The sequence below is a fragment of the Erinaceus europaeus genome, chromosome 14 (assembly GCF_950295315.1).
Source record: "Erinaceus europaeus chromosome 14, mEriEur2.1, whole genome shotgun sequence".
NCBI classification, from domain to species: Eukaryota; Metazoa; Chordata; class Mammalia; order Eulipotyphla; family Erinaceidae; genus Erinaceus; species Erinaceus europaeus.
Window position 1 is genome coordinate 28,031,866 of NC_080175.1, and position 104,462 is coordinate 28,136,327.

The 104,462-nt window shown below is 51.2% G+C and overlaps 6 protein-coding genes across 21 annotated transcripts; 2 read left to right on the top strand and 4 right to left on the bottom strand.

The window, feature by feature from the left end:
• Nucleotides 1-24,345: 24,345 nt before the first annotated feature.
• SFXN3 (sideroflexin 3) lies at nucleotides 24,346-32,468 on the bottom strand. Of its 3 annotated transcripts, none has more exons than XM_007530290.3 (11): nucleotides 32,313-32,468; nucleotides 31,033-31,196; nucleotides 29,516-29,690; nucleotides 28,543-28,637; nucleotides 28,136-28,211; nucleotides 27,892-27,977; nucleotides 27,561-27,688; nucleotides 27,347-27,396; nucleotides 26,365-26,414; nucleotides 25,882-25,929; nucleotides 24,346-25,628 (listed from the first exon to the last, which is right to left on the bottom strand). In XM_007530290.3, the coding sequence occupies exons 2-11, from the start codon at nucleotides 31,191-31,193 to the stop codon at nucleotides 25,532-25,534; spliced, it is 966 nt and encodes a 321-aa protein (XP_007530352.1). In that variant the 5' UTR covers nucleotides 31,194-31,196; nucleotides 32,313-32,468; the 3' UTR covers nucleotides 24,346-25,531. The 3 variants fall into 3 exon arrangements, with proteins under 3 accessions (XP_007530352.1, XP_060027462.1, XP_060027463.1); XM_060171479.1 differs by having other exon boundaries at nucleotides 32,300-32,372; XM_060171480.1 differs by having other exon boundaries at nucleotides 32,296-32,349.
• On the top strand, nucleotides 31,095-56,132 carry PDZD7 (PDZ domain containing 7). Of its 6 annotated transcripts, none has more exons than XM_016191364.2 (18): nucleotides 31,096-31,215; nucleotides 33,201-33,646; nucleotides 34,210-34,605; nucleotides 40,165-40,305; nucleotides 40,600-40,774; nucleotides 41,512-41,688; nucleotides 41,929-42,076; nucleotides 43,936-43,996; nucleotides 44,385-44,786; nucleotides 45,475-45,672; nucleotides 48,299-48,349; nucleotides 49,777-49,952; nucleotides 52,345-52,436; nucleotides 52,573-52,664; nucleotides 52,798-52,869; nucleotides 53,828-54,469; nucleotides 54,685-54,785; nucleotides 55,146-56,132. In XM_016191364.2, the coding sequence occupies exons 3-18, from the start codon at nucleotides 34,383-34,385 to the stop codon at nucleotides 55,329-55,331; spliced, it is 2,937 nt and encodes a 978-aa protein (XP_016046850.1). In that variant the 5' UTR covers nucleotides 31,096-31,215; nucleotides 33,201-33,646; nucleotides 34,210-34,382; the 3' UTR covers nucleotides 55,332-56,132. The 6 variants fall into 6 exon arrangements, with proteins under 6 accessions (XP_060027451.1, XP_016046850.1, XP_060027449.1 ...); XM_060171466.1 differs by having other exon boundaries at nucleotides 48,302-48,349; XM_060171468.1 differs by lacking the exon at nucleotides 40,165-40,305 and having other exon boundaries at nucleotides 31,095-31,215.
• Nucleotides 55,974-66,498, bottom strand: LZTS2 (leucine zipper tumor suppressor 2). Of its 6 annotated transcripts, none has more exons than XM_007530286.3 (5): nucleotides 66,344-66,498; nucleotides 60,455-60,904; nucleotides 59,302-59,970; nucleotides 58,057-58,314; nucleotides 55,974-57,284 (listed from the first exon to the last, which is right to left on the bottom strand). In XM_007530286.3, exons 2-5 carry the CDS (start codon nucleotides 60,860-60,862, stop codon nucleotides 56,601-56,603), a joined length of 2,019 nt encoding a protein of 672 aa, XP_007530348.1. In that variant the 5' UTR covers nucleotides 60,863-60,904; nucleotides 66,344-66,498; the 3' UTR covers nucleotides 55,974-56,600. The 6 variants fall into 6 exon arrangements, with proteins under 6 accessions (XP_007530348.1, XP_060027458.1, XP_007530349.1 ...); XM_060171475.1 differs by lacking the exon at nucleotides 66,344-66,498 and adding an exon at nucleotides 65,908-66,326; XM_007530287.3 differs by lacking the exon at nucleotides 66,344-66,498 and adding an exon at nucleotides 63,656-64,218.
• A 4,434-nt stretch (nucleotides 66,499-70,932) lies between these two features.
• On the bottom strand, nucleotides 70,933-80,445 carry TWNK (twinkle mtDNA helicase). 2 transcript variants are annotated; one of them, XM_007530285.3, is made up of 5 exons: nucleotides 78,578-80,445; nucleotides 78,150-78,390; nucleotides 77,885-77,992; nucleotides 76,274-76,415; nucleotides 70,933-73,162 (listed from the first exon to the last, which is right to left on the bottom strand). In XM_007530285.3, the coding sequence occupies exons 1-5, from the start codon at nucleotides 79,818-79,820 to the stop codon at nucleotides 72,869-72,871; spliced, it is 2,028 nt and encodes a 675-aa protein (XP_007530347.1). In that variant the 5' UTR covers nucleotides 79,821-80,445; the 3' UTR covers nucleotides 70,933-72,868. The 2 variants fall into 2 exon arrangements, with proteins under 2 accessions (XP_007530347.1, XP_060027457.1); XM_060171474.1 differs by lacking the exon at nucleotides 70,933-73,162 and adding an exon at nucleotides 73,595-73,934.
• Nucleotides 80,446-80,517: 72 nt separating this feature from the next.
• Nucleotides 80,518-81,614, top strand: MRPL43 (mitochondrial ribosomal protein L43). 2 transcript variants are annotated; one of them, XM_060171482.1, is made up of 3 exons: nucleotides 80,518-80,689; nucleotides 80,765-80,880; nucleotides 80,974-81,614. In XM_060171482.1, the coding sequence occupies exons 1-3, from the start codon at nucleotides 80,559-80,561 to the stop codon at nucleotides 81,213-81,215; spliced, it is 489 nt and encodes a 162-aa protein (XP_060027465.1). In that variant the 5' UTR covers nucleotides 80,518-80,558; the 3' UTR covers nucleotides 81,216-81,614. The 2 variants fall into 2 exon arrangements, with proteins under 2 accessions (XP_060027465.1, XP_007530345.1); XM_007530283.3 differs by having other exon boundaries at nucleotides 80,521-80,689; nucleotides 80,774-80,880.
• Nucleotides 81,615-83,049: 1,435 nt separating this feature from the next.
• On the bottom strand, nucleotides 83,050-98,654 carry SEMA4G (semaphorin 4G). Of its 2 annotated transcripts, none has more exons than XM_060171473.1 (15): nucleotides 98,605-98,654; nucleotides 94,800-95,277; nucleotides 94,575-94,723; nucleotides 94,237-94,299; nucleotides 90,740-90,838; nucleotides 90,552-90,645; nucleotides 90,313-90,426; nucleotides 89,961-90,130; nucleotides 89,708-89,877; nucleotides 89,282-89,426; nucleotides 88,944-89,166; nucleotides 88,273-88,388; nucleotides 87,961-88,136; nucleotides 87,110-87,171; nucleotides 83,050-84,689 (listed from the first exon to the last, which is right to left on the bottom strand). In XM_060171473.1, the coding sequence occupies exons 2-15, from the start codon at nucleotides 94,921-94,923 to the stop codon at nucleotides 83,857-83,859; spliced, it is 2,538 nt and encodes an 845-aa protein (XP_060027456.1). In that variant the 5' UTR covers nucleotides 94,924-95,277; nucleotides 98,605-98,654; the 3' UTR covers nucleotides 83,050-83,856. The 2 variants fall into 2 exon arrangements, with proteins under 2 accessions (XP_060027456.1, XP_060027455.1); XM_060171472.1 differs by lacking the exon at nucleotides 98,605-98,654 and adding an exon at nucleotides 98,315-98,561.
• Nucleotides 98,655-104,462: the final 5,808 nt, after the last annotated feature.

A 104,462-nucleotide genomic window follows, 5' to 3' on the forward strand; every position in this document is an offset into this window, starting at 1 on the left:
TGTTAGGTCCTGATTCCACACACAAAAAAGGTGTGTGTGTTGGGTTTGGCACTGTATTATTAAATGTTTACTTCATTTCCAATAGTTATATAACAATCTGGAGGTGGGGAGGGGAGTCTGTGATCGCCAGCTAGAGAGGTGGTGGTACAGAGCAGGACTTGCAGGTGAAGTGTTCTGGATTCAGTCTTCTCATACCAGATATGCCAGAGTGGATGCTCTGGTGTTCTGTCTCTCATAAACAAATATTTCAAAAATCCAGAACTTATGGATTGGGAGATAGCTCACCCCGTAGAGCACATGCCTTGCTGTGCATGAGGCTTTGGGACTGAGGCCCTGTACTACATGGGAGCACCATGAATGGTACAAGGGGAGTTCCACAGATAAGGAGTGGTGATATAGTATCTATCCCTCCCACCTCATCTGTCTTCCTCTCAAAAAATAAAGAGTAAAAAATTAGACAAAGGAAGTCACCCCGTAGTATTGTATGCATGAGGTCTGGATTTAGTCTCCAGCAATGCATAAATAATAAAATAGGGGCTGGCAGTGGTGTACTGGGTTAAGCGCGCATGGTACAAAGTGCAAGGGCCGGCACAAGGATACCTGTTTGAGCCCTGGCTCCCCACCTGTGGGGGGGTTTCTCTATGCAAGCAGCAAAGCAAGCCTGCAGGTCTGTCTTTCTCTCCCCCTTTGGTCTTCCCCTCCTCTCACAATTTCTCTCTGTCCTATCCAACAAAAAAAATGGAAAAAAGATGGCTTCCAGAAGCAGTGGATTCATAGTGCAGGCACCAAGCCTCAGCAATAACCCTGGAGGCAAAAAAAATAAATAAATAAACAAATATATACAGAGAACAAGGAAGATAGCATAATGGTTATGCAAATAGACTGTCATGCTCATGTTCTAACTGCACAGTGGCAGCTGCCATTTTGTATTAAACAGATCATGAAACAAACAAACAAAAAAAATAGACTGTCATGCTTGAGGCTCCAAGGTCCCAAGTTCAATCCCCCACAACACTATAAGCCACAGCTAAGCAGTTCTCTGGAAAAAATATATACATACATATATATAATATATAATTACATATGTATATCCAGAATTGGGGGGCCAGAGGCCTCAGAGAGAACCTCCAGTTTCTCAACTAAGAACTAATATCAGGGAGTCAGAAGGTAGCACAGTGGGTTAAGTGCAGGTGGCGCAAAGTGCAAGGACAAGCCTAAGGATCCCTGTTTGAGTGCCGCGCTCCCCACTTGCAGGGGAGTCGCTTCACAAGTGGTGAAGCAGGTCTGCAGGTGTCTGTCTTTCTCTCCCCCTCTCTGTCTTCCTCTCTCCTCTCTCCATTTCTTTCTGTCCTATCTAACAATGATGACATCCGACATCAATAAAAACCACAATAATAACTACAACAATAAAAAAATCAGTGGTCCAAGAGGTGGCACAGTGCATAGAGCATTGGACTATCAAGCATGAGGTCCTGAGTTCAATCCCCAGCAGTATATGTACCAGAGTGATGTCTGGTTCTCTCTCTCCTATATTTCTCATGAATAAATAAATAAATAAATTTTAAAATAATGCAGATAGTTGCAGATGAAGATTTGGGATCTCCATTTAAAAAAAAAGGAACTAATAACAAAGTTGCTTGTGCTGCCAGATGTGTGTGTATCACTAGAGCTCAGTGCCTGGATGATGAATCCATTGCTCCCAGCAAGCAGCTCTCTCTCTCTATCTCTTTCTTTCTTTGATAGAGACAGAGAGAGATTGAGATGGAAAGGGTGCATAGAGATGGAGAGAGAGAGAAACCTGCAGCACTGATTCACCATTCATAAAGTTCCCTCCTACAGATGGCAACTGAGAGTTTGAATTTGGGTCCTTGACCATGGTGACATGTGCACTCTATTAGTTGTACCATCACCCAGCCCCTGCCATATTTTTAAAAAATATTTATTTATTTATCCCCTTTTGTTGCCCTTGCTGTTTTATTGTTGTAGATATTGTTATTGATGTCGTCATTGTTGGATAGGACAGAGAGAAATAGAGAGAGTAGGGGAAGACAGAGAGGGGGAGAGAAAGATAGACACCTGCACACCTGCTTCACCGCTTGTGAAGTGACTCCCCTGCAGGTGGGGAGCCAAGGGCTCAAACCGGGATCTTTACTCAGGTCCTTGTGTTTTGCACCACATGCACTTAACTCGCTGCGCTACCACCTGACTCCCCCCTGCCAAATTTTTTAAGGTGAAAAGTATAAAGAAAAGAAAACCCAGGAAACCCATCAACAACAAACACAGAAGGTGCACTGGCAGCTGCTTGAGGTGGGTTGGCTCTTCTCAATTCACCACTGTCAAGAGCAAACCTACTCCCCTCATTTAAGATTCCTGCCAGCCTTGCACAGCCTTTGAGTTTAAGATCATAGAACTTGATGGTTCCTTCAGTTCTGGCATGCAATAACGACAGTAATTGCCACTTATCAAGTGGCTACAGTGTGCCAGACATTGTAACAACAGTTGACCTACATATGACTATTTCAGGGTTGGTGAAACAGCCCGCTTGGATAGTGTGCTACTTTGCCATGTGCAGCACCCAGGTTAAGGTCCAGGCCCCCATCACATTGAAGCAAGCTTCCATCTCTTTGAGACTATCTATCTATCTCTATCTCTCTCTGCCTCTAAAAATAAAATAGAAAAGGAAAATGAGGAGAATGATAAGGGGAGGGGAAGGGAAGAAGGCAAACTATTGCATTAGGGCAGGGAAAGCTGGCCAACCCCTGTGAGGCTGGGCTTTGGGGGGCCTTGGAGACTCCCCAGCTACTCCTGCAGCTGGGATTGTTTGGTGGGGAGTTCTAGAAAATTCCTAAGCTGCTGGCATTAGCTAGACCCTGGCTGTACAGGATGGTGTGGAGGAGTGGTGGTAGGAATTGGGTGATCTCTGAACTGAAGGCCAGTATAAGCTTTTGAGTCAGGGGACCAGGGGTCTCACCTGTCTTCCCCACTGCCCCCCCCTCCACATACACACACGCCTCAGTGGCTTGTGGTGGCCAGATCTATTCCTTTGCTGGAGGCAGTTGCTCTATCTCCACTGGGGGAAATGTGACCTGATCGAGGACACACACACACACACACACACACACACACACCTACCTTAGGTGCCCAAGTGTGACCTGATTGGACGGACACACACACACACACCCTTAGTTGCCCAAACACAATATACCCAAGAAGACACTTTGTGGGGGACCCAGACAGACGTGCCTGGCCTCGTGGACAACGGGAAGAACGAACTCAGTGAGGGGCCCCGAGCGCCGCAAGGTTCCGCGGTCCAGTGGGCTAGGTGGCACTCGCTCCCGGAACCCCGCAGCTACACTGGGGTTCAGCATCCACGGCCTGGAGCGCCCCCCTGCGGGGACCGGGAATACCGCCCGCAGGTGGCTGAGCGCGTCCAGGCGGCGGGGCGGGCGGGGGGCGGGGAGGCGCGGCCAGGCCCCAGCGTGGTGCGCCCCCTTCCCACCTGCGAGGGTCCCCGCCCTGGAGCCGAGGGGCGGGAGTCCGAGACCGGTCGGATTCCCAGCCAGCTCTCTCCTCACAGGAGGCGGCCCATTATCCGGCGTCGTTAAAGAGCAATTAGATGGAAATTAAGCCGAGAACAAGTATTGATTATCTCATTAAGGCCGGGGGAGCCCTCGCGGTCGGGGATAGTTTACCGCAGCTCACCCCATTATCTGCAAGGTGAAAGCCTGCGGTCAACAAAACCCCAACCCCAAACCCAGTCCCAACAGTCCTCCCTCTAGTGAGTGGGTGACACCAGGGGTGTGAGAAGGTGGGATCGGAACCCAGGCCCCCCCAGTCTCTGTTTCAGCACTTTCTCTTCTGTCCCCTCAATTTGCTAGTCCCAACCCCATATTTGTCCCGGATGCTGGCATGAGGGTGGAGTACTTTGGGGGTAGGAGGCCAGGGACAGTTCACATACTGATGAACTGTCACATACTGATGAACAGTTCACATACTGATGAACTAGGATGAAGTAATGGCACCCCTATTTTTACACCTGAGGAGGAAAAAGTAGATTTCCTTTTCAAGAAAGCATTTGCCCCTGGTGGCAAAGTGTAGTGCAGCCTTGTGCCCCCAATATCTTGGGGGGGGGGCAAGTTTAAAGGCTGAGTTCCTGGTCACTGCCATTGCCAAACAGGCAAGATGCAGGGGACCTCCCCACAGACTCCCCAGAAGTCTGAAACCTAAGAATACATAAAGGGGTGCTTCAGCGTGACCTTTGAGGAGAACAACGCTCTTCATCCTAGCCTGGCTACTAATCGACTGCCCTGAGACCTTCTGCAAATCAATTTGCCCCAACAGGCCACAGTCCTCAGCAGCAGAATGATGTGAAAAGCTCTAAGGTCCTGAGCCATCAGATGCTGTAATCTGTCAGATGAAGTGTTGGGACCCCAGGTGGCAGACACTGGGGACATAGCACTGTGTCCAGACTGCCCTCCAAGAGCTCAAGGCCTCACAGGAAAGACAGTGAACAGACATTTCTGGAAACCAGTCATGATTGTGATATGAATTAGAATGCACGGTGCAGGGACAAGTAGACAGCATAGTGAGTGTGCAAAAGATTTTTCTGGCTGAGACTTTGAGGTCCCAACTTCAATCCAGAGTTGAAAAGTGCTTTGATAAAATTAATACTAGTGAAAATACTAATACTAAAGAAGGTAGGTGCTAGGAGAGTCTTTAAAAAGGAGGTGGGAGGGATAGGAGTTGGACAGTAGCGCAGTGGGTTAAGCGCACATGTAACGAAGCACAAGGACCATCGTAAGGATCCCGGTTTGAGCCCTCGGCTCCCCACCTATAGGGGAGTCACTTCACAAGCAATGAAGCAGGTGTGCAGGTGTCTTATCTTTCTCTTCCCCTCTGTCTTCCCCGCCTCTCTCCATTTCTCTCTGTCGTACCCAACAATGATGACATCAGCAACAACAGCAATAATAACTACAACAACAATTTAAAAAAAGGGCAACAAAAGGGAAAATAAGTAAATATAAAATATATATATTTATTTATATAAAGGAGGTGGGGGCTGGCAGTGAGCTTGTTTTGTCATGTGCACAACCCAGGTTCAATCCCAGCCCCCACTTCACTGAAGGAAGGTTTGGTGCTGTTTCTCTTTGTCACTCTGTCTCTACTTCTCTCTTTCTACCTGAAAAAGTTGGCCCAGAGGCGGGAGTAGATAGCATAATGGTTATGCAAAGATACTCTCATGCCTGAGGCTCTAAAGTCCCAGGTTCAATCCCCCACACTACCATAAACCAGAGCTGAGCAGAGCTCTGAGAAAGAAAAAAAAAAGAAAGAAAGAAAGAAAAGAAAAAGTTGGCCCAGAGTCGTGAAGCCAGGTGATAATCAAAACTAAATAACCAACTAACAGGTAGGGCAGCCCAGAAGGCGGTGCAGTGACTAGTGTTGGACTTAAAGCCTGAGGACCCAAAGCCCTTGGTGAGCAAAGCATTGGTCCTCCATCCCATCCTAGAGTCCATCGTTCAGCTGCGGAAATAGACCTCGATGAAATAATCCCACAAGTGAAGGTCCATAGGAAAACATGGCAGGGAGCAATAAACTAGAATAAAAGGAGGAATCCACTTGGGGGGAGAAGGGGTCAAGGAAGCTCTGGGAGAAAGCATTGGTCCCCGCATTGTATAGGATGGCTAGTCCTCCCAAGGAACCCAAGACCAAACTATGGCGTCCCCTGGAGAGGGCGCAACCAGCTGCCCCAATCGCCAGTCCTGGTCTTGCTTTGGCTTAAAGACTGGGCAGAGAAGGGGGTTCCGGCCTCCAACACTGCCGACCCCACTGTGGGGCTCACCTGAGAGCCTCAGGTGCACAGGGGCGGGGCGGGGGGGCAGCGGCTGGCAGCGGCTGGCGGTGTCCGCTCCGCACCAGCTTGGCCTGCGAGGAACCAGCGCACTGCTGCGGTATCTGGGCTCGTCTCCCTGCCCCGGAGCCGGGCAACTATTAATCTTGGTTGACGGTTTCTAATGTCCTAATTGGGAAGTGGGGAGAGCGGCCCAGTTCGCCCTAAAGGTAGAAGCGGCTAATGGGCCTCTTCATCACCGCCAGGAGCGGGTCCCCGGCGGAGCGCACCGGGCGGCGAGGCAGGTGAGCCCCGAGCTCGGCCGACCTTAATGAAGCTGCCCGGCTGGGGCTGGGAGATCGTCTGCCCACCGCCGCTCAGACAGCCCAGTTTGGAGGAGGGGACTCACCAGACTCCCTTTACCGAGGGAGCCTGCTGGGGGGAGGATCAAGACTCTGGGCAGGGGAGGCTAATGCTCTGAGACCTCCACTTTGAAGTGACAATTTAGGCAGGATGAGTCAGGTTTACCCTGTCATAAGTTGAAGACCAGGACCCCGAAATGTTTGCTGCTCCCCAAAGTCAGCGCTGGACGTGAGGAGGTGTGGCTGGAGGTGTTAGGAGCTAGTGTGAATTTGTGGGCCTCTGGGATCCCCAATGACACCAGAGCGTCTGGTCTTTTCATTGCCACACCCCTCCCCCTCTGTGATTCGGTTTCCTTTGAGGGGGCGGGTTTGTGACCTCCCAGGCCCTTCCCGCCTCCGGAATATGTTAAAGTAATTGTCCCAAAACCCCTCCCCCCAACACAGAGACATGGGGTGTGGGGAGGGGAGCGGAGTCGGGCCCACCCAGCCCGGCGGCGCAGCTCCCCAACCCTCCCCGGGGACCCTCGGCTTCCAGGTGCCACGGCTTCTTCGTGAGCCTCGCCGCCTCCCTCTCGCTCACTCTCTGCCTCTCTCCCGCCCTCAACCCTCAGCCGCATCAGAAACATATTGTATTCTCACCTAATCCTGTTCAATTACAGCATAATAAAACACATAATAAAAACCTAATTCATTTTTCTCCTGTGCCCACCCCCCCCACCCCCAGCTCCAGACATCTTCCGGCTCAGGATTAAAAAGTGTCTTCATGTTTGTGGCACCGCGGGCCGGCGCCTCGGCATCTTTAATGCATGAGCCGGGGAACTGGGGACTCGCGGGTTCTGCCGCCTTCGCGCCGGGAAGGCGCCCGCCAGTCACCTGAGGATGCGGGCGGGGGAGAAAGGGACCGGAAAACCCGGGGGGAGGGCAACGGTGTCCACTCCCATTCCCCCGAATGGGGACTCAAAGGTCCCCAGATTTCCTCTGGCGGGCCGATGGCACGTCTCATTCAACAGACCTAGAGTGGCCTGCAGGGGGCGCAGTGTAAGCAGGTCTCAAGGGTGAATTAACCCGGAGACTGAAGCAGCCACGGGGCAGAAGCAGGCAAAGAGGCACCCCACTGTGCTCAGCCTCCATTCTCTCCTTGGTTTCTAGTCTCATCTACTGACCCAGACAAGGCAGCTTTGGCTTCCAAGCTGTGACCACCGTCCCCATTCTCCTGGGATGCCTTCTGGTCACACAGCAGAGAGCCTGTTCACTAAGCAGTAGGTAGAGTTCAAGCCTTGTGGGTATGGGGTCTGGATTGTACCCCTCCTCAACGCGCGCGCGCGCGCGCGCGCGCGCACACACACACACACACACACACACGTCAGAGCAGAGCTATGAATTCCTCCCTTTCTCTCTTTTAAATATTTTATTTATTTATTAATGAGAAAGATAGGAGGAAAGAGAGAGAAATAACCAGACATCACTGGTACATGTGCTACTGGGGACTGAACTCAGGACTTCATGCTTGAGAGTCCACTTCACCACCTCCCGGACCACCCTCCCCTTCTTTCTGTAAATCTAAGTAGAAGGTATTGTAAAAAAAAATTGTCTACAAAAGCATAGTAGGAAATAGGAAATTCTGTCCAGTGTATAGAGCTTAGGTCTGAGAGGTGAGTACAATTTGGTGATAACCCTCAGTCCATCTTCATTTAGAGCAGAAGTTTCCAACCTTTCTACACCTCAGAACCCTTAGTGTTTCAATAATTTTTCAATTTTATCCAAGACCAAAAAAAAAAAAAAAAAATCTAGTATTTTCCCTTGTTAAGTACCTTGTTTCAAGCAACTTAAGTATTTACATCCTGTTTGAAAAAACTGAAACAGAGGGGCCAGGTGATGGAGCACCCCGTTAAGAGCACATAGTACTATTCACAAGGACTCACACAAGGATACGTTTGAGCACCCCCCCACACCTGCAGGGAGGACGCTTTACAAGCGGTAAAGCAGGTCTGCAGGTATTTATCTTTCTAATTCTATATCTCCCCCCCCCAAAATTTTTCTCTCTGTCCTGTGCAATAAAACAGAAAAATTGGTTGCCAGGAGCAGTGGATTCATTGTGCCAGCTCCAAGCTCCAGCAATAGCCCCAGAGGCAAAGAAAGGAAGGAAGGAAGATTGGAAGGAAAAAAAATTTTTTTTTTGTCATCACTGAGCCATCACTGCTCCAGACTTTTTTTTTTTTGCATGCTGTCTGTTATGCCATCCGTAATGATAACTTACCAGTAGAATTTATGTTCCAGTCAGCATAACTTGTCAAAACATGTGATTCAATACAAGAGAAATAAGTTAGCTTGTAGAGCACAGTACTTGGCATACCTGAAGGTCTAGGTCTAACCTCCTGAGCCATATGTACCAGAGTGGTGATCTGACTTCTCACTCTTTGATATGAAATAAAGAAAATAAATATCTTTTTAGAATTTGGAGTCAGCTTGATTATTGGCACTCTCACTTTCTGTTCTACATTTAAAAAAAATTTTTTTTAATTTAAGGGTCAGGGAAGAGATCCCAGTAGCAGAGCACAGGACTTAACATGCATGAGGCCCTAGATACAATCCAGTCCCCAGCACTGCAGTCTCTCTAGCTCATAAAGATAAAATAAATTAATAAATGTGTAAGAGAGAGTAAGAGAAATAGGAAGAGAGAGAGACTGAGGCACTGTTCTGTCACATGTGGTACCAGGTGTTAGACGTGGGGTCTCACATGTGCAAGGCATGGGCTTTCCCTGCTGAGCCACTTCCTCAGCTCCTATTTCCTATTTACTTTTGTGCAGTTGCTGCTATTTGTTACAGAAACCCAGTTTTGCAAAGACACCATTGAAAGTAATGCGGCAGAATCTAATTTTGAAATGGAACTGCCTGGAGCTAGTAGTCTGTGCAATCAGCATACAGTGGATGTCAAGTTATTGCTGAGTTTCCTTCAAAAGCTCGACATAGAGAGTCAGGAGGTAGTGCAGCGGGCTAAGCACAGGTAGCGCAAAGCGCAAGGACCGGCGTAAGGGTTCCGCTTCGAGCCCTGGCTCCCCACCTGCAAGGGGGTTGCTTGACTAGTGGTGAAGCAGGTCTGTAGGTGTCTCTTTCTCTCTCCCCTCTGTCTTCCCCTCCTCTCTCCATTTCTCTCTGATGACATAAACAACAACAATAATAACTACAAGAACAAGGGCAACAAATGGGAAAATAAAAAAAGCTCAACATGTTCTGCAACAATTCTTTAAGTTCATTATGCTATTATGCTGGAATGCCTCAACACAGTTTGGAAACTGCAGATTTTAGGGGATCTGTTTCTTTTCATTTTTTTTAGAGGGAGAAAGGTACCTGTAGACCTGCTTTACCACTTGTGAAGCTTCCCCCTGTAGATGGGGAGCAGGGACCATATTTTCCATTTTGTTCTTATTGTTATTGTTGTTGTTTGATATGACAGAGAGAAATCAAGAGAGATGGGAAGATAGAGAGGGAGAGAAAGATAGACACCTGTAGACCTGCCTTACCACCTGTGAAGTGACCCCCCTGCAGGTGAGGAGCCAGGGGTTCAAACCAGTATCCTTGAGCTTTATGCCATGTGTGTGCACTTAACCCGGTGTGCCACCACCCAGCCCCCAGGAATCTGTCTCTTTTGCTTTTTTGTTTTTCTAATGCTGAGCCTGGAATGAACCCATGTATAATGCCACTGAGTGGGCTGTGATCTCAACCTTTTCATACTACCTTTATTGAAAGGGGAGGGGGGAGAGAGGAGAGAGATCACACCACTCTAGTGTCCACGTTGCCCCTGGGACCATGCATGTGGTGCTGGGACTCAAGCCCAGGGCCTCACACACTGTATGGTACGTAATCTGCTGGATGAGCTATGTCCCACCCTCTGCCTACTCTTTTTTTAAAATTTTATTTATTTATTTATTGGATAGAGACAGCCAGAAATTGAGAGGGAAGGAGGACAGAGAGACACCTGCAGCCCTGCTTCACCACTTGTGAAGCTTTTCCCCAACAGGTGTAACTTGTGCCCTTGACCACCTCCTGGCTCCTCCTCTGTCTACTCTTAAAACAACAAACCTCAATAGTAAACTTGGAAAGCTTGTGACAATTGAGCAGAGGTGTTCTGGTTTGTTGAAAGAAAAGAAACCTGAGGGGGCTGAGAGATAGCTCACCTGATAGAACACAGAGTTTATCACACATGAAGTAAACTGACTCAGCCTCCCCCCCTTAACCACCGCATGTGAGTGGCATGCAAAGGGGATGTTTCACAAATGGTAGAGTGGTGCTGTGCTGTCTCTTTCTCTCTAGTTATCTCTCATTGTGTGTGTATGTGTGCTGGGATAAAACAAAAAATAATAATAAATCTGCCAGGAATGGTGGAATCATGTAAGTATGAAGTTCTGGTGGAAAAAAAAAACAAAAAACATTTGATCCACAACTTGGGTGTCAAATGTGAGTGGGAAAATCTGGCAGTCTGGAGGTCAAGGTGCTGTAAAATCAATGTGCAGAATTGGGGCCCTGAAAGAAAGTCTCAGGCAGAAAGCAACAAGTCTCACAGGTGAACCAGATTCAGCAGAAAATCTGAGTGTCATATGAAGCCATGCATCCAGGTATGCAGTAAGGTGATGCTTAAGTTCATACCACCCTTCACCCCACCGTGCCTCCCTCATGTCCTGGAAAGAAGGCATGGAAAAATGAGGCTATGTCACCAGAGGCCCGACAACTCTGCTGTGGGATCTCTTTGTAAGAATCAGACAGCGCCAGCACTGAGGAGCAGTGGAGCACAAATACATACCACAGGGCACTAACTGTCAGAGAGAAAAGTCATTGGTTGGTATGTACAGAAAGGCAAAGTTGGAGGCAGCAGCTCTGATTACATGTGACACTCTGTCCCTCACACCCTGCCTCTGGGACTCCTAGAGAGACGCAGGAGAGCTGAGCTCCTTCTCTAACTAGCTATCACATGCAGAAGCATATCTTGGAACAAGTTGTCCTTTTCCGGAGGGACTTTTCCTTTAAAAATTATTTTATTTAAGGACCTGGCAGTGGTACACCAGTAGAGCACACACCTTACCATGGACGAGGACCTGGGCTCAAGCTCCCCGTCTCCTTCAAGGAGGGAAGTGTTTTTTTTTTGTTTGTTTGTTTGTTTGTTTTGTTTTTTGTAATTAAAAAAATTTCTTTTTAATATTTATTTATTCTCTTTTGTTGCCCTTGCTGTTTTATTGTTGTAATTATTACTGATGTTGTTGTTATTGGATAGGACAAAGAGAAATGGAGAGAGGAGGGGAAGACAGAGAGGGGGAGAGAGAGACACCCGCAGACCTGCTTCACCGCCTGTGAAGCGACTCCCCTGCTGGTGGGGAGCCGGGGGCTCGAACCGGGATCCTTATGCTGGTCCTTGCTTTGCGCCACATGCGCTTAACCCACTGCGCTACCGACCGACTCCCGGGAAGTCTTATAAGTGGTGAATCTTCCTCTCTCCCTCTCCCTCTCCCCCTTCACTCCCAATTTCTCTGTCTTCATATATATCAAGAGGGGGTGCAACTGCCATGCTGGTACTAAGACCCAGTGATAACCTTGGTGCCAATTTAAAAAAATATTTTATTATATATGAGAGATAGTTTTACATGAGACAGAAAGAAAAGAAGAGAGGAAAAGAGAGGAAGAAGGATCAGGAGAGGGAGAGGGAAAGAAACCATAAGCACAATATTCTTCCAGGTCAGTCGTCTCCCCAGCCACTTCTACAGAGAGACTTTTTGTTGTTGTTAATAGTATATTACAAGATTGTAAGATTATACATGCGCCTCAAAAGTTCTGTATCCCCACCCTCCTACCTCCCAAAGATAATCACAGTTCCCACACATCTTACAAACATTTTTGTTTGTTTGTTTTGGCAAGTTCATGTGGATCAGATCTCTAGATTCCACATATGAGTGAAACTATCTGGTAGTTGTCTTTCATCTCTTTGCTTATTTTGCTAAGCAGAATCACCTCCAGTTCCATCCATTTTGTCCCAAAGGACACAATATAATCTTTTTGGATTGATACTCCATGGAATATATATCCCAAAACTTCTTTTTATATATACTTATTTATATCCTTTTTTGTTACCCTTGTTGTATTATGTTGTAGTTATTATTGACGTCATTGTTGTTGGATAGGACAGAGAGAAATGGAGAGAGGAGGGGAAGGTAGAGAGGGAGAGAGGAAGACACCTGCAGACCTGCTTCACCACCCGTGAAGTGACTCCCCTGCAGGTGGGGAGCCGGGACCTCGAACCGGGATCCTTACGCTGGTCCTTGCTGTGCGTCACATGCTCTTAACCCGCTGCACTACTCACCCAACTCCCTGTAAGTGTCTATCTTTCTCGCCTCCTCTCTATCTTCCACTCCTCTCTCCATTTCTCTGTCCTATTCAAGAACAAGGACAACAAAAAGGGAAAAAAAGAAAGAAAAAAAGAAAGACAGAGATCGTATACCTATGTTCATAACAGCACAATTCGTAATAGCTAAAACCTAGAAGCAAGCCAGGTGCCCAACAACAGATGAATGGCTGAGCAAGCTGTGGTATATCTGTACGATGGAATACTACTCAGCTATTAAGAATAATGAACCTACTTTCTCTGACCCACCTCGGGTGGAGTTAGAAGGAATTATGTTAAGTAAGATAAGTCAGAAAGACAAAGACGAGTATGGAATAATTACACTCATAAACAGAAGCTGAGAAAGAAGAACAGAAAGGGAAACTCAAAGCAGAATCTGACTGAGTTTGGAGTAGGGCGCCAAAATAAAAATCTCTGGGAGGAGGGGGAGGGTAGATGTTCAACTTCACTATGGGGGGGAGAGAAAGGGACACAGACCTTTGGTGGTGGGAATGGTGTTAATATACACTCCTAATAACTTATAGTTTCACAAATCATTATTTAATTAATATAAGAGGGGAAAATGGATTGAATGTTTCAAACTTTTTGATACATAGACCATAGCTTTGTGTGTATATTCCTTCAATCTAAGCAATTAAGACTTCAAATTGGTTATCAGTTTGAATATAAGTGGCTTTCTTTTTTTTTTTTACTTTCTTTATATTTATTTATTTTCCCTTTTGTTGCACTTGTTGTTTTTCACTGTTGCTGTAGTTATTATTGTTGTTGTTATTGATTTCATCGTTGTTAGATAGGACAGAAAGAAATGGAGAGAGGAGGGGAAGACAGAAAGGGAGAAAGACAGACACCTGCAGACCTGCTTCACCACCTGTGAAGTGATTCCCCTGTAGGTGGGGAGCCAGGGGCTCGAACTGGGATCCTTCTGCAAGTCCTTATGCTTCGCGCCATATACACTTAACATCAGTTTGAATTTTAACAGTGGGCTCAAATTGTTAGTAAATTTCTAATAATGATTTGTTCTTTGAAATATTAAAACTCCTAAAAGTTTAGACCACAGAGAACAAAAGCAACTAGTGGTGTTATTTTATAAGATACAGCTATTGTAAATAGCTTTAAAGGACATAAATTATGGTGAGGTCATGTATGATACAGAAAATCCTAACAATGGTCTTTTCTTTTCTTTTAAAAAGATTTTGTTTATTTGTTTGTCTATCTATTTATTTATTTATTTATTTATGAGAAAGGACAGAGCTAGAACCAGATATCACTCTGGCACATGTGCTGCTGGTGATTGAACTCAGGACCTCATGCTTGAGAGTCCAAAGCTTTATCACTCCTCCGCCTACCAGACCACCTAACAATGTGATTTTCAAAGTTAACCTAATTGCCAGATAATTTGGTTATAGCAATAATGATCTATTGCCTTTTTTTAAAGATTTATTTTTTCCTTTTTGTTGCCCTTGTTGTTTTTGGGTTGTAGTTATTGATGTCTTTGTTGTTGGATAAGACAGAAAAATGGAGAGAAAAAGGGAAGACAGAGAGGGGAAGAAAAATACAGACATCTGCAGACCTGCTTCACCACTTGTGAAGCCATTTCCCTGCAGGTAGGGAGCCGGGGGCTCAAACTAGGATCTTTATGCCAGTCCTTGTGCTTTGTGCCACATGTCCTTAATCTGCTGCACTACCACCCAACTCCACTATTTCCTTCTTAAACCCTAAGACAGCAGGAACTTCCCACATTCTCTATAAACCCATATTTCTCCCAGTCGTGGAATCTCTAGGGTGAGGCTCACTGTCCTGTGTGCTTCTCTCAATTCATACCAACTGACACTGCATCTGCTGATCCCAGCCTAGTCAATGCAGCCAGTACCACCTCGGCATGTTTTACTTCAGACTGTGTCCAGAGATGTTAGACGTGGAATGTCAACCCTCCAGCTTCATCACTCTGGTAAAACATTTCCTAGCTCATAGGACTCCTTAATTCCATTTTGGGTGGTGCACTTCCTAACAAAGCCTCAAAACCTAGGTATAGACCACGGCCCATGAGATAGAGCATATGTGCACATGTATCCATAAATTAGGGGAAAATATATACTTTGAAGCAAAAGTACACAGTAGTTTGCAGTGACTCAGTAAATGCAACAAGCAAGTAGAAAGACCTAAAAAGATACCATAAAGTACCTAATGAAGTAGTTTCTACTTAGACCTAGATACCCTCCTCACCGACTTCCTATTTCACTTCCCTTAATCACTCCAAAGCTAACCTTCTTAGACAAAGGACTACAAAAGCTGAATAAGGGCAAGAGACTGGCATATTTAAATGATGATCCTTTAGTCACTACCAGGCCATCCCACAACCTGGGGCCCTAGTCAGGGAGTCCTGAAGTTCCCACACAAGCATGATGGGCCTTGACTCTAACAGATCCCTCTCTCTACTGTCACTGGCCATCTTCATCAGGAACAACAAAATGGACTCCTTTGTGGGCCCCTATAGGACCTTGCCCTCAATGTAGATGAACAAAAGTAGGGAGTGTTCAATTCTCCGAAGGGAAGTTGAACAACATATTCTACCACTCGAGGAAGATGGGTCCTGAAGTTAGTGCAGCCTGGAATGTTCCTAGCCGTGACCACAGAATGCAAGCTCAGACCTACAGGGATACAGAGATTACATAGGCTTCCTGTGCTGAATGTAAGCCCCAGATCAAATTGATGGGATTTAAAGTTAACAGTATTTCTATATTTTTCCCATATTTGGGATCTACTCTTTTCTCTGATCCTACTTTCTGGTCCTTTTTCCAACTATGACACCATCTCCCCAGACCAAAACTTCGGTCCACTTGCATAGCAGATGTCAAGCTCAGGCAATGCCTAATAAAGTCATGGGTCCCTTGGAATATGCCTAAAATAGACCTACTAGCTTTTTCTAGAACGGAGACCCCGAATCTTCATCGGCAATATTCCTACCTTTAGGTTCAAGATTAATCAATAATTTGTTCTACTTTATACCTTAACTCTTTTTCATCCACTAGGTTTCAGATGATACCATGATGCCAACCTGACTGCCCTGGCAGATGACCCCACCAGTGTGTCCTGGAGCCCTGCCTCTGCAGACCTCTTCCCCACTAGGGAAAGAAAAGCTGGGAGTATGGATAGACCTGCCAATGCCTATGTTCAGTAGGGAAGCAATTACAGAAGCCAGACTTTCCACTTTCTACACCTCATACTCAGGGAGTATGGATCCTGGGTCCATACTCCCAGAGGGATAAAGAATAGGAAAGCAAGCAGGGCACCAAAGTAAAAACCCTGTGGTGAGGGGGAGGGTGGACATGCGGCTTCCTGGGCCGGTGGGGGTGGGGGTGGGTGGGTGGGATGGGACACAGTCTTTTGGTGGTGGGAATGTTGTTTATGTACACTCCTAGTAAAGTGTAGTCATATAAATCACTAGTTAATTAATATGAGAGGGGGAAAATTAATTGTATGTCTCAAAGTTTTAAAAACACAGAGTCTTTTTAATATATAGGCTGTGTATTTGATATGCGGACTCTCTCAAAAGCCTAGAACAAGTAGATCAGAAACAACTAGTGGTACCGCTATATAAGATACTGGATACTCACGATTGCCACCTCAACATGCTTCACTTCAGACTGTGTCCAGAGACTACACGTGTGGAATGACAACCCTTCAGCTTCATTACTCGGGTGAGACCTTTCCTTTCATAGTATTCTCTATTTCCATCCCAGGTGGTTCACTTTCTAACAAAGTCCCAAAAACCTAGATATAGACCAGGTTCTGTGAGAGAGAGCATATGTTCACACGTATCCATAAACTAGTGCAAAATATATACCTGAAAGCAGAAGTACACTAGAGTTTGCAGTGAGTACCCCCCTAACACTTCCTCTCCACTATTCCAACCTTTGGGTCCATGATTGCTCAACAATTTGTTTGGCTTTGTATGTTAACTCTCTTTTCAGCCACCAGGTTCCAGATGCCATCAGGATGCTAGTCAGGCTTCCCTGGACTGAAGACCCCACCAATGTATACTGGAGCTCCGGTTCCCCAGAGACCCACCCTACTAGGCAAAGAGAGAGACAGACTGGAAGTATGGACCGACCAGTCAACGTCCATGTTCAGTGGGGAAGCAATTACAGAAGCCAGACCTTCCATCTTCTGCAACCCACAACGACCCTGAGTTCATGCTCCCAGAGAGATAGAGAATGGGAAAGCTATCAGGGGAGGGGGTGGGATATGGAGATTGGGTGGTGGGAATGGTGTGAAGCTGTACCCCTTTTATTCTATGGTTTTGTTAATTTTTCCTTTCTTAAATAAAAAATAAATTAAAAAAGAAAAAGAACAGGAAAGCATGGGAGTCTGGCAGTAGTGCAGCAGGTTAAGCATACGTGGTGCAAAGCACAAGGACCGGCATAAGGATCCCTGTTCGAGCCCCCAACTCCCCACCTGCAGGGGAGTTGCTTCACAAGTGGTGAAGCAGGTCTGTAAGTGTCTATCTTTCTCTCCCCCTCTATGCCTTCCCCTCCTCTCTCCATTTCTCTCTGTCCTATCCAACAATAATGACATCAATAATAACTACAATAATAAAACAACAAGGGCAAAAAAAGGGAATAAATAAATATTTAAAAAGTTAAAAGAAAAAGAAATTTAAAAAATAGGAAAGCTATCAATGGAGGGGATTGAATACAGAGTTCTGGTGGTGGGAATTGTGTATAATTTTACCCCTCTTATCCTATGGTCTTGTCAATATTTCCATTTTATAGATAAAAAATTTTTTAAAAAGAAAACAAAAAAAAGACAGAGATTGAGTCAGAGAGACATTTTAGCAACAAAGCTTCCCTCAGTGCAATATGGGGGCTGGGTGTGGGGGAGACCCCGGCTCAAACCTAGGTCATGCCTGTGACAAAGCAAGAACATTATCCATTATCTTGCTGGCTCAGATGGCTTTATTCATTATTTATTCATTAATGAGAGGGGAGGAGGAGAAAATATCAGACCATCACTGTGGCACATATGATGTTGGTGATGGAACTTGGTACTTCACGCTTCTAAGTCCAGTAGTCTAGTGACTGTGTCACTTCACAGGTTACCAGAAGGGCTTTTCAAGTCACACCACCCCCAAAATCCTTACAGGTTTCCCTGAGCATCTTCCAAGCTAAAAATCACTAACCTCTAAGCCACGGTTTCATTTGTACACCACGTTTTTATTTATTTTTTATTTTCTTAAATATCTATTTATTGGAAGTTGGGTGGTAGTGCAGGTGGCATAAAGTGCAAGGACCGGCAGAAGGATCCCGGTTCAAGCCCCACCCTCCTGTTGGGGAGTCAATGACATCAGTAACTACAACAATAAAACAACAAGGGAAACAAAAGGGAATAAATAAATATTTAATATATATATTTATTCTTTTTTGTTGTCCTTGTTTTATTGTTGTCGTCATTGTTGGATAGGACAGAGAGAAATGGGGAGAGGAGGGGAAGACAGAAAGGGAGTGAGAAAGATAGACACCTGCAGACCTGCTTCACCGCTTGTGAAGTGACTCCCCTGCAGGTGGAGAGCTGGGGGCTCAAACTGGGATCCTTATGCCGGTCCTTGCGTTTTGTGCCACGTGCGCTTAACCCGCTGCGCTACAGCTGGACTCCCATACATCACATTTTTAAATTTGTTGAGGAGTGAAGCAAAATGAGAACCATCGTGACCTTATCCAGACCCATATATGGGGGGGGGGGGCTTTGTAATTCCATATTTATTCAGCAAACATATACTGAGTAATGTTGTGGCTCAGATATTGTTTTTTTTTAATATTTACTTTATTTATTCCCTTTTGTTGCCCTTGTTGTTTTATTGTTGTAGTTATTATTGTTGTTGTCGTTGTTGGATAGGACAGAGAGAAATGGAGAGAGGAGGGGAAGACAGAGAGGAGGAGAGAAAGATAGACACCTGCAGACCTGCTTCACGGCCTCTGAAGCGAGACTCCCCTGCAGGTGGGGAGCCGGGGTTCAAACCGGGATCCTTATGCCGATCCTTGTGCTTTGCGCCACCTGTGCTTAACCCGCTGCGCTACAGCCCGACTCCCTCAGATATTGTTTTTATAAGTACTGTGGATATAGAAAAGTTAAGAGTTGCTGTTGAATGAGCATAGCATTTCTGATATACATTATGAACAGAGTGTAGAACTTTGCTTCTTAATGTTCATCTTCTGGACATTGGTAAATGTTTTAAATCACAGTGGGAAAAAAATGAAGACATGGTGCTTTCTCTCGGGATGTTTTCAGTTAAACTGGAGAGAATCACCTGCACAGGACAAATAATAACATGATGTAATAAGTGCTAATCAGGGTGACTCTCAACTCATGAAAATTGCCCTTCTTTGGGACTATGCACAACCACAGAGATAGATATGAACATATGCCATCCAATGGTCTTGTGACGACACTGACCCCTGGCTACCTCCTAGGTTTAGAAACTGAACTAAGCTGAACTGATTTTTTTGAAACTTGCATGGAGATATGAGAAACTGAAGAGACTAAAAAATATATATGGAAGCCACTCCCTGTCCTAGTCAAGATTTCAAATTCCAATCTCCACTCTAATTCCATCCTTCCAGATATTATTTCTAGCCCACTGTTAACTAATATACTAAAACAAAGAGTTAAAATCCTAGGCTTCTAGGAACATGTACACCTATAATTGACTTCCTACTTTCTTCTCATCATGTTTCCTGTTCTCATTGACTCTAATCCTACTCTTCAGCTCTCTGTAATTTTTTCCTTGTTTTATTTATTTATATTTTGTATTATCTTTATTTACTGGATAGAGACAGCCAGAAATCAAGAAGGAAGGGGGTGACAGAGAAGGAGACAGGCAGAGAGACACCTGCAGCACTGCTTCACCACTTGCAAAGATTTTTCCCTGCAGGTGGGACCAGGGGCTTGAACCCAGGTCCAGCCGTCTGTAAGTTATTAAACATTTGTCCTACTTCCTTACTTCCTTTCAGCAATCAAGTTCCAGATGTTACTGTGATCCCATCCTGGCCTCCCTGGACAGATGATCACATGCCAGAGCATCCAGAAACCTCATCTTTCCAGAGCCCTATCCTATTAGGAAAATATATGGATAGACAACTCTTAAATGTGGATTCCACCATACCACGTGCCATCTCAGCAGGAAGCAACTTTATAAGTCAGAGCTCCTTCCTCTGCATCCTAAAAGAAATTTTGATACATACCTCCAAAAGGGGAAATGTTACAGGCCTATCTAGGGAAAGCCTCTCCTGGAGGAAGGACATTAGCAACACCCCCCTTCCTAACCCCTCCCATCCCCTGCAGCTAGCCTGGAAGAGGAGCCAGATGCCAAGATGTCTGTATCCTGCACCATTACTTCACTTTGCACTTGCCTGACAATACCATAAAATGCAGATGTGAGCACCTGGAAACAATAGCTAGTTAATTCCCTAAGGTCTGCCTCAGCATCCCCTAAACCCACTATAAAATTTGGAAGATTCTGGAGTCAGGGGGTAGTGCAGCCTGTTAAGCTGCACATGGTGCAAAGCACAAGGACTGGCGCAAGGACCGGTTTAAGGAGCCCGGTTTAAGGATCCCGGTTCGAGTCCCTGGCTCCCCACCTGCAAGTGAAGCAGGTCTGCAGGTGTCTATCTTTCTCTCCCCCTCTGTCTTCCCCTCCTCTCACTATTTCTCTCTGTCCTATCCAACAACGATGATAACAATAATAATTACAACAATAAAGAACAAGGGCAACAAACTGGAATAAATAAATATTTAAAAATTTTTGGAAGACTCTCTCCACCCCCCTACTTGTCTACACGTCTCTGAATCATGTACTTTCCTCTTTTCTATCCCTTTGTTTCCATAAATGCTCCTGAAACAAGTCCAGGTCTCTTGTGATTCTTCTGTGTAGATAGTCAGTCTAGAACCCTACCAATGGAGATTAAAGGGGACCACTATGCCATTTGTGCAGCACACCCTGGAGGTAGCAGTTTCCTGAGCTGCAGGATGAGGGAGCGAGGGAGCGGGGCGCTGCAGGGCAGCCGAGCCAGCAGCCTGACAGGCGCTTGGAAGGCGCCCCAGCTCGGAACCTAAGGGTTCCCAGCTCGGAACCTAAGGGTTCCCAGCTCGGAACCTAAGGGTTCCTCGAAAACCTCGTGGATTTCCGGGCAGAAAGTCAAACGACAGGCGCTGGGGTGTTCGTGCACATCAGGACAGGAAAGGAGATATTTGGCGGATTTAGTACTTCAAAAACTAGGTCACGCCAAAGCGGATCTGAGAGGTGGCCTGAATACATCTGTCTAGTACTCCGCCGGGAGCCGGAAAGGGGGCGGAGCCGCTCCTAGCTGTGATTGACTGGTGGGAGCGGGGGGGGGGGGGGGGGGGGGGGACTTTGCATCTGATTGGCTATATCCAGAGGGGGCATGGTTACCCTGTGGCAAACTTGCCCTGGCGGCTCTGCAGGTTTATGATTGATTAATTTGACAGGGAGAAAATGGGGCATTCCTCTGGCTTGTGGTGTGCCAGACTGATGAGGGTGACTGGAGCTAAAGCTGGGTAGACGCACCTGACCTTAACAAGTCAGCCTCAGTGCCCTAGTGGAGAAAAAGCAGGATATGCCCTCTTGATGATCAGAATAAGCCAGGATTCAAGACTCAGGTCATTTTTCTCCTCTGAGTGTAAGATGGCTAGGGTTGAAGGACTGTTATCCTTCTCAGTAATAGGCAGAACAGGGACTCTAGAGTCGAGGAAGAAGATTGGGGAGGTAGGCCAAGTCGATAATGCAGGCTTACTCAAATAAGGTAGAGATTACTTTCCAGAGAGAGACTGATTTCTGAAACCGTGGAGGCAGTGCACCTGGCTAGGGTCTTTTGGGGTTTTTTTTAGAAACTAGTGTGGAACTAAGAAGAGAAGATGACAGGAAAACACTCTTTTCTAATCAATCCACTGATACTCTGGCCATTCTCCTCTGCAGGTCTTACTGTTATCTGTTAAGCACATGTAATTCCCTTATAAAATGTTCTCAATGATTTATTTTTATTTTATCTTACTTGCCACTAGGGGTTTTGCTGGGACTTGGTGCCTGCATGGCAAATTCATGATTTCCAGGGGACTTTTTTCTTTCTGACAAAGACAGAGAGAAATAGAGGAGAAAGAAAGACACCTGCAGCACTGCTTTCCTCCTGCAGGTGAGGACCAGGGAGGGGCTTGAACCTGGATCCTCCAACATGGTAATGTGTGCACTCTACCCAGTATGTCACCACCCAGCCCAGTGATTTTGTTTTATAGGGATTCTAGTACATCATTCCCCCAGTGGGATTACATTACAAAATTTTTCTGTTTTTTCCCCCAGCACTTGGCTCTCCTGGTTTTCTTTTTTTCTCAAGATTTATTAATTAGGAGTCTTGTGGTGGAGTACCCAATAGAAAACACACTATCACGTGTCAGGACTCAGGAAGGCTTCACAAGTGGTGGAGCAGTGCTGCAGGTGTCTCTCTTTTTTCCCCTATTTCTTTCTCTATTAGAAAAAGTGGGGCAGAGGGTAGATAGCATAATGGTTATGCAAACAGATTCTCATGCCTGAGGCTCCAAAGTCCCAGGTTCAATCCCCCACACCACCATAAGCCAGATCTGAACAGTGCTCTGGTTAAAAAAGAAAAGAAAAGAAAAAGTGACTGGGCATGGGAGATAGCATAGTGGCTATGCAAACAGAGTGGTGGAGTCATCATGCAGGCACCAAGATCCAGTGATAGTCCTGGTGACAAATAAAGAAGTAAGTAACAGTGGGAGTCAGGCGGTAGTGCAACGGGTTAAGTGCACACGGTGCAAAGCACAGGACCGGCATTTGGATCCCGGTTCGAGGCCCCGGCTCCCCACCTGCAGGGGAGTCACTTCACAAGCAGTGAAGCAGGTCTGCAGGTGTCTGTCTATCTTTCTCTCCCCCTCTCTGTCTTCCCCTCCTCTCTCCATTTCTCTCTGTCCTATCCAACAACGATGACATCAATAACAACAATAATAACTACAACAACAATAAATAACAAGGGCAATAGGGGTCGGGTGTAGCGCAGCGGGTTAAGCGCACATGGCGTGAAACTCGAGGACCGGCTTAAGGATCCCGGTTCGAGGATCCTTAAGCTCGAGGATCCCGGTTCGAGCCCCTGGCTCCCCACCTGCAGGGGGGTCGCTTCACAGGTGGTGAAACAGGTCTTCAGGTGTCTGTTTTTCTCTCCCCCTCTCTGTCTTCCCCTCCTTTCTCCATTTCTCTCTGTCCTATTCGGCAACAACAACATCAACAACAATAATCATAACCACAACAATGATAAAAACAAGGGCAACAAAAAAGAAAATAAATAAAATATTTTTAAAAAGCAAGGGCAACAAAAGAGAAAATACATATAATTTTTTTTTTTTTTTAATTATAAGGAGACAGGGAAAGAGAGAGGAGAAAGAGAAAGAAAAGGACCAGGAGCATTGATTTGTCATGTAGGCACCGAGCCTGGGAGGGAGAACGGGAGAAAATATGGACTTAAAGCACTTGACTTCATTAAGCTTAACACAACAGAGTTCAGTGAACTACCGTACTAGTAGATAATACGACCCCCACTCTCCATGCAAGGTACTTCTAGTCTACAAATGAGGGAGCCTAGGCCAAGATGGCAAGTTCACTTAAAGCTGCTTTGGGGGAGATGAGCAATAGCGCAGCAGATTAAGCACAGGTGGTACAAAACGCAAGGACTGGTATAAGGATCCCGGTTTGAGCCCCCAGCTCCCCATCTGCAGGGGAGTCGCTTCACAGGCGGTGAAGCAGATCTGCAGGTGTCTGTCTTTCTCTCCTCCTCTCTGTCTCCCCCTCCTCTCTCCATTTCTCTCTGTCCTATCCAACAACGACAGCATCAATAATAACAACAATAATAACTACAACAATAAAACAACAATGGCAACAAAAGGAAATAAATAAATATTTAAAAAAGAAAAAGATTTTTTAAAAAGCTGCTTTGAAACCGCTTACAACCCTGAAGATTTCTCCTACCACCTACTGTGAGAACTTGGGGCTGAAAAGGAGATATGAGAGATATTTCCCTGTAGGGATTGGGGAATTAATTTTATTCTAGATTTAGTCATGTTTATTATTTTGAATTTTTCAAAGCCAAAGGTTATTATTAGGAGAAGCAACAACCAGGTCCTAACAATTGGACACAGACACGACCTTTTGACTTCATTTGTCTCCACAAGAAGAAAAAAAAAAAAAAGAAAGAAAGAAAGAAAGGGAAGGGGGAATATATAAACAAGGAGGGAAAGAATGGAAAGTCCTGGGATGGAATCTGGCACAGAGTCTCTGGGGGCTTGGAGAGGTGTGGGAGTGTGCTGGTGGCCCAAGCGCACTGCTCTCCCAAGGAGCCAGCAGTCCCTAGGACTCTAAACTTCCTCTTTCCAGAGGCCTCACTGGAGACCAGAGGCCACTACCCCATGCCATGTGCCTGAAAGAAGCCAGGAAACCCAGAGCTGGAGCTGTTGGGGGTATAATCTAAGTGAAGGAAGTGAAGTCTGTTCAGAGACTACTGGGTGGAGGCACTTGTTCCCCTTTAACACTTGGGTATGCTACTCGAGGAAGGCAAGAGGGGGTGGGATCTGGTTTTCTTATCTCAGAGCGCCCTCTGCTGGGTACAGAGGCTCCCTACAGAAAAGGAGGGAGAGAAAGGAAGGCCTTAGGCGGAGGTTCTTGGGCACAGGGGACATAGAATCAGGTGAAGATCTAGAGGCAGACAAGTTTTCTGTTTATTGAGTACAAGAGCAGCACAGCTTTTATCACAGGTGGCAATTGGCTAGGGGATCATGTCCTGCTCTTATGGGATCCCACTGGGGCCTTCATCTGCCCTCCCCACTACTTTAGCCAGAGGCCACAGGAGTGCGCCACCAAGTCTCACACCCCAAACCCACCACCTCTCTGGACTAGCCATGGGTGCTAGGGCCCTTCCTCTGCTTGGGGATGGAGGTGGACATGGGCCCAACCCTCAAGAAAGAGGAGTTCTGCTAAATGTCTACAAGGGTCAGTGGAACACAAACTCCCTGTCTTAAGATTGTATGCTCCAGGCCTAGCTGCCCTGGAAGGTGTCTTGTTACACCCACCCAGGTACCTGTGGAGTTGAAGCACCGTCCCACAGCTGTGCCCCTGGCACAGCGGGGCTCTGAAAGGGGAATGCTTGTTCTGCCTTAATGACAATATGGTTGGTAGAGGGGGCTGGCAGTATAAGTTTAGATTCTACACTGATGTTAGAGCTGAACAAGAACCCCTAGGATTGTGCCTGGAGGTGTCCACATGGCACAGACACCCTTTGGTTCTGGACAAATAGTCTATTCCCGGATGTGGGAGTGGGGTGGCCCCCTGCCTCCTTCATTCCAGCTTCAGGAGCCAAGAATCAGAAAGCTAAAGGACCCAGCCCAATCTGGCCTGTGGGGATCCCTCAGTCTGTCCTGGGGTTCTGGGGCTCCTCCTGTCTCCAGGAGGAGGCAAAGTGCTATCAGAAATTACTTTGCTGGTGGAACAGTCGAGAGAGGGAAGTCCTGCAGCCTAGCTGCCTGGCCGTGGCAGTAGGCTGAGAAGAGAAGTCAAACATCAGGACATCCCAGGACAGCGTGTCTGTTCCTCACTCCCAGGATGACGTGTACAGGTGCACACACACACCATACTTATACATAGACACACAAGTGCAGGAGAAAGGGATAGTGTGACCCTGACTTTTGAAACCAGAGAGAAGAGAGGCAAAAAGGCTTATTTGGGGGGCACCTTTCCCAGCCTAATGATTGCTAGTTTCAATGGTTGCTGCCCACCCCACAAGCCCTCATTCAGTGCCAGGCAGATGAGCAGGTGGTAGGTTGGCAAGGCTCCACTAAAGCAGTAGCCCAAGGAGGTGAAAAAGGGAGCCAGGCATTGACCCTCCCTCAGAGGCCCTTGTTGTAGTAAACCACTTCAGTGCTGGGGCTGTGTTCACTGATCTGACCTCTCAGCTCCGGCTCCAGGCTGCTCACACGGATGGAGCTGCAACAGAACAGCACAGACAGGCTGAGCGTCCCCAGGGCCCAGGCTAAGGGACTGTCACCCTCCCCCCAAGCTGAAGAGTCTTCTCTTTCAACTGCCAGAAGGTCCTGCTCATTCTCATCCCGAGTCCCAGGATATGCTGAGGACCTGCTAGTTTCCATCTGGAAACATAGCAAAGACCCCTGAGGCCCAGCTGGTTCCAGAGCTGTGGGACCAGCAGGGAGTCCCCAGCCAACCCAGGGGCAGCACTTACCTTCTCTGTGGGAACAGGGCACAGCACAGGGGGGTAGCAAAGACCAGGCTGGGAGAGAAAGAAAGTGATGGAAGGTTTGTGAAGCTTTGAGTTGAGAGTCTTCCCAACATCCCATCTCTGGAGACACCCCACAGGGACAGGAAGCAGCAAGCCCCCACTGGCATTTGGTTCTGCCTGGGGAAAGAGCCAGCACCGCCCAGCCAGTGAATGGCAGAGTCAGGGGCCAAATGTGCATGAAAGCCTAAGTGGTATTCAAAGGTGTTGCTCCAGGTTTTAAGACTGAAACTCTTTCAACCAGACTCCAGGCCTTCAAGGACAGCGACTGCCCATAACACACACAGCCGTGCCTCCAGGTGCCTGAGACCCCACCCCACTGTGTGTACAGGCTTATAAGTATCTCATAGCAATAAGTGGTCACCCAAGCACAAGCACACCACATAAAGGGCACCCACACATACGCTGGGGAACACCCTGGACACTTACCAGAAGCCCACCAGTCCTACTTGCAGGGGTGCTCCCAACCAGGGGCGGCGCTGCGGAAATACAGACAGCAGAATGGGGTATGGATCCCTGCCCCCAGCCTCCACCCCATCATGGCTCTACCTCTTCAGCCCTGCCTTTGAGCCTCTGACACATGCCCTCTCCTTCTTCCATAGCAAGGTTGGGACCTCCAGGTCCCCATCTTCATTTCAGTCAGGCCTGTCCACTGCCCCCCAGCCCCACCCCAGTGTCACATCACCCCCTCTTGCCTCTCAGAGCTGCTCATGTGTACCTCCTCCAGAAGCTGCTTTCTTCTGGAATCCTTCTCTGACCCTTTACACACTTCTTCCCATTCCCATGGTACCAGTGTGTTCCTGTGCGCACCCCCTCAATTCGCCCCAGCCACAGAGGCTGTTCTGGTAATGTGCCCAACTGGTGCTCAAAAAATACCCAATAATAAATGTTCAGTGAAAAAGCCTGAGCCTACATTTCAGTGTCATGCTTCCCAGTCCTACTGGTGCATGTGTGAGTCTGTGTGTGTGTCATTGTCAGGGAGGGGGTGACAGCATGAGTATAATCAAGTGGGACGATGAAAGTCTCTCCCTCTGTGTGCCAAATGACTCTGAGTGACATTAGTTTTCTCCAGGTCAGAACTGGTTTCCTTTCTTCCCTCGTCATCACTTCCTGTTCCCTCAATCACCACCACAGCCTAAATCATTCTTTTTTTTTTTTTTCTAGAGAGTGAAAGAGACTACCACACCAAAGCTTCCTTCAATGCGGTGGGGGCCGTGCTCATGGCAAAGCAACACACTATCCAAATGAGCTATTTCACCAGCACCAGCCCGTTTATCCTTAATAGAGGAGCAGGGGACAGTGAGAGCAGAACAACCAGGTGGCTCTCAGGTACAGGCCAGGCTGGAGAGAGGCTGGGGACTAGTGACTTCTGCTTCCAACCACCAGCACCTCCAAGATGGCAGCAACCTACCTTCAGAAAGTCTTTCTTCTCCAGGGAGTCCATGATCATGGGGAGGACGACTGAGGGGAGAGCAGGCAGTGGGGAGGGAGTTAGTGGAGCAAAAGGAAAGATGGATCTCCCTTTCATAGCTCCTCCCACTTCCCTCAGAACCCCACCCCCATCCCAGAGAATGGCTCTCCTTGTCCCAGAGCCTCCAGTGGCCCACCAGCCACCCCTGCCTCACCCATAGAAGGGATCGCCATGCCGATTCTCGATATCACCACCTGGAAGATTCCTTGCTTGGCTGCGGTCACTGAGTGCCCCAGCCTCTGGCCAGCCTCATCAGTTACTGGGATGCCTACCTGCAGCTCCCTGAAAAGGGGAGGGGTCAGCTTCCACCTGCAGTGTCCCCTGGCTAGTATTCCCTGGAATCTGCTCACAAGTCTGAGATCCAAAGGCTTGTTCTCCCACCTAGGACCTCAGCACCAGACAGAGACCAGGCCCAACAGTTGGGGCCATGGAGGAGGGGAACGCCCCCCTTGGGTGTGCACATGCCAGGAACCAGGGCCCCTCACCTCTGCCTCATCAGGGGGATGTTGATGCAGTTGGCAGCTGCCACAGCGGCAAAGGGCACGAACCTGCCGATGAGGGGGGGCAGGTGCTGGGGGAGGAAAGATGTTACTTAGTGGTCCTGAGGGTCACAAGGAGGGGGAGACTGTGGGGAGCAGCATAGGGAGCTGTAGGCCAGGGGGGATGGGTGGAAAGGAAGAATGCAGTGAGTAAAAGCTGAATGGAGGCAGCAGAATAGGGTTCATTTACCTTGGTGAGAGATTTGAGTCCCAGGGCTGTGGCCACAGCTCCGGTGGTGGCACTCACATATGCTGTTCCCAACTGCCTGCGGGAGTCCAGGCAGGAGAGGGAAGTGAATAGCCCAGCGTGTGGCTCTACCCTCCAAAGACACATCAGTCCTCAGCATGAGGCATGGGAGGGGGGCCTCAGTGCAAAGAAACCTCTCCCCCAGCACCAGCATAGACTTTTCTGGAAGCCTCAGTCTCTCCCTTTGAAGAGTTGGGTTGTTCAAAGCAAACACAAGAGGACCCCATGCCTTCAGGCCAGGAAAGTGGGATGGGGGCAGTCTGAAAGAAGGATACTCATGGGCCGCCCCCCTGAGAACAGAAGGGATCACTGGCAGACTAGCAGTGCTGCAACACTGCCTGGAGACTCACCTCATAGTGATGGGGGCGTCACCACTGCGGTTGGAGTAGTTAACGATGGCATTGAAGGATTGGTTCACCCACTGCCAGAACACCACAGTTGGGGTCTTCCTGAGGGAACAAAGACACTTATTTCTGTCCCCTCTACAGTGTCCGACATCCTTAGGCCCTGAGAGGGAAACCCCAAAGGTTATTTCTGAACCCTCAGGAGAGACCAGGTACTAACCCAGCTCCTGCTCTGGGGACTCCTTGCATGGTTGTCCCCACTTACACAAATATACCCACTATCTCGGGGTGGGTGGATCCAGAGCTCTGAGGATTAGAAGGGATTCCAAAGCAAGGAAAGCTTTTTTGTTTTTGTTTTACTATTATTATTTTTGTCATCACTGAGGTTTTACTGCTCCAGGATGATTTTTTCAGATAGAGGGACAGACATAGACAAAGAGACAGAGACAGACAGAGAGAGAGACACACCACAACATCAAACGTTCCTCCAGTATGGTGGGGGCCAAACTTGAACCTGGAGAAGTAGTATGCTATCCAAGTGAGTTACTTTGCCAGCCCCTAGTGCGAGCTCTTAGCCACCTATTATTTTGTTTTTCTTTCCCTCACCCCCTGCCACCTCTCTTTTTTGCCACCAGGGGTATGCTGGGCCTTAATGTTCACAAAACAATTCCACTGCTCCTGGTGGTTGTTTTTTTTTTTTCTTTTGATAGAAAGTGAGAGATAGAGAGGGAAGGGACAGAGAGATAAAGAGAGGCAGAGACACAGAAGAAGAGACACCTGCAGTACAGTTCTACCACTTGTGAAGCTTCCTCCCATGCAAGTGGGGACCAGGGGCTTGACCCCAGATCCTCATGCATGGTAATGTGTACACTCTACCTGGTGCAACACCACTTGGTCCCCACCCACTATTTGCTGCCTAGACTGGCACTTAGTTGCCAGTCCATGCTAGTTTTCAGGGAGGTGAAGCATGGGACAGGACCTGCCTGTAGAAGGTGAGCATGAAGCTGGTGATGGTCATGTTCATGGGCACCTGGGCTGACATGCGGCCAATCAGGATCATCTTCTCTCCCGTGTCAGGGTGGAAGGCAGAGTCGTACACGTACTTGGCCCTCCACAGCTGGTCCTCAGTGAGCCCTGGGGTCACCACACCAGCCCTGAAAGTGTTGGAAGACTGGCAGTTTTGGGGGGAAGATCTTCCCTGCACACCTAGCACTGGGGAAGTCCAGGCAGATGCTGTGCCCTCCAATCTCAGAATAAAGGAGCTTCTACTTGCGGCGGGGATGGGGTGGGGTGAAATAGCCAAAGTTTCCCAAAGTGAGGACTCTTGTTTCTATTTCTCTTTTTTTTTTTTAATTTTTATTTGTTGTTGTTGTTGTTGTTTTTGCCTCCAGGGTTATTGCTGGGGCTTGGAGACTGCACCATGAATCCATTGCTCCTAGAGGCTACTTTTTAAAAAAAATTTTCGTATTATCTCTATTTATTGGATAGAAACAGCCAGAAATCGGGAGGGAAGGAGATAGACAGAGAGCTACCTGCAGCTCTGCTCCACCACTTGCAAAGCTTTCCCCCTGTAGGTGGGAGCCAGGGGGCTCGAACCCAGGTCCTTTCGCGACGTAAAATGTCGCTCCACCAGGTGCACCACCACCTGGCCCCTCTATTTCTCTTTTAACCATACAAAGGGGGTACCTTTTGCTTCTGCCAAAATGTTGGGTCATGGGTAATAATGGTACTCAATGAGTCAAAAGTGGTTAGGGAGACTCAGGGACTCAGAAAGAGGAAGGGAAGAAGAATAAGATGAGGCTGGGGGCCTAGGTCTCTAAGGTGGGATAAGATGGCGGTTTCATTGAGGGTGAAATGTACTGATGTCTATCTTGGAGAAATGTGGAAATGCCCCTATGACCAAAAAAAAAAAAAAAAAAAAGACCTGTAAATCAATATTTCCTCAATAAAGTGATATTGGAATTAGAAGGGGAAAGTGACTAGGGACCTAGGAGATGGCACAGTGGATAATACATTAAACTCTCAATTGGTCCTGAGCTCAATCACCAGCATTGCATCCTCCAGAGTGATGCTCTTGTTCCCCCCTCCCTCTCATTAATAAATAAACATTTTTTTAATGGCTAGGGCAATGCAAGGGGTTTTCTTCCTGGAGAGAAGGGGGATTTCCTCATACTTCCTTGGAATTTTTAGCCCTTCTGGCTGTGCAGAGGATGGGCCAGCAGAGGCCAAATCCCCTTACAGGGTTAGTGCAGCATAGACTAGCTCCTCCTTAACTATCTATGCCAGCTCTCAACCTAAACACTCTCATATTCTTTAGGCTAAAGCTCCCAGCTGCACTCGCCTGTGATTCTAGCAAACAGGGCCAGTAAGTAAGGGACATGAGCAGCAAGACAAGGTCACTCACAAACTGGGGAAGGCATATGCACAGGGTACATATGTTAATGACAGGGAATGAAATCCCGGGGACACAGTCAGATGGAGTAAGATGGGGGTCACCTGTAGTTCTGCACAATATTCCGGGCAGCTTCCAGCTGTGCCCCAGACAGCAGTAGATTCCGGGGGTCAGTCACAGTGAAGAAATGCCGGGCTCTGCCCAGGAAAGTGCCTTGGTCCCAGCGAGGCTCCTGGATGTTGATGCCTAAGGGTAATTCACCCATTTTCTACAGGACAGAGAGGAGGGTCAGAAGGCTCCAGGAAGGGAGACCAAGGGCTCCACCTGGAGGAGCATCTGGTGGCCCTCTTCTGGTCCCTGGGCCTACTGCCAATCTTTCTGGAGCTCAAGGTGACTCCAGAAAGGTAAGCAGGGGTCGGGGGAGGAGCTGTTTTCCAGAGGAGGCCCAGTCAGAGCCTGCAGCCTCTGGAGGGGTAGAGAGGAGGGAGCAGCTTTCACTCTGGCCTGGTGCAGATTTCCACCACAAGTATCTACATGTGTGTGTTTGTGGCAGCCCCCAACACACACACACTGCAGCTCCTGCAAGCTCTGTGAGCAAAAAAAATGTGTGTTCTGTGCATTTGCACATCTATGTTCCTGCCAGCTTTAGGTCCCCGCAGCCTGGAGACCTTGGCACAACCCTGCCCCCAAGGCTGCTTAGAAAGAAGGCAGAAGGTTTTCCCATACCCCAGACCCCACCCAAGAAGAGCTAGGGCTCTCTGGCCACCTATAGGTTTCTCTGTTCCAGATCTCAACCATGGGTATTTTGTAGGACCAACTCATCTTCTGAAGCCCATGATAAGGGCTGGAAGCTTCCCCAGCTGAGCAGGGCAGGGGGCACCCAGTTACCGACCTCCAGCAGCCCCTCTTCCCAACCTCTAGAGAACCACCCTTCTGCACAAAGCAGCCATCTGGCTGTAATGGGCAAAATCCTACAGAATGACTAATCCCCTCCAACCACACTTCCTTTCACAGGCAGACACGCCTTCCTCTTGCTCACACACTCACACTCACATACCCGGGCACAGACACCATCACACATGCCCGGCGGCACAGACACACAAACAGGCTGGACACTACCTACGCATACAAAGACTGTTAAATGCAGAGAGAGAGAGAGAGATAGAGAGAGATAGAGAGAGATGAGATGAGAGAACAGCACAGCATTAGCTGCAGAAACGACACTGTGACCACGCAGAACCCCACCCTGTCATCCTCACCCCTACCCCCAGGAGTCCTAGGAATCTCTCTAGAGCCGGGAGATACTGAACCTCAAGCCAGGCCCCCTCCACCGGCTCCCAGCCGCCGCCCCTCCCCCCCCCACTCACCTACCCCCTGCACTCACGCTTGTCTGCGCCCCGCGCTCCAGCGCCCTGCAGCCGCAGACCCGCCTTCCTCTCTGCGCGTAGCCCCCGCCTTCCCGCCCATCACGCGTCACGTCATGCGTGACGCTCGCAGCAGGAAGGGGCTCTGCGGGCCCTTCGGCCCGGCGCGGCTCGGGATTGGTAGAGCCCGGGGGGCGGTGGGTGTCATTTGCGGTGACGCCCCCAGCGCGGCCCCCGAGGATCCAGCCTCCTCGAGCCAATCCGCGCTCGGGGATCAGCTCTGGCCCCATCCGCCACGGGAGAGGCGGGGGGGGGGGGGGTTGCGGAGGGGGGCGGGCGGGCGCCCAGGCCCTGGGCTGACCTCCGAGGCGCCAGCCCCGCGGCCAGAGGTCTCGGGGCTCTGCGGGAGGCGCGGGGCACTGTGGCCCTAATGGGGCGCCCCGGGTACTCGAGTTGCCGCCCCTTGTTTACTTGGCTGCCTTGGCAGTGCCCACAGCCTACCTGACCCCTGGGTTCCTACCCCAATTCCTACAAGCACTGAGCCATTTGCAGCCCTCCACAGGCCTGTGCCGCCTGTCCCCCTCTATGTCCCAACCCTTTCTTGCTCACCAAGCCCCTCCTGTCTCCTTTCTGCAGCCCTTCCTAGCTCCATTGGATCCCCAATTTCGTTAGACTTCCATTCCCTAACCCTGCATCACAGACAGTAGCCTCAGTCCCCGCCTGATGTGGAGGGGTGTCAGGCTCGGCACCTGAAAGACACTAGTCTCTCAGGTGTGCTGAGGCCAGCAGCCTCGCCCTGCGTCGTCTTTTCCAGAACTGGGTGACACTTTCTGATGGAGAAGGAGGGTGCGTGTGAAGAAAACAAGGCTCACCCGAGTTACATGCCCCGCTGAGACCTCAGGGGTGAGCGCGGAAGAGAGGTGGCCGGCCTGGCCTGCAGAGGGTGCGGTTCTGGGCTCGCCAGGACTGAACCGCTAGCGGAACCCCGCAAGTCCAAATCCAAGAAGTCCTAATTCGCCGGATGGGGTGGGGCTTCGGCATTCGAATTGGAATAGGAATTGGAGCTTCCCCAACCCTGGTAACTAAGCACCGTCCAGGGCGCAGGAGGAAGGTGTTGGAAAGTGGTGAGTGGCGGTTCTCCTGGCCAACGGGAGCGCTGCACAGCGCGGGCCTGCCCCCACCCTTCGGCCGAGGGTCGCGGTCCAGAGCCGGGGCCACTGCAGTCGCTCGCGCCCGCGAGCGGGCGGGCGGGCGAGGCCGGCGGCGGCCGCGCGTACAAGAAGGTGCGGAGGCCCAGCCCGTGAACTAGGGTAGAGCTGAGGAGTCAGGAGGACTGATCCAGGAGCGCGGTGCTGTATGTTGGGTCCTAGGTTTTGTGCGGGATGCTTGGGCGGGAGTGGGGCTCTCTCCTGCAGGTCCTTCTCTCCCCTCTCCCAGTCCGGGGATCCCTTTAGACTCGAGGGCAGGGAGAGGGCCTGGAAATCTCCCGGGCCTTTGGCTGCAGCTGTCCTAGGTCCTGAAGCGTGGGCCTGGGGCCAGAGCCAGGGCCCCCCAACTCATTTCCTCATCGGGAGAGGTGGTGGCGCGACTTGTCCTGACCCCAGTGACTTTCACATGGCTTGAAGCTCTGGGGTCTGCGATAATCGCACCTGCATATTCTCCATCTCCACCGTGGACTGGGAACAGAAGGAAATGGCTCCGCTGGGCGGGCAAGCAGAAGTTCCCACCCGGCTGGATAAGTAACTTCCAAAAGTTAGTAGGACTCCAGAGCAGGTCTCTGGCTAGGAACGGGGAGCTGAGGAGCCTTACAAGGCTTGGGAGGACAGAAGGCTGAAAGCAGGGAGAGGGTGGCAAAGGGGGGGGGGGGACTGTAAGGGAAAATTGACACCCTTCCCAATCCCTGATCTCGCGGCCCAGATATCAGCACGGACCCCTGAGCAACAACGGAAGCGGGAAACCGGGCTCCGCTCACTGGGACGGACCCCAGCCCTGCAGAGGAAGCTCATGGAGCTCAGAGCATTCGGGGCCCCTCCTGCGGAAGGCTAGCGGGTTCCTCCCCGACCCCAGGGCGCCGCCCCAGCCTAGCCACCATGGCGCACGGGTTCACAGTGGGCTTCGAGCCCCTAGGCCTCGGAGACCTCAGCTCCAATTCCCTGAGTTCCCTGTCCTCCCGGGGCCACCTGGGCAGCGACGCGGGCTCCGCAACGCGATACCTGCTGAGGAAGCAGCAACGGCTGCTGAACGGGCCCCTGCGCGGAATTCGAGCCTCCTCGCCCATGGGCCGCGTCATCCTCATCAACTCCCCCATTGAAGGTGGGGGCTCGGGAGCAGAGGGTGGGGATAGGAGATAGCTGCCATTAAGGAGGAGGAGGAGGCAGAATCAGTCTGGTTGCAGGGGTGGGGGACTCCAAAGATGGGAGGCTTAGAGAGGTGGGGAGGGGGGCCCAGCACCCCCTGGGTCCAGAAGGAGAGACCTAAGCTTGAGTTATTCAATGCCATTTCACTGCATACCAACACTCTGGGAAAGTACCGCAGGAGACCTGGAGAGAGAGATGAGGCACAGTCTGCTCCTTCCAGAAATGTCTGATATAATGAGACTTAAACAAAGCACTGGGCTGGTGGCTGGGGCAGGGGGAATAGTACAGACTATGGCTGGAAATGGAATGCATGAATATGAAGTACAGCAGGAAGAGCACTTAGACTGCCTGGCTACACTGACAGGTGTGAGGCAACACAGAACTGGAGCAGGGTGGGACCTGGAGTACCAACCAGAGAGTGCCCTCCCCCCCCCTCCCGCAGGCTTTCCCTGGGCAAGACCAGATCCTTATCTCTAGTTCCTCCCCCTCAGACATCACAGCATCTTGGATTGAATCCCAGACTGGACTTTTCAGGCCCTGCTCTTCCCTCAACCCAGCTGGGTACCTCCATCCCCTTCCCTGGCCTCTGAGGTAGGGGAGAGCAGGCTAACCCAGCAAAGTCACCCCCTCACTACCACCACCCTACTGAGCCTCATCTCAGGTGATCAGTAAGGGACTGCTTGAGGGTCACCATTGTCACTCTTGTCATAGAAGTCTCCCTCCTTCCAGAGCCAGGACACAAAGAGGTACAAGAAGTGCTGTAGCACTGTCTCTGTATGTCCCCCACTGTATTAAAAGAACTCTGCTGGGGCTGGACAGTGGTGCACCTAGTTGAATGCACACACTACCATATGCAAGGGTCTGGGTTCAAGCCCCAAGTCCCCACCTGCAGAGAGGGAAGCTTCATGAGCAGTAAAGAAGTTCCGCAGGTGTGTTTCTCTCTCCTTTTCCATCTCCTCCTACCCTCTCACTTTCTCTCCTCCCTATCAGATAAAAGAAAGTGAGGGAGAATGGCCACCAGGAGAGGTGAACTGGTCATTCAAGGCACCAAGCCCTAGAGATAACCCTGGGAGGTGGGGATGGACTGTGCTATCAGGATGTCACAATAGTTCATCTGGATAGTGTGCTGCTTACCCATTCATGTGACCCAAGTTCTCAAGTCTAGCTCCCACTGCACACGAGGAAGCTTCAGTGTCATGGTACCTCTCTCTCTCTCTCTCTCTCTTCTCTCTCTCTCTCTCTCTGAAAAAAGTCAACCTGGAGCAGTGAAACCCCCAGGAACAACAGGAAAATTTAAGTGTTGTGCTCTATACTGCCCCACCACGTACACACATACCATGCCCAGCTCTGTAAAATGCTGGCTACATATACTGTCCCACTGACATCCTCTTCCAAAGCTTTCAAGACTGCTCCCTCCCTCTGCCTCACCCACTGTGTCTCCCAGCAATGGGGAGGGGGGCCACTCGACACTGCTCTGAGCAGATAGTCTGAGCCTCTGTATGCTGGGAGCCTTTGAACTCTACCTGAGCTCAAACTTCTCCCAATGCACTGCAGCCTGGAACCACACCCCACACCCCCCTGCATGTCCTTATTTAAACCAATCCAGGAACATAAAACAACCAATGAGGGAGACACAGTGGGTCTCCCACCACCACCCACAGAACCCTCAGAAGGTCCACCCAACATCTCAAACTCAACCTGTGCCAGTGAAACTCCAATGTCTTTAATCCAAACAAGCCTTCTCCTTGCTCTCCTTACTCCTTTCATCTATTAAAAAAAATACTTAGCAGGGGCAAGGGAGACAGCATAATGATTATGCAAACAGACTCTCATCCTGAGGCTCTGAGGTCCCAGGTTTAATCCCCTGCACTGTTATACACCAGAGCTGAGTAGTGCTATGGAAAAAAAAAAAAAAACTTAGCAAATACCAACCATTGTGAAGATTCATGGGCAGAAAAGAGGAAAGGTGACAGAACATGAATGATATAAGGAATAAGGAAATGAGAAAGTTTGGTAAACATCTTGAAAATACTGATTTGGATGTTGTGATGGTGGTGGTGGGTCTCTAACTTTTAAGAATTACCAGAGTGACCTGGGGAGCTTATCTAGAGAGAAATTGTGCTACTGTGTACCCAGCGCTTCTGGTTCAGTGACTATGCAAGAAAGTCCAAGAACCCATGTGTTTGATAAGTCCCCAGTGGCTGCGGATGCAGCTGGGGAGCTGGCTTTGAGGCTCATCCTAATACACTACTTGGGAAGAGGGGAACGGACTTCAGCTAGAAGTGGCCCAGGAAGGCTTCTCTGAGAAAGTAGAGTCTGAGTCAGATGGACTCAGGAGTCAGAGCTGGCTTTATGTAAAAAAAAGTCAGGGTGCAGGGAGTCAGGCGGTAGCACAGTGAGTTAAGTGCAGGTGGCGCAAAGTACAAGAACCAGTGTAAGGATCCTGGTTTGAGCCCCCAGCTCCCCATCTGCATGGCAGTCATTTCACAAGAGGTAGAGTAGGTCTGCAGGTGTCTATCTTTCCCCCTCTCTGTCTTCCCCTCCTCTCTCCATTTCTCTCTGTTCTATCCAACAATGACATCAATAACAACAACAATAATAACTACAACAACAACAATAAAAAACAAGAGCAACAAAAGAGAAGCTAAATAAATATTAAAAAAAATTTTTTCAAGTCAGGGTGCAGTCTGGGAGGTGGCATAGTGGATAAAGCAATGGACTTTCAAGCATGAGGTATTGAGTTCAATCCCTAAAATCATATTGCCATGGTGATGTTCTGGCTCCTCCCTCTTTCTCTCATTAATTAACAAATACATCCGATAGAATATATATATATACAAATATATATTGCCTGAATATATATATATATATATATATATATATTCGGGCAAGAGTATGACTGGTCTAGGGGACCCTGGAAGGCTGGAAGGGCTGGCCTGTAAGAGGAACAGGAAAGTAGTCAGTCACTGTAGCCAAGAAGGGAAACCAGAGGTGAGGGTATCAGGTGGACAGAGGAAACCCACAGAAGGCCTTATCAGGCCTGCACATTTTTATTTAGGAGAGAGGCATAATCTGCTATAAAAACTAACTCTGGTTAGTGTGTGGAGAGTGGGTGGGGATGGGGCAAGTGTGGAGTGGGGAGTCTGAGGAGGCTGCTGCCCACTACCTGAAAGAAAAGGCTGGTGGCCTGGATTTGGGCAGTAAACCTAGGGAAGCTTCCCCCCTCAGAGGCCCTTAACTTGTAGGCTCAAAATCCCAACTTTAACATCCCCTTCAGGGCCCTAGAGAAGCCTCAGGGAAGGATTTCACAGGCAAGAACACAGAACACCTGTCCCAGAATAACTTTCAACTATAGAAGTTAAAGTGAACAGTAGGGACTGGTGGTGCACCTGGTTGAATACACATGTGTTACCATGTGCAAAGAATGACCCAGGTTCAAGCCTCTAGTCCCTCCCTACCTGCAGGGGAAGAAGTTTCACAAGTGGTAAAACAATGATACAGATGTCTCTCTCCTTGCTATCTTCTCTTCTCTCTCAATTTCTTTCTGCCCAAATTAAAAAATAATAAGCAAATTTTTAAAAAGAAAGAAGTTAAAATGCATATACTCATTCCCGTCACAAACTGGAAAACTCCAACACCCTCAATTATGTCCCCCAAGAGTAATATTTTTCTTTCTTTTTCTCTTTTTTCCCATAAGCGTTATCGATAAAGTTCAGTACCTACACAACTCCGTTAAGTCTGGAAGCCTTTTTCCCCCCTTCAGAGAGATGCCTTTAACACAGTCCACCGCTTGTAAATGTTCTTCCCTGCGGCCCAGAAGGCGGTACAGTTGATAAAGCACAGGACTCAAGCACGAAACCCTGAGCTCAACCCCTAACACCATATGTGCCACAGCGATGCTCTGATTTTCTTCCCTCCCCCCTTCTCTCTCTCATTAAAACAACTTTTTTTTTTTTAAATAAGAAACTTATCTGGGTAGATAGCATAATGGTTATGCAAACAGATTCTCATGCCTAAGGCTCCAAAATCCCAGGTTCAATCCCCCGCACCACCATAAGCCAGAGATGAACCGTGCTCTGGCTAAAAAATTAAAATAATAAATAAATAAAAACTCAGGGGTCGGGTGGTAGCGCAGCAGGTTAAGTGCAAGTGGCGCAAAGTGCAAGGACCAGTGTTAGGATCCCAATTTGAGCCCCCGGCTCCCTACCTGCAAGGGGGTCACTTCACAAGCAGTGAAGCAGGTCTTCAGGTGTCTGTCTTTCTCTCCCTCTTTCTGTGTTCCCCTCCTCTCTCGATTTCTCCTGTCCTATCCAAGAACAACAACTTCAATGGAAACAATAACAACAAGGGCAACAAAATGGGGGAATAAATGGCCTCCAGGAGCAGTGGATTCTTAGTGCAGGCACTGAGGCCCAGCAATAACCCTGGAGGCAAAGGGAAAAAAAGAAGAAGAAGAAACTTCTCCCCTGCAAGTACTTCCATGTGTGAACCAGGAATTTGAACTCAGGTCCTTGCATGTGCTAACATGTGCGTTTTACCTTCTGAGCCACTAACTAGCCCCCCAGAATGAAATTTTGAACCTCCTCTTTAAAATTTGTTGAATAGGAGGTTGGGCGGTGGCGCAGTGGGTTAAGGGCATGTGGTGCAAAGTGCAGGGACCAGCGTAAGGATCCCAGTTCTAGCCCCCGGCTCCCCACCTGCAGGGGAGTCGCTTCACAGGCGGTGAAGCAGGTCTGCAGGTGTCTATCTTTCTCTCCCCCTCTCTGTCCTGTCCAACAACGAACAATATCAACACTGGCAATAATAATAACCACAACGAGGCTACAACAACAAGGGCAACAAAGGGGGGAAAAATGGCCTCCAGGAGCGGTGGATTCATGGTGCAGGCATCGAGCCCAGCAATAACCCTGGAGGAAAAAATAACTTGTTAAATATTTTATTTATTATTGGATAAATACAGAAAGAAATAGGGGGGAGGGGGAGAAGTAGAGAGGGAAGGAGATAGACACCTGCAGTCCTACTTCACCACTTATGAAGCTTTCTTCCTACAAGTGGGAATTAGGGGCTTGAACCTGGATCCCTTGCACACTATAATGTGAGCACTTAACCAGGTGTGCTACCTCCTGGCCCCTTGAACCTCTTTGCTAATCATCTGACCCTCATAATGACAAGAGTTTTAGGAATTCATTCTATTCCAGGCATCCAAGCGTGGGCAGTTTAGTAAACATTAGATGCCCCTACCCGCCCACATACCAATACACTGAGGAAGGTGAAAAATGTCATCCAGCACAGAGTTCTGTCCTGCCTTCTTTCATACCCCTCCTGTCCCAGGATCTTGAAACAGCAGAGAGGATGCAGAAATTGGCTACACACACACACACACACACACACACACACACACACACACACACACACGGTCCTGGATACCTGTGTTCTTCAGGCCTCGAGCTGGGGAAGCCCGGGGCCTACTGTGACCAGAATGGACATGGAATCATGCCTCTGTCCCCACCCACAGCCAACAGTGATGAGAGTGACATCATCCATGCTGTGCATGTGGAGAAGAGCCCAGCAGGGAGGCTGGGCTTCAGCGTGCGGGGTGGCTCTGAGCACGGCCTGGGCATCTTTGTCAGCAAGGTGGAGGAAGGGAGCAGTGCAGGTGAGTGTAGCCCAGGAGCAAGGCCTGGCCAGGATGTGACCCCCATATCTGTGGGGTATAGGAATGGAGGGAACAGCCTAGTTTTTGGAGGGCCTAACCCAAGGGGAGACAGGCCCCCACCTCAGGGCAGAGTGGGCTAATGGATAGGCTCCCCAGGCTAATGAGAGGGGGAACAGTCAGACCTTACCTGGGGTGCCCTAGTCTCGTGGAAGCTTGGTTTGCTGCTGCAGACTCAGTCTCCATCCCAGGGACTTCTCCCAAGTGGCTTACACCAGCCCCCCTGTTCCCTGGCAGAGCGGGCTGGCCTGTGCGTTGGGGACAAGATCACGGAAGTGAATGGACTGAGCCTGGAGAGCACCACCATGGGCAGCGCCGTGAAGGTGCTGACGGGCAGCAGCCGCCTGCACATGATGGTGAGACGCATGGGCCGGGTGCCAGGCATCAAGTTCTCCAAGGAGAAGACTACGTGGTAAGGAGCCCGGGCCCCGGCCCCACCACCCACAGTCCAGATGGGAGGGGCTCAAAGCATGGGGCCAAAGACAGGGCCTGACCTGTGTGGGTTCCAGCCTCAAGCACCAGACACTTAGGGCGTAAGGCCTTACCTGGAGATGAGGAAAGGCGTCCCTTTCCCTCAGCCCTCCTCCCCAAATCCCAGAGGTTGGTCCTGCTGCTGGGCACCTGAGCACAGCAATGGCACCTCTCCCTCCCATTAATGTGAGGATTCGAAGTGGACCTGGCACATCATATAGCTACTCAGTAACAAGATTAAGGTGGGGCAGAGGTAAATAGCATAATGGTTATACAAAGAAACTCTTGGGTAAGGGCGATAACATAATGGTTGTGGAAACAGACTCCCATACCTGAGGTTCGAAGGTCCCAGTTTCAATCCCCCACACCACCATAAGCCAGAGCTGAGTCAGTGCTCTGGTAAAAAAAAAAAAAAAAAAAAAGAGAGAGAGAGAAAAAAAAAAGAAAAGAAAGAAAAAAGAAAAGAAACTCTCATGGTGAGGCTCCAAAGTCCTAGGTTCAATCCTCTGTACCACCATAAGCTAGAGCTGAGCAGTGCTCTGGTGAAAAAAAAATAGGGTGAAGCTCAGGCTGAGGGTGGAAGGAGTCCCTAAAACAGTCCTCCTTTCCCACTCAGTAGTCAGGGATGCTGGGGGTCTGTGGGTGGGCTCCTGCTGAGACCCCACAATATCATCCCAGGGTGGATGTGGTGAACCGACGGCTGGTGGTGGAGAAGTGCAGCTCCACGCCATCCTACAGCAGCTCTGAGGACGGGGCACGGCGCATTGTGCACCTCTATACCACCTCTGACGACTTCTGCCTGGGCTTCAACATCCGAGGCGGCAAGGAGTTTGGCCTGGGCATCTACGTGTCCAAGTGAGGGTGGGCCTTGAACCAATGGGCGGGGACCAGGGCTAGAGCTGGGGTGGGGTGTAAAGGCATTCTGGGTAGCTACCTGTCCAAGCAAGGACTAGGGGGAGGTCTGTGACAGAGTTAGGGAACAGCCCTCACCAGGAGAAGACCGAGTATGCCTGGCGCATCTCTACACCTGGGGGAAGGGTCTGGAAGGCTTGTGGGAGTACTGGCCCACAAGCTGTCAGAACTGTCTGGTTCTAGAGTGGACCATGGTGGGCTGGCTGAGGAGAATGGCATCAAAGTGGGGGACCAGGTCCTGGCAGCCAACGGAGTCCGCTTCGATGACATCAGCCACAGCCAGGCCGTGGAGGTGCTGAAGGGCCAAACCCACATCATGTTGACCATTAAGGTGGGCAGAAGCATGGTGGGCAGGCACAGGCACTTCCCAGAGCACCCAACTGCTAACGTGGCCACCACCCTCCAGTTTTTATTTTCCCCAAAGCAATGGCTTCTAGAAGTGCCAGGGATTGAACACAGAGCTTTGGGCATAAAAGCCTTTGGCATAACCATTATGCTGTCTCCCACTCCCCTCCCTTGTAGTTTCCACTTCTCCACAGCCACATGGGGGGGGGGGCAATAAGGAGAGGGGCAGACACTGCCCTCTACTCTGCAGAAGAGGCTGAGGTTCAGAGAAGCCAAGAAACTCACAACCCACTGCTAGCTACTCAGCCTCTCCCCAGTGCTGGAGGCCAGTGCCCCTTCTTAAAAACCCTGCAGAATTTGAGTAGAAAGGTGGAAATGTGGGGTAGCTGTGGCTTGGGCAGGGTCCTACATAGTGTGCATCCTCAGGGCACAGGGCAAGGAGGGCTGGACAAGGCTAGAGGTTGGATTTCAAGGGAGGCGGCTGGATTCATTATTTATGTAGATCTCACACTTGCCTGAGGATCAGGTCCTTGTCATTCTGCTCCTGGAGGAGATGATTCCAAATGCTCCCCCCTCACATCCAGTCCTGACTCTGCTCTCCTCCTGGTCATCCCTCACCTTTCCACCCCCTGGCCCCTCAATTCTCCACCTCCCCCACATTCCAGGTCTTCCTTTCCTTCCTCTCAAAGGAGCCCCAGTGTTCCTCCTCCTCTCTCCTACTATGCCCCACTATGTTCATTCAGTACTTTTGAGTATTTACTGTGTGATGGTCCCCATGTCAGGTACTGGGGCTACACAGTGAGCAAGATGGACAAGATCTCTGCTACCAGGGACAGACAGCACGTGACCTAAATGCTTTCAGACTGTGACACTACTGGGATAAAATTAACAGAGAAGAGAGGTGGGGTGCTTTAGGAAGGTCCTTTCAGCCAGGGTCTTCAAAGCAGAATTCTGAAGATAAAACAGCTGAAGAGGGAGAAAGAGCCAGGTGCAGGATGAGCTAAAGGGAGAAAATCTAGGCAGATGGAGCAACAGGTTCAACGGGGTGGCTGGGGAAATAACAATGGTTATGCAAGATAGACTTTCATGCTTGATGCACCAAAAGTCCCAAGCTCAATTCCCAGGAACACTGGAAGCCAGGGCTACGCAACGTTCTCGTAATAAATAAATAAATAATAAAAGTTCTGAGGGGGGTCAGGCGGTGGCACACCTGGTTAAGCACACACACTACAGTGCGCAAGGACCCAGGTTCAAGCCCCTGGTCTCCATCTGCAGGGGGAAAGCTTCACGAGTGGTGAAGCAGGGTTGCTGGTGTCTATCTCCCTCTCCCCTCTTAATTTCTCTCTGTCTCTATCCAGTAATAAATAAATCAAATTTTAAAAATGAATTAAAAAATAAAATAAAAATCCTGAAGTATAAAGGTGCCTCGCATGTTCAAAAAGAAAGTGGCCTGTGCCTAATGGACTCTTATGATGGGCTCAGGTTTCTCCTGTTCCACTGTTGCCCAATTTCTTTCTTTTTTTTTTCCTTTTTCTTCCTTTAAAACTTTTTTTTATATTTATTCATTTCCTTTTGTTGCCCCTGTTTTGTTGTTGTAGTTATTATTGTTGTTGATGATGTCGTTGTTGCATAGGACAGAGAGAACTGGAGAGAGGAGGGGAAGAAAGGGGGGGAGAGAAAGACAGACACCTGCAGACCTGCTTCACCGCTTGTGAAATGACCCTCCCCCCCGCTCCCCCCCCATAAGAGTCTCTTTGCATAACCATTATGCTATCTATCCCTGGCCCTGTTCCCCCATTACTACCCCACCCCCATGCCATGCTGTGCTCACTGTCTCCTTCCCAGGAGACTGGCCGGTATCCTGCCTACAAGGAGATGGTCTCTGAATACTGCTGGCTGGACCGTTGTAAGTGCTCAGGCTTTGAAGTAGGGAAAAGGGCTGGAGCCCTCCACACTACCTAAAGCCATTCCCCTTTCAGAAGCTGCGGGTTGGAATCCAAGATCCCTAGGATCTAGGAAGTGGGGAGAATGGAGCATGCAGGGGCCTGGCCTGAGGTCTGTCAGCAAATCAGCACAGGTGGTTCCAGCTTTGGGCTGAGACCTGACGCTTCCCCACCTCCAAGGCCTGCCAGTGTGTGTGTGTGTGTGTGTGTGTGTGTGTGTGTGTGTGTGTGTGTGTGTGCGCGCGTGTTTGCAGTGGGCTGCAAGTGTGGGGAGTCGGGGGGGGGGGGGGCGGGAGGACCCTCAACCCACACTCAGACTCCTGAGCTGCCCTGCCTTTCCCCTGCCTGCAGTGAGCAACGGTGTGCTGCAGCAGCTGTCTCCCGCCTCCGAAAGCAGCTCCAGCGTGTCCTCATATGCCTCCAGCGCCCCCTACAGCTCGGCCGAGGGCTCGCTGCCCTCCGACCGCATGGATGTCTGCCTGGGGGCGGAGGAGCCAGGTGGCCGGGGCCCGGGCTGGGGGAGAGCGGACACCGCCATGCAGACCGAGCCAGACCCAGGGGGGCGCATGGAGACCTGGTGCAGCGTGCGGCCCACTGTCATCCTCAGGGACACGGCCATCCGCTCTGATGGCCCCGCGCCCGCCCGCCGCCTGGACTCTGCACTCTCAGAGTCCCCCAAGACGGCGCTGCTACTGGCCCTCAGCCGACCCCGGCCTCCCATCACACGCTCCCAGAGCCACCTGACCTTGTGGGGTACGTGGAGGGGAGTGGGGGCCTGCCCAAGCTTCCCTTTGCTCGGGACCTTGTCCCGCCCAAGCCCAGCCCCACCCTCAGCCCAAAATGTCTTCACACCTGCTCTGGGTTCCATCTTTATATACAAATGTGTTATTTTATTTTATTTATTCCTTTTTCTTTTCTTCTTTTACCAGCATACTGACCATCTCTGGCTTATGATAGTGCTGGGGACTGAACCCAGGGTTTTTGGTGCCTCTGGTGTGAAAGTCTTTTTGCAGGGCCATTATGGCATCTCTCCAGCCCTGTGTTACATATTTTATGACAGTGGTCAGCACACCCTCTTGGGATACCTCCATTTCAAACTGGTTCCTGAACCAAAAACCATCTTCAGTCCAATGCCAGTTCCTATCAGCTCTGGGCCCCCAAAATGCCCAAACTCAGCCCCTCTATCCTGAGGTCCTGAGGTCCCCAGAGCGCTATACACAGCACCCCTCAGTAGATCCTGGCAGAGTTGCTGTGAATGGGGAAGGAATAGAGTCCAATAAGGCTCCCTGCCCACACTCCCATTCCCATGGCCACCACGCCAGCAATCTGCAGATTCTATCTGCCTCCTCTTTCCCTTTTCTCTTTGCCCACCACCCCACACCCTTGCCCCTTCCCTCTGCCCACCCCTCCAGCCCTCCTGGGTGCCCCCTCGTGTCTGCAGAGGAGAAGAAGCAGCGGAAGAAGGAGAAGTCGGGGTCCTCTGGGGAGAAGGGGGCCCTGCAGCGCTCCAAGACGTTGATGAATCTCTTCTTCAAGGGAGGGCGACAGGGGAGGCTGGCTGGGGATGGTCTCAGAGAGGCCTGGACACTGGACAGCAGGAGCCCCACCAAGCCCCGTCCTCGCCTGGACATGGAGAAAGGTCAGTGGTCGCTAGAGGCCAGCAGTGGATCCCTCTCCAATGCCCAGCAGCTATGGGCCTCAGGCCTACCCAGTGCCTTGCCTAGCTGTGAACCTGTTTCCTCAGGAGGAGAATGAAGTGAGGCCTATTTCTCTAGGAATAGGGGGAGATAATGGAGGTAAACCACTCAGTAAGTTGTCTGACACACAGAAAGTGTTCAGAAAACACAGTGGTCACCTCCCTGTTTTGCAGAAGGGGAAACTGAAGGAGTCCTGGATAGCTGGGAAGTGGGAGAGCTCCGGTCAGATCCCTGTGTTCCTGGTGCAAGTGGCTTCCCCTTTCCAGCTCTTGGACCATTCCTGAGAAGGGCCAGATCTGGAGGACCCCATGAAGGAGGGGGACTGGACAGGCTTCACTAATGCTTGGGGCTTCCTGAGAATCCTCAGAGGGTCTCACATGTCTGCTGAGATCCAGAGATGCAACCAAATGCAGATGGGATAAGGCTTTAGGGTTTGCATGTGACAGAAACTTAACTCAAACTAGCTTGCCCTTTTTTTTTTTTTTTACAAAAATGTATTGCCACCAGGGTTATTGCTGGAGTTCAGTGCCTGCACAAGGAATCCACTGCTCCTGGTATCCATTTTTTCCTTTTTCCTTTATTTGATAGAATAAGGAGAGATTAAGAGGGGAGGGGGGAGAGGGAGGGGGGGAGAGAGATAACCTGCAGTATTTGCTTCACTAATTGTGAAGCTTCCTCCCTGCAGGTGCTCAAATCCAGTCCTTGTGCATGGTAATGTGTGCTTAACCAGGAGTGCCACTGACTAGCCCCTCAAACTAGGTTTTTGTGTTTGTTTGTTTTTTTTAAGCAGAGCACTGTTCGGCTCTGGTTTATGGTGGTGTAGAGGATCGAACCTGGAACTTTGGAGCCTCAGGCATGAGAGTCTATTTGCATAACCATTATGCTATCTACCCCCACCCCCCTCAAACTAGTTTTTAAAATGACTTAAGTTGACTGGCTACGGAAGAAGGGCAAACGCTAGAAGAAGAAGAAGACGAAGAAGAAGAAGAAGAAGAAGGGGCCAGGCAGTGGCACAGCCAGTTGAGTGTACACATTACCATGCTCATCTCATGGACCCAGGTTCTCGTCCCCAGACCCTATTTGCAGAGAGGGAGCTTTGAAAGTGGTAAAGCAGTGCTACAGGTGTCTCTCTCCCTTTTATCACCTCCCCTTTTGATAAATTAATTAAATATTTCTTAAAAGAAGATAAATTTAAAAAAAACAAAGTCAATGACTTCTTGGAGGATTGGGAGGTGACTCAGCTGGCAGAATGCACACTTCCTTATACGTGAGGACTTGGTTTGGAGCCCCCAGCCACCACACAGGAGCACGTAAATGGAGAGACTTCACAGTGCTAGAGCAATACTGTGATGTCTCTCTTTTCTCCCAGTCTCTCACTCTCTATCTCAAAAAAAGGGGGGTTCACCTGGAGGAGAGGAATCATATACAGGGGTAGAAATTCCACAATAACCCTGGTGACAAAGTGAGAAGAAAAAAAAACAACTTCCCAAATGAGGTCTGACTGAGGTGGGTCTAAAGGTATAAATACTCCCATCAGACGTCTGCCTTCAGAGGTGTCCCTCACCCTGACTAAGCTCCATTATCCTGCAGGCTTGGCAACCCAGGGGTATGAGAGCTTCTTCTTAAATGGTCCCAGCTGAAGCCCTAGGCTCCCCTTGACCCAGTTCGGGTAATAAATCCAACAAGCCACTATGTGGTAGTGAAGAGAGGGTCAACCATTACTGTGGGAAGCACTGGCAAGAGATGGGGTACAGTCCCACTTGGCTGCTCTCATCAGGGAGAGTGGATGTCAGGGAGGAACTAGGCCCTGATCTTTGGTATCAAAAGTGATCATAAGTCCCAGAGAAATGACAGTCCCTTCACATCAGGGCAGCCAGCCTCCTCCTTCAGCCCTATCTCCTCCCACAGCCCCAAGGGCCCAGCTCAGGGTTCCTCTTTTTCTTTCTGTCCTCTAAAGGGGGTGCTCCCAGTTTGTCCTTTTCTTCCCTCTCACCACACATTGGCTTCCAAATGACTTTTTAAAAAAATATTTATTTATTTATTACCTTTTGTTGCCCTTGTTGTTTTATTGTTATAGTTATTGATGTCATCGTTGTTGGATTGGACAGAGAGAAATGGAGAGAGGAGGGGAGGGTAGAGGGGGGGAGAAAGATAGTTACCTGCATATCTGCTTCACTGCTTGTGAAACGACCCCTCCTGCAGGTGGGGAGCCGGGGGTTCGAACCGGGATCCTTACGCTGGTCCTTGTGCTTTGCGTCACCTGCGCTTAATCCACTGCACTACCGCCCAACTCCCCCAAATGACCTTCCATGAGCACAAGACAGACTGTTCCCTCTCTTGTTCCAAAATCCTTGTTGGCTCCCCATTGCCAATGAAGGCTGAGCCTTTATCCTCATCTTATCTCCATCTAGCCTGAGATCTCCACTCGAGCCAGTGATTTGGCACATCCTGACCTCCACGAACCCTGTTTTCAGATTAGGGGCTGATGGGGGGAGAGGGGACTGAGCATTTTGCTTCTTCATGGCGGGGGGTGGGGGAGCAAAGGCTGAGCCTCTTTATTCTTCATAGCAGGGGGCGTTGGACCAGTGCAGAAGTTCGTCACCTGGAGACTGAAACGTGGTAATCATAACCCCTTTACCAAGAGGTGGTTTCCAGAGAGCTGTGGGGGGTGTGGAGGTGCATCTTAAGAACAGCTAGGCAGCTTTGGACCAAACTCAGTTGGGTTCTAACATGGGGCATCAAGAAGGTGGGAAGGCACATGTTTGGAAACAGCTAAAAAAAACTGAACTAACTGTACTAGGAAAGTTAGAGTTGCAAAGAAGACTAGGGAGCTTGAGCTGGGACTCCTGAAGACAGGTTTTGGGGACCTGATGGAGGCTGTACTAAAACTTTAATGGGCAAAAAGAAAGAAAGAAAAGAAAAAAAGTGGGGCTGGGTGGTGGTGCACCTGGTTGAGCGCACATTTTACAATGCACAAGGACCCAGGTTCGAGTCCCCGGTCCCCACCTGCAAGGGAAAACTTCACAAGCGGTGAGGCAGTGCTGCAGGTGTCTCTCTGTCTCTCTTCCTCTCTGTCCCTCCTTCCCTCTCGATTTCTGGCTGTCTCTATCCAATAAGTAAATAAAGATAATAAAAAAAAATTTAAAAGAAAAGAAAAGGGAGTCGGGCTGTAGCGCAGCAGGTTAAGCGCAGGTGGCACAAAGCACAAGGACCGGCATAAGGATCCCGGTTCGAACCCCGGCTCCCCACCTGCAGAGGAGTCACTTCACAGGCAGTAAAGCAAGTCTACAGGTGTCCATCTTTCTCTCCTCCTCTCTGTCTTCCCCTCCTCTCTCCATTTCTCTCTGTCCTATCCAACAACGACGACAACAACAATAATAACTACAACAATAAGACAACAAGGGCAACAAAAGGGAATAAATAAATAAAATAAATATTTTTTTAAAAAAGAAAAAAGCCTTAATGGGTAACATACTAATATGATGGTTCAAGTTCAAGGGTTCCAGGGTCTTCAGCTAGGATTCCTTTAGAGAACAGACTGGGGGTAGGAGAGACAGCATAATGATTATGCAGACTCTCATGCCTGAGGCTCCAAAGTCCCAGGTTCAATCCACCACACCACCGTACACCAGAACTAAGCAGTGCTCTGGCAAAATAATAATAATACATAAAATAAAATTTTTAAAAATTATTTTTTAGGGGTAGACGCTCTGGGAAAAAAATATTTTTTTAGACCTGAGCACTGATCATACCTGGCTTATAGTGATGCTGGGGATTGAACCTGGGAGTTCAGAGCCTCAGGCATGAAAGTCCTTTGCATCACCATTATGCTGTTTCCCCAACCACCACCCCCCCAGCATAAAATCTTTAAGAGAAAGAGAACATATTAGGATAAATTTGTGTTGGGAGGCTGGGCTAGAGCTCTGCCTGTGGGGACAGATTATTATGGGAGACCATGGTGGAAAGCAGCTGGCCCCCTCAAGCAACCTGTCCTGTGGTCTGGCCCCAAATGAGGCTCCCATTCCCTTCACCACACCCCCTTGCAGACCGTGAGCGGGGCCAGGTGCTGCTCTCTGCCAGGTCTGGAAGCCCCTCCAGCCAGCTGCCCAACCTAGATGAGCAAGTGCAGGCCTGGGAGAGCCGGCGGCCCCTCATTCAAGACCTGGCCCGGAGGCTGCTGACTGATGATGAGGTGCTGGCTGTCACCCGCCACTGTTCTCGGGTGAGCCCCCGGCCTACCCCAGCCCCAGCACACAGACACGATGTCTCCTGGCCCCATCCCTTCAGGTCACTGTCCAAAGACCACAAGGCTGTGAAGCCAACGTAGTTAAAGCAGAGTCATATGTCTCTGCCTGCCTGTTTCTCTGTGTCACACACACACACACACACACACGCACGCACGCACGCACACGCACGCACGCACACACGCACATACACACACACACTGAGCTTCCACTCAGGAAGGGACAATAGACAATAACTAGAACCTAAACACACAACAAAACATGCAACAAATCACATGCACTGTGAAGGAGAAGACCCTAGAAAAATCACCCAAAAGTCACAAATTAGGTGTCTCATTTTAAGTGCCTTTTTTTTTTTCTAATGAAACAAATCAAAAAATAAATTGAGTGGTCAGTTTGGGTTGGCCTCCTTGAGAAAAAAAGTCTGACAGGGATGGAGGGACATGAGTCCTTGCAGCCACCTGTCTCTGTGCTCTTTAAACCCCAGCCTCCTGGCCTTGTGTCCAGCCTGATGCCCTGCCCTGGCCCCTATTATCTGAGCCAGGAATCCTTTGTCCTCCCACGCATCTCAAACCTCTCCCAACACCTATACTGTTCTTTGTTCCTCCCCCTCTTCAAACAGGAACAGAGGGGCGGAGGTCAGCTTTGAGGAAATCTGTAACAGTGAGGAGGTTTCAAGCGAGTGTGCCCTCTCCCACCCGCATCCAAGAAACCCCAGGTTTCCTGTACTGGGTTCATGGGAGGAGTCCGCGGAGAGGGGTGCAAGCTGCAAGCAGTTTTAAAAGCCTTTGCGCTCATTTCAGTAGTTGCCAAGCTGGTCGTCTCTAGTCTGTTCCCGCCTCCAGTCGGCCTGAAAAATCCAGAAGCTAACCACTAGGTGGCGTTCTGTGACTGATTCTCAAATTGCTCAGCTCCTCCCTTCGTTCTGCATTTCCTTCACCAGCAGGTTACTCTCTCAGCGTCTCAGAACACTGCGGGGAAGCAGATGGGGCGCTCAGACAGGCCACACCTGTCCCAGGCCCCACCCACCCACCAAGATAACCAGACCCTTGGGGGTGGAGCCCTGGCAGGAATCCTAATCATACCAAATCCCAAACTATTCTCTTTTCTTTCTTCCTTTCTTTTCATTTATTTTACAAGATCACTGCTCAGCTTTGGCTTATCATGGTGCTGGGAGTCGAACCTGGGATCTCTAAGCGTCTGTGGCCATATTCTCATCTCTATGGCTCCTTACAAAACTGCACTGTTCCAGGACTTACATTGTAGTCACAACATGTATAGTCACTACACATCACATGGGGCCCCTCATATACTCCACAGTCAAGTCAGACATATTCATAAACATTGCCTTCAAAGCACTTTTCTACCCTGCATCTATCCCTAAATGTCAGTGTGAATGTCACCACCTCCACAAAGTCTACCCTGATCTCCCCAACCTCCTCTGAGACTCAGTTTTCCTCAGTGCCAGTGGTTTGCAGTTCACCACGACACATGACTCATTCTGCCCCTCACTCCCATATGTCACCTTCCCGAGGATCTGAAGTCTTCCTATGCTGCACCCCCACTGCCTGATCTAGAGGCTGGCAGTTAGTGGGTGCTGAAGGCAGATTTGTGGGCCAAAAGTGTGTGCATATGTGTGACTGGTTCTGTGCAACTCTGGCTCTCTCCAAAGAAAAGGCGGCGTGCTGTCTATATTCCTATGGCTCCCTGTAAGTGTATTTGCTTGAGAGCCACACACCTAAATTATTTCCAGATATTTGTGAATGTCTCCCTCTGACCGCCAGGGTGTGCTGTGACCCTGTCTGTGCTGGGCAGGCGGCTGTGTATGCATCCCTGGATCAGTTTGCGTCTCCCTCCACCACCAGGGGGCGGTGTGTTTGGATCAGGGTGACTCCCTGTGTTTAGTTTGCTGGTTTGTGTGCAACGATGCAGCTGTTGGCATCCGGGCAGTGCGAGGCAGGAAAACCTCCACCGTCTGGGTACTGACTGCAGAGGTTACCCTTCCTACCCCCCAGATCCCCAGTTCAGTCCTGAACATAACTCTCTGCCTGAGAGGTGGGGGCGGGGATTAGAGTCCACTCCCCAACCATCTTTTCAAGCCCCGGGGCTACATGTCTCAGGTTCCAATTTGTGTGGCCTGGGGTGGAGTCCTCTCTCAGTCTCATTTTCTGCGTCTGCAACAAGGGAGATGGAACCAGCTTCTTTGGGTAATTAGAAAAAGCACCTGTCCCCAAGCTGTCACCACTGTCTCTGCTATTATACCAAGATAAGACAGTCTCATGGCCAGCCTACGGACAGGGAGAACTTTCCCCAGACTTGGGGGCTGAACCTGTGTGCCCAGGTGGGCCTGAACTGTCTCCCTCTCCACAGTATGTGCATGAGGGCGGCGTGGAGGACCTGGTGCGCCCCCTGCTGGCCATTCTGGACAGGCCCACCAAGCTGCTGCTGCTAAGGGACATCAGGTGGGAGGGGGTCCTGGGAGGGCTTGGGGTCAGAAAGGAGACGCTAGGCCCCATCCTCCCCCAATTTCCCCAGGGCTGCAGCCCTGCCCTCCCTCGCCCATCTCTCACTTCTGGTCATCACCCCCCAACCCCCCAGGAGTGTGGTGGCTCCCACGGACCTGGGCCGCTTTGACAGCATGGTGATGCCTGTGGAGCTGGAGGCTTTTGAAGCCCTCAAGAGTAGAGCAGGTCAGCAGCAGTGTGGCGCTGGGGGGAAGAGTGGGGGGGCCTCCCAGGGAGGGGGCGCAGAGGTCGCCCCTGTGCTGTATTCTTCGGAGAGTCCGGCAGGAATGCTGCTGCTGACCTGTTCTCTTCTGACCAGTACGGCCTCCTGCACTGCGGCCCACACGGCATGACACTCCACCCAGGCGTCACCTCATCACCCCTGTGCCTGGTCAGTCACAGTCCCAGACCTTGGGGAGGGGGTGTGGAGGGGGGAAGGGTGGGAAAGGCCTCCCCTCCCTGCCCATGTTGAAACTGTGATTTCAAAGTTTGCATTTCTGGTCAGCCAGAACCTTTTTTTTTCTTTTTTAAAAATTATACTTCTTTTTCCATGCCCCTTCCCACCCTTTTTTCCCTATTTGATAGAGATAGAGAGGGAGGAGGAGAGAGGGAGACACCAGCAGCCCCGCTCCATCACCTGCAGGCAAGGATAGGGGCTTGAATCTAGGCCCTCACAGATGATATGTGTGCTCCTTTGCCTGTCCCCACATCAGAACCATTTCTACGGATTCCACTGCCACCTCTACCTTGCAAGTGGGTTAAAACCCAATTGCTTTTTTTTCTTTTTCCTCCAGGGTTATTGCTGGGCTCGGTGCCTGCACCATGAATCCACCGCTCCTGGAGGCCATTTTTCCCCCTTTTGTTGCCCTTGTTGTTGTAGCCTCGTCGTGGTTATTATTATTGCCATTGTTGATGTTGTTCATTGTTGGATAGGACAGAGAGAAATGGAGAGAGGAGGGGAAGATAGAGAGGGGGAGAGAAAGATAGACACCTGCAGACCTGCTTCACCGCCTGTGAAGCGACTCCCCTGCAGGTGCGGAGCCGGGGACTCGAACCGGGATCCCCGGGATCCTTACGCCGGTCCTTGCGCTTTGCGCCACATGCGCTTAACCCACTGCGCCCGACCCCCAAAACCCAATTACTTTTAAAATCAAGCCTTAGTCTACACAGTCTTCTCTGAGAAATGAGTGATTTGCTACATGAGTCGTATCTTTCTTAGAGATACCAACTAAAGCTGAGGTTATTGTAGTGAAGAGAGGTGAAGTACTGCAGTGAGCGCAGGCCTGCCCCTTGTCCCTCTCTGGTTGGAATGACCCAGTGGGGCACCCTGACCTAGGCCCTCTCCCCAGACAGCCGTGGAGGCTTCTACCTGCTGCCTGTGAATGGCTTCTCGGAGGAAGAAGGTGATGGGGAGCTGAGAGAGAGGCTGGAGGACCTCCAGGTCTCCCCAGGTGCCTCTGCCCCCTGCCACCCTCAGAAAGGGATCCCCCGTCTCCAAGATGTGCCAGTAGATGCCTTCACCTCACGCCTGCACACCTGCACGCCACCTCCCCAGCCTCCCCCTGTGGCTCCCCGGCCCCCCAGGCCTAACTGGCTGCTGACAGAAGCCCCGAGCCCGGGGGAGACTCTGCAGAGCCGGAGCCAGGGTCCGGCCCAGAGTCGCAGTCGTAGCCGCAGCTGCAGCCGCAGCTGCAGCTGCAGCCGCAGCCGCAGCCACAGCCACAGCCGGGGCAGAGGCAAGTCCCCCGGGCACCGACGGTCACCATCCCCAGGTCCCATCCATGCCCCCAGCACAGCCAATGGGCGCTACCACAAGCCTCGGAAGGCCAGGCCCCCTCTGCCGAGACCTCTGGATGGACAGGCAGCGCAGGCCGGGGGCAGGCCTGGGCCCTGTGAGAATGGAATTGGCAGGACCACTGAGGGGGAGGCTGCTGCGGCTCCAAGCGGAGAGCTGAGGACAGTCACTCTGTCCAAGATGAAGCAGTCCTTGGGTGAGCCCAGCTGGGGCTATGCTGCGGGACCCTGCGGTTTGGGTGGGATGGGTGGGCAAGATCATGGGGTGCCACAAGGGGGCCAAGGAAAAGGATCTGGGGATTAAGGTGTACAGTGATAGGAGGATTAATAGCAGTGGGATCTGGAGGTTTGGGCTGGGGTCCTGGGCTTCTCCTGGGGGAACAGCAGGTGGTGGCTTTCTCATCCTCCACAGGCATCAGCATTTCTGGGGGCATTGAGTCCAAGGTGCAGCCCATGGTGAAGATAGAGAAGATCTTCCCTGGGGGGGCTGCCTTCCTCAGTGGGGCCCTGCAGGTGGGTGAGGTGCACCCTGTCCCCTCCCTCTTGGGCAGCCCCGGGGGTGGGGCTGGTGCCTGTTCTCCCACGTTGGGGCCAAGTCCAGAGGCCTGGGAGAAGGGGTCAGGCAAGATGAGCAGGCCTTTTCAGGCCAGCCCAGGCCTGAGGGCTGTCCGTCCTGTTCCACCCCTCGCCCCAAGGGACAAAGGGCCATTGTCTGACCCCACCCTACTCCCAGTGGCTCCAGGCACAGAAGTCCTATTGTCCACCCCCTTCATCCAAATGGGAGGGTGGGTCCTGGGAGGGGAGGGAGAGGTGAGAGGTGGTGGAGTGAGGGCACTGGGGGCAGGAGAGCTGTGATTCTCCCACCCTCTCCAGGCTGGCTTTGAACTTGTGGCTGTGGATGGCGAGAGCCTGGAACAGGTGACCCACCAGCGAGCAGTAGACACCATTCGCCGGGCTTATCGGAACAAGGCTCGGGAACCCATGGAGCTTGTGGTCAGGGTGCCGGGGGCCGCCCTCACTGACCAGCACCTTCCCACTGACCACTTGCCAGCCCGCTGACTCCTTGACTTCTGGCGTCATTTCAGCTCCTCCCACCAGCTCCCTATACCTCCCACACATGCCTGACCATCCAACTGACACCCAGCTGGGTTCCTCCAGCCCCCACCCTCCCACCCTCCAGACTCCTAGCTCTCCCTGCTGATTCCATGCCTTCCACTTCCTGTTTACCTCATTTTTCTCTAAAGCTGCACTGGCTGCTCAAACATCCTCCTCCCCTCTCCCCAGCTGTCACTGAGGCTCTGCTTTTCCAGATAAACTTGGGAGTTCAAGGACAAGGCATTACTGTCTGGAGCACCCCTGCATACTTTTCACAAGAAAATTCCCTTGGATCACCCCAAGTGCTGAGGTACAAGGACTGTCAGGGCCCCAAGTGGGGCCAGTACATTCACCCCTCAGCCCCAGGGCAGTGCTCTCTGCACTGGAATAGGTTAGATTTCCTAGTTTCTCCAACTTGAGTTGCCGTTTCCACTGTGGTCCACTAGGACCTCAGACTCTCTCCTGGATTTGTCCTTGTCCTGTCACCCTTCCACTCCCAAGACCTCTATGAGGAGTAGGGGACTAGCAGCAAGGGAAAAGGGAAAAGGGGTGGGCAGTTGGGGGTGGGGTCAGACAAGTCTGCATTGTCTTTATCCACCACACTCATTTTTTAAGAACAAAAAAAATTTTATTTTTTTTCTTTGGGTTTGTACAAGAAATTTACAGTGTGAAAAATATACAAGTGAAAACGCGGCCATAAAACTGGGTGTGGGGAGAGGGGTCACTTGGTCACAAATACAAATAAACAAGTCACTTCTGAGTTTTTCCTTTGGTCTGACTAGAGTCCCTCACCCCAGGTAGAGGCTGGGAGCTGAAAGTGGGGGATCAGTCCCCAGGTGGGGCTGGGGCAGGGGACAGGCACGTCTGGAACAGCCGGTGCTGTCTGGCTCTTTCTTTCAGGCTTTGGGGTCGGGGAGCACATGGAGACAGAGCCCCTTCCTTTCCCCAGCCCACCTGGCTGGGCGGGCTGGTTAAGTGTTGGGGTGCATGGAATTGGCAAAGCAGCACTGGCATTAAGTTGGGAGTGAAATGAGTCGAGTGAGTGGGAGCCTCTTGGTGGCAGGGAGTGAACACAGGGACCTTCAAGGGGTCTGGCTGGATCATCCGAGTCACAGGGAAGCCCTGAGCTTCAGGCAGAGGCCCAAGGCCTGCATCCAGGGATGGGTAGCTTCACAGCCCTCGGTGGGCCTGAGGCGGCAAAGTTTCCCCAGAGATGAGGCAGATGCCAGGGCCCTAGATTTCGGTGGCAGTGATCTCCTCTAGACAGATGCAGGGGGCTGGCTCAGCCAGGCCCAAGTCAGCGAGCTCCCGGGCCTCCAGCTCCAGGCTGAGCTGCTGCAGCTCCTGCTCTAGCTGCCGGTTGCGCCGATACATCTGGATGTAGTTGTGCTGGAGCTGCTTCTGGTAGCGGATCACCTGCTCTTTCTCTGCCTGCCAGGCCAGGCGTTCCCCCTCAAAACTGTCCCTCTGCTCCTCGCCCCGCCGCCGCTCACACTGCAGCTCCATGCGCAGGCGCTCCACCTGGGCCCGTAGGCTGCCCCCGACCCCGGCGGCTGCCCGCTGGGCCTTGGCTTCATCGCTCTCCGCCAGGAGGAATGGGTCAGCAGCAGCCACTGCTCTGGCCGGTTCCCGGAGTCCTGCTGCCTCCTGGTCCAGCTGCCCAGCTTTCTCCCGCAGGCGCTCAGCCTCCTGCCGGTGCCGCTGCAGCTCATGCGAACAGGTCTCCAGCTCCAGCTCACGTGTGCGGGCCGCCTCCTGCAGGCCCCGGGCTCGGCCCTCACTGACCCGCAGCGCCGCTCGGGCCTCCCGCAGCGCCACCCGCAGGGCCACTAGCTCACTGCCCTTCTGCACCAGCTCTGCCTGTGACTCCTTCAGCTGCTGCTTCAACAGGGAGATCTCACCTGACTTCTGGCACACCTGGGGGTGGAAGGTGGTCAGGAAGGATGGTGAGAAGGGTTCTTCTGGGGTGTCAGGCCCTGGCATCATCCTAGGCATTCAGGGAGAAGAGGACAGCTAGCTCATCATGCCCATTTTCTAGATGGAGACATGGAGGCGGTGACGTCCAAAGACTAGTAAGTGGCTGAAGCAGAACACAGACCCAGGTCTTTTCCTTTGGAGCAGGTGTCTGTAAAGCACCATGAAGCACTGCAGAGCTTTGGGACTTGGGGGTGGGGTGGGGAGTGGAGAGCAGGTTTTGTAGGACTTTGAGCAATTTCCACGCTCAGATTTCCAGCTGAGAGCACAGACACTGGGGCCAGACTGACAGATCAAATCTCAGCTGTCCCTTAGTCTGATGTTGGGCTCTAGTCTTCTGGAGCCTCCATTTCCTCATCTTTAAAATGGAAACACTAACACTACCCACCTCATAGGACTGATAGGAGGGTGTGATGGTCTAGTCTATGTAATGTGCCAATCATGCCTGGCACACAGCAAGTGCCACATCCCTTATTTGTGTTCACGGGGGAAAGGGGACGTGAGAATGCCACTAGCTACCAGACTGGTGAGAAAACTGACAATGAAGAGAAGAGGTGGCCCCCACCCACCCAGAAAGAGCGATCCGAGGGGAAGAAGTAGGGGCCCTCTTGAGTGGCAGCCTGGGGTGTATGTAGATGGAGGTGAGAGGGTGAGGCTTTGCTCCCCAGGACCTGTCCCTGTAGGGCCCTGCCCCCCACCCTTCCATCTGGCCCACCTCCCACTTGGTCTCCTCCAGCCGGGGCCCCAGCTCCTGCTGCTCCCGCTCGAAGGTGGCGCAGCGCCGCTCCAGCTGTTCACGCTCCTGCAGCAGCTGTGCAAAGTCGTCCTGCAGCTGCCGCTTCTCCTGCTGTAGCTGGAACACCTGCAGCTGCAGAAGTTGCTGGGCACGCTGCGCCCTCTGCGCCTGGGCTGTGCTGTCCTCTCGCAGGGCCTCCCGCTCACGCTGCCAGTGCAGCTGCCGCTCCTCATACACCTGCGGGCGACACGGCAGACCCGAGTCCTGGCAGCTCCCCCAATCCTCCAATCCTGACCACCCAAGCTTCCCAGTCACCAACAGCTCTAGTGGCCCCTTGGCTTGGGTTCAGGGAGGGCAGAGCTGAAATACATGATGCTAATTCCAATAAAGCTATCCACTACTTTTATGATAACAGAAACAAACTTCTTAGGTTCCAGGCATTATGTGAGCACTTTACACTTCAGCACTTTTACCTTACTTCATCCTCAGAAGAGCAACGTTATGATTAGAAATAGCTCCACTGGGGCCAGCAAAATAGCTCACTTGGACAGTGTGCCGCTTTGCCATGTGTATGACCCAGGTTCAAGACTGGCCCCCACTGCATTGATGGAAGTTTCAGTCCTGTAGTCTCTTCCATATTCTCTCTCTGTGTGTGTCTCTATCTTTTAAAAATAAAAAATAAAATATGTCCACTTATAAATGGAGGCTCAGCATAACTAAGGAGCATGCGCAAGCTGAATGATAGTGCTGCCCAGGAGGTGGCACAATTTAGAATTCTGGACTTGCAAGTATGAGGTCCTGTGTTCGATTCCTGACACTGCATGTACCAAAGTGCTTTGCTCCCCTGGCCCAGTGAAATAAATCATTTTTTTTCTTATTCATACATTTATTTTTGGATAGACAGAAACTGAGAGGGAATAGAGAGAGAAAGACACCTGGAGCACTGAGCACTTGTGAAGCTTTCCCCCTGCAGGTGGGGACAGGGGCTTGAACCTGGGTCCTTGCGCACTGTAATGTGTAAGCTCAACTAGGAGCGGCACCACTTAGCCTTGAAATAAATCTTAAGTAAAAGATGAGTGGCAGAGCTGAGTTTGAATCCTTGTGACTCTACAGGTCAGAGCAGACAGCTGGGGATAAGACTACAGCTGCCACCACCTGGCCCCAGCATAAGCAGAAACGTCATGAGCATCCTCATGCCACCCCCACCATTGCCACTAACCACACCTGGCACACGGGCACCTCGCTCTCGTCCAGGCTGTCCCGCAGCTGTTGCAGCTCTGCCTCTCGGTCTCGGAGCTTCCCTTCCAGGACACAGTGCAGCAGGGCCTCGTCCGAAGGGGGGGGTGGGGGTGGGGGTGGGGGCGGGAGTGGGGAGCGCTCCCCACAGGAGCTACTATCTGGGGAGGTCTGGGGGCCGCTGCCTAGGAGCCCCCCAGCCACTCGGCCCCCCAGTGAGCCTGTGCTTTTGCTGGAGGAAGACCGGCCACTGTCCGAGTGGGAAGGCCCAGTGGGGGCCCCTCGGGCTGGCCCAGGCAGTACCCCTCGCCCAGGACCGTGGGAAGACAAGTGCCCGCCTGGGGAGTTGGTGGCAGGCTCAGCACCCCCAGTACTGTAAGTGGGCAGGCTGGACAGTGAGTTTCGGCCAGAGTCGGACAGTGTCCCTGATGGGCAGCCGTTGGCCCAGGCACTCAGAGCCAGGGGCTTGTCCGTGGCTGAGGAGGAGGAGGAAGAGGAGGAAGAGGCAGGACCCCCAAACAGCTGTGTTAGGCTACCCTGGCTCCCAGACAGTCCGGTGGCCCGAGGACCCAGGAAGCTAGGTAAGGATGGCGCCCCTCTTGGCTTGGGCAGCACAGGCTTGAAGGCCGTTGGGCGGATCAGGATTTTCTCCATGTTCTGAAATGAGGTGCCATGTGACACTGGAGGTGAGCTGTCAGCCTCTCCATGCCCTGCCACACTCCCCGCCCTCCCAGCTGGGGCCTCGTCCCTGGACCTGGTGACAACTGCTACTTCTGACTGATGGCTTCATTTCTAATCCTTGCAACAGCCACATGAGGAGAGGAAGGCTCAGCAAAGTCGAAGTCCTTGCCCAAAGTCAATGCTGCTAATGTGTATCCAGTAGATATTTGCCAGGGGGCAGGCTAAATACTTCCTGTTGCTAATTCTCATGACTGTCCTATGACAGCTGGCCTGTTGCCTCCATTATACAGATACAGAAACTGAGGTTCGGGAAGGTTAAATGACTTCCCTAGTCACACAGACAGAATGAGGCTGAGTAGAAGTAGGACCCACCCCCTTTCCGTTAAATAAGCCTCCAATCCCAGCTTCTCCCCGGGGCTCCAGAGTTCACCCAGGTCCCACTGGGAGGGTTGGTCCTCACCTTCTCCAGCTTTCCAGAGACAGGGATGAGCTTCGGTGGGGGGCCTCGAAGATGGGCGTTGCGTGCCCGTTGCTCTCGAGGATCTTCCATGTCACTGCCTGGGCTAGGGGGTGTCTCAGTCCGGAAGTCCTCATTGATGTAGGTGAAGCTGGTGCCAGGGACGGCCTTCCTGGGGGGCACAGCTGGGCACAGTGGCTCCTGTGCCTCATAGCCACCCCGTAGCAGCCCATCCTGCTGGCGGAAGAAGGTGGGGCCTGGAGGGCCATGGTGGCGGGTAGAAGCCGACCCCCCAGGGCAGGGCCGACCTGAGATGAGGCTGCTCACACTGCCCATGGCTGGAGCTTGCGGGGCAGTGGCGGCCTCAGGAGTGGGCTCCAGCGGCACCGGCAGGGTTTGCACAATAGCCATGGTGGCGGCAGCTCACGCCTGGCCGGGGGCCTCCAGGGAAACCTGTGAACAGGAGGCAGGGCTGTCAGAATCTCTCCACTGTGAAACTCTTCCTCTCAGACCCTCAGCCCTTCTCTCGATGCCCTCCCCCCCGGCCCCCACAAACTTCCAACATTAGTAATAGATCCTGATGCCCCCCTCTTGACTTTCCCTCCAAGCTGAGAGCTACAACAGCGTTCCCAACTATGGTCTGAACAAGGCTGAGGACTAAAACTACTGATGAGAAAGGGATGAGGGAGGCCAGGCAGTGGCCCATCTGCTTAAGCACACACATCACAGTGTGCAAGGACATAGGTTCAAGCTTCTGGTCCCTACCTGCAGGAGGGAGTTTCATAAGTCGTGAATCAGTGCTGCAGGTATCTCTGTCTCCTTTTTTTTTTTTCCCCCTAAAGCACTGCTCAGCTCTGGCATATGGTGGTGCGGGGGACTGAACCTGGGACTTTGGAGCCTCAGGAAAGAATCTCTTTGTAGACTCTCTACTCCTGCCCATCTCACCCCCTGCCCCCTCCTACCCTCTCAATTTCTGTTTCTGTCCAATGATAAATATATTAAAAATATTTTTTTAAAAAAAGGGTTATGGCTGGGGAGGTGGCACAGTGGTTATACAAAAAGACTTCCATGCCTAAGGTCCCAGGTTCCACCCCTAGCACCACCAGAAGAAGTAGTGCGCTGATAAAAGTCTGGTGGTTTTGCAAGGCCCAGGCCCTAGCCTGGACCTCCAGAGGCCAGGCCTCAGGTCAGAAGCCGTCTACCAGCTCCTTGGTCCCCTGGCATGGGTGGCCTCGTAGGACAGCAGTGGTGGCAGAGGCAACCTCAGGGACGTAGTCAAGCAACTCAGATGGTAATTAGGGAACAAAGAGCCAAGGCCTGGTGATGCTCAGTCTTCCCCAGCTGGGCCTCAGTTTCTCCCAGACTGAGAGGCGGCAGGGGTGGAGCTGCCCAAACAAGAAGCCAAGAATACTTGGGAAGCCCACTGGGTCCCCTCTGGAGTCTCTCATCCCCCAGAAATGGAAGCAGACTCCAGCTTTTGGTCATGGCAACTCTTAGCCTTGCTACACCCCATCAGCCTGGCCTAGTCAGCCTGGCCCAGTCGAGCCAAAGGCCACTGTCAACCTCGGCAAAATCTTCCAGCTCCACAGTTCCCCAGCGCAACCCTAAGGGAAGAGGGGGGAGGAGAGGAGCTGCACCATCACCTCTGGCAGCTGCTTCCAGATCTCACTTCCCTGGAGCCCAGGGAAGAGAGCTCCACCTCCTTCCTGGAAGGGAACAGCCAGTCTCCACAGGGGAACTCCCTCCCCAGTCCTGAGGCAGGAGACTCAGGCATCTGCTGGAGTCATCAAGCATAGCTGGGGCAAAAAAGTGGCCAGGAATGATGCCCGAGTGTGTGCATTTACTGATCTATGTGAGCGTGAGACTGTGTCCTGGAGCAGGAAAAAGAGCTGTGAGTATGATAATGTGTGCAAAAGCACTGTGAAGGAAGGATGTGAGCACAAGCTAGTCTGGATGGATGAGTCCTTTCCCACACACTTGAGCATACATGAGTACGTGTGCACAGCTTACAGAGCATGCGTGAGGTGGGGATCACAGCTAGAACATTTAAGACACATGCGCAAGAAATGAATCTGTGTGTAAGAGTGTGCCTAGGACAGAAGGAACATCCACGTACATGAATTTACAAGTCAAGTACGTGTTATGTATGAGGGTATAAACAGGAAGTGGATGCACACAAGTTAAACATAGAGTGTGACAGGGGACTGGGGCCATACGGCCCGCAGGAGAAGTGGGAGTCTGGGTCTGTCACTCACTAGTGTAGGCAGACACTATCTGCTCTGCTCTCCTATCTTCTTGCTTGAGTTCCATTAAGTGGCCCCCTCACCTCAACCAAGGTCTAGATCCTGGGTAGCGGGTGGGGAGGCTCACAGGCCGTGTGTGTGTGTGTGTGTGTGTGTGTGTGTGTGTGTGTGTGTGTGTGTGTGTGTGGAATCGAAGCAAAGTGGATGGAGCCTCCCCTCCTCTGCCCTCCTCCCCCATAGCTGCCCAGGGGGGCTGGGGAAGACACTGGCACCTGCCCACTGTTCCCCCCTTCAGTGAGCAGAAAGTGAAAAGTAAGGGGAGGAGACAGACTGCGAAAAGACAGGCGCCCCAGAAGACAAAGAGAGCGGCCCCTGGGTCAGGCATTCTAGGAGACTGGCCGACTGAGGAGGCCGGAGACCCTGAACCCCAAGGGGCCAGGGGCTCCCAAAGCTGGGCCCCGAGGGAGGGCCAGACACGCGGGAGGCCGAGCCAGGCGTCGGGAGGCCGGGCCCAGCCAGTCCTGCTCCCGCTCAAGAGCCCGGGCTAGAAGGAGGGGCGAGCGGAGGCTCCATTTTGAGAAATGCGTGTGTGGCGGTGGGGAAGGGAGCCCCTGGTGCTCTCCACAACTCCTGAGCACTGTGGCCCGGCCGTCCCCACCCTTCAGCGGCCGGGGGAGCTGCGGGCCGGGCGTAGCCAGAGCCCGAGAGAGGTCTGGCCAAGGTCCGAGCGCCCATGGGCCACCTTCGGGGGCTCAAGAGTTGGGGAAAGTCTCCCCTTCAGCGAACTCCCAAGGCCAGTCCAGAGGGACCGTCTGGGATCACAGAGTTCCCGTCCCGCCACTGGAAGCGGGGAGCCCCGGAGGCCCCCTCCCAGAAAGTGGGGGCCGCCGCGGCATGCCGCCTCCCCCGCACAGAAGTTGGGGGCGCCCCCAGGTCGCCTCTAGCCCCGGCGCCCCCTCACCTCCGCCGCGCCGCTCCATGCTCAGCCCCGGGCCGCCCCCCGCGCTCCACAGGCGCGCCGCCCGGCTCCAGCCCGCGCCGCCACTCGCAGCCGCCCGGCCCGGCCCGACCCGGCCCCGCCTCCGCGGCGCCCCCCGACCCCGGGCCGCCCCCGCCCGGCCCGAGTGGGCGGCGCAGCGCGGAGGGGGCCGTCCCCGCCCCGGGCGCAGACACGCGCGAGCACCCCGCGTCACGCGAGGCCGGGGGCGCGCTCAGGGGCTGCACGCGGGGCCTCGGGAGCCCTCCCTCCGGCCGCGCGCTGGCGAGCTCGGCCCGCTCAGGCCTCCGCGGGGGCGGGCCGCCCTCCACCCCAGCCCGGGCCCCGGGGCCAGCGGCAGCTGGTCATTGTTCGAGCACAAAGGACCAGGCGCCGCGGCGGCCGCCCTGCCCCCTCCGCTTTCGAGTCAGGGTCCCCTATCTCGACACGCTCTCCGACTCCGAACTCCAGAGGAGGAGGCGACGTTCGGCTGCCCCCCACTCTCCGCGACGGTCCAGGCCGGCGCCCCTACGCGAGTAGGGGGCCAAGCTCTGTACGCGCCTTCCCCACCCCCAGAGGGTTGGAGACAGCACGCCGGTATTCGCTTAGACGGCGCCACCTGGCGGCCCATTCCGAGAGCACACCGAATCAGCCCCAAACTTGGGGTCTCTTAATTCCCGAACGCTGTGACCCAAACCTGGCCCTGGCATGGCTCTGTGTTCCCCAATCTTCCCTCAAAGTAATTTTACTGTTTTGAAGTCAGCCCCTGCCCGCCCCCCCCCTCACAGCCCCAATAGTCACTGGGCTAAGCTAGTCCTAATCTACAGCCCAAACTATACCAGTCTCACAGCACACAACATCCCACTATCTTCTCTGGATCACATACTTCACTTTCTTGCAAACAACACAATCTTAACACCTACACGACCTTTCCCACATTCTGTGCCATTTATCACATGGTTCCATGCTCCTTTCTGTAACCTTCCAGGCCCACTCACACACTTGGTGTCACACGCCAGGTTGTGAACAGCCTTACATCCAGTCGAGACCTTAAAGTCCTTCAAGCATCTTCGACACAGTTGCACAGGCAACTCGCGTGCGCGTACACACACACACACACACACACACATACACACTTTCACAAACTCTGTCATACAGACATCCCCACAGGGGTCTCTGTGATCTGGTCAGGTCAGCTGATGCCTGTATTCTTGAGCAAGGGCAGCCTCCAGTCACCACCACCCCCACCCTACCAGCGCCAAGGCCTGCCAAAGCTCAGCACTGCCCCAGGAAGGAGCAACCCCCACCCCTTCCAGGCCACAGCCCTGGCCGGCTCTCAGCTCTATTTTTAGCTCTATGGAGAGGGTTGTTTTTCTTTCTTTTTCCTTGGAAAGGGAAACAGAGGCCAGCCACCAGCAGGCTCACCCTAGACCCTTAGCCTCACAAGAACAGACGTGAGCCCCTCTCCCAGGTGGAGACCCCCTCTACTAGCCTTGCCCTGATCCCAGCCTCCTGGGGCACTAGGAGCCTCCTCCCCTTCCTGGCAAGCTGCCCAGAAGCTCTGGGCAGCAGCTGGGCTCAGCATGTGTGGAGAGGTGGGGGGTGGGGCGAGGGGAGGGAGGATGGGGGATTCTCTGCGGGCGGGTGGGGGGAGGAGAGTCCTCCTTTGGACCAGCCAGACATGGATCCACTCTGGTACTGAAGGGGTGTTTGCGCGTATGCATTCTCTGGGGGGACCAGAAGAGGGGCGGGTGTTGAGTGGGCTTGCAGCTCCTCTACTGAAGGGAGGAGTTTCCAAGTGATGCAAAGAGGGCCGGGCGTCCTTAGAGATTCACGGGTGCTCAGGCGGTGGGTCCACGGGCCGGAGAGATGGGGTGGGGGGCTACGGTTCACTACCAGTCAGAACAGTAAAACCCCACCCTCCCATACACACACATTCACAGCAGCTGGCACCTAGAATATGTGCAGAGAAGGCAGGTCAGGTAACTCCACCCTACCTCCAGTCTCTTTCAGCGCTACCCCGACTCCAGGGGGCGCTGTGTTCTTCATTTCCAAGGACGGAGAATGGAACACAGCCGGGGCTAGGGACCTTGAAAACCAGCCCTAAATAGTGCAGAGGGATTCGACTCCGAATCCCCAAGTGGAGTGGGGTGGCAGGGTGGAGGGGGAGGTGGGCACAGCCCACTTGTCTGCTTAACGATCATGTGCCCGACGCCTGTTTACGTCTTAGTTTTCACCTGCAGGCGGCCGGGAAGCAGGAACCTCCGGAAGCGTCCCGCCCGGCCCGCCCCGTCTGCAGTCATCCCGGCGACCTTTCTCTCCGACCCGCATCCAGTCCGCGGAGGAAGGCAGCGCGCCCGGCCAGCAGGGGGTTCGCGCGAGCTGGCGGCGCAGCCTGGGGGTGCAGGCAGAACCCGCGGGGCGCGTCTTTCCGAGTCCACGTGTGCCCGCGGGTCCCAGGAACGTGCGGGGGTCTGTGCGCACGGCTGCAGCAGCCCGGCCTGTGAGTTCCCGCGTCGCTTCCCTATCCAGGCTCTGCCCGCGCCCCGGAGTGAGGACTCTATCCACCCAGCCCCTGCCTCCCCTAAGCCGGGAAAGTTCTCTTGCTGTGTCCGGACTAAGGCTGTTTGGAAGGCAGGAGTTGCTACACTTGGCGTCCCCCCCCCCACTCACCCAGCGCCACCTGCGCCGCCGTCCCCACTCCCACTCGGCTCCGGCTCCAGTGCAGCCCCTCCTCGCCGCCGGCTCCCCAACCCGCTCCGGGCTCCGGGCTCCCGACTCCCGGCAGCCGCGGGCCGGACCGGGAGGAGTGGGGCGGGGCGGCTGAGGCCGCGCCCCCTACCCTGGGAGGGGAGTGGTCTGCCCAGCACCCCCTCGCCGCCTACCTAGTCCCCAGCCCAGCACTAACTCGGCTTTGGCAGGGTCTGCCTCTCTGGTTCCTGACTTCACGAATTACTAAATGTGGCTTCCGACATAGGGAAGCTAACTACCTGGCTGCCCTAGCCACGCTGGCTACTAGGCTTTACTGCCAGCCTCCTCCGCTCTGTAAGGAGCCCAGCCAGCTCCCCTCCCCGGACTTGGGGAAACCCCCTGGAAGCAGACAAAGGAGGCTCGGATTTCACCCAAATAGGCCCCGCCCCCTCGCACACACCTCTGCTTGGCCAGCCAAGCAGCGCCAGTACTTCCCCTGCCCCTGGAGTTGCCCAGGTAAGCAAACCTGTCTGCCTGTTCCCCCCATAGAATGGTCAGGCTGCCCTTCGACTCAGAAGTTCCAACCATGGGCACAAACAGGAAGTTGGCCTGTGTTTCGGAGAGGCACTTTCCTTGCTGCCATCCTGGCATGCCAGGTATCTGGGCCATGTGTGCAGCCTGAGGACTTGCGCAGTAGGAGTCCTGGTCAGTCTGGTACCTTCTCCAGGCCATCCTCAGTGAAGATGCTGCTGGAGGACCCGAGCAAGCACCGGAATGTGAGGCAGTGCTGCAGACTCGGCTGAATCCCGGTTGTTCACGCCTTTCCTGAGCTCAGGGAGATTTTTTGGTGTTTGACTGTTTGGTTTTGGTTTTAGGTTTAGTTAATAATGAGAGAGAGAAACCAGGAAATCACTCTGGTACTTGTGGTGGCAGGGATGGAACTTTGGACCTCATTTATCCATTGTGCCCACTCTTAGGTCACTAGATTCTTCTTTCGCTTTTATGATTTATGAGACAGTGGGAGAGAAAGAAAACTAGAGTATCATTCGTGATTCTGGAACCCAACCCAGGACCTCATGCTTCAGAGCCCAGTGCTTCATCCATTACCACCATCCGGGCCACTAGATTCTCTCTTTTTTTTTTTTTTTTAAGATTTTATTTACTTATTAATGAGAAAGATAGGAGAGAAAGAACCAGACATCACTCTGGTACATTTGCTGCCGGGGCTTGAACTCAGGACCTCATGCTTGAGAGTCTCTTTAGTGCCTTAGCTACTACGCCACCTCCCAGACCACAGCCACTAGATTCTTTTTTTTTTTAATTAATTATTTATTTTCCTTTTTGTTGCCCTTGCTTTTTAATTGTTATTGTAGTTATTGATGTCGTTGTTGGATAGGACAGAGAGAAATGGAGAGGGAGGGGAAGACAGAGAGAGAGAAAGAAAGATAGACACCGGGAGTCGGGCTGTAGCGCAGCGGGTTAAGCGCAGGTGGCGCAAAGCACAAGGACCGGCATAAGGATCCCGGTTCGAACCCCGGCTCCCCACCTGCAGGGGAGTTGCTTCACAGGTGGTGAAGCAGGTCTGCAGGTGTCTGTCTTTCCTCCTCTCTGTCTTCCCCTCCTCTCTCCATTTCTCTCTGTCCTATCCAACAATGACAACAACAATAATAACTACAACAATAAAACAAGGGCAACAAAAGGGAATAAATAAATAAAATAAATATTTAAAAAAAAAAAAGAAAGATAGATACCTGCAGACTGGCTTCACCAGTTGTGAAGTGACTCCTCTGAAGGTGGTGAGCCGGGGACTCGAACCAGGATCCTTACTCCTGTCCTTGGGCTTTGCGCCACATGCGCTTAACCCGCTTCGCTACCGCCCGACTCCCAGCCACTAGATTCTTAACACCTTGCCAGAGAAGGTAGAAAACTGATCTTGATAGTCGGGTGGTAGTGCAGTGGGATAAGCACACGTGGCGCAAAGCACAGGGACCAGCAGAAGGATCCCAGTTCGAGCCAGTTCCCCACCTGCAGGGGAGTCGATTCACAAGTGGTGAAGCAGGTCTGTAGGTGTCTTTCTCTCCCCCTCTCTGTCTTCCCCTCCTCTCTCCATTTCTCTCTGCCTTATCCAACAACAATATCAATAACAACCACAATAATAATTGCAGCAAAAAAAAAAAAGGGCAACAAAAGGGAATAAGTAAATAAATATTTAAAGAAAAAAAAAAGAAAACTGGTCTTAGTACTAATTTATCACAATGCATTGTGGCTGGATGTAGGGAACCATGCTTCTCAGGGACAGGCCTGAAGGACTCCCCCCCCCCACCACCACCACCCCCTACAGACACACACACACTGCTTTCTAGACCCCAGGGACTCTTGATGCAAGGACTTTAAAATAGGATGGGATGTGTTTGCATAGGGGGTGGAAGTAGAGGAACTGGAGCTTCAGTTGGCTTTTGCTGTATGAAGGTGCCAGTGAGGAAGAGCCAGGCAATGGCGCACTTCGTTAAGCACACACATTATAGTGTACAAGGACGTGGGTTTGAACTCCTAGTCCCTACCTGCAGGAGGAAAGCTTCATGAATGGTGAAGCAGGGCTGCAAGTGTCTCTCTCTCTCTCTCTCCCCCTCTCTCTCCCCCTCCCCTCTCAATTTCTCTGTCCCTATACAATAATAAATTTAAAAAAAATTTTTTAAGGTGCCAGCGAGGAGGGTAGGGCAAGGCACAGAGGCAAGAATCTGTCTGTCTGTCTATCCATCCATCCCTTCAGGCCCATGTCACAGAGACTCTTTTGCTAAGGGTCCCTTAGGGGAGCTCCTCAAGGAGACCCTGAACACACCAGACATTCTGGGGAGAAAGAATGTGGAACTCGCATCCTTAGGAGTAGAGCTAACCTGGTAGTACACATCTGGAAGACATGGCTGCTGTTCAGCGTTAGATTCTGGATGACGCTTAGACCAGCCAGCGGCTGGGAATGATTACTGCAGGATTAGGAGGCCTGGCTCCAGCCTGTCTGGGAGAGACCCCCAAGAAAGGAGGCCCTGGAGGAGCTACCCATCCCACCCCACCCCCCAAGTGCTTCCCCACAGAGAACAGCTTTGCTCCAGGGTCTGTTTCAGCAGACAACTGCAGCCACAGTTCTCACACTATAGAACAGAGATCGCCGCCCCCACCACTCCTGAACCCCAGAAACCCCTGCTTCCAGAGAACAGACCCCCCCACCTGTGTACAAAAGGTTGCTTCTCAGCCCCCTCAGAACATCTTGCATTTTCACAACTCTTGCAAAGTAATTTAAAAGGAAACTGGGATTTTATGAGAGGAACTGAGAGTAGTATCGTTTGGGAATCTTTTTAAAAGGATTTGTTTTTGCTGCTGGGACTTCATACTATAGGGTTCCACTGCTCCCAGCAGACTCTTTCCTAGTTAGTAAGGGAGACAGAGAGGCAAAGGCCATAGGACTGCTGCATTATTTGTGAAGCTTCTTTGTATGGTGCTACCATGTTGTAGCCAGGTCCTCACACATGGTAAAATGCACTCTTCTGGGTGTGCCATCTCCCTGGATCTTTAAGACTATTTCTGAGAGAGCCTCTGGATCATTTACTTTACAGTCTCCTTCAGGGATTGTTAAAAATAGGGAATCCAGGCCAGGAGCTGGTTTATCTGATAGGTAAGTACTTTATTATGCCCAATGACCCAGGTTTGAGCTCTCTCCACCACATGGGAGCATCATGCTAAGGGCAAACTTCATGAGCAGTGGAGTAGTGCTATGGTGTCTCTCATCCTCTCTGGATAAAAGGGAAAAAAGTCTACTGGAGGGATGGAATCATGCAGATGTTGAAGCCCCAGTGAATAAACCCTGGTGGCGAAAATAGAGGGGTGCGTGCATGTGTATGTGGGAGACCCTTATATCTCTTCCCAGTTATTCAGAATTAGAGATATAAGGGGCCGGGTGGTGATGCACCTGGTTGAGTACACAAGTTATAATGCTCAAGGACCCAGGTTCGAGCCCTAGCACCCCACCTGCAGGGGGAAAGCTTCACAAGTGGTGAAGCAGGGCTGTAGATGTTCTTCCCCTCTCTATCTTACCATGCCTCTTGATTTCTGGCTGTCTCTATCCAAAATAAACATAATTCTCAGGGAGTCGGGCGGTAGCGCAGTGGGTTAAGCGCACATGGCGCGAAGCGCAAGGACCAGTGTAAGGATCCCAGTTAGAGACCCCCGCTCCCCACCTGCAGGGGAGTCGCTTCACAGGCGGTGAAGCAGGGCTGCAGGTGTCTGTCTTTCTCTTCCCCTCTCTGTCTTCCCCTCCTTTCTCCATTTCTCTGTCCTATCCAACAATGACGACATCAGTAACAACAACAGTAAAAAACAACAAGGGCGACAAAAGGGAAAATAAATAAAATAAAAATAAAAAGAGATAATTCTCCGTGTATTTATTTATTACCAAAGCAATGCTCAGCTCTGGCTTATGGTGATGCAGGAGATTGAATCTGGGACTTTGGAGACTCAGGCCTGAGTCTCTCTGCATAACCATTATGCTACTCCCCCCCTACCCCGAATTAAGGGGAAAAAAAGGAAAAAGATTTTTATTTATCAACACAAGAAATAGGAGAGAACCAGAATATCACTCTACCATACTCAATGTCAGGGATCAAACCCAAGACCTCATGCTTTTCAGCCATTCCCAGTCTGAAAAGTTATCCATTTTTAACACACAGTAACATAAACACTGAGAGGCTGAGGGGTCATAAAAGAATATGCTGAACCTGAGAGGCCAGTTATATGGCTCATTTTTGAGGGACAGCTGGTCAGGCAAGATCTTGGCCTGTACTCTGCTAGAGACCACTTGGTCACCCTCTGAGAGGGTCATGCTGTCTTCTCAAGGCCAACAAGTGGCATAAGGTGTGTGTGCCTTTTTTAAAAAAATAGTTTTATTATATTTATTTATTTATTGGATAGAAACAGCCAGAAATTGGGAGGAGGGGGAGGCAGAGAGGGACAGAGACAGACACCTGAAGCACTGCTTCACCACTTGCAAAGCTTTCCCCCGGCAGGTGGGGACTGGGGGCTCAAACCCGGGTCCTTGTGCATTGGAACATGCACTCAACCAAGTGTGCCACCACCCGGCCCCACTTTATTTTATTTTCTAATTGGATAAGGACAGAAATTGAGAGGGAAGATAGAGGGAAAGAGATACCTATATCACTGCTTCACAGCTCACTAAGGTTTCCCCCTGCAGATGGAGGCCGGGGGCTTGAACCTGAGTCCTTGTAGCAGGTATGTCCAACTGGGTGTGTCACCACCCTGCCCGTGTGTGTGCCTTTTAATGCCCCTGCTTCCTTGGACAGTTCTAAGATTGGAGATAGGGGAGGGAACCCCTCCACCCCTAATTCAAAGTTACAGGCTGGGGAGACACCTAGTGGACAAAGAAGAAGAAGCATAGAAACAAGTAGAGAAGAAACTTGATTTCAGTAAAACTGGAAAAGGCTCTAAAAAATGGCATGACTGCATCCACTCCAGCAGCTGAAGCAGCACATCATGGAGTCGCGTTCAGGTGGCAGGCATTCTGGGGTTACAGTCTCTGTCCATGGCTCTTTGGCCAGCCTTCTGTCACTGGGACCTTTTCAAATAAGGGGCCAAGCACCCAGGCTCCAGTGCTGGTAAGTGCTAGCCCATGACAGGCTCCAGAGTGAGGAGCAGAGGAGTTTGTCCCCTACATATCACCAGCTGGGTCTGAAATCTAGGCTGGAGTCTTGGCAAGACGGTTCTTATTCCTCACCAGGTTCGTGGGGGCTGTCCCCCTACTGCTTCGGAGTCAACTAGTTCATTCTCACCTCTATATTCACCTTTCTCTCTGCCTGGACTCCTCTTTGTCCAGATAGTCACATGGCTGTTCTAGTTCTTTAAGCTCCTGCTCAAGCATGCTCTGCTCAGACACATTTCCAGACCTTAGTAGAAACCAGCCTGTGAGCATTATTTCATGACTTTATAACATTTTTAATATCTGACCTGTCTTGTGCTTAGTTGTTTCACTGTTCATCTTTTCTCCCAGACAAGAGGTCCCAGGGGAACAAGATGTTGCCTCTCTTATCTGTGCTATCGTCCCAGGGCCTAGAACAAAGCCTGGTACACAGTATGTCCACAAATATTACTGCTTGTCTTTGTCTCCCCCAGGGACAAGAGGTCCTATGGGAGCAGGATGTTGCTTGTCTCATCAGTGCTATAGTCCCCGAACCTAGAACAAAGCTTGGTGCACGGTATGTCAACAAATGTTATTGCTTGTCTTGCCTCCCCTCCCCACGGCAAGAGGCCCTATGGGATCAGTGCTAAAGTCTCAGGGCCTAGAACAAAGCCTGGCACATAGTAAGTTCACAAAGATATACTACACTGAATTCTCACATTGAGAAGGGCCCCAAGTTTGGGACATAAATCTTCGGCCTGTGCCTCAGGCTCATCTCAGTATCCAGCTCTCCAGTGCCTTTACCCTGAAGGCCTGGATGTGTCTGGCTAGTAGGGGTTAGGGACCTGGTCTGGGCAAACCTTAGAGTTCTGGGGCACTGCACCCTTTTTGCCAGGAGAGGCTTTTTTGTCCACTAGCCCATTGTCATCCTTGATCTTCTTGAGCCGGGCCTTGCCCTTTGGGGGTACGGAGAAGGTAAGAGAGCTCCTGTTGAACTCAAGTGGAAAGACACCTACGTCTCCATCAAAGCGGTTCTTGGACACCTGCAGATAGCGTTTTCCTGGCCCAGTTACAAGTTTCCTGTCTTGAAGGATCAGAACATTGTCTGCTTCCTGGCTTGCCTGGGGAAAGAAGGGTTAGAAGGCATATGAGAGAATAACAGAGGAAGGGGAGGATACAGGGAGGGATGGCACAAATGGGAAGGGAAAAGGGCTTTAGTCTGGCTCCAAAGCTCTGATCCAGTGACTGTGATGTTGGGGCGACATCAATCAATCTCTTGAAAGCTTCCTGCTGTTGCAAACTGTACATGACATTTCCTCTTCTCTCTCTTTTCTTTTTAATATTTATTTATTTATTTATTTATTCATTCCCTTTTGTTGCCCTTGTTGTTTTTTTATTGTTCTAGTTATTATTGATGTCATCATTGTTGGATAGGACAGAGAGAAACGGAGAGAGGAGGGGAAGACAGAGAAGGGGAGAGAAAGACAGACACCTGCAGACCTGCTTCACTGCCTGTGAAGCGACTCCCCTGCAGGTGGGGAGCCGGGGGCTTGAACCAGGATCCTTAAGCTGGTCCTTGGACTTCGCGCCACGTGCGCTTAACCCGCTGCGCTACCGCCTGACTCCCTCTTCTCTCTCTTAAATGTAGCTTTTGTGGGAATGAATCAGGGTCTTCTACAGGTGCAATACTGCTGGAGATGGAGGGGAGCTTGAGATAGCTCACCTGGTAGAATGCACACTTGACCATATGAGAGGACCCAAGTTCAAGTCCCCAGGTCCATGTGGCAGATGCTATGGTGTCTCTCCTCTATCTTAAATTTATAAAAAATAAAATAAAATAAAAAGTGGGGGAGAAGTCCACCAGGAGTGGTAGAATCAAGCAGGTTCAAAGTCCTGGCAATGTAAAACAAAACCAGTTGGAGAACTCCCTGGGTCAAAATCTCTCTCCCTACTTTCTCTCTTTCTCCTACCTACCTACCTATCATTATCATTTTTGCCACCAGAGTTATTGCTGTGGTTTGGTGCCTGTAAAATGACTCCTGCTCCTGGTGGCCTATTTCTTTTTCTCAGACAGAGCAGGGGAAGAGGAAGACAGATACCTGTAGCATTGTTCCACCACTCATGAAGCGTCTTTCCTTCAGTAGGGGACTGAGAGTTTGAAGCTAAGTCCTTGGGCATGGTAGTGTGTATGCTCTAACTGGTAAACCACTGCCAGACCACCATCACCACCACCACCCCCTTCCTCTCTCTCTCTCTTTCTTACCAGAGCACTGCTCAGCTCTGGCTTATGGTGGTGTGGGGGATTGAACCTGGGACTTTGGAGCCTCAGGCATGAGAGTCTGTTTGCATAACCATTATGCTATCTACCCTCTGCCCTTTTTTTTCTTTTTTTAAAGAGATGGGCAACCCAGAAGGTGACATAGTACATAAAGTATTTGACTTGCAAGCATGAGGTCTCAAGTTTGATCCCTGGCAATGCATGTGCCAGAGTGATGCACTGTGCTCTCCCACCTCTCATAAATAATGTGATGGCAGAGTCTGAACCCAGGGGCCCATGCACAGTAAGGTATGCACTCTACCAGATGAACCATCTCCCAGTCTATTCCCTCTACTTGTAACACTTCTCCACAGCTCACACCTCCATTCTACCACAGCTTATCATTTAGATCTCTATCTAAAGGTCATAAGTCATCAAAAATCATTCTTGAGCTGTAAATAAAGTGCCACCGTCATTGTTACATTTCTGTTGTTTCATTACGGCACACAGCTTTTGCTCTCAGCCTGGTAACCCTTGGGCCTTGCCCTGGTGTGGCACGTAGTAGGTGTGTGTGGCACGTAGTAGGTGTACTACATGTGTACTACTGGAAGCTCCAGGATTAGGTTGGTCCTGCTGGCAGAAGGCCCTCCCATGGATGTATTTAATAGCTACTGTCCACCAAAACCTTATCAAGTCTTGTTGACACCTCTTCTAAGTCTCCCCAGATGTCTGAGGTTGACTCAGATATCTCTTCCCTTTGCTCACAAATACCTGTGCTGCCTATCATAGCTCTGAGCTGTAAACACTGACTTATTTTAACTCCACTGAAGGATATGAGCTCTTGGAAGGCAAGGAGGGAACAGACCTACTATTATCAGCCTTGATGACTGTATTGCCAGAACATGTGTTCCTTCCACATGTCATAGCTACAAAGGCAGCTATCTCCCACCTCTTTCATATGGAGAGTCAAGATGAATTAAAGCCCAGTGAGGTCCTTCCTTGGACACATCCTTACATTTTTCTTTTCAAATCTTGGAATCCCCTAAAAGTAATTTACCTTGGCCAAGGAGGTAGATCAGTGGTAGAGTACAGGTCTGTCTCTTTCTGCAGCACCACACACGCAGGAGTGCTGCTCTGGCCACTTTCATGAAGTAAATAATTCTTTTTTTTTTTTTCCTTCCTTCCTTTTCACCAGAGCACTGCTCAGCTCTGACTTATGGTGGTGCTGGGGATTGAACCTGGGACCTTAGGTGTCTCGGGTATGAAAAGCATTTTAATAACCATTATGCTGTCTCCCCAGCTCGTTAGTCCTTCCTGCCTTCCTTTCAATGTATGCATTAATGAACGACAGAACCAGAGATATAACCCTGGCATATGTGATGCTGTGTATTGAACTCAGGACTTTATGCTTTCAAGTCTGAAGTTCTGCCTGCTGTGTCACTTCCCAGACTATGACAGATAAATCTTAAACATCACAGGTGGGGGAGATAGCATAATGGTTATGCAAACAGACTCTCATGCCTGAGGCTCCAAAGTCCCAGGTTCAATACCCCGTACCACCATAAGCCAGAGCTGAGCAGTGCTCTGGTGTTTCTCTCTCTCTCCCTCTGCATCTCTCTCAAAAATAAAATAAAATATTTTAAAAAAACTTAAACATCATAAAAATAAAATTTACTGAGAGTCAGACAGTAGTGCAGCGGGTTATGCGCAGGTGATGCAAAGTGCAAGGACCAACAGAAGGATCCCGGTTTGAGCTCCCCCCACCCCCACCCCCGGCTCCCTACCTGCAGGGGAGTCGCTTCACAGGCGGTAAAGCAGGTCTGCAGGTGTCTATCTTTCTCTCCCCATCTCTGTCTTCCCCTCCTCTCTCCATTTCTCTCTGTCCTATCCAACAACAGCATCATCAATAGCAACAGCAATAATAACTACAATAATAAAACAAGGGTAACAAAAGGAATAAATAAAGTTTACTTACTTTGGCTGAGCCAAATATAGATGCTGTCTGCAGTTCCTTGTCATCATCCTCCTTCCGGGGATGAATGACCAGTGTTACATGGCAGTTACTATCAGTGGCAAACTTCCGAAAGGCTCCCACGATGTAGTCTTGAGCTGCAATCCTGCCGCCACCACAACCAAAGAAAGAGGTTACTGGGCACAGTCAGAAGGACAACGGCTGGGGAGGTGGCTGAATAGGTAGCACTGTACAGAACAGAGAGTGCTCTGGTTTTTCTTGGTCATAAATAAATCTTAAACAAATAAAGGATAGGTAGGGACTATGCCGTATTACATGGAAAGCCTCAGGTTCGAATCCTGCCACTACATGGAAGCACCTTAGTACCAAGGGACACTCCATGGGTTGTGGAGCAGTATGGTGTCTCTCTCCCTCAAATTGAAATGATGAAAAGAATGAAAAAATTAGACCCAACACTGCAAAGGGGAGAAAAAAATAAAGGACTGGGCAGGGGTAGATAGCATAATGGTTTTGCAAATATACTCAAGATACTCTCATGCCTGAGGCTTCAAAAATCCCAGGTTCAATCCCTTGCACCACCATAAGCCAGAACTGAGCAGTGCTCTGGTAAGAAAAAAAAAGACTAAAATAGACCTACTAGCCTTTTTCAAAATGGAGACCCCAAGTCTTATCTGCTACAGTCTTACCTTTAGGTTCCTGATTATTTAACAATTTGTTCTGCATTGTATCTTGTTAAAAAATATTTATTTAGGGGTGGGTGGTGTCACACCTGGTTGAGCGCACATGCTACAGTGGACAGGGCCTGGTTCGAGCCCCCAGTTCCCACCTGCAGGGGGAAAGCTTTGCGAGTTGTGAAGCAGGTCTGCAGGTATCTCTCTGTCTTTTTCCCTCTCTAGCTTTCCTCCTCCTCTCAATTTCTGGCTGTCTCTATCCAATAAATAAAGATGATAAAAAAAAATTTTTTTTAAGTATTTACTCATTCTTTTTGTTGCCCTTGTTGTTGTTGTTGGATAGGACAGAGAGAAATGGAGAAAGGAGGGGAAGACAGAGAGAGGGAGAGAAAGATAGACACCTGCAGAGCTCCTTCACCGCCTATGAAGTGACTCCCCTGCAGGTGGGGAGCCAGAGGGCTCGAACCGGGATCTTTCTGCCGGTCCTTGTGCATTGTGCCACCTGTGCTTAACCCACTGCGCTACCGCTAGACTCCCCTGCATTGTATCTTAATGCTACATGCTCCCAGAGGGATAAAGAACAGGAAAGCTTCCAATGGAGGGGGATGGGATATGGGACTCTGGTGGTGGCAATTGTACCCCTCTTATCCAATGGTCTTGTTGATCATTATTAAGTCAACAACAACAAAAAGGGACCAAAAACATTTATGTGCTCATGATTCATTCTCATCTTCCCATAAACCCACACTACTCTCTGACCAAGGATTCACACTTACGTCGCTGTTCACATTCCTCACCTCTATAAAGACAAAAGTACATTTGGGGTAGCATGTACCTCCACAGGGGTGAAAAATTAAAAGTACAGCATGTGTGCCTTAAGGCCAGCTGCCTCCAGAGACATGTACATTAAAGTAGGTCCCATCAGACAAGAAGAGAATGTCACCTGTCCAAGGATAGCTGCTCATGTCCCATCATGAACTGCAGATTGTCAATGATCACATGACAAATGTCATAGACGTAGACTGCGTGTTGCATCGTTTCTATTACAGTCCTGGGAAGAGGCAATAAGTTCAAAAGTCAGTTACAAGTAGTTTCCAGACCAAAGCAAGCAGAAAAGACAGCATCTCAAAATTTCTGGGGGTGGGAAGGTGGGGTGTCTATTCGCTTGCTCTCCCATTCTTTGAAAACTGCTGGCTTAAGACTCTCACCTGATGTTCTGATGCCCATGGAAAGTCATGAAGTAGAGAGGCAGGTCCTCAAAACGGTCCGCCCACTCATCATACTTGTCCAGCTGCTCCTCCAGCCGCCCCACAGCAAACTGTGTCAGCATGACCCTGGCGAGTCTCACGTTGCTGATCTCAAAGCTTCCCCACAGTGTGTTCACCCCCTGGGTACACAAATCCAGGGCATACTCACTAATGAACGTTGTCTTCCCGCTGCCTGTGGGCCCTGCGGGGGGTCAAGCACAAACCTCGGTGAGGGAGGAAATTTCTATACCCTTGAAGAAAAGACACAGAGCAAGTCTTCAAAGACGGATGGAGAAGCCTCCTCTTCAACATTTACCGGGACCCAAACCCGCTGCCTGTCACCAGATCCTTTATCCTCTACCCCAAGAAGAGATTCCCTAGGCAGTCACCTGTGAAGACTGTCAGCTCGCCTTTTCGATGTCCTTTCAGGAGACGATTGAGGTCAGGGAAGCGGCTCCAGCGAACACCGGCAGCCTGCTCTACATTGGACAGTTCTCCTAGCACCTCCTCCCGAAGCTGGCGGAAAGACACGATAGACTTGTGCCAGGCAGGCAAGGCAGTCCGCAGAATGCGGGAGAGATTTAAGCCTTGGTTCAGGGCCTCCAGGGGACGGGGCTGCTGGTCCCCAGGACGCACCAAGGAGCATCGCTTGGGGTTCAGTTTTCGGGCAAACAACTTGGCAGCTTCCCAGGAGCGAAGGTCATCTCCCAGCCACAGCACAACCCGTCGAAACTGCTCAAGGTAAGGGAGCAAGGCAGGGGGTAAGCAGGCTATCCCTCGGGGCAGGGTCAGGGTGGGCAGTCCTGTGCACTGGCTCAACGCCATGCTGTCGAACTCACGACTCGTCAGGACTACTTCAACATCCCGACGGCCAATGAGTGACAACCCAAACAGATTGTGATAGGCCCCAGGTCGGGGGATGGTGGTCTCCACGTAGCACACTCCATTCCTGTGGCTTTCAGCTCCTAGAAGTTTCAGACCTCGCAATTCCAAACCTCCGGGGCTGAACCAAGGAAAGACAAGGCTGCGAGCAGGCCGGAGATACCGCACACTGAACCGCTTGAATGTGTCATCTGTCAGTTTGGTAATGCCAAACATCACCCGAGCCAGCTGGGCCTCCTCCGGCTCAGGCAGCTCCCAGAGAGGTACTGCTCGGTCCCAGATCCTCAGCACCTCCTTGCTGTCCTCAGCTAATGGGGCCTCACTAAACAGGATTCCCTCACCAGCCCCATCTCCTTGGCCCTCCACGCTGGCCTGGAAGTCTTCCCAGCTCCCTTCTGCGAGGCTACTCATGCAGAGAAATCGTCCCGTGGTCTTGTTAATATAGAGGGTGTAGGAGGAGGTAGCACCAGTCTGGTCCTTGAGCTGTGAGGCTCCCAGAAAAGGGCTCGGTGCTCGCAAGCAGCTGTGGCCATCCTGGAAGGGGATCCCTCGAGCCCGCAAGTACTGGCGGATCTCAGTTGTGGTTACAGGCAACACTGGAACATCCAAGGCTGGGAGAGCCTCCTTCCTGTATCGCCTGCGGGGAGGGCCTGGAACCAGGCTGCGGGGCAGGCCCCTGCGGCACATCCACTCCCCACGCAGGGGCAGCAGGATGCGGAGGGGGTGCCCGCCTCGCAGGAGCACCCACATTTCCAATCACTGCTTGCTTTAAGTGCCTGGTCTGAGGGTCTTCAATAGGTTAGCTCCCAAGTGCATCCACAAAGCACCCCCCACTCCAGGCCGGTTCGCTTCATGCTTCTCCTTCACGGATGTCTCTGACGCCTCGTCAGCCCCTCTACATTGCTCCTGCACATCTAACCCCGTCTACACAACCTTTCCACGTCCGCGTCCTTCTCCCAGGCTGCCTACCTCTGTGGGCCTTTACAGGTTCTCCCCACCACCATGGAGGACCTTCTACACCGCCCCTCGCTGATGAGGCGTCTCCACATTATCTGCTCATCACCACTGTCCCTCCGGAGGGTCTCCTCTTCGTCCTCATCTCTACAACCACCTGCACGCTCTCTGCAGCCTCGCCGCTCCAGCCCACCAACAGGGGGCCTCCTAGTCGCTCCTCCCCTCAAAGTGGACCCAACGGCTCAGTCGCCACTACTAAGCTAGCACTGATCTTCTCCGCGCTCAGAGGAACACCTGCCCTCCCTCCCTCCACCAGGGGATTTCCTCTCCGCCTGAATGCTAGCTCTGCCGCTCCCGACAACCCGCCGTTCCTCCCGGTCCACCTCTTTAGTGCTCAACGTGGGTCACACACACGCGCTACCCAGTTCAACCTCGGAAGCAAAACTCGGCAGAGCTGTGCGTCACCGGAACCGGAAGTCTCGCCGTTAGCCCCTTCCCCCCGCTAATGGTTCCGGCCGCCGGGGGACGGTAACCATGACGGCGCGCGGGACCCCGAGCCGCTTCCTGGCTAGTGTCCTCCACAACGGGGTGGGCCGCTACGTGCAGCAGCTGCAGCGCCTCAGCTTCAGCCTCAGCCGCGACAAGCCGTCGTCCCTGGGCGCCAGGTGAGCTGGGCAGAGGGCGTGCGGCTGCGGGCGGAGGGCGCCCTGGCGGTGGGGTCACCCTGCTCACGCTCTCAGGCTCCCCAGGGAGTTCGTGGAACGGGAGGTGACCGACTTCGCCCGGCGGAACCCAGGGGTCGTCATCTACGTGAACGTCCAGCGGTGCTCTGCGCCAACGGTAGTGGCCGAATACCGTAAGTGGCGCGGGGCTGGGGGCTGGGGGCGGCCCGCCCGGTGGGTTGCCCTCCGCTCAGCTGACCCCGCGGCCTGGCTCTCCCCTTGGCCAGTGAACGGGGCTGTGCGCGAGGAGAGCGTCCAGTCCAAGTCGGCCGACGAGATCGCCGCCCTGGTGCAGAAGCTGGCGAGCCAGTCGGGTTTGGACGTGATCCGCATCCGCAAGCCCTACCACACCGACACCCCGAGCATCCAGGGCCAGTGGCACCCCTTCACCAACAAGCCCACGAAGCCGGGCAGCCTGCGCCCCCGAGAGCTCCAGGGCCCCGGCCCGGCCCACGTGCAGGCACAGTGAAGCGACCGCACCCACCTGGCTCTCGCGGCGGACACGTGCTCCTTCCTCTTTCCACTGAGGGATTCCAGGCCCCGAAGGAGGAATGGGCACACAAGCTTTTGCCCATTTATGGTGCCCACCGTTAGGGGCAACGATGCCCCTGGTTGCTGTCCAGTTGACATCCCTCTGAAACCTGACTCTTTAAGGGTTTTAGAGGGTTTCCATTTCTGAAATCTAAATTGATGATAGTAACTTCAAATCACAGCGAAGGGTTTCAAAGCTGTGATTTTATCTCTGTACTGTTTCTGCAACCTTTGAGCTAGAGGAAGCTGGCTCCTTACACACTGACTGCTGTGAGGCTGGCATTGGGCTAGGCAGTTCCTATTTGTGTACTAATAAATTTGCCCGTAGCCATGTTTACTTTAGAATGTGTGCATACTTAAAATATAACCCCATTTTCACTATCCTAAAACCAGAAGGGAAGACCCTTCGGGATGGCTAGTATCAAGCACTACGGGATTAATCTAGGCCAGACTGTTGGAGTGATTCTCCGACCAGACCCTGGTATGAAGCCTGGACCCAGCTGCTTCCCTGAGACAGGCCCCTCTGTGCAAAAATGAATTCATGGCCTCTCTTGGGAGAGGAGAGGTGCTGGAAAGGTTCTTTGGCAAAAAGAAATGCAAGAGGGCTGATAAAATAGTAAACACTTAAGTGAGACAAGATGTGGAGGGGAAGTGTCAGGAAGTAAACATGTAGAAACTTGGAATTTTGTCATGGCCTAACACCAGTGATTGGACAGTGACAGCCATAAAGGCGGTGTATCTACCTAGAGCAGCCGGGATAAAAGCTGAGGACCCCATTTTTCTTGGTAAGTTTTTTTTTTTTTTTTGCCTCCAGGATTATTGTGGGAGCTGGGTGCCTGCACCATGAACGGCCATCTTTTTTTTCCATTGTTGTTGCTGTTGTTGGATAGGACAAAGAGAAACTGAGAGAGGAGGGGAAGACAGAGTGAGATAAAGACACCTGTAGACCTGCTTCACCAATTGCAAAGCGACACCTCTCCCCTCAGGTGGGGAGCCAAGGACCCTTGCACTTTCTACTATGTATGCTTAGCCCAGTGCACTATTGCCCAGCCTCCTATAAATGCTTTTATGGGGAGCAGAGCCAACCCTGCAGCACCTTCTTCCAAAGACTAAGAAGCCTTTGCCCTGGTAATTAGAGCAAGGCAAGTCTAGATTAAGCAGACCACCAATAGCTCTGGGGAGAAGAGGGCATTTATTAACCAGTGGGGCTGGGAGGAGCTGAGCCCAGGCTCCCCGCTCTGGCACATGTCTGTTCCGCCCACCTAGGTGGTGAGTGGGGGCATTCCTAAGGAAGTATAGCTGTTCTCACAATAAATACATTCATTGTGGGGGAGAGGCTGGAGAGGGGGATGAAGGGCAGTAAAAATCCGTGGGATTCCACGTTCTCAGCTACAAAAATAACAGTCATCCTCACCCAAGGGGAATGGGGGAGCTCAGGATTTGATTGTCCCTTATGGGCCTGGACCCTGAAAGTGCCCCGGTGAGGTAGGACAGGGTTGGGAGGCAAGCATCCAAACTCCCAGCCTCTGCCCTTTGCATAGTTCCAAGAACGGGCTTCATGTGCCAGATGAGATATCCCCCTGCTCTAGTCCAGGGGAGCAAATACTTGGTCCTCAAAAGGGAGGCTGGCTCATTGAAAGCAGAGTTGGTCACCCATCCTAGAGTGTCTGCAAGGACAGCTAGTTGGAAGAGGGATCTCCCTCTGAAATGTCCATGGACCAAACCTGACAGACACAGGTCTGAGGCAGCAGGAGAAGCTCAGAAGGGGCATGTGAGTGGGAAGGGAAGCACATGAGCGTGAGGAGGGGGCCTGAAGTGAGTTCTCTCCAGAGTGAGTGGGAGGGTCGGGGACACTGACTCAGAGGGGAATGCTGCAGTCTTACCTCCTGTTCCCAAGTTTTGCCAAAGAGATCACCACATGGGTTTGAGGCTAGAAGACCAGATAGGATGGGGTGTAGCATTTGGGAGGATGCCCAAAATCCAGGAGAAAGGACAAGAAACAATGCACCAGGAGGTGGGAGTGGGAACCCTGCAGCCCAGCTGATAGACATTCTTCTCCCTGTGCGCATGTGGGTGCACGCATGGCTCAGATGACTCTGATGGTTGGGTGACGCCTTGTCTGCTCAGGACCATCCAGCACAGAGGTCCACACAGCACAGTGGTGACATTGAGACCATCTGGACCTGCAGAGCCCTGCCTGGGAGAAAGAGGAAGCTTTGGGGCAGATGAAAGGAGCAAGAAGCTGACATACCTCCACCTGCCACACCCTCACGCACAACTCTGCCCCAACAATTAGGTGGAGGGAACAGGAACTAGGCTGGGTCTACAGAGCACTAGTGCTGAGGGAGCACATACCTCTGAGGAGCACCGGTTGGCCTGGGCTGCTCACAGATGGGTGTTTGGAAACTGAGAAAGGGGTTCTGGCTGGGCCTGACTGGCCAGCCCTGCAGGAAGATCAAAAAGTTGGGAGTAGGACATGAAGTTCGGGCTGAGGATGAAGGGTGAGTTGTCGGGAGGCGGCAGCCCAGTCTGGGGCAGACAGGCTGGCTTGGAAGAGCATTGGTCCTGGGAGGCAGGGCTCAGACAGAGCTCTCATCCAGGTGCTCCACAAGTTGTGTGTGCTTCCTCTTCTCCAAGATTCGGCTGAGCTCCTCAGCAAAGGAGCAGGGCCCTGCTGGCACCCCATTGTTGCTCTGCCTCAGAAGCACGTAGCTGTTGCCATTCATTCTGCGCAGGCGGCTTGGCAGGGCCACTAGCCCATTGGTCAGCTCGGTGGGGGGTGGGGGTGGAGGTGGGGGTGGTGGTGCTGGGGCACCCTCCCCAGGGATGATCTGGAGGCAGCCGCCTTCCAAGCCCCCAGCCCCCTCCCCATCGTCACCATCATCTTCCTCTCCTGGACACTGGCCGGAGACTGTCTGCAGCTGCACGGCAGAGCCCCCTGCCCGGGCAGCCCGACCCAGAGAGTATTTCCGTCGCCGACCTCCTCCTCTAACCCCTCTAAGACAGGCCACATAGAGGAGGGAGGAAGCCAGGATGAGGCAGAGTCCACCCAGGGCAGCGATGGCCAGCACGTAGAGCAGCCTCACATCAGGTGCCAGTTGTGCCCCGGGTATGGCAGGGGCCTGTGGGGCTGGGGCGGGAGTAACCTGCCGGACCTTGAGGCTGTACAAGGCCACCAAGGTGCGGAGGCTGTTCTCCTCAGCATAGCAGCTGTAGTTCCCACTATGCTCAGGTTGTGTGTCCGTCACCAGTAGCCCATCCACACCCACACGGTAGCCATCCTGCCCGTCGCGCAGGCCAACGCTCCCGTTGAACAGCCACAAGGCCCGAGCCAAGTTGGATGGCTGGTCACAAGGCAGAAGGACATCATCACCCCGGAGCACAGAGCGGGTCTTCAGTGGCGGTGGTGGCCCTGGAGGGAGGAGGGGACAGGAGGAACTGTTGATGCCCACCAGATGGTTCACTGTTAAGTCCTCAGCACCAACACAGACTGGAGTCATGGTGACAGATGACAAACCCTCTGCACTGATGGCCCATGCATGGTTTAGGTTGGCTCCAGACAGTGTCCTGGGCTCTTTTCCTACTCACTCTGTGAGCTCACCCTCTCCTGTGGTTTTAATCCCTGCCATCTGCCCATGATTCCTAGTCTCCACTTCCATCACAGAATTATCTCCTGAGCGCCAGACTTGAATATCGTCTATGTACTGGCATCTCCACATGAACTCTCTTGGACAAGTCACAGGAAAGAAAGCCAAAAACTGCCTCCCACCTTATTCCAGATCTTTCCTTGAATTGCAGTCACTGTGAATGGCACCACTAGCTACTCAGTTGTTTAAGTCAGAAATTTAGGAGTTTCCCTCGACTCTCTCCCTTTTTCTCTTCTCCCTTCCTCCTTCTCTTCCTTCCTTCCTTCCTTCCTTCCTTCTCTCTCTCTCTCTCTCTCTTCAAAAGGATTTTATTAACACAAGATAGGGAGAGCAAGAACCAGAGTATCACTCTGGCATATTCAATACAGAGGATCAAAATAGGGGTTTCATGCCTACAATTCTGGTGCCCTACCTTATATGCCACTTCTTGGGTGCTCCCCCTCACGTCTGAATCTAACCCTCACCAAGTTTCTGCCTGCAAAACCTCTCTAAGACCTGTTCACTTCTCTCCTTCCTCAACTGCTGGCCCACTCTGTCCATCTAGCCCATCACCATGCAGCAGTGAGGTAACCTTTCAATACACTTGTCTGATGCCATCCTCCTGCTTCCAAACACTCCCTGGCCTCTTCTCCAGCTCCTTCTTTCGTTGCTCAAAATATAGCAAGCTCTTTGTTGTCTGTGGTTTCTTCTACTCTGGTGCCACTCCTTTCCCCATGTCTGGTTAACTTGGGGGAAAAAGCATAGTGTTGATCAAAAGAACAAAGTCCGGTCAGACTGCTGGGGTCAGGACAGAATCTGACCTTGCTGTTTAATTGCTGATTAACTCTGGGAAGTTTACTTATTCTACTTGTATAAGAAAAAGATATCTTTCCTATGTCTTTTATAGGAAAGATAAAGGCACCTTGGGCTGGCAAGATAGCTTACCTGGATAGTGTACCTGCTTTCTTTGTCATGCATGTGACCTGGGGTTGAACCTGGCACCTACTGCACTGAAGGAAGCTTTAGTGTTGTAGTGTTTTTCCTTGTCCTCTCTGTCTTTTTATCTGAAAATCTGATTCAGAACAGTGAAGGCTCTAGCAGCAGGAACAACTGACACCTCTCTTATAGGAACTAAGTGAGAATAAGTGAGGTAGTACATGTCACTAGGGAGGCTGCACAGTGGATATAGTGTTGGATTAAAAGCACAAGATCCGGGAGTTGGGCGGTAGCGCAGCAGGTTAAGCACACATGGCACGAAGCACAAGGACTGGTGTAAGGATCCCGGTTCAAGCCCCCGGCTCCCCACCTGCAGGGGAGTCGATTCACAGGCAGTGAAGCAGGTCTACAGGTGTCTATCTTTCTCTCCCCTGCTCTGTCTTCCCCTCCTCTCTCCATATCTCTCTGTCCTATTTAACAACAATGACATCAATAACAACAACTACTACAACAATAAAAAAAAAAAAAAACAAGGGCAACAAAAGGGAAAATAAAAAAAAAAGCACAAGATCCTAAATTCAATCCATGATGATCCATATGTCAGAGTGATGTTCCAGTTCTCTCTTGTGTTAATAAATAAAAAAGGAGATAGTGCATGGAGGCATCTGGCCATAGTAAGTATCAATACATGTTAACTAGGTTAATCAATGTATGCTTTTCCATATCAGCTTAGTCATCTAATCTTGCTTTTTTTTTTTTTTTTTTTTAACCAGAGCACTGCTCAGCTCTGGCTTATGGCAGTATGGGAAACTGAACCTGGGACTTGAGAGCCTCATGCATGAGAGTCTCTTTGCATAACCATTATACTATACCCCCCACCCTAGCCATCTAATCTTCCACAGGGAAGTACTCATTATTCTTCTAAGCCTTTGTCATAGTTGAAATTATATCTATGGCATAAAAAACAGTGGAAATAATTAGAATGAATAATTTTCATATCATTTGACTGCCTCCTCCCCTTCCCTACCAACCTCCCATCCTCACTTTTGGCTCCAGAAGTGACAAGAAACTTTACATGTCCAGGTTGTTTCCTCAGTTCTGATTCTTTTGGGCAACAAGTGTTTGTCTAGCAGTTACTCTGCACCAGATTCTGTGTTGAACCACCCTCCTTCAAAGTCCCAGGCACTGCCATTCAGATACACACAGGCACATATAGATGAGGGCAAAATGCAGAGCAGCCAGATCCACATACCCATGGATGTCCTCTTACCTGTGTCCCTGTAGCCCTCACAGCCTCGGTTTCCTCTCTCTATGTCCTGGATCAGTGCAGTTCTGGAGAGAGAAGATGAGGCCTCCTGACCAAGGGGAGCTGGGCTTTGGCTGCCCCAGTAGAAAGGTCAGTGGGGGGAGTCAGGTGGTAGCACAGCTGGTTAAGTGCATGTGGCACAAAGCGCAAGGACCAGCATAAGGTTCAAGCCCCCCCCCCCGCGCCCCACCTGCAGTGGTGTCGCTTCACAAGCGGTGAAGCAGGTCTGCAGGTGTCTATCTTTCTCTCTCCCTTTGTCTTCCCCTTCTCTCTCCATTTCTCTCTGTCGTATCCAACGACAATGACAATAACTATAATAATCAAACAACAAGGGCAACAAAAGGGAATGAATAAATATTTGGGAAAAAAAAAAGAGGGAGTCGGGCTATAGCGCAGCGGGTTAAGCACAGGTGGCGCAAAGCACAAGGACTGGCATAAGGATCTCAGTTCGAACCCCGGCTCCCCACCTACAGGGGAGTCGCTTCACAGGCAGTGAAGCAGGTCTGCAGGTGTCTATCTTTCTCTCCCCTCTCTGTCTTCCCCTCCTCTCTCCATTTCTCTCTGTCCTATCCAACAACAACTACAATAATAACCACAACAATAAAACAACAAGGGCAACAAAAGGGAATAAATAAATAAAATAAATATAAAAAAAAATTTTAAAAAAAGAGTCCATCCACCTTCCAGACTTAAAAAAAAAAGAAAGAAGGGTCAGTGGGACTGTTCCCAGCAACTAGCTTCCCCTGCCACAGGCAGCCCTTCTTCCACTACTCAGGCCTTGAGCCCCTGGGACCCTCACTCCAGCAACTGCCTACCTGCTACTCCGGGGCCTGTTGCTGATATTGGTGGCCACCACACAGGAATGGGTGCCGGAGTCCCAGCCACAGTAGGGGTCCCGTGCCAGGATGCAGTCATAGCAGGAATGGTAGCGGGAACAGCTGGACAGGGGTAGCTGGATGACTCCACTGGGGGCCCCCACATAGAGGCTGTGCTGGGAGCCAGAGAGGAGAGCTGGTTAGTAACTGCCCTGCCCCACTTACAGACAGACACACAGCCAACTGTGTAGCCTCCCTCCCCACATGCTAGACTCTAGCAAAGTCATAATGAGGGTCACAAGTCTGGAGTACCTGCATCAGAGAGATGACCAAATTCTCCACAGACTGGAGCTCCTTGAACACTTGTGTTTCCTCAATAATGTGCATCCCAGTGCCCAGGACCACAGCCTTGTGGATCCAGCCATCAGCTGGTACGTAAAGAGCAAGGGGTCAGACTCCAGCAAAGGAGTCTGCTCCCAGCCCCCTGTAATAACCTAGTGGGAGCAGCTTGGTAGTCAAGAGGTAAAGGACAGGGGTTCAGTCAGCAGTAGTGGGCCCTCAGAATTCTAGGAACTCTCAGCTAGTCATCTGGTTCAGCAACATTAGTGATCAGGGCCAAATGTTACTATAGTTGGTGACAAAAGTCAAAGTCACCAAGAGTCAGTAGCCACCAGGGGCTGGCAGTAAGTATTATTCATTGAAGAATCAACACCAGTGGGGCAGGGTAGATAGCATAATGGTTACGCAAAGAGACTTTCATGCCTGGGACTCCAAAGTCCCAGGTTCAGTTCCCATACCACCATAAGCCAGAGCTGAGTAGTACTCTGGTAAAAAAAAAAAAAATCAACACCAGGGTTTTGTGATCCGGGCTCATGGGGGGGGGGGAGATGATGACAGAGGGGTAGAGAGGTGGTAGAGGTCAACAGGAGTCAAGAACTTAGGACAGCAGTCAGTAGAGGGCTCCAGTCAGGGGTCAGAAGCACCTGTGCCCAGAAAGAGCAGGTCATAGGTGGACCCAGCAGGTGTGGGGACAGGTGTCCCCGTGAGGTGTGTGTAACGCACACTGCGCTTGAGCAGCAAGGGTCGTCCACGTGTGGGCAGCACAGGCCGAGCCATCAGTGGGTGCAACTTCACAAAGTCCAAGACCAGAGAGGGCAAGTCCTGGGATGAGTTGTAGCCCCGGCTGCGCAATGAATCTGTGATACACTGGAGGAAATGGGCAGAGGGACAGTATAATGAGCCTGAGAATTCTGCCCCTGCACATCCTCCTAGGGGTTCTGTCTACTTGGCATGCTCTCACTCCCCAGGCCTGGGCACTCACTGAGCCAGGCCGCGGTTCTGGCACCCCACCCTCATAGCGGCCCCAGCGCCGGGCACCATCCTGGTACTCCATGTACGGGCCTGTGAAAACAGCCTGCACCTCAGCCAGGTCGTAGCGGCAGATAGCAGAGGCCTCCAGGGTCTTCCTAGGGATGCAATATAGGAGAGGAGGCTGAGTCACAATGAGTGGCTAGCTGCCAAGCCCAGATCCTGCTGTGACCCTGGCCAACCTTAGCTCTGGGCCCGCAGGGTCTCTTGTATAGGTCAGCTGGCCACTGTAGCCTTGGACCCCTGGCTAGCTAGACCTGCCCGGAATCCTCTTTGCAGCCATCCTCCCCACAGTGGATTCCATCTCGTCCTCCTTGATCTCCTCTCCAGCCCCTGTGCTGTCCCTGGTTCCTCGCCTCCCCTCTGTCCTTGTACTGACCACTGTGTGGTCAGCGTGAAGACCGCATAGAAGTGTGTGTGGGCTGATGCATCAGCATCCAGGCTGCAGACGTCGCGCAGTATCTCGTACTGCGGGATGTGGCAGAAGAGACGCGCCTTTAGGAAGGAGGTCCACTTCTTCTGTAGGATCTTCTTCCCTCCCAAGTCTCCCTGGGGAGGTGGGAGCATAGTGTCAGGGGTCAAAGGCCAAAGTTCAGCTGCTCTGCCCTCGCGCCAGCCTCTGTGCCACCCACCTTGCACACCCGGGCCACACGGGCCACACGGTGGCTGTTGCGGCTCTGAGGGAAGCTGCTGGAGCCCTCCTCAGCAGCACGTTCCGTGAAGAAGTAGTAGACCTTGTCATCGTCACCCACTGCACTGGCCTTGCTCTCCCGCACCAGGACAGAGAACACGAACTCTGCATCTGCAGGGCAGGCCATTCAGGGGATTTCTAATACAGGCTGGAGACTGCCCCCGCCTCTACCCCACTGGACACAAGTAGACAGGCTCACCTGTGGGCTTGGGGACGGGATGCTTAACTCCTTGGGGAGGGAGGGCTCACATCTAGCCCCCACCCCCATCATGGTGGGCCTCATGCTAACTAACCATTAAGCCAGTGCATTGGCGCCTCCTCCGTTCTCAGGGAGTGTGGGTGGCGGCTCCGGCGGATGTCAGGAATACTTCGAAACTCATACTGTGTGGCTGTGTAGAGGCCTCCATCTGGGACAGGGACGTATCACAAACAACAAGACACAACACATGGGCAGCAAGTCCCTGTGATCAGACCTATGTCCACAGATGGATGGCTGTGGATGAGAGGCCAGGCAGGGAGGAAGGTCACTCACCAATAATGAGGCCTGTGAAGCCTCGGGCTGGGTCATAAGGACACTTCTCCTTCCCCTCCTCAAAGCTGGCTGGCAAGGTGAAGGCCTCAGCATCCTGAGGGAATGAGGGGCAGGTATCAGGATGAAGGCAGATGGCAGGACCCATGATCAAAACAATCTGAGCACAGGGCCAGACCAGGCATACTCACAATAGCTGCACAGAGGGGCTGGAAGGCGTGAGTGCCACAGGCGTAGAGGTGGGTGGCGTTAAGTCGTTGTAGGAAGCGCACATGGTTGAAGCATTCGGTCTACAAGAGAGATAGGGGGGCTGTGAGGGTCTAGTCTACTTGAAGGCCTTCTCCACTTAGTCTAAACTTGCCGACTTATTTATTTTTACCAGAGTACTTTTTATTTATATTTCTTTATTGGGGGATTAATGTTTTACAGTAATCAGAGTCAACAGTAATCAGAGTACTTCTGAGCTCTGGCATATGGTGGTGCTGGTAACTGAACCTGGGACCTCCAAGCCTAAAAATGAAACGAAAATGGCATGAAAGCCATTTGGATAAACATTATGTTATCAGGTGGAGGGTAGATAGCATAATGGTTATGCAACCAGACTCTTATGCCTGAGGCTCCAAAGTCCCAGGTTCAACCCCACACCACCATAAGCCGAAGCTGAACAGTGCTCTGGTAAAAAAAAAAAAAAAAAATTATGTTATCTCCCCAGATTGCCCTCATAGTCTATTTTTTAAAAAAAGATTTATTAATTGTGAGGGGAGGAATATGTTTCTCATGAGATAAAACAAGAAACCAGAATATCACTCTGGTACACGTGGCAACAGGGATGGAAGCAGGAACCTCAGGCATGCAAGTCTGTTGCTCTACCAGCAGAACTACTTCCCCAGGCACTGGCTTTGTAGCCTTGCTTTTGGGCTCACCTATAGGACAGATAGTTCTTTTCAAGATCTGGCAGACTTCCTGACTGCCTCGAATATTCCCTGGAACTCCGTGTCCTTTGGTCACTGACTCTTCTGTTTCTGGGACACACACAGCCAGCTTCTCCAGTACCCTAGTTTTGGGGTTCCCTAACCCTGAGCTGCGTCCCTCACATCTCTTTCTCAGCAATGCTCCTTGCCCCCCACCCCACGGTGACAGTACCAAATAGTTACCACTAACACACCAGACTCATCCGCCAAGATCGAAGCTCAAATCCTCCTCAGCACCTTCCCTCCCAAACCTGCTTACTCAGCCTTTCCCACCTCTCTCCATCTACCCAGCCTGTTACTCAGCCCTGGAACCAGGAGTCACCCCTGTGGCTTCCCACTCCTCCAGTCCCTCTCTGACTGTATCCTAAATAGCTCTCGGCTTGGTCCACTTTCCCTCTGCCTCCATGAAGTCTCCAGATCACCACCTTCATCTCTTTCCTGGACAGGAACAGCAGACACTGACAGATTTCCTAACCCTCTGCCACTGTTTATAAAAATGACTTTGTAGGGGCAAGGTGGTGGTGCACCTGGTTGAGCGCACACATTACAGTGTACAAGGACCCAGGTTCAAGCCCTTGGCCCCCACCTGCAGGGGGGAAAGCTTCATGAGTGGTAAAGCATGTCAGCAGGTGTCTCTCTGTCTCTCTCCCTTTCTATCTCCCCTCTCAATTTCTCTCTGTCTCTATCCAAGAAGAAATATACTTAAAAAATAAAAATAAATAAAAATCACTTTGTGTGGGGCCAGGTGGTGGCACACTTGGTTGAGCACACGTTACAATGCACAAGGACCAGGGTTCAAGCTCCCGACCCCCACCTGCAGGGGGGAAGCTTTGCAAGTGTCTCTTTCTGTCTCTCTCCCTCTCTATCTCCCCCTTCCTTCTTGATTTCTCTCTGTCTCTACCCAGGAAAGAAAGGAAGGAAGAAAGAAAAGAAGAAATAAAGAGAGAAAGACAATTATATGGCTCAGGAGGTGGTGCAATGGCTAGAGTGCTGAACTGACCAGCACGAGGTCCTAAGGTTGATCCCTGGCATCAAGTATGCCAGAGTGATGCTCTATTTCTCTCTCTCTCTCATAAATACATCTTTCAAATTTTTTATATTATCTTTATTTATTTATTGGATAGAGACAGACAGAAATCAAGAGGGAAGGGAGGGACAGAGAGGGTGAGAGACAGAGAGATACCTGTAGCACTGCTTCACCACTTGCAAAGCTTTCCCCCTGCAGGTGGGGACTAGGGGCTCAAACCTGAGTCCTTGCGCATTGTAACATGTGTGCTCAATCAGGTGTGCCACCACCCGGCCCACAAATACATCTTTTAAAAAGTATTTTATTCAACGAATTAGGAATAAGCATAGAAAAAGCATATATATATATGTTTAATTTTTAAAGATGTATTTGTTTATGGACTGCGGAGTTAGCATAATGGTTCTGTAAAAGACTTTCATGCCTGAGGCTCTACACCACCACCATAAGCCAGAGCTGAGCAGTGCTCTGGAATCAATCTCTCTTTTTCTCTCTCTGTATTGCTTTCATTAAAACTAAATAAATAAAATTTTTAAAAGGTGTATTTATTTATTAATGAGAGAGAAACGAGGTGAAAGAGAACCAGAGCATCATTCTAGCACATGCCATGCTCACGAATGAACTCAGGACCTCATGCTTGAGAGTCAAATGCTTTATCTACCTTCAGGACACTTTCTGGCCACCCAGGCTTTGCTGGAACTTTACACTTGCACTATTCTACCACTCCCAGCCACTCCCTCCCTTTCTCTCCTTTTAAATTCTTTTTTTTTTTTTTCAAGTAGAGGAAAAGGTAGAGAGGGGAGAAGAAAAGGAAAGCCTCCATAGCTCATTCCTGAATTTGTAATGCTTCCCTTTGCATGGCGGCCCCATCACATGTATGAAGCTATTGACTCTTAGCGTCTTTGCACTGCTAGATCCTTCCTCTTGCCTTTTACTATTTCATAGGGTTATTCTGTTTTATATGTCCTTTAACAAAAGATTTATTTCATATACTTCATGTGTGAGAGAGTGAATTTCACATGAAAGAGAGAAAGAAAGAAGCCAGAGCACCAATCCCTACGCAAAGTGCATGAAGTTAGCCAGAGCCTCAGATAAGCAAGTTCTATGCTCCATCGGTTATTTCCCCAGTCTCCTAGGGCTATTCTTTATCTATCAGTTTTATCCTAGAGCTCAGCTCTGGCTTATGGTGGAACAGGGGATCATAGGGTTATTTTGGAACTAGGTAAAATAGGCCTGGGGAGGCAGCATAATAGTTATGCAAATAGATTTCATGCCTGAGACTCTGAGGTCCCAGGTTCAATCCCCAGTGCCCCATAAACCAAAGCGCCAGTATTTCTGTGTCTTTCTTTCTGTATCTATTTCATTAACATAAAATAAATAAAATATTTTAAAAATAGACTTAGGTAAGATAACAGATAAGTCAGCACCTACTAGAGCTAATTTCTTGTTATAATTATTTGTGAGGCCAGAGGAGGGAGGTGAAGATACCATCCCTGGCCAAGCTGACAGGTTGCCTGATGTCTGGATTAGCAGCGCTGAGCCCAGGGCACTGTAGCAGCATCTGCAGTCTCTTGTGTTTCTGTGGCCTCTGAGCAGGACCTATCCAGCAGCGTCCCCATCAAGCCTGACCTTGCCAGCTGTGGAAGAGGAGTGGGGGGTGGGGAAGGACCTGGGGACAGGGAGGACCACATACCTGGTTGTTTTTCCCTTTTTGATGACATTTTTTTTGCATCTCTGGGGAGGCTTCCCAGAGGATCTGCATGAAGAGAAGAGAACAGATTGGTACACTAGACTCAGCACCCTCCCTTTTTTCATTCTTGTTGGACAACAACACCCCAAAGAACTTGGAAACGAGTCTGTGTGTGTATGTAGGAGGTAAGTTTCAGGAGAAGAGATCTGGGCTCTCTCAGGGGTGGGAAGGACATTGCTTTGTGACCCACGGACCACAGGAAACTAGCAGGGCTCTCAGGAAGCTGAGGTTCTGGGGAGCTGGGTAAAACTAGATATCCTTGGGGTGACCCAGGAACTGACCTCTTTGTGGGTCCCATCTCCTATGTCATGGGCATTGAGAGAGAACAGGGCACCTCGGGCTCCCACTAGTAGCCTGGCCGAGGCCTCCTCCAGAAGCAGTGTTGAGTAGTTCTGGGCCTGGCCCTTGAAGTGTCGGGTCCCAGAGAGTTCTAGGGAAAGCAGGAGTTGTAAGCCCTGCCTCGGGGCTGCCTCCCTAGCCCAGCCATGGTTCCTGTGGCCTCTAACCTTCATAGGAAATGGTCATCCGCGGAGTGGCATCTAGTTCTCGGGAAGGTCTCCTCAGTGAGGGTCCAGGCACTGCGGTGGCTGTGAGGAAGCTTAGAAGGAGGGGCCAGAGCCTCCCCCACATCTTCCTGTGGGGCCCCAGACAAATGAGACGCCCAAGGGGAGCCAGGGACAGGGTCAAGGGGACAATGGAAAGAATATTCACAGCGGTTAAGGTCCAGGGAGGTCACTTGGAAGGTCAGGGGTCATGGGGCCAGGGAGGGTCCCGGGACTTGGGGGACATAGAATCAGATGGTGGTATGGCCATGGAATGCCAGGTGAGGGTCAGAGGGAGGAATGGATCACACACTGTCTTTCTGCATCAAATACAAGCTCCATGGTGAGAGGAAGTCATGGGGTCTCAAAGGGATTGTTGTTCACTGATGGGGGGTCACCCTGCCCCAACAGCAGGGTTCGTCATGGTTCGAAGGTCCGTTTTCTAAAGAAAAAACAGGAGGGAAAGCTCTGTAATCTGTGTATGGGTGGAAGGTAGATGGTGCTACCCCTGGACTTCAGGTGGCACTGAAGGGAAGAGGCCCAACAGCCACAGAACCCCCAGCTGGAAGTGGCTCTCTGCTCAGATGTAGGAAGTTGTGTGGAATTCATTCTCCTCAAAAGACCTTAGACCCCCCTCAGCCCAACCCCAATGCACAGTTTGAAAGTCAAAAACAGGAGCCAGGCAGTGGCGCACCTGGTTGAGCACACGTTTGTTACCTTGCACAAGAACTTGGGTTCAAGCCCCAGCATCCCACCTGCAGGGGAGATGTTTTAGGAGTAGTGAAGCAAGTGTTGCAGGTTTCTCTCTGTCTCTCTCGCTCTCTATCTCTTCCCTCCTCTCTCAATTTCTCTATCCTATCAAGCAAAGAAAAAAAAGTTATAAGAAAGGAGGCTGGGCGGTAGCACAGCAGGTTAAGCGCACGTGCCACAAAGCGAAGGACCGGCGTAAGGATCCTGGTTCGAGCCTCCGGCTCCCCACCTGCAGGGGGTGTTGCTTCACGGGTGGTGAAGCAGGTCTGCAGGTGTCTGTCTTCCCCTCCTCTCTCCATTTCTCTCTGTCCTATCCAATAACGAGGACCTCAATAACAACAGCAATAATAACTATAACAATAAAACAACAAAGGCAACAAATGGGAAAATAAATATAAAAAATAAATAAATCTCAAAAAAAAAAGAAAAAGAAAAGGAGAGAAAGGAAGAATCAGGCTTTCATCTAAGCAGAGCTTGGGTTCTCTCAGATGAGCCTCAGCCTGAGAAGTTACCCCCTTCCCCCACAGGGTGCAAGGAGGATGGGCTGAGTTAATGGGCCTTTGTTTGTTTTGTCCTGTTTTCCCTCGGCTTTTCCTTTTCCCTGGCCTGAGATCTCCCTCTGGAATTTCTCTCTAATTAGACACTTCTCAGCACTGCTCTCTGAGGGGGTGCACCCAGTCTAAGCGAGTCCGTACTGCACCCTGTAGCTAGGCACCCACACGTGCCCCTACCTGCCAACAAGCACTGGCATTGGTGGAGGGGTACCCCCCACACAGGTGTAATGTCTATGCAGTCTGTAGAGGGCAAAGTCAGTAACTGAGCCATGAGTACCAGTGAAAAGTTGAATAGTAGGGTCCCTGGGCTCCTTGCTACCACCACCCTACACCCCTGCCCTCACCTCCTGGGGTCTGTGCCTATATCTGGACATTCCCTCCAGCCAACTAGTTGGAGGTGGGGAGGTGCAGGTGACAGACTGAGGGGCCTGCTGAAGACTTCCTGGGCTGGGCTAGATGTGAAAGAAGCCTCACCCAACGATCTCATTAGACACCTACAGATGAGGCCAAAGGGGCCACTTGCCTCTCCCCACCCTTCCCGGTCAAACATTAACTGTGTGGCCTTGATGCACTGGGAGCCTGCCAGAGATAGAAGAGGGATTTGGAGCCTTTGATTCAAGAGGGAAAGGTCAGCACTATAGTAGGCAGAGCCCAGAGGCAGAGTCAGGAGAAGCAGTAGAAAGAGGGTCCCTGGACAAGGGAAAGCTCCTGGTTTGGGGGCTGGGGCAGCAGGAGACCTCGGTAAACTTTCCATGTCCTAGTCCTCACTCTAGAGGCACACCTGTTTACCTTTAGAACCTCCTATTTGCTTAGCACAGAAGTAGGGGATCAGGGGAGGGAACCCAATGCTGAGGAGAGATCTGGGATTGGACAGAAGAAGCACACCCAGGCCAGGGGAGCCACTCAGAGCCAGAGCGTGGTGCATGGCACACTTACACTGGTTTACGCAGGGGTCCAGAGTTGGAGGGGTGCGTGCGCAGTGTGCACACAACTGCTGGGGGCGGGGGGAGAAGGGGGATGTGAGCACATGCCCTACACAGAGTTGTGCACATGCAGTCATGGGGAGGTCTGTGTGCACATGTCACAGGAGTTCACTCTTACTCATGTGGAAGGCTGGATTCAAACGGCCATCCATCCAGCAGAGATTGGCAAGGAGACTTCTAAACCTGTACATGTGTGTGGGAAGGATTGTGCCTGGAAGGGCCTGTTCATCCCCACCTGTACCCCCCCCCCCACACTCAGAAAGTCACTACACAGGGGGTCAGGCACAGTCAATGTTCACCAAAGGGCCAAATCCAAGTGTGTCCACACCATCTTTAAACACATCAGTACAAAGCTCGTGAAGCAAGGGGCTGCCAGTGTCCAGTGGGTGCCGAGCAGCCCTTGGGTCCTTTTCCTGAGCCTCAGCTCCAAGAGCGTGTGGAGTGAGGAGGGAGGCTTCTGACACCTGACACTCAAAAAGTATGGATGGCCAGGTGTGGGCAGCTTTTCCAGGGAGGGAGGAGACTGGAACTCCTTCCTGCAGGACGCCACCCCAGCTTTAACAAAGGAAAGAGGGAATGGAACCCAATAGCTCATCTGGTACTCTTCTACTTCTAGGTACCATCCCCCCCCCAATTAATTTCACACCCAGTTTATTTCCATATATTCTCTGACAATCATTTGCATTGCAGTGTACTATACACTCTCAAGATACAATGAGGTCCTAGGCCTTCCTGTGGGTCTTGGGTCAGAGCTTCCCCCATCTTACCCTGTTAGGAGGGGGCGGGGCCAAATGGGGGTGAGGCTGCCACCCCCTGCCCAGAGGTAAAGAGGTTTCAGGGTCTCCCAGTTCACAACCAGCACTCTACCCCCCAGTTTGGGTTCCTCCCCATGTCCAGCGCCCCCTTCACAACCCCCAACTCTGACCCCCTTCCCACTATTCGATTCCGGGGCGGGGGTGGGGTATTGAGGAGGGGGAGGAGACACCCTCCCTTCCCCCCCTGCGCAGGATCAGCTGGCGTAGGATCAGCTGGCTCGGATCTCAACCCCAGAAGCCCACCTGCCTAGTGTGAGCAGGGGGAGGCTCCCTCTGCCCAGTCGGACGACGGCCTCTCCCGGCCTGAGGGCCTCGCCTCCGTGCCCCATCCCTCACCCTGTGACAGCCCGCGGGGCTCTCTCCGTCTCAGCGCTAACCTCAATCTCTGCTGCTGTAGCCCGAGGACGAGCTCTCCTTCGATCCCGCCGGACAGACGCCGGGAGATGTGACCCAGATCCCGGGGACAGCGCTCGGCACGCGGGCCCCCACCCCACGCGGCTCCCCGCGCCGGCGGGTCTGCGCCCCGCGCTGCCTGAGGCCTGGCTCGCGCCCCTCTGGAGCCCGTGTGCGGGGCTGGGGGCTCGGCGGCGAGGAAGGCCGGGCGAATCCCTGCCCCGGGCCCCTCCCCGCGCCCGGCCGCGCCGCCCTCGGGCTCCCCGCCTCTCACCTTTGCGCTCGGATCCCGGGCCATGGAGACGGGGACGCGCGGCGCCGCGGCCCCACAGCCCCAGCTGCGAGGAAGGGGCGGCTGCGGGAGGCCGGGCGGGGTGGAGGCGGAGCCGGGGGTGGGGCGGGGGCCCGCGAGGCTGGAGCGCGGAGGCAGGTCCGCAGGGTGGTGCGGGGACCAGCTCCCTCTTTCCGCGGCCTCCGCGCTACACAATGGAGACGGTTTGAGGCTCTGGCTCGCACGCAGCTCTGGGGCATCTGCTGCCTCCCCCACGCCCCCTCCCGCTCCCGCTCTCGCCCCCGCGGTTCGCTCCCGTATCGCCCCCTGGTGGTGAGTTCACCATACGGCGCGCCCCCATCGACTCACCTTCCCGCTAGACCTGAGATGATAACTCAGGACTGCAGGAGACCAGCAAACCTGTCCGCTAGGACGTCGCCTCTCCCAGGGCCTTCGGTCCATCCTATCACTTGGACGACACTTCTTGCACTCTTGCCGCCCCCTTCAGCTTTCTACTTAGGGACCCCCGGTGCAGGATCAGCGGGGAGGATCACAGGGAGACCTGGCCACGCAGGGGGCGGCAGGAGGCAAATCAAGACTCCAGTCTATATTCAGGGCTGTCCTTGCCTCATCCTTCAGCTTAAGGTCTGAGTGGGTGAAGGAAAGGGACCTGGCCTGGAGGGACGAAGTAACAGACTAGGAGTTCACATAAAAACACTTTGTCTGAATATAAAGCCACGACCATTTGCATTTCTCCACTCAACCAAGTCTTAGAGATAACTGTGCTTCATCTCCTCAGGAACTGGGTCACTCAGACCTACCTGCCTTCCCTCCCAACCTACCCTGAACTTCATTCCTACTCCGGATGTCCCAGTGAAGTCCTCCCACACAATCAAATACCTGTCCTGCCCAGGTTCAGTCAACCTGCTCAGCAGCAACCTTAGGAAGCCCCCTCAGAATCAGCTCAACTCCTTTCATTCAGCTGGGATAGTCCTCCCATGTTGTCACTTTCCCTGCCACTCAGGACATACCTCTTTCCTACAGCCCTGAAAGTTTGACTCAGATACGAGTTCTAAGCCAGAATCTGGCCTGGTTCTCTCCCTCATTCATGACAATACTGATATGGGCTCAAGAGTGGAAACAAAATAAGGAGGATTACAGGGACATAGGCAATTGACACTTGAATGTGCCAAGAAGTCCCAGTTCGGAGGGAGTAAGGACAGGGGAACAGGGACCTGAGATTGAACAACAATCAAGGGACTCTTAATTGAAGGAAACTGAGACACCGCATCGCATCACTCTCCAAATTCCTCAGTGTTCCTGTTGGCACCGCCTCACATAGTCTCGTAGTTTGGCCTGTTGTGTGTGACTGCAGATTGCTAGACAGCAGGGCCCATGTCACACTTCCACCTCCCACAGGACTCTGCAAATAGGATGCTTGCCTATGAATGTGGAGGGGAGGCAGCTGGGGAGAAATGCTCATAGTACAGTGTACACGCACTTACACAAACAATGTCCAGCTTCAATTTTTAAAAAGATTTTATTTATTAGTTAAGGAGAAAGACAGGAGAAAAAGAACCAGATCACTCTCATTCATGTGTTGCTGGGGATCGAACTCAGGACCCCATGCTTGAGAGTACAGTGCTTTATCTACTGCACCACCTCCCGGGCCACCCAGTTTCAATTTCTCTTTTAAATTGTACCCTCATTCAATCCTAAGGGATTAATAGTGCCATTTTATAGTTGGAAAAACAGGCTCTAAGAGGCTGAGTAAACTGTTTTGACATTCAATCTTGTGTTTACAGAGGATAATATGGTCTGGAAAAGCCTGAGAAGGAAGCAGGGCAAGCCCGAAGGGGAATTATCAGAGCAAAGGCAGAAATGTGTGTTTGTGCACGAGTGTATGTTGGGGGAGCAGGCAGAATGAAAGAGGCATGAAAGAGGACAGTGAATTTGATTTAATGAGATGGGAGGAGATGGGAGGCTTCCTAGTGGGAGATAGAAGGAACAGTCAGAAAATAGTTTGCAAAGATCACAGAAGAAAATCCTGAAGGAGTTGACAGACTTCTGGAAAAACCAGGAAAGACATGGCCAAGAAAGATAAATCTGCAATATTTGTGGGACAGTGAGTTGGGGGTAGCAGGCAGGGGAGGCTAGAAAAGCTGCAGAGAAATTAAACTAAGGAGCATAGCTCCTTACATTCTCAGACAGCTCACAGTGCCAACTGCAGATGCCTTGGTAGGTGGCAAGTGGGCCAAGGTAACTTGATGGTGGATTCAGCATTCTACTCATCTACACTCTAGAGGCAATTCCTTCTAATGTGCTCTGGTAGAAGACACAGAACCTCACAAAATCCAATGAACAAAATGTGTGCATCGCAATTCTAAGTGCTAGTGTGGCTCCTGCTAAAGTGTAGGCGGGCTGTAACTTCAGCACCTTCGATTCAGATCACAACTCATCACTCTGCTCATTGAAATATACACACCTAATGAAACAATTAGGTGTGAGAGCTATTAATGGACCTTTCTATATGAAGCCTCTTTTGATAACAATGAGGTTTTCTTTAAAATCAAATTGATTTTTAATGAGTGAAGAGGATACTGACAGTGGGAGAAGTTTGAAGTTAAACCAAGAACTTAATCCTAACCTAGCTATGAACTTGTGTCCTGGGACAAAGGCTATTCTCTGAGCATGTTGTTACTCATCTTTTATGTCACTACCTTGACTGTTTCACAGGGTGGCTGTGAGATCCCATTCTCAAACCCGATGCACTTCATAAACAGCACAGATGTGGGTCTTGTTTTTGCTAGGCTATTCTCCCCAACTCCACTGGTAGGAAGTGCTTGAGGGCAGTTTTAAGTGTCCTCAGTTACCAATACACCTGTGCTTGGCTCCAGGATTTGTCCCCAGCAGTTACTTACTGTAGCAGGGATCCTACTTTGTGAAGGGGGGTAGGTTTGAGCTCCTGGAACTTGTGCAGAGGCTCCCTGAGGTAAGAGAACTTTGGCCTAGGCATGCCGTCCTGCTTCCTGTTCACTGTGGCAGACTTCTGTTCCTGCTTGGCCATCTCCACCTCTAGTTTGCCCAGCACTCTCCATTTAGGTGCTGTGATATTTATTTTAGCCACATACACAGCTGAGGCACTTCAGTAGGGGCTGTCACCAGTGTAACAATACTGCAGTCTCACTCTTCCACTGTGCCTCTGCAGCCTGTTTTGTCTGTTAAGATTTCTTTCCAGCCAGTCATCCTGGAGTCAGACCCAAAGCTGGGCCTTCTGGTTTGCCCTCTCTTGACTCCAGCCTGGGATTGTTAGCAAGGAAAAGGGAGTGTCAGGACATGTCCACAATGCTGGAAAATCACCACCCACCACCCCTTTCTCAGTGTCAGCATGCCAGGATTTAAAAAAAAATCCTTTTGGGGAGTCAGGCGGTAGCGCAGCGGGTTAAGTGCATGTGGCACGAAGTGCAAGGACTGGCATAAGGATCCCGGTTCGGTTCGAGCACCCAGTTCCCCACCTGCAGGGGGGTTGCTTCACAAACGGTGAAGCAGGTCTTCAGGTGTCTTTCTCTCCCGTCTTCCTCTCTTCTCTCCATTTTTCCCTGTCCTATCAAACAAGGATGACATCAATAACAACAATGGGAGTCGGGTGGTAGTGCAGCAGGTTAAGCCCACACAGCACGAAGCGAAAGGACCACTGTAAGGATCCCAGTTCGAGCCCCCAGCTCCCCACCTGCAGGGGAGTTGCTTCACAGGCGGTGAAGCAGGTCTGCAGGTGTCTATCTTTCTCTCCCTGTCTTCCCTGCAGGTGTCTATCTTTCTCTTCCCCGCTCTGTCTTCCCTTCCTCTCTCCATTTCTCTCTGTCCTATCCAACAATGATGACATCAATAACAACAATAATAACTACAATAAAACAACAAGGGAAACAAAAGGGAATAAATAAAAAATTAAAAACAACAATAATAACTACAACAACAATGAAAAACAACAAGGGTCACAAAAGGGAAAATAAATTTTAAAAAATTATATTAAAAAATCCTTTTAACCCAGAGACAGAGTTGGATTAGATTGATAAACCAGAATACTGCTCAGCTTTGGCATACATATATAATTAAAAAATATTTATTCCTTTTGTTGCCCTTGTTTTATTGTTGTAGTTATTACTGATGTCATTGTTGTTGGATAGGACAGAGAGAAATGGAGAGGGGAGGGGAAGGCAGAGGGGGAGAGAAAGATAGACACCCGCAGACCTGCTTTACCACTTGTGAACGCCCCTGCAGGTGGGGAGCTGGGGGCTGGAACTGGGATCCTTATGCTGGTCCTTGCGCTTTGTGCCAGCAGTGCTTAACCTGCTGTGCTGCCGCCTGACTCTCGGCTTAGATATATTTATATATTTTATTTTTACCACAACACTGCTCAGCTCTGGTTTATAGTGGTGCAGGGGATTGAACCTGGGACTCCCTTGGATATTCAGGCATGAGTCTGTTTTTGTTAACTATTATGCTATTTCCCCTACCTCAGCTTTGGCTTGTAGTGGGGTCAGGAACTGAACCTGGGACCTCTAAGGCCCAGGCAAGAAAGTCTCTATAATTATGCTACCTCCCAGGCTCATACTTTACTTACATTCCTCATTTAGTTCTCACAAACTGGACAGACAGCATTATCATCAAGATTTACTATTAGAGGTGGACCAGAACATCACTTGGCACACGTGATGGATGCAGCAGTCAACTTTGGGACCTCCATGCCTGAGCGTCCAATGCTTTATCCACTGTGCTGTTTACCTATTGTTCTTTTTTTTTAAAAAATATTTATTTTATTTATTCCCTTTTGTTGCCCTTGTTGTTTTATTGTTGTAGTTATTATTGTTGTTGTCGTTGTTGGATAGGACAGAGAGAAATGGAGAGAGGAGGGGGAAGACAGAGAGGGGGAGAGAAAGATAGACACCTGCAGACCTGCTTCACCACCTGTGAAGCGACTCCCCTGCAGGTGGGGAGCCAGGGTTCGAACCGGGATCCTTATGCCGGTCCTTGTGCTTTGCGCCACCTGCGCTTAACCCGCTCCTATTGTTCTTTTGACAGGTGAAAAATCTTAGGCTCAGAAAGGTTAAGTAGGTGACTGGGAGTTAGCTCCGACTAAAGCACACACTTCACCATGTATGAGGAACTGGGCTTCAGCCTCTGGTCACCACTCAGGAGCACTGCATGGGAAAGCTTCCCTAGTAGCAGAACAGTGCTGTGGTGTTTCTCCTAAGAAAACAACAACAAAAAGTTCACCAGGAATGGAGGAGTCACGTAGGTGCAGAGCCCCAGAGATAAGCCTGATGGGGGAAAAACAAAAATCAAGTAATTTGCTGAAGATCAAATGGCTGGTATGGTAAATGTGGGAGCTGAGGTGGGACTACGGGCAAAGCCAAGGTATTCAACTTGTATAGAGTTGTGCTGCCTGTCTCTCAGTGAGTGATGGCAGGATCTGTTTTTGCTGCCACCCCCCTATCTTTCTACCTCACTATCAAGAGAAAAAAGTTCACAGGTGATCCCCTCACCTCAAGTCACATGTTAGAAGGAAGAAGAAATATTGGTATGATTCTGGACCTGGCCCTCTGTCAAACATACCACCCCCTTCTATGAGTGAGTGCTTAAGAAGTTTTACCTGTGAGGAGCTGTCAAACTAGGTTTACCCTAGCTGGCATTTCCAGAGCTGTATCTTTTAGGCAGGTTATCTGTGGTCTGGGACCCCACCTCTGCATTACATGGCTTCCCCTTTCTTGAACTTGGGCTCTAAAACAAGAGACCCAGGTCTAATGTGTTCATCTCTAGCTTTCTTTGCACAGTAATAGAAAATATTTTGACTTGGGTACCAG

What these genes read in the sequence shown, in the direction of transcription:
- TWNK (XM_007530285.3), bottom strand. Translation starts at nt 79,820, where the DNA reads ATGTGGGTGCTCCTGCGAGGCGGGCACCCCCTCCGCATCCTGCTGCCC. An exon ending in CGAGCTGACAGTCTTCACAG is followed by an intron (nt 78,391 to 78,577) that starts GTGACTGCCTAG and finishes GACCCCCCGCAG; the next exon opens with GGCCCACAGGCAGCGGGAAG. An exon ending in CATGGGCATCAGAACATCAG is followed by an intron (nt 77,993 to 78,149) that starts GTGAGAGTCTTA and finishes GCCTCTTCCCAG; the next exon opens with GACTGTAATAGAAACGATGC.
- MRPL43 (XM_060171482.1), top strand. Translation starts at nt 80,559, where the DNA reads ATGACGGCGCGCGGGACCCCGAGCCGCTTCCTGGCTAGTGTCCTCCAC. An exon ending in CCGTCGTCCCTGGGCGCCAG is followed by an intron (nt 80,690 to 80,764) that starts GTGAGCTGGGCA and finishes TCACGCTCTCAG; the next exon opens with GCTCCCCAGGGAGTTCGTGG. An exon ending in AACGGTAGTGGCCGAATACC is followed by an intron (nt 80,881 to 80,973) that starts GTAAGTGGCGCG and finishes CCCCTTGGCCAG; the next exon opens with TGAACGGGGCTGTGCGCGAG.
- PDZD7 (XM_016191364.2), top strand. Translation starts at nt 34,383, where the DNA reads ATGGCGCACGGGTTCACAGTGGGCTTCGAGCCCCTAGGCCTCGGAGAC. An exon ending in CATCAACTCCCCCATTGAAG is followed by an intron (nt 34,606 to 40,164) that starts GTGGGGGCTCGG and finishes CCCCACCCACAG; the next exon opens with CCAACAGTGATGAGAGTGAC. An exon ending in AGCCCTCAAGAGTAGAGCAG is followed by an intron (nt 52,665 to 52,797) that starts GTCAGCAGCAGT and finishes TCTTCTGACCAG; the next exon opens with TACGGCCTCCTGCACTGCGG.
- SFXN3 (XM_007530290.3), bottom strand. Translation starts at nt 31,193, where the DNA reads ATGGGTGAATTACCCTTAGGCATCAACATCCAGGAGCCTCGCTGGGAC. An exon ending in TGCTCACCTTCTACAGGCAG is followed by an intron (nt 28,638 to 29,515) that starts GTCCTGTCCCAT and finishes TCCCTCAGGAAG; the next exon opens with ACCCCAACTGTGGTGTTCTG. An exon ending in GCCCTGTTCCCACAGAGAAG is followed by an intron (nt 25,629 to 25,881) that starts GTAAGTGCTGCC and finishes GTTCTGTTGCAG; the next exon opens with CTCCATCCGTGTGAGCAGCC.
- LZTS2 (XM_007530286.3), bottom strand. Translation starts at nt 60,862, where the DNA reads ATGGCTATTGTGCAAACCCTGCCGGTGCCGCTGGAGCCCACTCCTGAG. An exon ending in TCTCTGGAAAGCTGGAGAAG is followed by an intron (nt 59,971 to 60,454) that starts GTGAGGACCAAC and finishes ACCTCATTTCAG; the next exon opens with AACATGGAGAAAATCCTGAT. An exon ending in TGGAGGAGACCAAGTGGGAG is followed by an intron (nt 57,285 to 58,056) that starts GTGGGCCAGATG and finishes TTCCACCCCCAG; the next exon opens with GTGTGCCAGAAGTCAGGTGA.
- SEMA4G (XM_060171473.1), bottom strand. Translation starts at nt 94,923, where the DNA reads ATGTGGGGGAGGCTCTGGCCCCTCCTTCTAAGCTTCCTCACAGCCACC. An exon ending in CAGAACCGCGGCCTGGCTCA is followed by an intron (nt 89,167 to 89,281) that starts GTGAGTGCCCAG and finishes CATTTCCTCCAG; the next exon opens with TGTATCACAGATTCATTGCG. An exon ending in AACAGGCCCCGGAGTAGCAG is followed by an intron (nt 87,172 to 87,960) that starts GTAGGCAGTTGC and finishes TTCTCTCTCCAG; the next exon opens with AACTGCACTGATCCAGGACA.